General features: G+C 39.7%; 3 protein-coding genes across 3 annotated transcripts; 2 read left to right on the top strand and 1 right to left on the bottom strand.

Annotated features, from left to right (window-relative positions):
• The first annotated feature begins 17,920 nt into the window (after window positions 1-17,920).
• On the top strand, window positions 17,921-39,025 carry LOC149302952 (sorting nexin-2-like). Its single transcript, XM_089481719.1, has 16 exons — window positions 17,921-18,028; window positions 22,019-22,136; window positions 28,785-28,948; window positions 29,598-29,664; window positions 30,274-30,317; window positions 30,397-30,538; window positions 31,403-31,481; window positions 31,779-31,854; window positions 32,403-32,516; window positions 32,743-32,836; window positions 33,769-33,974; window positions 34,500-34,643; window positions 35,116-35,127; window positions 38,358-38,438; window positions 38,641-38,712; window positions 38,975-39,025. Exons 1-16 carry the CDS (start codon window positions 17,921-17,923, stop codon window positions 39,023-39,025), a joined length of 1,572 nt encoding a protein of 523 aa, XP_089337845.1.
• A 3,740-nt stretch (window positions 39,026-42,765) lies between these two features.
• Window positions 42,766-98,347, top strand: LOC149302951 (sorting nexin-24-like). The gene is made up of 7 exons (XM_089481911.1): window positions 42,766-42,825; window positions 67,587-67,670; window positions 70,735-70,839; window positions 89,120-89,214; window positions 92,068-92,100; window positions 92,951-93,015; window positions 98,277-98,347. The coding sequence occupies exons 1-7, from the start codon at window positions 42,766-42,768 to the stop codon at window positions 98,345-98,347; spliced, it is 513 nt and encodes a 170-aa protein (XP_089338037.1).
• A 2,377-nt stretch (window positions 98,348-100,724) lies between these two features.
• On the bottom strand, window positions 100,725-109,309 carry LOC149302950 (peptidyl-prolyl cis-trans isomerase C-like). Its single transcript, XM_089481718.1, has 5 exons — window positions 109,187-109,309; window positions 108,054-108,167; window positions 102,570-102,663; window positions 102,114-102,298; window positions 100,725-100,859 (listed from the first exon to the last, which is right to left on the bottom strand). Exons 1-5 carry the CDS (start codon window positions 109,307-109,309, stop codon window positions 100,725-100,727), a joined length of 651 nt encoding a protein of 216 aa, XP_089337844.1.
• Window positions 109,310-123,382: the final 14,073 nt, after the last annotated feature.

The raw sequence follows: 123,382 nt of genomic DNA, 5'->3' as shown, positions 1-123,382 counted from the left end.
CAAGACGGTATATAGTAACATAAATATTGCAGAAAAGATTGGCAATAACATTACAAAGTCCTGATATAGGCTATGACATTTGAATTTGAAAGTAGAATTTTGTAACTTCAATTGTATAAGTAAAATGTTGATAATTGGTAAAATGTATAAATTAACCTGTTTTAAAAGATAACCAGTTATGTTTATAGAGTCACAAATGCTATTGTATACAGAGTGGTAGTTAATCTAATATAACATACTCCTAGTGTAAAGATAAGTGAGAATGAAGAGTAAGAAGAGAGACTACCTTTTTTCTTTCCTCCCCTGTTTCAGATGCAAGCCTATATTGTAACCAAGTTTTTAAGATAAAATAAAAGGAGGTTTGTAAAAGAACCCATCATGGACAAAAAAAAGATGTTTTTTTACAGGAAGCAAGTTGTATTTTTTCTTATTTTATCAAGTTATTTTTGTAAAAATCAATGCTGCAAATTATTTTTTATGATATTGAGGTGTATGTGGGTTACCAACTGGATGCTCCATAAGGACATCTTAATATGAGAGAATATTCATGGCATATTCAGACATTGATGACCAAAGACTAACAGACAATAACTCTACAGTTGAGAGAATCCCCTGAATTTGCTGCCTACATAGATTGTACATTTTCAATTGTCATCAGGTTGGCAGTGAGTTACTATGAGTTCCCATGTTCTTTTGTCCCACTTTGTAAAATGGGTAAAGAATGAGTTTAGATTACTCAAAATCCAAAAATAATCTGATTGGATTCTGTCAGAAGATAAACTATATCTATTTAAAATAATTAGTCTTCACTTGTTTTGTTATTTTCAGGCCATTAGCCAGCATACAGCTTCTAATTAGTAAAAACCATCTCAAATGAGTGCTAGACACAACTCACGTTTCCAGACTCAACAATCAAATATGTCAATAAGCCATTTGTCAGATTATCTTTTCAGGAGGCGTAGTGTGGATACACTATTCCGCCCTTAAACTAATACTAATTTCACTCTGGTATATAATGTTGGGGCTACCATGCATGTTACAGGCAAAAGGAATTTTGGATGGAAGTCATTAAAGAAAAACTGGAAAGGTGGATTAGGAACAGTGGCAGATAAATCATTATTGATTCCTGTAGCCTGTGAACCATCTGACAAATGAGGAATGAAAAGTGAGGTATGGTAACTCATTCTTCTTTTCCACTGTTTGTGGAAAAAGATGGTGATAAGTTGTATTGGTGTCAGGCTGGAAACACTGCTGGATCCTAAATACTGCCAACTCGACTAATATTTTGCACTTTCTATTGTAAACTACTAAAGTTTAAGGTGTGTACTACCAGATATGTTGATACCAGTTGTACAGTATTTAAGCCCATTACTCTGGTCAACATTCATGCCCTCAGCTTCCAGTTATACCACTATGTTTGCCGATAGGATCTTTCTATTCTATTAAATTTAGTTAATTATTACTACGACGGGTCATATTTCTTTCTACCATTTAAGATACACAAAGATGGTTCTTAGTCTCACATTGTCTTTATTTTATGCAGTGCATGCTCATTGCTTTTTTTCTCTCCTCCATCTAACCCTGCTCAAGAAACAGTGTAACATAACTAGAGATCCCCTAGGAGTCTTTGTAGAATTCAGGTAGCTCTCACAACATGACACACCAGTCAGGATGCAAGAGAACATAACTTATTGGGACTGGGCACAGTTTATATAGCCACTTTACCAGAGAAAGGGAAATTGACAAACACAGGAAACAGTAAAGGATTAACATAATCAACATGTAACATAATGGCATGGGATTATGCAGACAACATGGGCACCAGACTAATCTCCCCATACATTTAACAATATGAAGTGATTAGGGAAATAACGTTTAAATGTGGACTAGAAGGCGAGTCATTATCAATACAGGATGAAAACACAAAATATTTCAATCTGAGTCCTGCATTTTAATATAAGATTGCAGTGCCAATAATTCTCCTAAAATGGGGGGTCTAGAATTCATTACAATATTTATATCTCAGTACAAGCAAGGACGGTGGCAAGTTAACCTTTTCTGATATAGGCCCATGTGTAGGAATGATCTTGTTTAATATGGAAACAGACACATAACAGAACCTGATGCTTCTGTATACCCCAATCAGTAGCGGTTACAATTTCCCAGCAATATCATTGACAAATTAAGGGAAATAAGACGGTAATTGACAGTGCCAGCATTAAGATAAAGAGGGATGTTGCCAAAAGTACTCCCTAGACACAGGCTGCTTATTGTATTCACACATCATTTATTGAATATGAAAAGATGTCAGATTCAGACTAAGGGCAGTGACCTAGCAATTAGTTTAACTTTATTCATAAAAGCAATGTCTTTGCAGCCCCAGATGTGTCTGAGGTTTTAACTTCATGATCTTCTACTTTGATGTATTTGTATTTATAATGTAAAGGATGAATAATCAGAAATTCCTCTCTGTTCATGGGGAGTCAGATATGTTGTTTGATGTATTTCTGATGAATGCTATCAAGAGTGGGAGAAACCATAGAGCAGCAGCTGGTTGATAAAGTCAATTGCCTATATTCCAATTATGTGTGTTTTATTATATTTAGATTTTTTTTGCATCCAAGACATGGCCAACTATGCCCAAGCATACGACAATACTTTATGTATAATTGAGAACAAGATAGGAGGGCTGAAGAAATAATTTATGTATATGTATATATGATCCAAAAAGTTAAGAGATCATTGCCTTTCACAAACAAGGAACAGAATACAAAAATGTAGCAAAGGAAGCACAGTTCGTATGTTCAAAGTTAAAGAACCATTGGTTACCCTACCTGGACATTCCAACAGGACAATGATCCCAAGCATACTTCAAATTTCCCCAAGGCTTGGTTGAAGAGGAAGTCCTAGAAGATTCTACAGTGGCCATCACAGTCACCAGACTTCAACCCATAGAAAATATCTGGTGAGATTTGAAGAAGGTGGTTGCAGCACTCAAACCCAAGAAAATTACTTATTTGGAGCAAGTATCAACATTCAACATTTCTACTAAAAATGTTATCATGCATTTTTTGGCCGTGGCCTAATGTATCCCTTTTTAGTAAAAACAAATAAGCAGCTTTTTACTCTGAAAAAACACTGTACGCCTTAGGCCTGGACGGCCCATATGGTACACCAGGCAAATGCGTGATGAGCCAGTGGCTGATAGGGCCATATACTTAGTCATCTTCCTTTCCAGTGGCATATTGAGTTGTACAGTGTACGGCCACTGTTTGGATGCTTGCTGCCAGCAGCCATACATACGTTGTTTAGCGGCACCTGGCAGTAAAACACCAGGGCCGTTTAGTCATCCCCAGACATACTAGCCAAATATTGTTGGCCAGTACCTGTTAATGCTTCCCAGCAGTACTTCGGAGGATGCTCGGGTGGCCAATGTAATACTGTAGGGTGTGACAAAGCTTTCTTAACTATTATTTTTCAACCATAAATTCCGTTAACAGCAAATCATGCTACAATTTAACAATTTAGTTGCTGCTACAAACCACTGCATTTAACTCACTAATACACATATATATCATCAAACAGTGTTATAAACATTATCTCTGATATTAATTATCAACACATAGGAGGCTCCATTTTCACTTCATTTTACATTTTTCTTAGGATACTATTTTTTATATTATACATTTTATTTAGAGATTGTCACTACACTCTAGTATGATATTAAACATTACTATAATTGTATGTATTTTGTGCACCAAATAATAGGTCTACAATACAATACTGAATATTATACTATTTAAACGTATTATTCATTAAATTAGCTTCTTTTAAATTAGTAGAATTGCCATTTTGAATGTAACTAAATAAAGAGTATACTGTTTTAAATAGTCCTCAAGGTCACAAATGTTCAACATCGTTGAAGTGTCTCCCTGTACTCTTGTTCTTTCTTATTAAATTATTGTGGTGCTTGCAACCACATATAAATCATTCCGTTAACTGATTTAGTGTGTTATTTTGAATTCAGTTACCCTTACTCTTCGTGATGGATTTTTAATACAAGTTCTGAAACGTTCTAAAGTCTTTGTCTGCTACCGATCATGATATAGTGACTGTGAGCCGCACTGAGACGTGTACGAAGAAGATGTAATAACCGATCCCAGTAACAAGCCTTTTCCCAATATATTATTCCAGATATTGGTGATAATTATATATAGAAAAGAAGAGCAATCTTCTAGTTTATGTGTGGAAAAATGGTGAAAGTGGAACTAACGTTTGGTTATGATTGTTTAAGATTGAGGTTTATCAGTCCGGTCCTGCTCACTCACGCATTTGGCCCGCGGGCCGCACGTTGTACGCCCCTGTTATATTATATGCTTCTTTTATGTTCCGTCTACCCATTGTACAGCTCTACGGAATATGCTGACGCTATAAATAGTATAATTAATTATAATAAATAAATTGAATTGTAAAATTTATGATGTCATCCGTTTATTCTCCCTGTACATCATTAAGCTTTGGGATGAGGTTTTCCATAGAAATATTCTATCACCTTGTTGACTAAAAAAAAAGTAGCATTTATCATAGTTAAAAGCTATTTATACCTCTGCATTCCTGATTCCATGAGTTTGTATCTGGTTTGCAAGTTCATTGCCCCAGATTATAGTTTTACAATGCTCCTCTAAAGTATCCTATTAATTGTGTTGACAACTTTGACAAAATATCCTTTTGTCCCTGCTAGCCGAAACACTTTCTGTTTCTACAAGCCAAGGAAGATTAATTTCAGGTGCCCGGTTCCTATCAAATAGAACTGACACTTTACATTTCTCTCTCTCTCGACAATCTTTCGCATATTTTTTTTTCCCAATGTCTCAGATCTGCATGTAGGCTCCATAAATAAAATGGACAACATTTTGGAGAACAGGATTTCCAACCGATTTTGAGAACGTTGCTAAAAACGAATTTGCGCTTAATAGAAATTTCCTACTCGCAGTACAGACATACCACAGAAATTGAACGTAGCGCTGAAGGTTTAAATGATTTAATGTTGTTTTCTTATGAAATTAATTGAATGAAGTCATCTCAGTTCTTATACTCTGTGGAAATGGCTGCTTTTTCCCCTCTTGTTAAGTCCCGATCTCTGACCCATACCGATCATCACCTTTTTAGGAAAAAGTTGATTTACTTTGTATGCCACGCATTTCTAAGCAAAGTCTGCCATGGTATCTGTGTTATGTGAGTAATAATTCTACTCTGATAAATGCACACAGGGGATTGGAGTTGAGACAGACACATATACTTTTTAACCGTTATTTGCAAAACTGTGCCTTGGGAAAAATACATTGTAATCCATTATTTCACGTTGGCCAGGATTAAATGTTTTCATAAATTGTACGAGTGTATTTTGCTTATAAATTTTCTCACTGGTGAGAAAAAAAAATAATTGGCAGAAGTAGAATGTATGCTTCAAATTTAGAAATATAGGTTTATTTTTTGAGTAATATCCCAAGGGTTTAGTTCAGTGCGTTGATTAGGAAATTTAAACATGGTAGAAAAATCTATGCACTGGATTGGTAAAAAAAAGGCAAAGAAGGCATTCAGGGTAAGTAACAGAGGATGTAGAAGGTACATGCTGAGTCTGGAATGGGACTTGAGAGGTCAGAGCCAGGATAAGCATGGTCAAGAACAAGCCACAATAGTCGCTACACGATAGCGGTACAAGCCAGTAATCCAAACTTGTTGTCCACAAAGCAAGCCAGGGGTACACAACAACAGGCACACAGGTAGAGGGAACTCGCAGTCCAGGAGACAGCAACGATAGTCACAGAGGTAGAGCAAACTCGTCCAGGTGGCAAGCCAGAGGTTAGAAATGGCTTACCTAAACTCAATAAATAGGATGGGCGTCCCCCATACATTTGGTCATAAAGTGTGTGTATATATATAGAGAGAGAGATGTGATGCGTAGTTAGATAAATGAGTATTGTTTCCTAGGGAAAAAAAATCTGCTAAAGCAGTCTAAAATGCATTGACCTCCACTGTGGGTAGGATACTCTATGTAGAAAAACTCTTTGACTTAATTGTACATGGTATATTTTACATATTACTTCTACTCTAGATCAAATCAGATCCTGGATGTATGATGCTCTTTTATTTCCATATTGTAGTCTGATGTACCATCATGTATTGTACGTAATCTTCCTGTATTGGGACATCCACAACAAAAATAAAAAATAACCTCTGATTTCATAAAAATATATATTTATTATCAAATGAAATTATTACTATAACTTGTTATTATAATAATAACAATAATAATTATAATAATTACCAAATGTGGTCATAAATTAGTCACAAGGTGCCAAAAATACTGTGAATACTTCACTTTTTCATCTGATCAATTCAGACATAAAGTTACTAGTCACAAATAAATCTAGTCTATGGTCTTAGGTCTTAGATTCTACGCAAGAATAGAGTCCCTAATTAAATATCCTATCCAGCATGTTCAAGACCTTCCAATGCCTGCTTCACTTCATTGGTTCAAGACTGATGCTGTTGTGGACAGAATTTAGGCTTGCTTAACATTCTGGCATTTTAAATCCTGTAAGGGGATTAGCTGAGCAAAGTGCTTTCCATAGTTGTCCTCTGCAGGGTGACCACATGGGCCGTAAAAATACAAATAACAATGCCATAATTAGTTAAAATAAAAAGGAGAGGCTGGGTCCTTTGATGTCCGACGCTGGTGGAGCTACAAACTTTTACAAACTTTATAAGTGATATAGGTGATATGTAACTAACTATTTTAATTTCTATTTTGACACAAGAATGGAAAAAAAATTTCCCATACAGAAAATGAAGGCCAAAATGATGAATTGGTGACATGAAACTCTTTTAAACACAAAAGTAACTTAATGTTCTAGAATCTATGATATGTAGGTCACGTTGTTTTGTGATTGCGTGTAACCCTTCTCTAATTGTACAAAAAAAGGAAAAACGTAAGCATTGTAATCTACCGTGTTCTACTACTGACGTTCCCAGTGATACCATTATTTACGCAATAAAAATCAATGAAAAACTTCTTAGCTAAAACTTAGTTTGGGATAGATATACAGAGTTAGACACATCTATTTACACAAGAGTAAGCAAAAAACTTGACCGTTCAAATTAGATACTTCACTAACATATTTAAAAAAAAAGATTTGTTGCAGTATTTCAAATTTAAGTATTTTTTTCTCTTTTTTTTTGTAAGGTCACTCTGTTGTACATTAATCAGCAAGTCTGGGTTACAACTTATTAACAGTCAACACAAGACAAACAAAACACTCACCGCAATGACAGAATCTTTTAAACTGGTTTAACATAAAACATTGATTAAAAATGTTAAAATGACTGTATCTAGATGTTTTTATGAGGTTCTCCAATACGTTAAGTCATATTTTTTGTTAATAGGTTGGGAAACATATCTACAGTGGAATATGAGCCCATGTTTTTATGATCTGTGTGGTCTGATTAGTGAAATATACAATAGTTAAGTATGCAAAATTTACTCTAATAATGTGCAATACATCAGTTTGTAATATTTTTATTAATACTTTTTTTTTTTTGCTGCAATAAGTAATTTTAATGATCATTTTTTATCCTATTGACATGAGCAGACCTTTTCCTGGGAAGGGAACGTTAGGTAGAAGCAAGGGGCAATCAAGGGCCGTCCTTGATCCTTCCCCTCGTTCTCTAGATTCAGTTAGTCATTTGTTCTCTCTACTAACTCTTACTTTTTTCTTCTTTCAACCACCCCCCCCCCATTAATTTAAGCCATGCTAATTTCCTTTAGGGGAAACTCCAGCCATTCATCTGAGTGCCTCTTTTAAATTACATTTTTTTCCAATACAAATGCATGGATGCAGAGATGTATTTAACGTGGGTGCTGCCCTAGACATGAAACAGAACAGGGCCCCCAACCACCGCATCCATGACCATCTGGGATATATAGCATCTGGGATATATGGCATATCATGGAGCTCTGTGACTCTACAATAGGTCAGTCTTTTTCTTTCTCTAGGTAGGCAAGTGGTGTTTGGCCATGCCCACTCTCTACTCATGTTCTATCCTGCTCCCCGATCATAAGAAACATGTATAAATCACAAACAATAACACATGTTATAAACAAGGCTAATAAATTTCAGCATTGAAAACCACTCTGAGAACCTAGAACTCATGGTAGCTTAGTCAAGGTACTTCTCAGGTTTCCCAGTCCAGCATTTGTAGAAAATGCTTCCATTGATTTCATTATTAAGGACTGCATTCCTGCCCAAACTACCACTAAATGCACACATTAAAGCAGTGGAGGGCTGGCATCTTTTGGCCCAGAGGGTAGGCAAGGCAAAATCCTTTGACCATACGTTTACCGACAACCGATTTTCTACACTTCATTTAGTCCTTTAAAGACCCCTGTTGTCTAAGCCTACCATCAATGATGCTTGGGTGGAGCATTTTGGAGGATGTTCCCTTAGGAGGGTGAGACTATAGCAGGACCTCCACCCATCCTGTAATATTTAGCCTTCACTTTAGTCCAACAGTCCATGGCTGGTACTGTTTGGTGGATTTTTGTCTTCCTTACTCAGTTAATTATGTCTTGATTTCTTTCCCTGGCATTTTTTACTTAATCCACATGATCCCATAGAGCAGCTGGCAAGACAGGCCACAAATAAAAATAATGTTTAGCACAATGGTACTGTAAATGAACTGGACTAAGGCAAACAGAAATGTTATTTCATTCTATCTGCAGATATCTGTTGATTTATGGGGAAACATGAATCATACATTTTACTTTGACAAGATTTACAACACAATGAGTCGGACCTTATTTTTCTTTGTACATTTACAGACTTGTTACATTTTACAGAAGAAATGTGATACTTTCCCAAGTTCTCATTTACCTGATTAAACTTTTGGGATTTCCCGTCCATGTTTAGTGTTGCTTTGTAAATCCAATAATCCAAGAGATAAACTCATTCCTATTTTAAATTTTTATGTGTGATGAGGTAACCAGTTATAGGCATAGGGAAACAAGTGGTTATTTTAATTTTGAAATAACTGTGATATTAGCCCTTCTAGCTTCTGCCAATGACAATTTTACAGTTTGTGGTCCAGGACAAACTTTTTAGAAGGAGATACCTTACACACAGCTTATACTTTAGCAATGGAAACTTTTATTTTTAGACTTGTGTATTCGGATTTGAAAATTTACAGAATTTTGGCAAATTCGACCATGAAAACCAAAAAAGAAAACGAAGCAGACAAAAATAAAACAAAACCCTCAGAATTGTAATCCTAAATTTCCCAGATGAAAGAGGGAAGTTAGAAGTTAAAGAATAAGGAGATGCAGAAGCTGAAGTGGTCAACATTTTAGGGGCAGAGAGTTATGTCGGCGGACATGTGGACAAAGATAGAAGATAAAAGAGAGAAGATACAAGAGAGAAGATCAGCAATGATGAACAAAAAAATGCGGAAGTGGCCGGCTGAGAAGGTAGGGAAACATTTAGAGAGTGTGAGTGAATGTGAATGCCCCCCGAGTTTCATCTGAACCAAATGGGCAGAGAACATAATTTATTTCCAGACAATAAACGGGCCAAATACGAACCCAAAAATTTGTCCGAAACGTTTTTCGCCCATTTGCATGTCTTTAAATTTAAAACTAAATAATTTTCTTAGTAAACTTATGCAATATATGTGGCTGAGCATACTTGCAGTTTGAACATGCAGCCCATGTAGGTCACAGAATATGAAATATTGCAGGGTAGGCATACATAAGAAAAGGTTAAATTCAAAAACCATATTAATGTAATTAACTCTATGTAGTAAATACACATGTTCACAAGTATGTTACTCCCATCATTCTCATTATCCAGTTGTTTGTGATGACTATTATAGTCCAACGACCATCTGCCCATTTATTATTATTATTATTGTTAATATTATTACCGTGTTTGCTCGATTATAAGACAACGTTTTTTTCAGAGCAAATGCTTGGAAAAATACGCCTCGTCTTATATTCGATGTCATCTTATAATCAGAACTCAAATAGAGGTCTGGATATAAGACTAAGATCCAGATCCCCCGCAGGGCTGCAGGGGACCTGGATCCTCAACCTCCGCTGCTGCTGGCACTTCTGCAGGGGCTTCTATGACGGAGTGCCGGCGTCACATGACCTTTTCAGCGTGCATCGCGCAGATGTCCCCCGGCTGCCAGAGAGAAGGACCCCGCGCAGCGCTGCAGGAGACCTGGATCCTCCTCTCAGACGGCAGGTAAACCCTCTGCGCGATGCGCACAGACAACCTCCGCTGCTACCCAACACTTTGCCCAGGAAAAGTGTTGGGTAGCAGCGGAGGTTGTCTGCACCCATCATGCAGACGTCCACCGGCTCCACGCACTTGACACCAGGGAGTATGGAGCACGGGGGACAAGTCTAGGAATGCATCGGTAAGTCGGGGCGGCATATAGGGGGGCGATAAGGCATATCAGGGGCAGAGTGGTAAATATGGGGTATAAGGCATTTGAGGGGGCAGAGTGGAATATAGAGGGTATAAGGCATATGAGGGGGGAATAATGGCAAATCAGGGAGGCGGAGTTTGAATGAGTATGCGTGATTGGGGGGAATTAATCTGTGATTGAATGAGTATATGAATGAATGAGTGTGTGTGTCTGATAGCATGGATATATAAGTCCTGGAACCTAGGCAAGATGGGACTGTGATTGCTGTTAGCAATCACACTCCTATCATGCCAAGTCAGTCAGTACATGCTGAAACCTGGCTAGCTGCCCCCCTTGTGTATTGATGCTGCCAGCATTATGGGGTCTGCACATCACTTACAGCCATCCTGTACCCGCATGTACGCGCTGACTTGGCATGATAGGAGTGTGAGTGCTAACAGCAATCACAGTCCCATCATGCCTAGGTTCCAGCATTTACTGGTTGCCTGGGTATAAAAGGAGTGTGATTGCTGGACAAAAAAATACAATAACAATATTAATTTATATATGATTGTTGATAGCAATCACACTCCTATCATGCCCAGCCAACAAGTACATGCTGGAATCTGGGTATGCCTGATATTGCTGTTAACAATCATAATATATATATATATTAACATTGTTATTAAATTGTATGTACAATTTTGGTGCGTAACTTACTTTTAATAAAAGTGTGGGATTTTTTTATTATTTTTAAAGGTGGGGGGTCGTTTTCGGTTTCGGCTAAGTGAACCCTGAATTTTCGTTTTTTTTGTCCAGAATTTTCATTTCGGTGTAACCCTAGGATAAATAGAACTATTTCATTTTTACTTATCCAGAATCCTGAATTTGTAGTCACAAAACTTTTTAGGCCCAGAAATCAGTGAGAGGAAAAGTAAAGGTTTTGTGTCATTTACTTTATTTTAATCTGCATATCTTATTAAAAGCTAAAAATTACAGTGAAAAATGAGTGCGGCCCTCGCACATATACAATTCTGATGAAGTGGCCCACTCCAGAAAAAACTTGGACACCCCTGCACTAAGACAAACTGATACATTAGGTAAGCTTACAATCTTCAGTTGAGGACAAACATAAAAAACAGAGAAAGGTTAAAGGTAGGTATGGGGCAGCCCCAGTGAAATCTTGATCAAGAGCCTGACCTCAGGAACTCACACTAACACACCCCCATACACACATATCCAGACACTCGCACACAAACATTCATATCAACCCAACTAGAAACTCAGCACTAACACACACATCCAGACCTCAACCGGATTGAAATGCTGTGGCGGGACCTTAAGAGAGCTGTGCATAAACAAATGCCTGCAAACCTCAATGAACTGAAGCACCTTTGTAAAGAAGAGTGGGCCACAATTTAAACAGAAAATTATTACTTTAAGTTATTGCAGCTAAAGGTGGTTCTACAAGCTATTGAACCATAAGGTGTACGTAGTTTTTCACACATGGCTTCTCCATTTTGGCTTTATTTTGTTGAATAAATCATGACAGTATAATATGTCATGTGTTGTTGTTCATCTATGGTTGAATTTATGTAATTTTTAGACCTTCTAAGGAACAGATGATTGATATTATGTGCTGATATGTAAAACCATAGAATTCAAAGAGGGTGTACTTTCTTTTTCTCATGACTGTAAATTGAGACAGCACTAGCTTTAACTGAGCCGGGGGTTAAAAGAGGACAAGTGCAGGAAGTAGGCACAACCAAATGACATTCCCATGCCAGGAGAAGGTAGAAAGCACCCTAGAGAGTTACCTTGAAACATCATTTGATGTTATATAGGAACCATTTGGCCCATCTAGCCTGATAATTAACTACAACAGTTATATATATATATATATATATATATATATATATTACATTTGCTTTTCTATATTTTTATCTGATGTAGAGCTTTTGGGCTATTTGGTTTTATGCTTTTCTGCTGCTTTCTGGTATTCAATTAGTAAACTATGATTCATCATTGTATATTATCTTGAGTTTGCATAAAAAAAGTGTAATATTATAAAATGTTTACAGTTTTTATCAATACAAAAGTAGATATTTAAGATAATCTTAACCCAGTTATTTATGAAAATATTAGCATGATTGTACAGTTGTATACTTTTTATTAAATTAGTTTCATGAATTTATGGCATCTAGTTGTATAATATTTCTAACAGGATACTAAAATATTGTTTAAAAAATATCCATGTTTCACTCGAATACAGTAGCAATTACCACTTACAGACTATGCCAAAGATTTTCTGAAGATATCCACATTAGCTGAGAAGTAACAGGCCATTCAACTAGATGAATCTGAGTTTTGATCCTCATTGGATCCGTAGTAACGCACATCAATATTACTTTCTTTTAGATTAAGCTAAATTGATCTCATGCCAACATAACTAGACAGGCTATTAGTACAAATTTGAAAAAAGACAATTTGTCCTTACATTGACTTATCAGTTTAAAAGAAATTAGGATTTACAATGAAAACATCTATTCTCTTGTAAGCGAAATCACATTTTATGCGTAGCTTTACTTCTATATATTTTGCAGATGTCAATGTATTTTTATCTGCGTTTTCAATATTACAGAAAAAAAAACAAGTCAGTTCATAGTATTCACTGAAAGCATTCTGGTATATGGTTTTTAAAAACTATCCATTAACAGCAAGGGAGTGAGATTGTTATAAGGTGGTTGGGCGACATGTGGCCAGCAAGTAAATACAGTGTTGATTGTATCACAAAGAGAAAAGTTGCAAAAGGCCTTAAAGTTGTGTGGCAATCCATAGACAATCTGGTTCTAGTTTTCTTTTGTTTTCCAAAGTATGTAATTAATTACCCAGGCTATGTTTTTAGTTTGAATGAGTATGCGTGATTGAGGGAATGAATCTGTGAACGAATGAGTATATGAATGAATTAGCGTGTGTGTGTGTGATAGCATGGATGTGTAAGTGCTGGAACCTAGGCATGATGGGACTGCGATTGCTGTTAGCAATCACACTCCTATCATGCCAAGTCAGCCAGTACATGCTGAAACCTGGCTAGCTGCCCCCTTGTGTATTGATGCTGCCTGCAGTATGGGGTCTGCACATCACTTACAGCCACCCTGTACCAGCATGTACTGGCTGACTTGGCATGATAGGAGTATGATTGCTAACAGCAATCACAGTCCCATCATGCCTAGGTTCCAGCATTTACTGGTTGCTTGGGTATGGTAGGAGTGTGATTGCCAAGTCATATTCTTGATTTTTTTTTTTATCCAATTGTGGTGTGTTACTTACTTTTAATAAAAGTGTGGTTAACACACCAAAATTGGACAAAAAAATACAATAACAATATTAATTTATATATGATGATATATGACAGCAATCACACTCCTATCATGCCCAGCCAACCAGTACATTCTGGAATCTGGGTATGCCTGAGATTGCTGTTAACAATCATAATATATATATATATATATATACCCCGTATTTGCTCGATTATAAGACGACCCTGATTATAAGACGACCCCCCAAAATCTGAATATTAACTTAGGAAAAAAAAGAAAAAGCCTGAATATAAGATGACCCTAAAGGAAAAAAGTTTTACCAGTAAATGTTAATTCATGTAAACTATTTTTTTAAATAAAAGCTATGATTGAGAAAAATATTTTTTTTGTTTTTATTTCCTTGTATTTTCCAACCTGTCCCCCAGTTACGCACATCTGCCCCCAGGCTTGCCACACCAATATGGCACTGTGGCCCATGATATGCCTTTTAACCCTCTATATGCCACTGTGCCCCATGGTATGCCTTTTGACCCCCTATGTGCCACTCTGCCTCCAGAAATGCCTTATACCCCTATATCCCATTCTGGCATTTAGGGGGTTAAAATGCATATTATGGGGCAGAGTGGCATATAGGGAGGTATAAGGCATTCCAGGAGGCAGAGTGGCATTAAGGGAGTTAAAAGGCATTGTATAGAACACTCTGCCTCCAGAAATGCCTTATACCCCTATATGCCACTCTGGCATTTAGGGTTTTAAAAGGCATATTATGGGGCAGAGTGGCATATAGGGAGGTATAAGGCATTTCAGGAGGCAGAGTGGCGTTAAGGGGGCATTTAATAGAGCACTCTGCCTCCTGAAATGCCTTATACCTCCCTATATGCCACTCTGCCCCATAATATGCCTTTTAACCCCCTAAGTGCCAGAGTGGCATATAGGGGTATAAGGCATTCCAGAAATTCCCTATGCCCCCATTTAACACACACACGCACACACACACTTACCGGTGCTTCCAATTTCCTGCTGTATTGCCGGGGCAGCGGGTTGACATCTCCTTCCGCTGCAGCCGGAAGGAGGTGGAGTTGGCAGCGGGGGTTTGTCTGCGTCCGTTGCGGATACCTTCCCCGGCTGTCAGAGAAGGAAGGTATCCACAACGGACGCAGACAACCCCCGCTGCTAGCCACACCTCCTTCTGGCTGCAGCGGACGTTGTCTACGCGGATCTCGTAGACGTCAACCCGCTGCCCCGGCAATACAGCAGGAAGCCCCGGTAAGTGTGTGTGTGTGGGGGGGGGGGACAGGAGGATCCAGGTCCCCTGCAGCGGTGCGGGGGATCTGGATCTTAGTCTCATAATCAGACCTCTATTTGAGGTCTGATTAGAAGACGACCCCGATTAGAAGACGAGGGGTATTTTTCAGAGCATTTGCTCTGAAAAAAACCTTGTCTTATAATCGAGCAAATACGGTACATTGTTTTTACATTTTTTGTACAATTTTGGTGTGTAACTTAAAACTTAAATAGAATAAATAGAACTATTTCATTTTTACTTATCCTTAATCCTCTATTTGTAGTCACAAAACTTTCTAGGCCAGTAATCAGTGAGAGGAAAAGTAAAGGTTTTGTGTCATTTACTATATTTTAATCTGCATATTTTATTAAAGGCCATATTTTCTCATAGTGAAAAATTAGTGCGGCCCTCGAATGTATACAATTCTGATGAAGTGGCCCACTGCAGAAAAAACCTGGACATCCCTGCCATACAGCTTAGAAAAGTCTCCATTCTAGATTTTACTGTAGCAAAAGCAAACAAAATCTGTTTAGACTCCTATGACCATGTAATCCACAGCAGAGATGACATTTTGGGCTAACAAGTGACTTGTACTTAGCACAAACCCAGATAATTCGACCTATCAAGCACCCTCAAGCAGAGGCTTCTGTTCTTTAATAAAAGACCAGTAACAGGACAACAGAGCTGAGACATTTGGCCACCAAAGTAGCTTACAGGGTCACCAGTGCAGTGTCCAAACTGCAGAGTGTCTCCTCGTGCTTCAACCATTCCAATTAAAATATATACTGCTAAAAATGGTAATTTTATAAAATTTTCTGTACTCAAAAGCTATACATTCAACATTAGAGCAAAAAAGCAATAAATAGGCACCAGCTGGGCTTTGTGGGTCAGGGAAAACATCATGCACCAATAATGTGACATGTGCCAGTGGGCTGACAATGTGTGTTAACCACATTTACAAATGGGTATATTTAATGACAGATGAGTTAGATGAGCTATACATGGCAATAAGTATTAATTTCTGCATTAGCACTGTTTAAAACACCTAGGCTGTGGTTGTCTTTTTTAAAAGCTTCTATTCTATATTATTGGTAATTTTGGTGCAAACTTTGAAAAGTGATGTTTATAATATTTAATGGGATGGCTGGGATGGCAGCAAGCCTATTGTCACACCAGGTATAGGTGTCAGGATTAGCATCTGCAATGCAGAGCTGGTATCACCTGATAAGCAAAAAAGGCACAAGAACAGCCAGAATATGGTAACTCTCTCTTCTGGATTAAATCCTCTCCAGTCAATTTAATATTTAAGGGCGCTTTTGACGGTTCTTGAGTAAATTATATTATCGACTATATATTCATCATGGTCCTGAACCCGAAACTGGCAGCGCTGTGCGAGGAGCTCTGGAGAAACAGTTTCTGGTCATGGGTTTTAACAGGAACAAATGAAATGCATTGATCGGCTTTCTCCCTTTGACCATTGTGTTTGCAGATGGTAAGCAGAGGAGATGTGCAACTCTATACCCACATGAAGACACAACGATCTGCAGAAACGAGAGATAAACGTATTTATTAAAGTAATTGGTTTTGGTTGGGCAAGTAGACGGACAATCTTCTTCATGAAGATCTCATGCAAGGTAGGCAATCTGAATTTGCTTTACATATCAACTACCACAAGTATAGTCCATGGCAATGTGCGTATCATCCCATCGTAGAATGGCCTATCTGAAATGAGGAGTAACAAGCAGTCACTTATTGGGAAGGCCTCTTTATCAACAAGGATGCAGAAATAGCTGCAATGATTCTGGAGGCAGAAAGCCCTGGACGTATGTGTATCCAACTTAATGAGTGATTCCAAGAACCGTCAACATACCAGACTGTATGGGCATACTCGTGTGTTTCATCACAAGAAAATCTTACATTAGTAATGTGAGACATCATCCTGGAAGATATCGTTTTTCATTTTCCAAGAGACCCTAACAACACATTCAAGCCAAATAAAATATGCCTTCCTCACAAGTAAGTGTTTTGTTTCAGGGAAAATCAAACATAAATATGTTATGCCAAAGGGAAATTAACATTATTCCAAATCTGAATGGCCCTGAACATTTTGGATCAGTTCTGAAAGATGCGGTCAAGGGAGAGATAGCAAAAGATATTTTACTATTAAAAGACATTGAGCTTGATATTAGCTTGTTTAAGATTTTGTTAAGGCCCTGTTCCAAGAGATTGGGTTTGTGATGGAACCTGGTGGAGAACATACTGACTACCGACATTTAAGCTTGGGCTAAGTAAAGCTTTGGGCTCCTTACATTCATTGGATCACATTTTCTTTAGTTCATGCAATTTAGAATATGGCAGCTTTTATTGATGACTAACCAAGTTTCATGTTAAAGGTGCTGTTCCATTCAGACAAAACATCAATTGCACACTCTAGTATGCTAACTTTAGCAAATATCATTAAGGTTTAATCAAATGGAAAACAATAAAGGAACTTTTAAGAAGCATTTTCAGTTCATATGACAACAACCTTACAAATTAACAATTCACAGTTTCTGGACAAAAATAGGAATGTGTAATAGCTTTTGCAAAAAAAAATGTTCTAGGAATTGTGTTTATTAAAACGTTATTTATATTTGATGTTGCATTTAGTTACAGAAGCCTACAGGCATCTCTGGGGAAATTTTACCCAAAACAAAGATGGCCGCATTGCGCTCCATTCCTACTACTCCTCTGATTGGTAGCATGCCATGGTAGGTTGACACCCCCTTCCCTTGGAGCGAGTCACGCGCTTGAACATGACACTGCGAGTAGGAAGGAGGGAGGAGCTGCAGTGACAGTTGGAAGCAAGATGGCAGCAGAGAGGGAGCCCCCACCGCTTGGGGAAGGGAGACAGACTGATTTTGAGGAGCTGGAAGACGGCGAGGACCTCTTCACCAGCACCGTGTCCACCATGGAGGTGAGGGCACATTCCTCTAACGCCAGCCTCCCTGCTGTCCTACGCCGCTCGCTCTTCTCTGAGCTGTTTTTCCTCATTTCCCCCCTGGGGAATCCTAGTGACACGAAATAGGCCTGTGGCTTTTCTATACTTCGCATTGGCGTGACTTTTCATTTATAAACCCTTCTGCCTCTGTGTGAGTGACAGCCTCTAATCGCATAATCCCCCCTTTTGGGTCATTACAAAGCATCCTTTCTTACGTGCCCCCTCCCAGCCACACGCTTAACAGACTTCATAGAGCAGAGTGGCTGCACTGCAATGTGTCACATGTAAAGTCACTGTTTAGTAAACATTCTTCTGCAGGTAACTCCCATGTTAATATTCTGCCACTTCATGTTTATTGAGACCCTTGCCACAGAGGAGGAGGAGGAGGTGGTGGTGATGATGAAGAAGAGACCTGCAGCACTTGTTTTATAGTCTTAGCATCTGTGTTAGGCTTAGAATGCCTGCTTGTTTGTAGCCGCACAGTACAGGTGTCGCGCACCATCGCCTATCACCGGGTACAGTTTCCAAGAAAGGCTGACTTAACAGGTTGATTGTCCGAGGTGTAAATTATTCATCAACTCGTGTCCGCTCGGTCCTGCAGCCCAACGGGTTGTTGCTGCTTGTGCCCGGCTGTTTTCCTTGCCTTTTGTTATTCGCACTCAGTTTTATGTATGTTCGTTTCCTTTTTTTCCAAGAAATCTGTCCTCCTGCCAACCTCACGTAATACTCCTTTGTGGTCAATTCACGATATGGAGACTTTACAGAGAGTTTCAAAAGTTTTTAACTGCTTGGCTTCCATTATGAAGAGGCAGTCCTAGTGAACTTCTGCTGAAGGAAGGTCATCGGTGGTCCTGTACAATGTATGGTTAAACCATTGAGTTAGTCTCCTTAACATTCAGTTATATGTTATAAAGGACCAGCTCAGCACTTCCTAATGGAGAAAGCTACTAGTTTTGGCCCTTCGTAATGGGAAGTAAGGAAGTTGAAGGGCTGGGGCTTCATATAGAGCACTTTGTATCTGTTTTTATTGCGCTGTTTTACGGACAGAGTATGTGTTTTTTTCCCCCCCTTTTCTTTATATATAAACAGAGTGCATAGAATTGACACCGGAAATGCTGTGGTGGAACCGGGTTCCCTAAAAGGTCTGGTTTTTCTTTTTGGTGAGGAAGCAGCCAGGTGGCCCTTATGGGTGGCAGCCTCCCTCTGTCAAAGATTTCAGTGGTCCTAGTGGGTAGCAGGTCTGGCTCTCCCGCATGGCTTTAGATCGAGGAGGGAAAGAAGGGGATGCGTATCCCTTTCGAGGAGTGTGGCCTCTGAAGAAATAAATGGGATCTGAGATCCATCTTGGATCTCACGTTTTGGCTCGTTTGTTTTTCTACACAGCAGAGCATTTGAACCATGGGGATAATAAAAAAAAAAAAAAAGTTGAAAACAAAACCCTTTTGCAACCTCTCCTGTTAGCACTCCCTTTAGTAAATACAGTATACCCCCTCTGTACTTACTAAGTATGCAATTTGGGCCTTAGAGTGCCAGGCAGGAGATCTGTTGTGTGATGTCCATGACATGTTAATATTGTTCTAGGCAGTGTCATGAGGCCGACGAGCAAAAGGGTGGAGTATCGTCCTTTAGAAATAAAGTCCTGGGTTGCTGAATACCTCTTCCTTGTTTTTCCGTAACCTCCCCTCCCCTTTAAGCTGGCACAGTTTCATTGTGAGAAGTGCAGTCATTCCCGTAGCTCTCTACTCGTTGCTACATATTAAGATTCAAAAATGTTCCCGTATATTGAATCAGTATTGTGATAAAGCACCCTTTGACTTGTTGATTAACCCAATGTGTGGTATTTCCCTCTGTCACTGGTGCCTATTCTGTATCAAAGGACCATCCCAGGCAAAGGACAACTAACAGGTTGCTCCAAGCAGCCAATCAGCAGTGGCAAAGCTCTCCCATTTAAATCACTGGAAGTGCTTGCTAAGCATGCTAACGGGGGCCTGCGGCATTTGCCAAGCTGGCACTGGAGCTGACTGGAAGTTGACGTCACATGCAGGGAAGGGGCAAATACATATGGGGGAGACTCTGTGAATGGGCCGTAGAGCTATCAATTGCATAAAAAATGTGTCCTTTTTAATAACAAATTACAGCTTTGTTGCTATTCATTTTTAGGTGTGGACATTGGCGACGTGCTACCAAGTAGTTGCAGGGCGAAAAATGTGCAAATGTTCTTTTGGCCCCTGTTTGATCTGAGTATGTCACAGGTCATTATTGTGATTAAACCAAGCTGAACTATTAACAACATGAATGTCGACAGACATATTTAAAGAGAACAGCTCAGTCAAGGAATTATATCTAAATATTCTAAAAAGATGATATTAATGGTAGGTGTTCCTTAGCTTCTAGAATTGGGCAAGCCCTACCATGAGTAAGCCCTAGAAAAGCCTTTTAAGGTCTCATGATCACAGTCTGCACTCCCAATAAAATACGAACATTATAGAAACGATGATGTAGAAAAACTATATAGTACATACCTCCCTCACCTCCTAACTCTTTAACAAACCTCAATGCCCGTATTGTGGTTTCTTTTGGTCCTGCATTTATACTGAGGTAGTTACAGGTTAAAACATTTTCACGAGTCGGTGTAGTTTAAATTTCCATGTCACAAGTTCATAGCCTGTCCCTGAGCATATACACTACCGGTTTGGGCTCGCTTAGTGTGTTTTGGCTAACACAAGGTATAGACGGAATATAGGACTGATTGGATATAGGCTGTGTTCCTGTGATGTGGGAACTTTATGGAAAACTTTATTTTTTTTTTTTAAACTATTTCCTTTTTCATGCTTAAGCTATTTTACGTACAAAAAATTTTTTTGGTTTGTCTAATGTTCAGAAATACAGGTTAAGCGTTAAAATGACATGGAACTGATGAGTGATTAAAAGAAAAAAAGTAAATACAACGCCTGGAAGATACCAGATCTTGTTCGGTTCTAACAATGCAGGCTTTCAGTTATTCATGTGACTGCTCCTTTATATGAATTGGCTCTGTTATTATAAAAAAAAATATATATATATAATATATATATTTGTATTTGATTCATCTTAAGATGGCCTATTCAGAGGTATCGACCCCCGGCTACTTATGAATCCAGTGTTCCTGTGGCAGTTAGAACCCCCCACCCGTTGTGTGCCACACACAACAGCCAAGAGGACCGGAGAAAGAAAATAATAATGGAAGAGAACTCGGCTGGGCTTCCTGGACCATTTACTTTCTGGCAGTCTTGGGTCTTTTGGGGGTCTTGGTGTATAGGCCGTGTGTATATGTATATAAATATATACATACACACACACACAATGGTACAATTTACTGATTACAAACATCCAGCAGCAAATGTGCACAAACGAGTGCACAGAAATTCAGATCTGGCTCATTGATCATAAGCTGTGCCAGCATGTCTTGGTGTGTGTTAATGTTGTTATTAATTTCCCCTTCTGTAACAGTGCTACAGAACCAAGCTGGAGCTCTATAAAAGTGTAATGTGTTCCAATGCATTATCCTTAAGCAGCTGGTCTGAGGATCAAACTCAGGCATCCTGTTTCATAAATGGGTTCCTTGCGTTCATGTGTTTAATGCATTTATTTTTTATTTTTTTGGCCACCATTTTGGACCACATTAAATTCCTTTTCCAAACAATAGAAAATAACTGGTCTATTCGACAGATTTGGAATATAGTAATGTATTAGGTGGACAGCGGTGTTTAAACTTTAATAATACACGTGACCTGATAAGTTAGTGATGGATGTTTCCTTGTTCTTTGTTATCTTGCCAAGATTAGGAAATGGAAATTGCTGACACCAACTCCTTTTTCCTTTTTTGTTTTTCATTGTCAAAAAATCATAGTCAGCTTCTTTTTAGGATTGTAAACAGAAATGTGGATTGTGTATGCTAAAAAAGTATTGTTGTTTGCTTTTTTACAGTCAAGCCCATCGTCTCCCGAGCCAGCTAGCCTTCCTGCAGAAGACATCAGTACAAATTCTAATGGTCCTAAGCCTGCAGATGTCATTCTAAGTGATGACCGTGAAGATCTTTTCGCTGGTAGGACTTCCTTTGCTTCACTATATAAAGCAAAAAAAAGAGGCTGTGGTTTTGTTTTATTCTTCAAACCGTTGCTTGCAGGCGTGCCATATTTTTCAAAATGTTAGATTTTATTTCCCTGCTTTTATGTTTGATATCTTTTGTAATCTTTTGGTGAAGCAGATGAAAAAAATTGTTCAAAATGTTTTTTTTTCATGCTAGGCAGTAAAATGCTATGTTAGACAATTGGTAACTAGTTACCTTAAACATATTACTATATAACTGGACGTTTAGTTAACACTTGACTTGAAATGACTTGGCCTTTGGTCTTTATCATTCCCTGAAGTCTCAAAACAGGGAGACCATGGTTATGGGGGCTATGAACCACTGTGAGTGTTTTCATTTGCTGTCTTATCAAGTTCTTAATGTGCGCATTCATCTGTGTTCCTTTGATAACGTTTAATTTGATTCATTATACGCATTGCAAAGAAAATTCTGCTACACAAGATTTGGAGGCAATGCAAATTGTAATTGTAAAGTTCAATTATATATGTATAATTTGTAGTGATGCGACTCCAAAAATATTGGACTACTGCCCCAAACAACCTCTCTATACAAAATGCATATTAAAGTTAGGGCTGCAACAACTAATCGATAAAATCGATAATAATCTAATGAAAATTGTTGCCAACGAATTTCATTATCGATTAGTTGAATCGATTTTTATCGATTATAAAATGAGGGGTTTTTCAGAGCAAACGCTCTGAAAAATATCCCTCATTATATAAACCGTTTCAGTGACTCACAGCAGCAGCTCCTGCTTACCAGTCCCTCCCTGTAATCACTGTGACAACTGGCCCCGCCCCCTTCCTTCTCCCAGAAGGCCAGAACCACATGGCTGTGACACTCATCTAACTGTAAGTATAAAATTAATATTTGGGCTGCTGAAAGTTAGGGGAGGTGGGGGTTAATTTAGGGGCAGTTTTGGTTAATGGGGTGTTTAGGGTTAATTTAGGGGAAGTTATGGTTAATGGGGTGTTTAGGGGCAGCTATGGTTAATGGGGCGTTTAGGGTTAATTTAGGGGCAGCTATGGTTAATGGGGTGTTTAGGGTTAATTTGAGGCAGTTGTGGTTAATGGGGTGTTTAGGGTTAATTTAGGGGCTGTTGTGGTTGATGGGGGTCTTTAGGGTTAATTTAGGAGATGCTGTGGTTAATGGGGTGTTTAGGGTTAATTTAGGGTAGTTGTGTTTGATGGGGTATTTAGAGTTAATTTAGGGGTAGTTATGGTTAATGGGGTGTATAGTGTTAATTTAATGATGAGGACTGAGGGTTAATTTAATAAAGTTAACTTAAGGCGCAGTTAGAGGTAAAGGGGGGCAGACTAAGGGGAATCTAAATCCTGGGGCAGTGAAGATTAACCCAGTACTTATTTATAAAAGTATGGTGTCAGTGTGATGTGAACAGGTCTGTAACTCTATGAGGGGACTATGAGATATCTGGGGGTATAAGGCATATCTGGGGAGGATGGAGTGACATATCTGGGGGTATAAGGCATATACAGTATATAAGGCATATGTGGGGAGGGCAGCGTGGCATGTCTGGGAGGCAGTGTGGCATGTCTGGGGAGGATGGAGTGGTGTATCGGGGTATAAGGCGTATCAGGCACAGTGGCATATGTGGGAGGCAGCGTGGAGTGGCATATGTGGGAGGCAGCGTGGAGTGGCATATGTGGGAGGCAGCGTGGCATATGTGGGAGGCAGCGTGGCATATGTGGGAGGCAGCGTGGCAAGCCTGTGCTCAAATGTGCATAAATTGGGGGGGCTGGTTGGGAAATAAAGACAAGAAATGCATTTTACCAGTTTTTTTTTTATTCTGCGTTGCAGCCCTAATTAAAGTACTTAAAGAACTCCTTTTTATGACCCGACTATTTTTGAAATTTTGTATTGTTTGGGACAGTGGCTGTTTGTGTTTAGCTTTTTTTTTGGCTGCCAGTTACTGTACCCACAATATTATATATATAAGGGCTTTCTTTAGATGCTATTATTTTGGTCACATCATATAACGTATTATAAGGAAAAAAATATGGTGAAAAAACTTTTTTCCTGACTCTTATTTTTTTTTGGGACGTTATAGAGCGAAAAGTACAAATACCTTAACACTGATATCTATCTTGAATCCCTGAATCGCCTCCTACATGTACATATTTTTAAAAGTAAGCAACCCAGGGTATTCAACTTGGGGTATTTTGACACGTTTTATGCCGCCATTTAACTAAAAGTCATTGCTCAGCTTTGCAGAGGTCAAAATTTTTGGGTGATTTTTTTTTTTTTTTCCCACACAGATTGTGTAATTCAGGTATACATTTACTGGGAATTTAAAGGGTTATTAAGTAACAGCCATAATGTAACAAATACATATTCAGCAATACCTTCTGAGTACAGTAATACCACCCATGCATAGGTATGTCGGTTTGTGTGGGTGCTAAAAGGGTGCATTTGGGAGATGCACATTTCAGTTTTTGAGTTTGGAATTTTTACATATGGTCATCCTGCGTTCATGATCTATTTGGGAAATCTTTGCAGCTGGGCATTTCGATTTATCCCCATCAAACCATATATTTTTCAAAACTAGACACCTTAGGGTATTTTAGATGGTCGTATTTAAACACACAAGTTAATGGTGGTCAACACAAAAATGACCACCACAAACTTTGACAAAAGCTTATGGTAGAATTAGTGCATGGAAAGTGTTAAAATTCCACCACCATCTACAATACCACGGGGTCTCTAATTTCATAAACATATGGTTTGATGGAAGAAAGTTAAATAAACCTGAATTTAATTAATTAAAACTTAATTAAAAATAAATTATATTAATTACATTAAAAGAAAAAAATAAATAAATATGGACACAGTGTTGGTGAGGCAGCTTTTTACAGTATCTGGGTGCTGCCATATTTCAATATTTAAAAGGCATACAGCCTTTCAATATGGTAAATGTAATTGCTCCAGAGAATGATCACATGCCACCGCTGAATGTTTTTTGAGGCCTCCCTTTCTAAGCTCCTTTATCCACATGACGTGCCACGATCATGTCATTTGTCATTAAGGGGGTTAATAAGTACTACAATATGAATTTGACAAAACTGTATCTTTCTCTATTTTACACCAGTTTTGGCTGCTTAAAGCTTCCAATCAAAGGCAAGAAAACAATCCCAATGAATTCAATAGGAGCACCAAATGCGCAAGCATTTAAGTGATACTAAGGCACATACTTACATACACAAACATGCACATTAACATACACACATATACTAAAACATAGTAAGATGCACATGCAGCATGCTGTGACAATGGGGGCTGCCGGCAATGACATTGGGGGGGACCCTACTGGTAGCAAAGTGCAACGCGGACCTTAGCACTTGGAAACCTGCCTTAACACAGATGGACATAATTCATCACAACTGGCAGTTAATACTGGAGGAAGTATTATTATTACGTCCTGGCACTCTGCATCGGCAGAGCTAAATTCCAGATGGGAGATCAGGCTGTCGCTGTTGAACGCTGTCTGGTCTTTCATTTTTTTAATCCCAGGCAAAAAACCATTGGGAAATGGATGCAAAAAATGTCAAAATGACCATAGTGCAATAACCTAGGTTGGCTGCCTTTTCAATTTTGAGACCTGTTAACCACTATTGAAGGCAGAAACTCAGAACACCAAATTTGAATGTATTACGATTTGGGGAAAAATATGTGCACCTTTTTAATATTTCGTCTATATTTAAATAAATGAAAATCTTAGGGACATGAGGACAGGGTGCATTTGTGTTTTTGTTAAGTAATGCAGGAGTCAGCTGATTTTATCTACTCTTTCAACAATTTGTTAAGAAATATTATAGGAAACAATCATAAATGTAATGAGGCTGGTACTCTGGGTAGGGCAGTGCTTGACAAATTTGTTGTGAATCTAGGCGCCAGCTAAAAAAGTTAGGAGCCAGGATTTTTTTTTAAACTAACAGTTGGTTAGGAGTGATCTGATCATCAGCCCACTTACTAAACTCACAGCATTTGACCTGGAAGCACCCTGGACTTTCAGGTCAGTGCTGGTTTTTTTTTTGTTTTTTTTGTAATTATAAATTTTTTAATTTTTTTTTTTTTTTAACTTGTTCAATGCTGATGTTCCATTGGAGCACAGCATTGACTGATATTTAGTCCCCAAGCTTGTGGGGACAAATGTTAACCCCTGCAATGCCACGAATGTGTTATACACAATTGTGGAATTGAAGGGGTTAACGCTGCACTGTCGCTCCCAGGGAGCGATCAGGCAGCAGGGGGGGGGGGTTGGGGCTGGTCTCCACACTCATGTGGAGAGTCCCTGTCCCTGAAGCTGCCTCTGGCTGGGACGCAATTGCTGGTCTATAGACCAGCCATTACAGGGGGGAGTCTCTGATGACTGCTGTAGGCTTCCATGCCTACTGGAGTCATCACAGGGCTTGTGGCGGCTCGTTTTTGCTGTTGCACCACCAGCAGAGCCCCGTACAAAAGGGGAATTAACCCCTAAAATGCCACGATTGCGGCATTGAAGGGGTTAACGCTGCACTTTCGTTCTCATGGATCGATCAGGCAGAAGGGGGGTGTTGTGTGGGGACCCAAGCAACACTCAACCCCCTTTCCTGAAGCTGCCTGTGGCAGCTGAAAACGCAATTGCAGGTTTTCCTGCAATCGCGGTTTCAGCCTACAGGATCACTCCGTGGGAGTGATCTCAGGCTCGGGGGCGGGCTCTGAGTGGCTGTGCTGTCTGCCCAGACTCCTAGGCAGACAGCAACAGCAGCGCCCCCTCGATCACAGGCTGACAAACACCTAGGCGCCAGGACAAAATTCTGAGTAGCCATGGCGACCTGACGCCTGTGATTTGTCGAGCCCTGGGGTAGGGTATCCCAAAGAAGTAAGAAGGGCTGTACTTTCCAAGTAGACAGAGTATCAAGTACAAATATAATTGATCCTATGAGTCAATATGGATCTAAAATTCGTTGAGTAGTCAGGTTTTGTTCTGAATAATGTTAATTGAAAGCAATGTAATGTGGCATGTAAGAATATTTTAACTTGGACACCTGGAGCTGAAAATTAAAAAAAAACACGCAGATTTACAGTTGTGTAAAAAGATTATTCACCAGAGGACGTAGAACAGAATTTTCTACAAATGATAAAGCGGTCTTATGGTTTTGGATACTTTGTAACATCATGACATGGTAAACGTTTTACCTTGGGTCATGCAGAAAGACTGATCCAAAACACAAGCAAATTCCTTCATGGCACTGTTTCTTCATTCACATTCCCTTTATGTTTAATTTGGCCAAATAACCTTAAGTGCCAAAATATAGACAGAAGGAAAACGTTCACACAACTATATTCAATGAACTGTGAATGAACAGAAAAATTAGGGGGGATCAGTGTAATTCATAGCTACCGTATATTCAGGCGTATAAGACGACTGGGCGTATAAGAAGACCCCCAACTTTTCTAGTTAAAATATAGAGTTTGGGCTATACTCGCCGTATAAGACTACCCCTCTACCCAGTATACAACAACCAGCCAATCACGGCAAGCGATGTACCTTACCAGTGATTGGCTGGTTGTTATACAGACATATACATACATACACTGCCCTTACACACACACACACACACATATATCTACACATACTAACATACGCCTGTCCATACATACACATTTATACACTGCCCTCACCACACCCCTGCCTTTACATACATACATACATACACACACACCAGCTTACAAACACACAAATACCTACACTGCTCTTACACACACCTGACCATACACATACACTGACCATCTCACACCAACATATATACACATTCACCGCACTCACACACCTTTCTCCCCATCTCTTACCTTTCTCCCCATCTCTTACCTTTCTCCCCATCTCTTACCTTTCTCCCCATCTCTTACCTTTCTCATCTTTTCTTCCATCCAGTTGTGGCAGCGTGAGGTCTGTCATTTCAGACCTCGGCTTTTCTGCTCCCACATCAGTACGCGCCGGCAATTGATGCCGAGTGCCGGGACATGACGTCATCCCCGCGCTCGGCATCAATAGCGTAATGATTAGGGAGCACGGAAGCCGAGGTCTGAAGTGCCAGACCTCGAGCTCCCTAATGTTGGGCTAGTTAGAGGGAGGTAGTGATCGCCCCAACCAGCCCTGCTGATCAGGGCTAGTTGGGGAGATCACGATCTTGCACCTACCTCAGCGCGGCCCTGAAGACCGGCCCAGGGGAGGCGGCTTCTCCACTCTCCCCTCCCCTAGAGATTCGTGGCTTCATGGGGAATCTCCAGCTCGGTAAGTAAGTATACCCGGTGTATAAGACGACCCCCCCCGACTTTTGAGAAGATTTTCTCGGGTTAAAAAGCCATCTTATACGCCGGAATATACGGTAAATCTGTGGACTTATTACACTGCTGTATGTGTAGGAACAGTTTTATAATGCAGAGTTGATGAGATAAAATCAGTTCCTCAAATCTGTTCAGTGCTACTTGGTAGAGTTGTACATTATTGTATTAGTGTATTGCAATTACACATCACAGTAATTTCTATAATTTTGTCCACTAAGACCATTTATTTTAACACACAACCTTCTATGTCTTGTTTAGAAGCAACCGATGAAGTCTCCTTGGATAGTCCTGAAAGGGAACTTATCCTTTCATCAGATCCTAGTCCAGCAATCACTCCTGTGACTCCTACATCTCTCATCACTCCACGAATGGAAGCTATTAGTATATCTGCTCCAGTTATTTATGACCAATCAAGAGATGAGGTACATCATCACATCTTTGCTAAAGGAACATATAAATACAATCATATACAATAATAAGTTATTGTTTTGCTGCCCTTTACCTTTGTCCTGTCACGATTTCACCAACATCATATATTATTGTCTCGCTTTTAAATCTTAAAGCATTATTGTAAGCCCCATGGAACTCATTGTTTAAGGGGTACTATTAAAACAAAATCTTTAAGCAAACCTTATTTGTGGATGTCATCATGGATTGTCAATGAGGATTCAATGCCACTTGTGACAAAAAAGGTAAAGCGGTTCACAGGAAGTGAGCATCCTCTCGGATGCTACATTTTTTTTTCCCCCTTACATAAATACCCACAAATATTGGCTTTATAGCATAAAGGTAGACTTAATGAGCCCATAGACATACAATTAAGTCCATCAAAATGGTCTACCCTTTTCTAAAGAGAAGCTAGACGCTCCCATGTCAGCAGGAGCCAGCATTGCTGGCGTTCCATTCCAACTCATCACCAGAGTCCACAAGATACAAGAGAAATCACTCTTAATATTGCACATAGCCGCAAACCCAGAGGCATTAAAAACAAAAATAAACGTACGATGTTGGGTAGAATGTTAGTGATTAATTTGGCACTATGTAATCAGGGAAATACTTTTCTTTACGTAGATCGAAGAAGAAGCAAATGGAGACCTTTTTGATATTGAAATAGGTGTTTCAGATCCAGAAAAAGTTGGTAAGTGTACATTGTACCCTGACTTAGCATTTTACCCGTATGTACGAGTTGTTAAGCGAGGCTGCATATTATTGCAATGTTTAGTCCAAAACATTTCTTTTCCATTGCATTTGGTATTTCCCGTAATACAGTATTATGTTTTATTACACTTGCCCTAAACTTTTGTTTCTAAAAGTTTGCTTTACAGAAAAATAGAATATTACATCAGATAAGAACCATTCAGCCCGCCTAGTTTACTTTGTTTAATAAGCTTAGATATATAGAAGGGTTATACACACAAAATGGTGTTTTGTTTCACATAAAATTTGCTTTATCATGAAGCAAAGAACAAATCTAGATAATTAATAAAACTACGTAATTCTTTTCAGGTAAAACGTACATGTAGTATGCTTCATTCTTTAAAAAAAAAAAAAGCCCTTTAGGCTGCGTAAAATTTTATGTTTTTGCTACCTTGCATTAATTGTTGAAATGAACGTGTCATGTATTTACGGCCATTACCGTGACCAAATGGCCAACTACTTAAAGATGGACACTGAAGCTCTGCTGGCACTTCAGTTGTAGTCGGCCAGGACCGTGTTGAAATGAACTTGTCGTAATTCTGCATTTTAGGAGATGGAATGAATGCATACATGGCATACAAAGTGACAACCAAGGTCAGTCAAACTTCATGGCTTTTGTTTGCTGAGCAAAGTGGTGGTTTTGTTTCTGCTAAAGTTGCCTTTCTTCTTGCAGACCTCCCTGACAATCTTCAACAAGAAGGAATTCTCCGTTAAAAGAAGATTTAGTGATTTTCTTGGTCTACATAGTAAATTAGCATCTAAATACATGCATATTGGTTATATTGTGCCTCCAGCCCCAGAGAAAAGTATTGTAGGTGAGTCTGCTTTTGTTTCCCTTACCCCCTGCATAAAGCTGATTTGCATTGATGCCAGCTGTCATTTACTTTCCTGGATTCCCTGACAAAATGTTGTTTTCGGGCAGGATATGGTCTTTCCTTGCGGAATTGTATTAGTGAAACAATGCAGAAAAGGAGCGAAAGGTCATGCTCTACACCGTAAGGCCTTCTAAAAAGGAAAGGATAGCACAGCAGGAAGCAAAAGGGAAACTATAGCTCAGCACAACACATTGTTTTTGACAGACGAATGGAAGACTTTATTTTCATTTACACCAAAAATCTGTGTGTGTGTGTATATGTGTATATATATATATATATAATCGCATCACATTATTTCTGTTATTGCTTTATTAATCAACAGTGGTGCAGCTACTGTTATGATTCTTATACCATTCCATTATATTTATAATTCTCATACATTTTTTTTTCAAAACCTTAGTTTCAAATGTGTACTTTTCTTTTAGATATTTGAAAAATCTAATACCCTAAAGATAATTCTAAGTATTTAATAACTATGATAAGACTCAAGTCTTTCAAGTGGAAAATTCTGTAGAAACAGGAGATGGTTTGGGACATCCAAAGTGGACAAAAACAATTGAATTAGCTTGTGGATGATGAATGAACGCTTGCCATTTGAACCATTGACAGGCCAGTTATATGGCAGTGACTGATGGGCATGTATTATATATTTGTGAAACCTTTATCCAAAACATATATAGCATGGCAAGTGTAAATTTAATGATATGACATAAAATAATGGTGTATGTTTGTTTAACTTTGTGAAAAATATGAGGGGATTCTTTATTTATATGGTAACCTGTTTTTGTGATTGCTGTATCCAAGGTATGACTAAAGTCAAAGTGGGGAAAGAAGATTCGTCATCAAATGAATTTGTAGAAAAAAGGAGGTCTGCGTTGGAAAGGTAATTTACTCTTTCTATCACTGTCTTATTAGATATTGGTGGAAAATGTAAGCAGTTAGATTATTAATAGTTGGTGATAATGTGTGAGGGATTAGCATACAGACATGTAAACAAAATAATTAAAGAGAGAGAAAAGGCAAGTAAAAAGGCATAGACTGCTTTTCCGACACTGGCTAAGCCATGTATCCATGTGATATACAAACATTTAAACGTACACTGTGTTCCTTGTCTGTCTTCAGAAAGTATATATAATTTGAGTATTTGTTTTTAATTAACCTAATTTTTGTATATTTTTAGGTATCTTCAACGGACAGTTAAACATCCCACCCTGTTACAGGATCCAGACGTGAGACAATTCCTAGAAAGCAATGAGGTACCTCTCTGCTTATCAGTTTTATGGCACATCATGAGATCTAAACCGTGTGCTCTTGTGGAAGTTAAATAGTCCTAACTAAATTCATGGAGTAGCACAGTGTTAGTTATTTAGTATGGCAACGTATTAGGTGGGTGGTTGTGGAAATAGCATTATCTTGTTCATTGTCCAAACCACCTTAATCTACATTTTCTGGTAAAGTCACGTTTTCTCATTGGGTTTTTATAGGAAAAATACCTTTTTGTAAGGCACCGCTGTCTACGTTATTTAGATTTCTAAATAATTTGACCTCTTTCTTTTGACCTTTTGACAAATCTAAAGTTTGTTCATCTAAATGTAGATGGCCATCAAAGGCAAATGGAAATTCTATTTTTTATGTTTTCCACTGGGAAAGCGAAGGCAGTAAATCAGCAAAAAATGGGTTTGCTTCAAATTGAAAAGTAGGAGAGTGGAGAAAACATAACATCCTTCTAGTTGCACTTCGGTGCCCTGTTAAGACTGCAACCATTTAACCGCTTTGTTTGCCCTTATTTGTCATTCGATTGCAGCTGCCGAGGGCAGTTAGCACCCAGGCTTTGAGCGGAGCAGGATTATTGAGGATGGTGAACAAGGCTGCGGACGCTGTCAACAAAATGACAATCAAGATGAATGAATCGGATGCCGTAAGAGCTGATTTTTTTTGAATCGCATAATGATGGTCGGATAAGGCTAAACAATTGCATGTTGGAGTTATACAGGCAGAAAGTACAATCGTTTACGTATAGACGCCACTTGCTTTGGTCTACTGACTGACAGAGCCCTATGTAAACTTGTCAACTACTAGGAAATCTTATAACATAGTTTTTGTTCCTTGACAAATTGGATCTCTTCGTTTCTATTCATGGACAGTGGTTTGAAGAAAAGCAGCAGCAATTTGAGAATCTAGACCTGCAACTTAAGAAGCTGCATGCCAACGTGGAAGCCCTGGTGTGTCACCGGAAAGGTTAGTCTCTTTCAGGACATCGTTTTCCTTAGGACTCTTAGAATTGTTCTTAAATAGAGAGAGTTTGTTTTATTCTTGTTAACTTTCCTGAATGGATTATCTGTTATTAGTCAAAGGAGAATGCACTGGTGTGCGTATGCTGATATAAATTATGGATAGATATATTTTCTAAAATGTAAGGCCTTATTTTCTTTCTGAGACTTTCTGTATTTCCACATAAAACCAAGCAGCAGATTTTTCCCCCCCTGAATGTTTACATTGAAACGTTTTGTGTGACTTTTAATAAAACATATCCATTAGAAAAAATGGTTAATATTATTTAATAAATCCCTAAAATATCATCCATGCGGTGAACATGTATGCCTTACTTAAACATAACATTGTCCTTTCCTGATTATATATAGATAGATATATATAGATAGATATATATATATATAATATACATATATACAGGTTTATTATCCTGTATCCGAAATCCAATTATTTTTTATTCAGATAAGAGGTAGTCCTTTTCGGCTTCTCCACATGGTCCCGGAATGTTTCCGGTCCGTTGTTCGGACTTCCCCAGAGCACTTCTGCTCCCGTTCCGGACTGGAAGTGGGGAAGGCTGAACCGCGGACAGGAAACACTCCCGGTCTACGGTGAGGAAGCCTGAACAACGGAGCAGACGTGTGAGAAGACGGATCTGTTATCCGAAATACTTCTGGTCCCAAGCATTTCGCATAAGGGATACTTAACCTGTATGTATACAGGAAGTTTGGTTTGCTATATTTTTTTTTATAAGTTTTTTTTTTATGAGTTGAACCTGGTCAACCTAAAGTACTACGTTACTGTGTGAATCCATGCCAGGATTACTCTCGCGGTTCTAGTCTTAGATTCATCTCCAGTATTGATTTCAGCCCAATATGTTGTATTTTTCTATTTGTTTGCAGAGCTGTCGGTTAACACTGCTGCCTTTGCCAAGAGCGCAGCTATGTTGGGCAATTCTGAGGACCATACTGCCTTGTCGCGAGCTTTGTCACAGCTAGCAGAGGTGGAGGAAAAAATTGACCAGCTGCACCAGGAACAGGCATTTGCGGACTTTTATCTGTTCTCAGAACTACTCAGTGACTACATTAGACTGATTGCGGCAGTAAAGGTAAGTGCTTGCTGAAGCCAGACATCCTACCGAGAGCTGCATGAAATCTTTCAGATTGGAGCATTTGGATCATACAGAAAAGTTCTCGTATCAAATTTTGGAAATAAGTGATTTAGAAGAGGATGATTTACCCCCCCTTTGGAGCATGAGTACCGAACTCCGGTACGCACATAATTTCCCCAAAGGCCCCTTCTATACTGGCCCTGGTAACACAAAAAATAACACGGTGTTCCTTGTCTATTATACAAATAGTATCTTGATGTTGCACTCAGAGCAGGTCTTCTCTTAATGAGTATACCAGGTCTGATTACAACTTAGAATGTACATTAATGTAAGCGCCACATCCCCCTTTACAACGACTTTAGTGGAATATCAGTGAAAGCCTTTTGAGCCATGAGACAATTTTATAATAAATTGCACGTGGTTATAGGAAACGCACATATGGCTGTGTTTGTGTAAGCCACATGAAGCTTGATTTGTAGATATTATTGGATACGAAGTCACATTTCTGTCTTGCACTTCCAGGGCGTATTTGATCAGAGGATGAAATGCTGGCAAAAATGGCAAGATGCGCAGGTCAATTTGCAGAAGAAACGTGAGGCTGAGGCCAAACTTCAAATATCTAACAAACCCGACAAAATTCAGCAAGCTAAGGATGAAATCCGAGAGGTACACCCTGCACAAATGAAGGATTTTTGTTACAAACAGGGTTTGATTTGTTTTTTTATACAAACAGTAGTAAACAAATTGGATTAGTAAGTTAAGCACATTATTGGGCAATGTCGTTCAGCTGTACCACTATTGCAATTTTATCACAGTAAATTAATATATGGTGTAATGTACGTACTCTATAAATTAATAGCACATGTGAGTTTTTTTAACTATTCTTTAATATTCCCATTCAAGAAAATGTACATAACCACCTGGCAATTGTATCTTTTATTCTTAATGAAAATCATTTTATTAATTTAATGGTTTGTTTGCACATCTTGGTGTAAATGGATTCTTGCAGGAAAGGCTAGGCTTAAAAATACTTTTCTCAGTGTCGTTCACATAAAGTCAACACATTTTGTGCAGTTCTTAAAACCATGTTTAAGGAAATTACCTTACCTGCTTATTTCTTTCCAATGCTTCATTAAAGGAGATAGAAGAGGTAGGACGTTGCATGCATACACTGAAATAATCTTTACTGAATTGTGTATGTAGATTATATATTATAAGACATTTATATACTGTATATATATATATATATATATATATATATATTCAGATTTGTACAAATTAAAATTTTAATAAAATTACGAATTGCGTTAATTCCTGTGAACGTTCAAAAATGAGGAGGGTCTCCAACGGAACAAATGAAAACTTAGAGAGCTCAGAATTTTAGTTTGCATTTCGTTGGTTTTTTCATTTGGCCTGTGAGAGAGAGAGTGTGAGTGATGGGAACTGCCAACACATTTTGTTTTCCAATGGAAAAACCCTCTTAATTTCAACTGACAGGATATTATCAAAAATGCTATGAATGTCAAAATATGGCAATATTTATTTGTATGTATATATATGTATATATATATGTGTGTGTGTATGTATGTGTGTATGTATATATATATATTAGGGCTGCAACTAACGATTATTTTAATAATCGATTAGTTGTCCGATTATTTTTTCGATTAATCGGATAAAAAAAATTTAATTTTTTTTTCAATTTAAAATAATGTAATAAAAAACGTACAATTTACACTTTCATCTCTTTATCACAATGGCCTCTCTCTATTCACCTTCTTATTTTACTGCCATAATAATAAAAGCCACTCTGCCCCCATATATGCCTTATACCTCTTATATGCCAGTGATATGCAACTGAGCCCCCTGATATACCTTTTACTCCCAGATATGTTTTATGCCCCCTGATATGCCTAATATCGATATGCCTTATACCCCCTATATGCCCTGAAATTCATAATACCCCCCATACACCACTATAACTCACCCATACACCACTCTGGCTCCTCCCCCTCCCATACACCACTCTGGCTCCTCCCCCTCCCATACACCACTCTGGCTCCTCCCCCCCATACACCACTCTGGCTCCTCCCCCTCCCATACACCACTCTGGCTCCTCCCCCTCCCATACTCCACTCTGCCTCCTCCCCCTCCCATACTCCACTCTGCCTCCTCCCCCTCCCATACTCCACTCTGCCTCCTCCCCCTCCCATATACCACTTTGCCCCCTCCCATACTCCACTCCGGCTCCTCCCCCTCCCATACATCACTTTGGCCCCTCCCCCTCCCATACTCCACTCTGCCTCCTCCCCCCTCCCATACTCCACTCTGCCTCCTGTCAGCCACGGAGGTTCACAAGACACCAGGGAGCCGGGTAGAGATGCAGAGTGCTGTATGGGAGGGGGAGGAGCCAGAGTGGTGTATGGGAGGGTGGCTCCCATACACCCCTCTGACTCCTCCCCCCTCCCATACACCGCTCTGCCTCTCTACCCGGCTCTGTTACTGACAGGACCTTTCACTGCAGCTTCATAGAAGCCTCAGCGTAAGTGAAGGTGAGTAACGGAGGCTGTCTGTGCGATGCAGACCCCCACCGGCTGACAGAGAGGCGTTGCGCATTGCACAGACAGCCTCCGTTACTGCCCTTCACTTACGCTGAGGCTTCTATGAAGTCAGTAACGGAGCCGGGTAGAGAGGCAGAGTGATGTATGGGAGGGGGGAGGAGTCAGAGGGGTGTATGGGAGGGGGGGAGAGAGACGGAAGTGAGAGACCGGCCGACAGCGAGGGGAATCCAGGTCCCCTGCAGCGTTGTGGGGGATCTGGATTCTAGTGTTATAATCCGATCTCTGTTTGAGGTCGGATTATAATTTTTATAATCGATAAAAATCGATTCGATTAATCGATAATGAAAATCGTTGACAACGATTTTCATTATCGATTATTATCGATTAGTTGTTTCAGCCCTAATATATATATATATATATATATATATATATATATATATATACATACACATACCGTATTGGCTCGGATATAGGCCGCACCCTAAAAGTTTGGTGCTTTTTTAAAGAAAAAGTTTTTTTCTTTAAAAAAAGCACCAAAAAAACATGCTGCCACTGTCCTCCCCCCCCCCCCCCCGAGATATGCTGCCACTCTGCCCCTCCCCCCCCGACTTACCAGAGCAGACTCCCGGGTGTCTTGCGGGGCCGGCGGGGGTCATCTACGCAATACGCGTATACAACTTGTTGGGGGCAGAGGTAAAACGCATCGTGTGGACGGTCACCGGCTGCGGCGATGCGGGTACACAACATCCGCAGTCGGTCCCCACGATGCGCTTAGACAACCTCCCGTGCCGGCACCCCCCCCCCCGCGCGCTAGACCCCGAATATAGGCTGCACCCCCACTTTAAAGACTTAAAGTGGGGGGAAAAAGTGCGGCCTATATTCGAGCCAATACGGTATATATGTATATACACACACACACACACACACACACACATACAAATAACATTTTATACTCTCTAATTAAAAGTGCTTGTTTGGGCTCAAGTACCCGTATGTCATTTGCGAAAGAAAAAGACATCTCACATATCGCTTGTTTGTCATGTTCATATTATTGACTTAATTGTTCAAGTTAGTGGACCAACTTCTGTCCTTAGAAAGAAATTGGTAATTGCGATGCTCTGTAGAATTCACACGGTATGGGAGGCTGTGAGTAATGAGACCCCTTGTCTAGCCGGCAGTCCGCAGCACCACGTAGGCTCGTGAGAGATTACGCGTTACCACTGTACCATTAATTAATGAAGGGGAAATTAATGCGCCAGACTCAAAATCAAACCCTGTTATAAAGAGAGATGCGAAAAATGAATGAAATCCCCTTAAATGTCCATAAGATGACATTTTCATATTGTTTTTATTTTTAAACATGGTCTATCCTATGTTTTGAGATAAAACATCGCTTTAGATGATTTTATAAATATTTTTCGCCTGCAGTAAAGCTTGATGTGGTCATGCAAGATTATTATTTTGGTCTCTTAATAGTAACCGTAGATGTTTTAATGTTTAAAAGCCTTCAGCTGATTGTAAAGCTCCATTTCTCAATGAGTTACTCCCTGAAAGGCACCTTTATTTGTGCGCTTGATAAATAACGTCTTGTGGGCTGTATCCTATTAACCCACAAGTCAACCACGGGTCTGCTCATCAGACCAGAGCCTATAGTCCACCAATTTGGCCGTGTTTAATTGAATTTTAGTAATCGAGTGTACTTGATACGGTTACGAATCTTTAATAAAGGAAATGAGCTGTGCTTTAGAACATGGACCCCAATCCCATTAGTTCCGTAATGACTCTTAAATGTAACAATTGCATTTTTTTTCTTTGTCAGTGGGAAGCAAAGGTTCAACAAGGAGAAAGGGATTTTGAGCAGATTTCCAAAACCATTCGCAAAGAAGTAGGAAGATTCGAGGCATGTATCCAATATATTTAAATTGTAATGTCTTGCTCTTTCCAGCTTCATAGGTTGCCGTATTCCCTTATGCTGTGTTGATGTCACAAAAGAGCTTGTCCCTCATTCTGTTCTTTAAAGAGAAGACATTTGGTAGGAAACAAATGTAAATGTTCTGAATAAGATGAACAGCGGTTATATACATTTTCCTTTTTCCTTCTAGAAAGAGAGAGTAAAGGACTTCAAAACTGTTATTATCAAATACTTAGAATCCTTAGTACAAACACAACAACAGGTAAGGATATTATTAATTTGCCTTCTAGTTTTCTTATTAGGTAGAAAACATGAAATTATTATCATTTATTGTTTTTTATATAGCGCCATCAAATCCGTAGCGCTGTACAATGGGGAATGTGATTTCATGATTTTAATTTTTTGCTGTACAGTACATTTTATTACCGTAGTTTTGTCATTGCCTCTCGCCTTTGCTACCTGTGTTAATATAATCTAGTTTGATATGGAATAATACTTATCTGAGCTTTCTCTTCCCTTCCTAGCTTATAAAGTACTGGGAAGCTTTTCTACCTGAAGCCAAAGCCATTGTCTAGAATGAAGATTTCATGTCCGGCTCATCAAACGATGGATCACCTCATTCCAAAACAAAATCATGTCTAAAACAAATCAAAGAAAACACCAAGATAAACCACTCTATATTTTATTAACATGTGGCTTCTTTTTATATACTATTGCGTTTTAATAGCAGCGCTGCATGTCCTGACGCATTGCAATGGACTGTGGCATGATGTTCTGCAATATTTTGCTGAATTGAACACTAACGTGTCTTTTTTTTTTTTTATTTTTTTTTTTTTTTTTTTGCATTTAACAAGTGCAGAAAAAGGCAAGGAAGTTTTACGTTTGCGTTATTTTTTTTTTCCTTGAAAATGACTTCTGTCCAATCATATATACCTATCTTATGAAACAAAATATGGTTGCATTTCTAAGTGTTCACTTAACACATTCCTGTACAGATATGATTTTGTGATTTATTATAATAAAGGTATATTCCTTGTGACGTCATTTTAATCATTTTATAAATTATTTACCTTAAGGAGGAATGTTTCCCGCCCCCCACACCTTTCTTTTGAAAATGTATCGTGGGTACACACAGGTGTATATTTAAAGGGACTGGCTATCGTATGCAATAAAGTGCATAGGATGGCAGGAGCGCCCCTTTAAGTCTGACATACTATGCAAACATTTCCGATGTTTCAGGACTATTGAAAGAGCAGATGGGGGTGTATTAGATGTACTGCAATTTTGTTTGCAATTTTGAGTCCAAATCGTGTCTATGAGGTATACACAAGCGCGTATTTCACTCACGTGGTAAGTCTACATAAATGTGAGATTTATAGAAAACTGAATCTTTGCAATGAAAACAAATAGCTTTTAGCTACGGCCTTTTTGTTTCCATTTGCAGACGAAAATGTTTATTTAAAGGCTTAAATGCTTATGGGCCGAGGGCTATTGTCATCTGTATATTATCGAAGGTGCTACGTGTGTTCCAGCATCCCAGGAGTGCCGAAGATATTTGTGTCGCTCTGAGGATGCATATCTGGGGAGAAGCCTCAGAGTAAGAGAGCAGATATAGCTAAGCAGCAGGACAGTGGGTTTGAATGGCTTGATATATACGCGTTTGTGTATTTGAATGAAAATATTTTTCTTTAGGTATTCTTGAGAAGATATACTTTTGTATTTTGTTTTAAGTAATTATGAGTCTCTCCCTTCACTGGAATAAATCTGCAGCCAGATCGACTTTCATTACAGTGAGCTGTCTATACAAAAATAGAAAGACAAAATTAAAAATAGAAATCCAAACTGGACTTGAACCTATGTTCTATTTAGAACCAGATACATGTCACTGTGCATGAAAGTATTCACATGATGTGCAGGAGGCGAAGCTATCTAATAACGTGATATGCCGCCAAGTAGTGTTTAAACACATAGACAAACTGAGTGCTTTCACAACGAATATTAAGCAGGCCTGTTATGGTATTCTGTGTGTATAGACACACAAAGGGTGCATAGGAAAGTCCTCTGCTATAGTGTGAACAAGGTGTGGACCACCCCCAAAGGTAAGACCTCCAAGGGAAGAAGAAACCCAGAAAGTGTAATCATTGACTGTAGAGAAAAACAAGTAGAATGTAAAATACCTGGGCATACAATATTCAAATTACCACAAATACTTAATATTATTTGTCATGACTTACCTCTGTCCTGGGGCTCCTCCACGCCATTTGCCAGATCACCTCCCGTGATATCCCACGGGGTCTTCCGAGGTAGTGGGCTTCCTCAACGCATGTCTGCTACCCTGTTAAGTGGGCAATCAGGTATGACATCATTAACCTCTGGCTGGCCTCATGTGACCTGTGGCCTTTTTTTGGCATATATTAAGTATCTTGTTGCCCTAGGTTGGTGTAACACTCCTGTGGTGTTCCTGCATTGTTTTTGTGATTTATTGTGAACCTTGTCCTGACCCTGATTGCTGTTTATTTGATTTGGCATTATGAAAGAGTTCTTCTGGTTCTGATCCAGCCATCTTTTTGACTTTGTCTATTGTCTAGCAATTGGGCCTCTACTTTCTGTTTTGCTGCTGAGTCCAGCACTTATAGCGCTGACCTTTCAGCCTATCCTGCTAAAAAGGGTGTCCTTACAGTACTAGGGCCACCTATGGATCCCACAGAGATCCAAAAGATGTCTGCTTGCGAGGTCAAAATTGAAAACGCCAGTTGCTACTAGCCAGAACTGATCCGACTCATGTCCAGCCACCAGTGGTGGCCTCGGCTCCTCCTCAGCCAGAACCAATGTTGTCTCCAACCCTATGTCTACCTCCTTGTACTCCATTAATTTTGTCTCCTCATCTGTTCCCATCTGACACATCCTGAGTAGGGTATGTCATGTCACTACTCACTGACAGAACTTTACCTTGGATGACTCCATTCTGGCAACATAATATCCATCTGGTCAACTACCTTCAGGCAAGAGTTTGACATGCCCACCTGAAGCCATACTGCCTCTTTCAGTCTCTTCTCTCTCCACTAAGGTTCCCATTCTTTATCCAATTATGCCATTGAATCTTCGACGCTTGGCTGCTGAAGTCTCCTGGAATAATGAGACATTAGTGGCATTCTTCCCTAATGCACTGTTTGACCATCTGAAAAATTTGCTGTCTGACTTGGAGGCCTAGATTGCCTGCATTTGCTGCGTAGACCTTCGGAACCAATGCAAATCGGCACCGCACGTTTGCCGAGGAGAAACCTTTTCACCGCAGAGAGGGACTATGCCTTTATTGTAATGTTACAGAAAGCTTCGCCTGTGTCGGCCCTAATAAGTCTGGAAACTAGAAAGCTTAGGGAGAATTGTGAAAACTAGCCCCAGACCATTATCCCTCCTCCACCAAACTTTACAGCAGGCACTAAACATTCCGGTAGGTAGTATTCACCTGGCATCCACCAAGCTCCGAGTGCCACTCACTGCGAGACCACCCTCTGGTCCAGGAACAGAATGTGGCCACCTAATGTGGGGTTGCGTGACTCACTGTGACAGCAGCAAAGAAAATTGGGGGAAATTGAAGAGATATAGGGACATTATGCGCATGATTTAAACCGCCTCTCCGGCCATAATTTGCTTGCAGCATATAAGTAGTAATTTATAATGTGTGAAGTAGTGAATGTAAACTGGCAATTAATGAAAAAAAAACATACATGTTATGGTTAGACTCAGGGCAGATTTGTCTTTTCTGTTTATACCCCTTTTCTGTATTAATTTTTAGCATAGACAACAGGGATCTAGAAGTTTGCTACCTCGGTTTGGAGGAGAAAAGCCCATTTAGTACCAAGATGCGCTCTTATGTTGTGCGATCTACTCAAGGAACTCCCAACACAAGAGATGAGAACTGGAGTGTAGTTCTGAAAGATATTAGAAAATTCGAGAATCTAGCGAATGTGATTAGCGATCTTTGACCTACAAACAGCGCTCCTCCTGCGGGTTACCGTCCCACATCACACAGCGTCCCATCACTACTGTCACGTGTCTCATACTTCGCTTCATTTGTACATTATTAACGCTCCCCTCACTCTTGCATCGTCAGCCTCCCACTCCATCCAGGCAGGGAGAATCAGATGACGCGTCACGTGACAGCGGCTTCTCCGTACTCAGCGTTTCCCTGGCGCGGTGCCGCTCAATGCTCGTCTGTACACACAGTGACGTCACGGGGAGACATTCCATTGGCCGCCACCCACTATTCCCCCAGTCCCCCCTCCCCGTGCTTCGGTACCGGCGGATCGACGCGATGGAGGTTTATATCCCCTCATTCCGCTACGAGGACAACGATCTGGAAAGGGGGTACACGGTAGGGAAAGGGGCGGGGACGGACGGATTATATGCACACATTCCATAGTAACGCATCTGAACACCCAGGTACATGTATAACACGCTTAATTGTCGGGGAATAAAGCACAGAAATAATGGCATTATTAATACATGGCCGAGAAGCAGACTGTTATGTCATCGGCTTGTCACACCGAATAACACCGTGGCTGCCAACCCCTGAAGTTTAGGATGTCTGCTTCCACCCAGCAGACATGGAGCTTCATTATAATGCTGCTCATCAATCGGCCGGGTGGGGCGAGCTCATTATCCTAATTCTCCTAAACAAACAATATAATAGAATTCATCAGCGACATAAGCAATTTATTTTAAGATCAATGAAAAAAAGAGGACATTTAAGGTCACCTCGCATGTCCCTTATACATGGCTTGCAGAGAAGATGTGATAATACAGAGTAAAGGCAGCTTCTCTTACCCCTGTTACATGCAGCAGGCGGCAGAGATTGCAGCAAATGCCCCCTACACATCAGTGACTCTGACTCACCTTGTGGTGGGCACCTGTGCCCTCCTGCAGACCCCTTTATCTGCCCCTGGCAAGTTCCCCCACACACTAATGCAACAGGGCGCAGGAAGTTTTACTTTACTGCAAGGGTTGTAGATAAATGGAACAGTCTCCCATCAGAAGTGGTAGAGGCTATTAAAGTGAGGGAATTTAAACATGCATGGAATGGGCATAAAGCGATTCTGAATCTAAGACGAGACCAAGTACTGATTAAGAGTCCTTCCATCAGGAAAGATGTGCTGACCGGACGGGCTGAATGGTTCTTCTCTGCTGCCGAAGCCTGTCGCTTCTATATTCCATAGCGCTGATCATAGCCCAATGTGGAATGCGTGTGATGTTCCTTATAACCACCTTCTTAGGTCCCCCCCCATTATTGTCTTGCTAATTCACATGCCGGTGAATATCTCTCCACCTAATGTATCGGTTTGTCTTATTCTGTCGATTCTCGTCTTGTCATATCCCTTGAATCTATGTATTGTAAGAAGCGCTGCGTAAATTGTTGGCACTATATAAATAAAATATAATAATAATAATATCCTTAGAAGTCTTTTTTTTTTTTAGCCCCCATCTGTAATGAATAAAATGGCTCTTTTGTTTTGCTTCACAGTCTGGTATATGATAATATTTATTATTATTATTATTCACGTTGCTCTGATATATAGCAATAGGGTTATTCGTGTTCCCCATTCCCAGATGACTATGCTGTCACTAGCATGACTCCTGGTTTCAGAATTTCAGACACAGCACAATACCAGCTCTGGAACAACTTCTTTCTATGTTTTTAACTTCTTTTTGCTTTAAAGAACTGCTCCTACCCAGTTGTCGGTAAGGCCCTTACAAAAAATTACTGCAGTTTTTCTGAAGTAATACTGCAGTTTTTTGGACATGAAAAAAGTGCAATACTGCAGTATTACTGCACATTTACTGCACTTGTACTTCACTGTACTGCAGTATTACTGCACATTCCGTGCACTTTTTTTTTTATACTGCAAACCTACAGTTGTACTTCAATGTACTGCAGCTTTATTGCATTTGTACTTCCGTACAAAAATAACTGCAGTAAAACTGCAGTACAGTGAAGTACAAATGCAGTAAAACTGCAGTAAATGTGCAGTAATACTGCAGTAAAAGTGCAGTATTGCAGTTTTTTCATGTCCAAAAAACTGCAGTATTACTTCAGAAAAACTGCAGTAATTTTTTCGTAAGGGGACATTTAATGCTGTACCCCAAAAAACACTCGTAAATCATTATCAGGGTTTAGGTTTGAATGAAGAAGGCAATGGTTGGTTGACTGGAGGTGGAAGTTAATGGCAGTTAATGTTATTTATTCAGAGGAAGGGCTTGTCAGTTGTGGGGTACCTCAGGGATCAGTACTTTTTAATATTTTTATTAGTAATATTACAGAAGGTCTTAATGGCATGGTATGTCTTTTGGCTGATGATAGATAGGTCGGCAACAGGGTAGATACTTGTGATGGAATAAGTCAAGTGATTTAAGGAAGCTAGAAGAGTGCGGCAGCTGCAGTTTAATGTTGATAAATGTAAAACGACGCACTTGGGACAAAAATCCCAAGGTAGAATATAGCATTGGTGGCACTGGTCTGTCAATAACAACGGAAGAGAGGAATTAGGAGTAATTATGAGATATAGATGTAGTGGAAAAAAGTTCTTGTTTACTTGGAGGGCGGTAGATAAGTGGAACAGACTCCAAAACAGAAGTGGTAGAGATTAAATCAATGATGGAATTTAAACATGCACGTAATGTTTATCCTGAATCTAAGATGAGGCCGATGACTGATAAATCAGAATAAATGGGACGATTGTTTTTCCATGTAATGCAACTGGTGTTGGGTTAATTGCCAAGTATTTCTGCACAATGCTCATTGTGTTTCCATGGATTGCGTATTTGCATCTATTGTACATTTTATCACAAGCAAATCAGTGATTGTATTCTTTAGTTATTGGAGTTAAAAAATGTAAAGAAACCAGAAATCTTATCGGGTTCTATGTAATTTACAAACCTTATGGCTTTTAGGCATGGGTGCCTTTCCAGCTGGTATGAAAAAGCCAACCTTGCAACCCCATCCAGCATTAGATCTTTCTCTGCATCATTGGGAACCGAAAGATGTTCTTGCATGCCTTTATGTTCTAAATATATTTTAGGGCTTTGCACCATTACAATGAAATCTCACATGTCCATTTAAAGATCGCTGGTGAGACCTTTTTTAAGACTACCCTATATGGAGAACATTGCTTAAATAATTGGACATTCAAATATGTCAGCGGTTAAATTAACTCCAAGATGAGTGCCAGAAATAGAGAGCATGATTTAAATTTGAAGGAGGCAAGATTGAGAGCTTATGTGAAAAATTAAGCTTTATAAAAAGGGTAGTAAATACCTGGAGTAGACTTTGGGTGGAAGCAGTACAGACAGACACACACAGTATAGCAATTCATGTAAGCTTGGAGTGTGCATAAAGCTATCCTAGAAAAATATTGAAGGGACAATCCATCCTATGCATCAAATGTCTGTTTTGCAACTGCATGGGGGGATTTTGCTGCTAGGATGTACCTGTGGGTCATCAATTTGTTGCAGCCGCAGGGACATCTCCCTGCTGCTACAGGGCAGCATTGCTGGCTTCCTGACGACCATTCATATGTAATGGGGTTCAGCATTAGCGCTGGTACACTGTTATATAAGGAATGCCTGAGCATGTAATCAGGCATTCCCTCCCAGTAGGTGTCAATGCTGATACCCATCAGAAATTCACTGGAGGACAGGAGAGACCCAGATGGAATCTCTGATTGCTTCCCTTCTTGTTGATCCCAACTCTTGCTGTTAGCAATGTAGGGCTATATAGCCCTGCTTGCTGACCACAGTCTGATCAGCACAGACAGATCAGAGGGAAGAGAGGGAGAAAAGTTTTGTTCTTTCTAAAAAAAAATCACTAATAATTAATTTTTATGTATTTCTATTATTTTAAAAAGAAGGGCCTACATGTCCTGAACAAAAAGATTTATAAATTGTGTGGGTTCGTCAAATCATTGTTAACAAACATATGGCAAAAATGACAAAAAAACCTCTGTGCTTTAGGGTATGGAACCCCCAGTCTTGAAAGGATTAATATAATAGAAGATGTTATCGCAATAAGCGCCTAATTTAATTGGACTCTCTGACCATAATATGAACTTTAGTGCATACGATGGGCGAATGTCCCCGTTAAATTAACGTTTTTCACTGTGCATTTGCTCTTTTTCCCTGCTCCTTGGCTTAAAGGGGATGCATTTGTTGGAACACATGATCTCCGCTACTAGTCAACACTGGCTTGCGGAAGAGTTCAAGGAGACAAGACATTTCCACCATTTGTAATGGGAGCGCTTTCCTCTCATTGATGGGCTGCTTCAGCCATCAGCCACAGCCGCTTCTTAAGGGGAGTGTAGTTAGCGATGGTGAAGTGCAGCTCTGGATCTGCATCATTTCAATATAGTACGTGATTATCATTTATTTAGAGAAAAAAATGTCTAGGCCCTCCCTCTAGACCACCAGGACGTTCTCTTCTACTTATGTTTTTTGGTGGCAAAGATGGTGCAGACAAGCCATATGGCGGCAACGTCAAGCACGTTTAGCGCAAAGATGTGGCACGGAGGCCGTTTGGGGGAAAAGATGTCATCAAAGCGTCGCGTGAGACTACCAGTGAGGGCTAGGGTGACCACATTTTATTTCTGCTATTGTCTCAGACAATTAACCCCCTCCATTACCAGACATGAGCAGTCTCAGACAATTAACCCCTTCCATTACCAGACATGAGCAGTCTCAGACAATTAACCCCTTCCATTACCAGACATGAGCAGTCTCAGACAATTAACCACTTCCATATCCAGACATGAGCAGTCTCAGACAATTATAACCCCCTCCATTACCAGACATGAGCAGTCTCAGACAACAACAGTCACATACATACACAGTGAGTTTCTTACCTGATGCTGGCTGCAGCTTACGCTGACCTCTGAGTGGAAGAACTCAAATCAGGAGAGGCTTCTGGACTCTCATCCAATCCCCCCTCCCCATACCTGCCGTTTATTTATATGCACACATAAAGAATGTATATAAAAGTAATTGAATATGACTTTATTATGTATTCTTCATTAAACTGTCCCTTTATAAGCTTTTCCTATTGTTTCATGGTTTATTTGGATATTATATTGTGGCTGAAATGTTGTTGAAAACGGTGCTGTCAGCCAAAGCTACATGTTGTTGGAAGGTAATTAGCCCCTACTAAGTATCATTTTCTTGCAGTATACAAACAGACGTTTACTAGATGTTTATGCAAATGAGTGTATATATTTTACAAGTGCTAATTATAATGTCTGAAGTAGTGAGTGTAAACTGGCAATTAAGGGGAAAACATACATGTTATGGTTAGACTCTCAGGGCAGATTTGTCTTTTCTGTCAATACCCTTTTTATGTATTTATTTTTAGCATAAACAACAAGGATCTAGACAATTACTGAAATGGCTACCTAGGTTTGGAGGAGAAAAGGCCATTTAGGACACCATTGCTAAAAATAGACAGTTTTAGATTTCTTGCCTCGTGCATGATTTAGGGTCCATACAAATATACAATACGAATTTTCGTTAGTAACATGTTAATTTTTATTTTTCTATTATTGGTAGAATTACATGTTAAATCTTAGTAATTTAAACTAACATCTTTCTGACTGGACCGCATACTTATATCTACTTTATTTTATGTTCTTCTTTCAATCCAAATAGGGTGCATTAACCACATTTTCAGCCAATCTTTTGTTTATTAGCCAAAATTATGACAAAAGAGGATTATGCCTGTTTAGACACATTCTTCATACTTCATTCCGGCATGAAAGTGGGTAGAAGGTATATGATGTGCCTCTTTTCTAGATGCTCAGAATGTTCTCTGAATTTGTATCACAGTGTTCTCGAACACAATAAGAACACAATATTGCATATATAAACATTAACCCCTTAAGCACAATGGGCGGTCCCTAAACCGATGCATTTTGAACCTGTACATGTACGGGCTTTGTCATTAAGGGATTAAAGTTTACAAATTGTGTTCTTTTTCTGTGTGCCTTGTTAAATTACATAAATAACTAAAAACTAGTCACAAAGTTACAATTAATGTCTCAGTAAAACCCAACTCACTGATCACGCATTAACCACAACAGCTAAGGTAATGTTTCCCTTTTTGGCCATTTGAATTGTCGGGAGATATCCTGTAAGAACAAATCTGGGAATTAGTGTCCCCCTATAAAAGCAGTTATTAAGTGAATTTACATAAGATGAGTTTATCCGCTTAAATGGTTAAGGTGAAGTCTGTCTCTCTAGCCGTGCCACTTGGCATTACATTATTGCAGAATGTGTAACGTTCGAGTCCATTAGAGAATGAGGGTTCTCGGAGGAACGAGAGAAAATAGATGAGAAGCTTCTGATTCACCTGCCCTGACAGGTGGAAAATCAGTAACACTTGTTTAGGGGACAAGGGTAATGTCTCGAAAAGAATTCAACAATGGTTAAAACATCCGTTTGTTCACTTGGAAGACAGGCATGCTCTGGCCGATGTTTATAGTTCCTTATGCTGTTTTTGGCATAAGAAAGATTATTTTGTTTTTAGCTGAACAGCTTGTAGAGGCCTGTAGTATGTTAGGAATGTGCGCACGTATGTTTATGATAAAGGCAAAGTGTGTGCGCATTGTTGGGTGCACACCCTGAATTACGACTAGACAGGCATTTCTGCATGTGGCTGCGCGTGTATTCTGTGTTCGGCTATCTGCTCAAGGAAGTCCAGCGCTAAAAGGAAACCGTACAGGACGGCCAAGGTGGGGCACAAGGTAGAACACTGCTCGCTACGCGGTATTTCGGCCCTCCCCCATACCTTACATATATACATACTAGCAGCCACAAGGATATTTAGTTGAACAGAGATGTAACATAATGGGGCTTGGGTGTGTTTCCACGTGACCTTTGTGATGTTAACATCTTGACCATTGAACATGTTTAATAAGTGCAAATAGCAACAGTTTAATAGCAACTCTTAAAGACAATGACCATTGGGGATAATTCAACCTCAAAGCGATGCACATGATTGCTGGTTATCATTTAAATATTCCCCATGTGTCAATACCAGAAAGCCATTCTGTATGTGGACTGAGATACAATACAGCATAAATTACCTTAGGGTTTGATTTCTGATGACCCAGCAAGTCAAGGGGCTACCCATTTATCACACGGAGGTCACACAAGCCGTATACTAATCACTTATTGACCTTCTAATTGCATTAACTATGCTCTTGTCGACAATTTCTACATATGTGATTATTGGCTATTATGTTATTATTCACTTGCATTTGAACATCAATGTATAATATTAGAAATGGTCCTGGGCAGCTGTTAGAGGCAACTTTGTGTCCAATAAATAAATTGCCTCAGTAACATTTGTAAATTTAAAATGCGTAAGTATTACTTTTTCTTATATCAATGTTGAATCTCAATTCCCAAATGTGTTTTGGAGTGCCCAGGGCATATGCCATTGGCCTTTAGAGGTATCTTCTTTGGATGGAATAGAGAGGAAACAAGAGACAGATATCTGTGCCAAAAGAACTCTTTTGTGTAGTCTATCACTTGAGTCTCTGAGTCTTGCTCTGGGTCTAGGCCTAAACACACCTCAGCTAAAGTCCTATATCACTGAAAGTGGCAGGACATTTATTTGAAGCATGAGTACAGGTTAAATGTTGGCTTGTGAGAAATGTGTCATGAGTGGTAAATCTAAAATACTGGCCTTCCATTAGGAGGGTATTGATAGTACTGCTGTATGGTGTCTGGGCTCTTTAAGTGTAAAATAACTGTCTACTAATTCATAGTTGTTGATGTCCAGGTCTCAAGGTCAGAAACAGACCAGGAACTCTGCATATTCCTTTTAAAAATGAGCAATTGAATCAATTTGTATCTTGGTGATTGAGTTGCCTGTACCAACAAGCTGGGATATCCACAGAACTTGCCTTTTTGCTGGCCAAGGAGTCCTTGTTTGACATCACTGCCCTAACTCACCCAGACCCTTGATATTGAGTGCAAGAGGCTTATGGTGAGAATGGACTTGTTTCTAACACATAGTGTGTCTTTCACAAGTCTTCCCACAGGCATCAATATAAGGAAGCGTTGACTGCCATGTTAACCAGGAGCAGGTTGTAATGTTCTGTTCAGGTATTTTTATTTTCTTGCTGCTAATTCTGTGAGCTTAAAGTTTTATGGTTTTGTTTGTACAGGTATGTGCAGGGATCCGAAGCCCTCTGCTGGGGCAGATTGCCTATTGGATTATCATACTAACGCTTAATGTGCTGGTTGGGGAGATCAGAGATGTCCCTTGTAACCTAGAGGTCTAGACGACACAGCCTCCATAGTAACCTTACTTGGTGCTGGTCATCCTTTTTGAGCCAGTGTTGGGGTATTACATCATACCCCTGTGCTTAATAGAGATGACGGTGGTTGAGGAATAAGCCATTTTGGCTTTGCCCAACCAAAGTACACCACTGTATGTAGTTCCAAATAAAAACACGTTAAAATAGCAGCCTTGCTGGCTTTAAAAAAGTCATTTTACTCGGTGTAGACACATTTGTGGAGTGAAGAAGATTAATGGTGAAAATGGAAGCAAATATAGCTAGCAGCATTGGGGAAAACACTAATAGAAGATTAAACAAAGCAAAGTGGATGTTCAGGATTGCTGATCACTAGCGTAGCTTGTGTCGGTGCTCAGTAACTGCCATTGGCAACGTGTCTGCAAAAAACTAGTCCAAACGCAAGGTCAACCATAGAAGTGGAGACGAGCAGAATGTGTCAATAGCTGTCCTCAGTCTACTTGCTTAATCACAAACATTAACATGTCTTCTTGTTAGTTTGAATTAGAGGAGATCTTGACCCTCTGACCCGTGTGTCAACAGAGAAGAATTTGTCTCCACAAATAGCACTGGTCATCTGTTTAACATGCAGTTTTCTTCTAATGAGCAGCCCAAGGATACAGGACGCATGTATGGATTCAAGTCGAAAACTATTAATACAGTTGCTCCAATACTGATTTTTGATTGTGAGTTTTTATAAAATTTTGTTTCAGCTCTGCGATGCTTCTGATCAGGGTACAATTCTGTTATGATATTTATCTTCCACCTTACTTTTAGATGGTAAGGGTATGATGTCAAAGCTGCATATTACAAATTGGCTTCCCTGCCAGTCTCGCTAAAGAAGAATGCATATTAAGGTACTTTAATATGTATTCTAAAAAATTAAATCACTTGCCTTAAGTAGAAACTAGAAACTTAAAGGTGCTTCTCCATCTACTCTGCTGAATTTAACATGTAGAAAAAAACATCATTCGAGATATCTTTCCTATTAATATAAAATGCCAAAAACTTTACAGAAACCAAGTTTTCTTGTAAATATTACTGCCTGGCTCCTAAATTCATCCCTAGTATTATGAAATAGAACAGGAGATGTGTGTTAAGCATAGAGTAAATGTAATTATTACAAAAAATCAGAATGCTATATTCTATGAAGCATATCCTTAATCGCTTAATGAGAATCCTTGTGGTGGTGTCAGCCTCACCTTGCAGAGACAGTTGTACATGGGCCAGATGGCCAATACCCTTATGTCCAGTCTCTAGCATCTCTTGTTTGGGTACGTGAGAGAGGAAGACAGTCTCTGCAGACACTGGAATTAGAGAGGGTCAGCGCATGAGGGTGATCTGTGCCGAGACACCCTGCTACAGATCCAGCATATAGACAGTGATTGATGTTGTGTTGAGTAATGTATACCTTTTCCTTCCCAGCTGACCACCAAATCAGCAGTAGCCACTAGGTTAAATTTTAAAGTATGTTTGCCTGTCTCTAGAAACACAGACTCTGACAGCAGATAAGAACCATTTGGACCATCCCGTCTGTCATTTTCTATTGGATTAGCCCTTCTACCTAAATTAGAATACTAAGGTTATTTTTCCTAATGTTCTACGAGGTTGATAAGAGCTGTAATCTATTTATCTAAACTCTTACACATACAGCCACGGGATACCTTTTTACTTATATTAGCAGGTGATGTTTTTCTTCTGTCCGACGAAAAATTTTATGTCTCGTTTTTCAAATGTGCTTTTACAGTAATTCAAAGCTTGCAGAACCTGAATAGAACAGATGAACAGGAGCTTGCCCTTATAATTTTTCAATCATAAAGACCATTGGGCTCAGCTCCTAGTCACCCACCTCTCCATTTTCTCAGTACGCACAATGAACTATACCTGATAAAATATATATGTATGTTTTGACGGCGGGGCCTACTTTTTATTAATGATATCAGCAAAAGAGCAATGTTATGTTGTGGTTGTGGTCAAAATAGAACCGACCCTTCTTGTACGCAAGTGCCCAAAGCCTGCAGATAAGAGGTAGAACATAATAAAGTAAAATGGAAAGAGTGCACTGTAATTATTTGTGGCTTGTCAAGTAAAGCCCTTTGGAGCCCCCAGTGATTCAGATCTGGGAACTCTGCACAATTGTGGAAACGAACCTCAGCCGACATCGCAGGAATCTAACCTAGATCCTCAGACACCGCTGAAATTGCTTCAGTTTGTCATGCATTGAGCACACCACCTCTACACAATATAATTTACTTGCAAATGGGCTTGGCTTGTGAACCTTTTGGTATCTCACTCCCGGCCTGTAATTTGTCATGTTCCTGGCATTATCAGTGTACAGTTATTTTAATACAGTCTGATTGTTTGCGGAAGCGGAGAATGTCAACCATTCAGATCTAGTGGAAGGTAGCAGAAGACTTTGGCTTGCTAGTGACTAGAGCTCTGAAGATTTTCAGGTGAACCCTGGCTGTTAAATATTTTAAATTAGTTTATGATAATAAAAAGTAACAATACCAGATGTCTCTATTCTTTTGTGAGAGGAGACTCCGTGCGGAAAGTTGATTCCATATATGTATCCAAGGCAGCGAGCTAAGGATTTTCTAGACTTGTTCAGAGTAGTCACAGAGTAATTAGAAGGAAATGTAAACTACTTTCATAAAATGCCACAGGGTAAGGGACACTTGAAGGGGAAAAATATTCTCATGTATAAATATGTGGGTACATACATACGTATAGTCCTCATAATTAATCAGTTTGGGATATATATTTACTTGTGTCTTGCCATAACTGTGTGGGAGGCCAGGAAGTGCCGTTGTAATTATTGGAGATCATGGACAGGTTGGGGAGATATCCACAGACCTTCCCAGGGAGCTGTAGAATAGATGGAAGTGTGTGCTGCAACAATACAGCTCCCACGTGGCCACCTTACAATGCTCTGCAGATGAACACTGAATGGTGGCTCTTCATATATGGCCGGTGGGTGACCATGTCTCTGGCTCTGTTCATTTATGACTCCGGGCCTGGCCCATCGCACATGTTTTTCCCTTCCATCTTTAGTCATGCCCCTCAATGCAGGTGTCCCCATGTGGACACCTTTAATTCATGTTTGGCTATGCCATGTAGTTGAGGTGTGTGAGGGAGGAGAAGCTCTATGGCATAGGTAACACACATTGCTCTATTCATTGCTTCCTAATGATGTTATACTTATTAATGGCCCTGGCCACCAATGCAACAAGAAGGCAATGGAGTGGGAGAAGCTTCTATTTTATGTAGTCACTCAGAGGCAAGATGTCCATGATATTCGCATGGTGGCCAGGTCATAGGGATGGAAGGCAGCTCTCCATAGTGTTGCACATAGAACATTTTAAAGTGGAGGGGCACATTTCTGAAAAAAGTAAAACCTAAAAGTAAAAGAAGTTACTGTCATGTCAAATGGTATAGGCTCCAAAGCTGTAAATACAGAGTTTTTAGTCAAAGTGGGCCAGCATAGAAAAAGAGATCTCTCATAAGCTGTTGGGACCTCAGGTTTCTTCCTCAGATATAAACGAAGCTACGTATATGGCAGACCTGAAACTACATGTAAAGTAGTCAGCAGAACTTTTGGCTTTGTAGTATTGTGAAAATTACTTTGTGTTTAGACATCCATCTCAGAGCTGGTTTACACAGCTTTTCATTTCTAGAAAAACTTCTAGTTGCAAGTTAAATTAAAACTTTGTAGGGATTAAAGGTGGATCTGATAAAGTCGATGAACCCAAATAAAGTAATTTAGCCAAATAACATTATTTCTGTGGGTTTCTAAAACACATATAATAAAGTAAGAACTAGAGCACAATCTGTTGAAAACATGAGTGACTTCTCTCATGGTTTTATTTATTTGTGCTCAAACACATAAAGTGTGTTATTTAATCCCTTGAGAAATGTTGATACTTGTGATCTTCAGAGAATTAAAACAATGAATGCATAGGCTTGTTCACCATTGCCATTGAGTATGGATATACTTCCATAGTCTTGCTATTTTAGAAGTATTTTTTAAAGGAAAACTCCAGTATCCCATGCAGCCTCATCAACAAATAATGCATTCTGTTCTTCCCTCTCCTGCCTTTCACCACTCCAATCCACCCTCAACACAGCAGCTAGATTAATCTTTCTTTAATCTATCTCCGTCACCGTTCCTCATGTGCTGCTCCACTGTTTCAATCGCTCCATTGGCTCCCCATACCCTCCAAAATCCAATTCAAACTTCTGACCCTAACCTACAGAGCCCTTAACAACTCTGCACCCCCTATATCGCTACCCTTCTATCCAAATACAGCCCTAATCACCCTCTTTGTTCCACTCACGGCCAGCATCTCTCTCCTGACATCATTACCTCGACCCACTCACATATTCAAGATTTCACCCGTGCTGTATCCCGTCTCTAGAATTCCCTTCCTTGTTCCGTCGGACTTTCTCCCTCATATGAGACAAAAGCTCTCTGAAAACCTGCTTTTTCTGGGAAGCGTACAACCTTCCACCCTAACAGTCTCAGACATCATCCTAGTCAAGCCATCTGACAGACCAATAACGTCTACAGATCATCTTGACTCGATTGACTCATCCTTTCCTACTGTATCGTATCCCTCTTGTTTTGTCCTTGCGTGAACTGAGGGCAGTATGGTGGTGCTTCCTGTGACGTCCTCTCCCCTGATCACACGATTGGGATAGGAGATTACTGCAAGCACCGCCATATTTCCCTCAGTTGGCGCTTTCGATTACGTCCCCTTTCCCGATTGGAGCATCGTGGAGGACGTCACTGCGGCATTGCTATTTTAGCGGGAGTTGCCAGGTTATTTCCACAGAGATGCAGACGAAAAAAGAAGATTGAAGAGAGGGGAGAAGAAGAAAATGCAAAAGTGGTCATCAGAGAAGGTAGGAAAACAGAGAGTTAGTGAATGTGGACCCACGAATGTTGAACGAAAATTCATTTTTTTGCTTTGTTTTGGTCTGATTTGTGTGTGTGTCTGGCCTCGTTTTGGGGACTTCATAGGAATCGTCGAATTTATAAATTAAATAAAAAATAGCTTAAAACCTGTAAGCATATTGGTGTTAAGAGCCTTTTAATGGAATATTTTTTTTCCTGTTTTATTTTGTTCTATTGGGTTTATTTATTAAACGTTGAGTGGAGTTTGCAGGAGATTCACTCTGTATAACACACAAAGGGCTGTCCATGGTAAATTTCTCCTGCAAGAAGGGCTGAACTTGCCTTGCAAAATGAGTTGACAAGAAATCACACTGATTTAACTAAGCTTTATACAGGGCCATCCAGGCTATTCTGAAGCTGTTTGTGTTTGGCCCTTTAGAACACAAAGTTAACAAAGATTGCTCCACCTAAATTCACTAAGTTAATAAGTCTCTCACTCTTGTAGGAAAAATGCAAACTTAAAAAAAAAATAAAAAAAAAATACAAGGTGCGTTGGTGTCGGTGTGGATATTTATAGTGCTGGAGTCAGTGTGTGTGTATACTTTAGTGTCAGAGTCAGTGTGTATGTGTCCATAGTGTTAGAGTGTGTAATTTTATATAAGTAAAGTGTTAGCCAGAGTGTGTGTTGCTAGCGTGTATGGTGTTATATAGCATTAGCATGAGTGTGTGTATTAGTGTATGGTGTTAGTATGTGTATACCATATAATTAGAACTTTAAATGGAGATGAAACTGCAACTCTTGCTAGCTACCTTTTTTCTAAATATTATAGAAAGTTAATATGGAATCCATTAAAATATAGCTTTATTATATTGAACTCTAATAGAAACACTGAAAGCCAATAGAATCGTGTGATTTGCTATAAATAGTTGCAGTAACTCATTTTTACTTCCAAAAATTGCTCTAATAGTTGGCTCTCTTGCATTTCACGGGCATTGCTGCTACAGTATTTTTTCCAGCAGACATTATATTCCAATTGACACATCTGATCATTGCATAATTTTTCTCACCTGACTTCCTTAATTGATTGTCTGGATGATATGTTTGAGCCTCCAGCGCAGCTTCCCAGAATTCTGCTGACACCAATTGATTAGCGAGTAGGTGTTAATGCTAGTGATTTCATTCAAAGAACATTTAAAATGCGTCGGTAATCTGTTGCTAAAATCTGTCAGATTTGTGGGTTTTTTGCTATTTTGTACATGTTGTCTCGAACAAGCAATTCTCCCAGGGATCCCTGCAAACCCTTTTCATGGTTGAAGTCATGCAGAGGATAAGCAGCAGCTCTCAATCAAGTGATAGGGATTCTTTAATATTTCATCTCTGTTTTTGCTCCTGTGTAGAATTCACCTCGGTAAAACGATCCAGTCCGCGTAGGTTAGCTCTTTTTTTTCTTTGGATGACTTAAATGTTGGCAGTCAAGCGACCAGAAGGCACCCTGAAGCTAGACCAGTCTGCTAATTCCACTTACGCTCTTTCCCCTTTGAAAAGGGATTGCAAGCTATTGTAGCATACATGGGAGACCATGCTTAAAATGGGCACACGCTATATTTGCTTACATTGTGAACAATAATTTTTCCAGGTCTCTATAGATGTTATATTGAAAGACGATGAATATATACTGATGGTGCCAGATATATATGCATTTTAATTGCAATTAAAGGTACTTTTCCACCTATTCTGCCAGGTGCTATCACTTTAATAACTAAATGCAGCAATCCTAGGATTGTTGAATAACTTTCCAAAAATAGTTATTAAATCATGTAAAATTTTGCCTCATTCAATAATTTTGGCCAGGAGTGCTTTATTGCTATATAACTGGCAGGCTGCTTTCACATAAACTGAAAAATTGTTTGCATAATCCCCCCATGAAGCCTTTATGGAGGATGTCCATGAATTTGTACTCAGGAATTATCTCATACTCAGTGTTTTCCCTTTATGACCAATGCGCTCTTAATTTAATTAACATTCTGTTTGAAATACTAATGGGAAAAGCTTTATTAAGCTCCACCATATATGGTTTTATAAAGCTAATCATGCAAGGTCTTCAGGAATCATATTATACTTTTGATATTGGACTTCATTTAAGGACGCACCAGTAGATGTCACTGTTGGCACTGACCTTAAACCCTGATAGAAGTCTACAAGTTGATCATTTGTATGTATAGTAGATATATGTGGCAAAATTACAGTTAAAACTATTGTAAAGAGTGTAATAAACACATTTAGAAATACATATAAAACTCACCAACCAATAACAAGAACATTGTGTTATGTATGAAAATGTATGCCTTGTTGCGGGGACATCTGGCCAAAGTCACATAGGGGTATAGGAAAAGTGTATAGAACTGCTTAGGCTTGGGGGACATTAAGCAGATGGAGAGCTGCGGGATATACTTTACTGAAATAGATAGCTGTTGATTGTACAGTATATGTCTCTGCAATTTATTTTCACACTGACATTAGCACTATTTTTTTCAATTGGGCCTCCTTGTGTCTGGGCAAAATTCATAATAGTTTAAAAATATATGTTTAAATGCTGGTAAAACAGACTAACTCTTTGGTATGCAACCAGGATCATATTATATCGAATTATATAGAATTATCAGATTTCACAAACCTTATTATTTTAACTGAAGCTTTAAAACCAACTCAATAAATGGGGAATCCCAGATCAGTATTGGAAATGTATGATGTTCTGCATTGTTTCATAGTCTGGTCCTAAGAATCCCTATAATAAACTTTGCAGGCTATGTGTAAATAATTATATTAGTGCAAAATGGAAGCCAATGGAAGTCTATTGTTGAATGCTTCACATTTACTAGTTTTCACCAGAACTTTTTTCACACATAACACATTATCTGTTTTTAAGTTCCCGCATTGAAACTTTTGTGTTCTGCTAGTCACAAGCAGATCGTACCTATACACAACAGCTGTGCCTCCAGAAGCTCCTTATCCTTACCAGCTGTTTCCATTTAAAAAGTAAAACGTGTGAAGATCAGTGTTTTTCAGTTGACTTTCACTGGAATGGCCATGAAAAAGTTTGATGTAGGCAGTCTGTCGGCAATGATGTATTCATAGTGCTACAGGCATGCTTGGAGCAGCGAGCCAGGATCTCCCCAGTTGATGTATCCTTGTCATAAACATTCAGTCTGATCTCTTCTGAAGAGATGTGGTCTTTTGACAAGTCATTTGGTGCATCAAAAAGTCTACACTGTCCCTTTGAATAAAGACTGTCTGAACTCAAACAGAAATTACCCAACTACAAAAAAGGAATTTAACTTCATGCTTTGAAGCCATGGGTTTTTCCTATATACAGGAGCGCATGATATTGGCTTTATCCTCTCAACTGCCTGGCTACTTTAGGCTTTACTTTAGATTATCTCCCCATATCTGCTGCCCGTACAGAATTAAAAAAAATAAAGCAATATTGATAACAAATTTTTAAATCACATTTTACTTTTAAGCTTTGTATGCGATGCATAAAGTATCTAATTATATCTAGTTGGCTTTTGATCTATACATATTCTTGATACTTGGTTAGCCAGGTGTATAAAGACTGACTGTCCTTTTTGCGTGGTGCTTAAAGGGTTAGTAGAAGGTATATTTCAGTTATAAGCCACTTTGTGTCTAGAGTTTCTGTTGCATGGTATCAGAATATGCTTGTATGTGTGAAACAATTCATGTGGTTGAGTTAAAAGTGGTCTGGGTTTTCAGAGCTGCTTTATGCAAGGTGGATATATGTATATTAATATAGTTAAGTTTTTTGTCATACTTTTGTACAGGGATATAAAAATAAGGTGTTCTATAAGAATATAAAAACCACAGCATGACATTAATAAACACTTTGCCATATGCTCTTCTGAAATTAGAAGAACAATTCATTAAACTGGTATTTGTGGACTGGTCAGGATTAAGATCTCAAAGTCCCTTTCTATATGCCCCTGGACACTTCTCTTAGTAGTTTGCAAGTTTTCATGAGAAAATCAGTTGCTCGATAATTGATCCTGGGGCAGGTAAATTGTCTCCATCCCTTGATAGACAAACCGTCCAAGGATGTCCGTACGATGTGATAAGTGCTAGTGGCGTGAACTAATGAAGTTGTATACTAGTTAACACTTGAGTATAGGCATGCTAAATGCCTTCACCTAAGTGCACCTGCAGTCTTACCAAACAACCTCATCTATCCCTTCAAATGATTTCGCAATGATCAATAAGCAGTTTTATGTGGCCTTTCACAACTGTCAAGTACCATTGAATGATGTAAACAAACGTCACAATCTAGAAACTTGATTGCTTGCCAAGGCTGTCACCTGGGTCTGCCGGCGAACTGACTGACTACTGATATTGTCTCAGTAATTTCCTTGACATGATGGCAGAAAACAGCATGAATGAAGAATGTTATTTCTCTTACCCTTCAAAACAACACTTGCTTTGTTGACCGCTACTTTCTGTAAATCACTCTTATGAAGGCTTCATTCTGAGCGTTAGAATGTAGGTTATGATGTAGTTATGCTCAATGAGATAATTCTTAGCATGAGCAAGTAAAAGGAGTCTGTATTAAGATATGTAAAATTCATGTAAAAAAAACATTGTTTCTGGACTGTAAAATACAATAATTATTTTTAATTATTGAGTTGCTGCCTATTTAGCTAATTTTTTCTTTTTTAGCCTCACAAGCAAATCTATAAGACTAATTTTGAGGACACATGGGGCAGAGGGTAGGAATAAGTGGCTTGACTTTGAATGTAGCAAAAAAAACTTAAAATAATTAACATTGAGTTACCAGATTATTCATTATTTGCGCTTCTTGTTAACAAAATATTAGTTTTAATGTTACCCACACTCAGGCACTTTAATGTATATGATAGCTCAGTGTACCCTATATTTTTTTCCACCCTTGCAAATGCATGGGAGGGGTTCCTCAGCAACCCCATGCATTTGCCCTTGGCTTGAAGGATATGCATTTGACTAAACACATCTTGTACTTGCCAACGTTCACATTGTTTATACTTTTTATACTGTGCTAGCTATTGATTTTAACAAGAAAGTACGTTGAGGTGTATTCTTTGTTGGTGGGGCTGCGTGATGGTGGGCCATCATGAATAATACCAATGTTATATGGCTTACTGGGCTCGAATTCTGGTTGACTCATCATTTACCATATACCCCAGCTTAGTATGTTGATTTATGTGGATTCTTTAATTCCCTTAATGCATAGTTTCAAAAATAATGGAGAAATAAAAATGCATTCTGTCCCTGGTTTTGAAGAGCTTGACTTTTTGGTTACATTCCTGTGTGAACAGCAGGTCAGGTTATGAGTTACGGAGGTGATACTTATTACCACTTCGTAAGATTGTTTGTGAAATGGTCACTGATAACAAAACCATTATAACACCTCTCACCAACCACTATGTAAAGTATTTTTCCATAAACAGTAAGCAATACAATACAGGACCATGCTCATCTTGTAGGTGAAGCTCACAGGGATTGCCCCCTCATTAAGCATAGTTAAGTCAACAAGCTGAAGTGTTTCAACTTGCGCACAAAACAACCAGTTTTGGCCTAAACCATGACATCTGGGTGGGCACATTACCATTTCCGGGGATAGATCACCCTGTTGAAGGATCTGTCCACAATGGTGCAGATGCTGCTGCTTAATGGGCTGGTTGGGAAGGTTGGATCTTTTTGTAACGACCCCATTTATACTACTGATGTCTGGGCCTAGCCAGCACAGCCTCCGCTGTATCTCTTTTAGCGTGCATTCTTCTGAGGCAACACATCATCTATCAGAAGGACACAAGGTGGAAGAAAAAAGCATCTTGGAGCCAGGTGCAGGGGGTTGCACTAGGTCATCCCTAGGACAGGGACTCCATAAATATAGTACTTCTTGCAAACTTGTGCTTTTGTGAATAAATCCCAATATCTCTTGTAGTAACTCTACACACCATTTTCCACATTTTTTACTTTTTTGATTATATCTCCCACTTCATCAGGCATAGATAGCATCTGTACTGTGTACAGGCATTTATAAATCACATAAAGTAGTAAACTATATATAACATTTCAAGAAAAAATAGCATACACTCGAAGGTAGATTAAATGACTTAGTTATGCACAAAATGAAATAAAATATGGGCAAAATGTATCATTTTTTAAATTTTTTTTACAATGTGTTATACTATGTGGGGGCAGAAGAGAGCTAATGTACTCAATCTACTGTTAAGATCCTCTGTGTTGCATCAGAGGGATCTTATTGTTGAAAGATATCAGTCAGGAGAAGAATTTTCAAAGTACAGTGGAACACAGTGAAGAAAATATGGCACAACAGAAACATTCCCAAGAACTGGATGTCCCTCCAAAATTGATGAAAAGACGAGAAGAAAACTGGTCAGGGAGGCTTACAAGAGGCCTACTGCAACATTAAAAGAACTGCAGGAATTTCTGGCGAGTACTGACTGTGTGCTACATGCGACAACAATCTTCATACGAATAGGTAGGGTGGCAAGACGGAAGCATTTTCTTACAAAGAAAAACATCCAAGCCCGGCTGAAGTTTGCAAAAACAAACATCAAGTCCCCCAAAAGCATGTGGGAAAATGTGTTATGGTCTAATGAAACCAAGCTTGAACTTTTTGGTCATAATTCCAAAAGGTATATTTGGCGCAAAAACAACACTGCACATCACCCAAAGAACACCATACCCACAGTGAAGCATGGTGGTGGCAGCATCATGCTTTGGGGCTGTTTTTCTTCAGCTGTTCCAAATTCCAAATACCAGGCAATTTTGGCACAAAACCTTCAGGCGTCCGTTAGGAAGCTGAAGATGAAGAGGAAGTTCACCTTTCAGCACGACAACGACCCAAAGCACACATCCAAATCCACAAAAGCATTGCTTCACCAGAAGAAGATTAATGTTTTGGAATGGCTCAACCAGAGCCCAGACCTGAATCCAATTGGGATTGTGGGGTGATCTAAAGAGGGCTGTGCACAGGAGATGTCCTCGCAATCTGACAGATTTGGAGCGCTTTTGCAAAGAAGAGTGGGCATATATTGCCACGTGGAGATGTGCCATGCTAATAGACTCCTACCCAATAAGACTGATTGCTGTAATAAGATTGAAAGGTGCTTCAACAAAGTATTAGTTTAAATCAAACACACATATACTTAGCCTTACACTGTACAGATACAGAGTCAAAAATATTATATTATGATGTATTGTAAGTTGAGTCAGTATCTTTTATGGAATATCAATCAATGTTTCTGAGGGGCAACCACTGAAAATCCATATATTTGAGGCCACTTTGTATTATTTTTCGAAGCCACCATACCACTCTACCTAGGGTGTTTTAAGCCACAGAAATGTACTGCTCTATTACTCCAGTAAGTTACTTGTGACATTCTGAAGATGTATGCACGCTATCCAGGGGCAGACTGGGTCAGGAATACCACTGGGCCAATGGGCCTCTGCCTTACTCTTTTATAGAGATGAGCGCAGCCGCTAGCAAAACCCTCTCCGTCTGTGCTTCCCTGCCTTCTCCGGCAACCATTTTCCGATCTTCATCTTCTATCTTCTCCCTTCTCTCCTCTCTTCTATATTGTATCTTTAATCTGCTATCTTCTTTCTTCATCTGCATCTCCGCAGTTATTACCTGGTGGGAACTTCCGCCCAAATGTCTGCGTTTTTCTAGCGATCCTCCAATCGGGGAAGAGGATCTCACCGACTGAGGGCAATATGGCAGTGCTTGCGGCGACGTGATCTCCTCGATCTTCCAATTGCATAGACACATAGGCCAGGCGGTCGCCCAAAGGGTTATTCCATAGTGATTGCTTCCGAGGCCAGCGGCTGATTGCACCCCCTTGAATCTATCCTTATACTATATTGGTTTTACTCAAAAAATTAGTCATAGGTTTCATGTAAGTTACAAAAAAAATAGTCTTTAAAAACTTTACTGTCAGCCACTGACCATTTTGTTATAGAGGAAATATGGTCTCATCATGATGTAGAAATTTCTTTACTCGAGATAGCTTTCAAACTTCACCCTGCTTATTAAGACTTTGAAGATACAAACCAGTAGCTCAGTAATTGCTTTCATGAATCTGCCCTTAATAATTACATTTAGTAAACCTGTATCGAAAATTAGAAAGACAGAGACTAATGGAAAACTAGCTTTTTTTCAGTGAATTAGAAAGGAAGACAATCCATATATTGACAAGACATCAAGTTGAAAGAGATCAAGAAAACTGTTTTGGACTGTCTGTGCAAAGAGTCAGACGCTGGCCTTATGTACGGTGGCATTTGCATTTTATCAAGGTGGAGATGTTGAAAGTGGATTCATGCAAATTCAGGGCAGCAACAAAACATGTTAGGAGTTTTTGTGTTATAGGGGAAAAGGTCTGTGCTTCAAATCTGCATCTGTTATCGAGGGAACACAATAAAGCAAAAGAAAAAAAATACTGAGTTAAGTGTAATTAGTAGAGTTTGAAAGGGTCTAGATATTTTAAGTTTGTTTTGGAAAATCAACCTAAAACCAGTAGAGAAGGTATGCCTAAACAGGTCACAATCATGTTGAAAGAAGAAGCGGTTATTGATGTAAGAACATTGTGGTTTATTCTAAGACCTTAAAGGGATACTCTAATAACCCATACAGGTTCACCAATCAATGGGGGGGGGCTTTTGCATATGTACGTGTAGGGGTTTCATTACACCTTTTGGGTCACTTGCTGGAGTCAGTTTTGGTTGGTGGTAAAATTGCACGCATGCTCTCTATTGTGACATGTTTGGCCATATGCATCTAACTGTGTAATGGTTGGGGGGACAGGGATTATGAGCAGATGCATAGAGGGCATTAAATGTGATGCTCGGCTGTCGTAGGAATTACAATGTACATAATGGCTTTAGATTACTTTAATCTTATTATTAGACTCCAATAATTTGCTGTCATGGTCTCTTTGTAAATGTATGTGTTATGTTTGTATAAAAATTTATCGATTCACTAAAATAACAGTCGCTTTGTTATGAAGACCCATGAGTTGGGTGGATATATTATAATTTTGGAATTATATCATTTATTGGAATTAATATAATTTTTCTTTATAATTACCCAGCTGGAAATTCAGAAAGTCCCCTTCGATTATGATGTCTGTTCTTTCTTATTATGTCCTCTGTTGTGTATTTCTAAAACAGCTGTTTCAAACATTAAAAAAAAACATTTTCTGTGTTTTGCAACTCAACTATTTTCGTGGAGTCATTGTTTTTAGACCAAAGCCAAGATACAAATCTTCTGATTATGATAGATCATGTAACTATGAAAGCCTCTTTGTTTGGGGTTAGAAAATCAATGCCAAATCTTGGAGCAGCATTTTTCAGTATTCTCCATGATGAATCCGGTAGCTGAATGGAGAAATGCTGATTCCATATTTTGGGTGACAGAGATTCATAGGGAAGTATGTGCCCAAGGTGGTGTTACTGGAACTTGGGACCTTTTATTTATGACTTTGTTAAAAACAACACAGTGAAAACTCTTGTGGAATCAGTTGAACATTTTGGCTTATATTAGACTGGATCTCCGTGCAAGGATTTATTGTGTATGTGATAATTGATTCCAAAATAACCATAGTCTATGCATGATAATAAAAATAATGTATCTGCAACGAGAGACTTGAGGCTGTGTTTTTAACACTGATAACTAGGTAATTTTGAATATGTCTGGGTGTATGGTATATGGAGTAAAATTACAATTCATTAAAAGACATAGGCTCTTTCTAATTATGACCAAACCATACCTGGGAACTTTCTAAATGACTTGTCGTCATTTAAACATAAACTTGGGTCATCTGCATTCAGGCAAGGATAGCAACCATAGCATTTTTGTAGCAAAAGCACCAATTGGGAGTCTTAAATAAAATCCCAGAAGCATAGAATAAGAAGGAGTATTTTCCAGACTGTGTGACCATGAGAATCTGCCCCTTAACCATAAACCATAGGTAGCTTTCCATTCACACACTGAATGGGATCTGGGCTAAAAAGTAATCAAATGACGGAATTTAATACCCGGCAAACTTGGCTGAACAAAACATGGATTAATGTCACTATTTATATTCAATTAGATAATCCCTAAATCCCCAAATCCCTCTGAATTGGTTAGGAAATCCCTACCTTTGTAAGTATTCCATTCAAAAAAAAAAATACGGCACATTAAATTGTCTTATCTTCTTCTCCCCTGAAATCGTTACTATTTTGTCCTCACTGAATCGCTTCTGACTTCCAAATTCTTACTGCTCCAAGTCTTTGTTTTTAACAACTATTTAGTTTTACCAACCATGCAAAAAACAGACATGTTGCGATATCTTTTACGTCTAATCTTATTTTCTTTGAGAGAAAAAAAATGGTTTCGTACATTCTTAGTGCATTAGTAACAGAGTCTTTACCCGGATCAAACTTTTTATCTTAGCCAAGCACCTTTTGATCTGAATTTATAGAATTATCTCCATACTGATATTTTACAGTATGTGTTTTTAGTAAAGTCTATGAAATATGCTCTGTCGGTTACTATCTTTAAACAGAATTCAGCGTTTTAAATTCCAGTGTATATTTTTAATTATCTCGCAGGTGATACCATTGTTAAACGACAAACCAATTTCCTTATGCTGTTTTTATTTTTCAATTTGTAATTCGTTATTCTTTACTTTGGCACTTTAGGGCAAGTGAATTAATTTCCTCACATTGTTAGTTGGTGGCTGCCTGCACTTTCTCCATTTATTTTAGATATAGTTGTAATACATCAATTCTTGTATTCTGTCAAAGCAAATTTTAACTTTTTTGTTTTAAAAAAACAAACATATAAGAAAATAGTTTTGATACCATTTAAAAAAAATTTCGAATTACATTTGGTAGGAAAAATCATTGCATACAAAACTCTCTTATTTAGACAAAATAATAATCATTTGTAAAAAATATTCATCCCCATCACTACTTTCGACATTTTTAAAATATGATTTTCAGGTCTCTCAAAGTAAAATACTAAAACCATGAAATAAATGTATTCTTAAAATGTTTTTGTTTAAATACATATTTGTGCAAAACTGTAATTCATATCAAGAGATTAGGGCTGTATCATTTTATTTACTGCATTACCTTATAATGCAGATGTGAGGGCAGGATGTGAATAAATACATAATACTTTAATATAATAATAATAATTAAAGCAAAAAATCAATTATTAATGTCACACGATTTAATTGTAAAAACTGTAATTGTAAAATACCGTTATTAATCACTGCAAAAGGCATCATTTGGATGCATAAATAAAAGGAAAACAAAATTGTTTTTTTTTTTTTATTATCCTCTTTTTATTTAGGGTGTATAAACCGATACATTAGGTAAAGAGAGCCTTGCTCACAAGTGTACATCTTTTATTATTATTGATTGTAAGCTCGTTTGAGCAGGGCCCTCCTCACCTGTTGTCTCTGTTAGTCAATTTGTTATGTTACATACTACTTGTTATCGCCTGTCTACCTATTGTACAGCGCTACAGAATTTGATGGTGCTATATAAAACAATAAATAATAATAATTGTTATTATTATTGTATGGTTTTCTTATTGCTAAAATATTCCGGGGGAAAAAATGTGATCCCTGTTTATATGGATAAATACATACCTTACAGATGTACACATATTAGAAGTATCCCTCTTTGATAAATAATTATATTAATTATTAATTATTATATATTATAATATAATAAATATATTACAACACTCAAGTTCCAGATCCTTGTTTTAATTTCTGTTTGTTATTTCTATTTGTTACAATTATAGACACTTTTTGCCTTTACCCTTTCAGGTATTTAGAATAGAAGTACTGGTAAATGGAAGAAGACATGTTGTTGAAAAACGGTACAGTGAGTTCCATGCTTTGCATAAAAAGGTAATAAAAAAACCCTAATCACAGAATGCAAATGTCATAAAAACGGTCTCCCAAATATTTTTTTTCTTTATACTAATGAAAACTGTAACTATACAGTGGGTGTAAACGTGTGGATATCATCATCTTGTTAATATTTTAAAACTGCCCTTCTATTTTGTACTCCCCCCCCCCAGAGTTAATATTATTATAAGTTTAGCAATCTCCAGTTCCTACACTTTTCTATAAGTACTCCAGTGCGTAATGCTACACTATTCCCATCACTTACGGCAGTCTCCTTGCATATTATAGGGGAAGTCCAACGCTGTGTAGAGAGCTATATATACAGTAATGTTTAGCATTGGAGAAAAGGAGTTTATGTCATTTTGTTCCAGTAAACTTACATTATGCTCAAACATGGAGGCTGACGTTTTAGGCAGTTGTGATATTTTGGGTGACTTTTCCAGCCCAAGCTCCACCAAAGCTGTTTAAGGCAATGGTAATGGAGTCCCTTCTTCCACAATGAAGTCCCTTGTCCCATAGATTTTCATTAGCATTACTGTGGCCTTCCCAAGGTAGGCTACCTGGAGCTCTCCCTTTTCTTGGGGATTGGTTATGAGAAGGGACAGGGCTAGACTCAGACAGCCTCAGACAACCTTTAGTAGAACCTGGACCAGGGAAGCAGGACTTCACCTGGAGACTCCAGGTCTAACAAAATTCCCAGTTATGTTCATTAGTCAGAAAATCCGTGTCAATTAACACTGAGTCATTCTATTGTTTCCCCAAGGCAGTATGATAAGGAGTCATGGTGTTTCTTTAATAGATAGGATTAAGATCGGAGCTAGAACACATACACACTACTAATATGCAGCATTATGAAAACATTAAGTCATACTGGTGCAGAAGATACAAGAAGCTCTTGTAAGCTTGCATACACATTTCAAATCCGCCTTAGACTTTTTACAATTTGGTGTCATTTATATTTTCAATTGATTTTTATATATTAACCTTTTTTATGGCATTCAATTTGGTTTCCTTGCAAACAGCACATTATTAGTGTATATTATAAACTGTGTACCCCTGACTGTGAGGATACAATAACCATGTGATTTATTACTGAAGCGGTATTGAGAAAAATCTAGATTTTATAATATTGTTCATCTTCTTTAACTAATCCATGCTCCACGGTGCATTGGACATTTGTAAAAAAAAAAAAAAAAAAAAAGAAAGAGAGACTGCAAAGCATAGACATGATTGTTTATCACGGGCTGAAGACACAACTAAGGAGTATTTATCATGTTGCTGGCTGGTCCTGCAGGGCACCTGTATTGTTCTAGGTTTGTGTCTCTCCATCTAAGGCAATTTATCACTCACCCACATATTCTGTCATTGACAATAGCAGCTGCGATGATGGCCTCTTGAAAGCTTGACATATTTATAAAGTGAGGAGACGTGAAATTGTATTTTTTGCCTTGACGACAATAACAAAGATGAAAAAGACATGTTCTGTTGCCCCTTATCGTGAAGCAAAGTCCAGTTGGCCAGTGGTCCCTTACTAAGATGGATAGGCTAGAAAGTGTATAAAAGAAATGATTAGGTATTATGTTCCACAGTTCCATTTAGGAAATGACCTTATGAACCATTGTATATTACCAGTGAAAATGTCATAGTGCACAAAAAGTGTTATGGTTCAGATATTGGACAGCAGAATCCTTGACTTGATCAATTTGCAACATTTCACATTTTTAGGCTCGGTAATCATTACTAAACTGTTTTTAGAACTACCAAGCGTCCAAGATCATCTACTTTTTACACAAAGAGTAGGGTAGTATTGTCCCATAAACAGGGCCAATCTTGGAGTTTCTGGCTCTATAGGTGAACTTTCCCAACCCCCCCCACGCACACGTGCACATGTTTACTAACTCATTTAACACATCAGCATGAATGTATGAATATACGCATACAATATATTTATTTGTAATCATACTGGTTGTTTTCAAGCAAAACCAACAATAATCAACTCAGGAATGTATCAAGTATATTAACAGTATTAAAAGTATACTACCATCATTCATTTGCATTCATATACTACCATTCATTCATTTGCATATACTACCATCATTCATTTGCATTTAAACAAAAAGCAGACAGTCTCTCTCATGCCCGTGAGAGAGCCTGGCACAGGAAGCTCTTTGGTCTCATGTTCAAACATTACACGTTCATGGAACACTTGAGGTAGGGAAAGATGGAATCTATTCTGCTTAGTTTTACCTAATGTTTCCTGCAGTTTCTCTGCCTTCAGTCACACCAGATAATGCAGGGGACAGCCAGGTCATTGAAAGACAGTTAGTGGGGAAAGGCGCAGCTGTTGATGGACCCCAGATGATGTGTATGCCCTGGGCAGATGTCCCCTTTGCCCTGTGTAATAGGCATACCTGAGAACACTCCAGGTGAAACACAGCTCCTCCGGATCACCACTAGAAAACTCTGTGTGCTGCAATGTCAGTAGAAACACCCACCGACGTCAGCAAGAAGGCCCGCAACATCATTGGACTCCTGCAAAGATGTTTTTTTCCATATTTACCTCACTTTTGCTGGCCTCTATAGAGGTTAAGGCAGCTATATGACCCCCTTAACGCATATCCTGCCATTTCTTTAATTAAACATTTCTAGGCTAAAACCTTTGCGTTGCAGAGCAAAGTGCTGGAAGCCAGGTTAGATCCTACTTCCTGGCTTTCCATCGGTTTGGGACCAATATGATTGCAGCCAAAAGAATGCATTGTGAACTCTCATGAATCATTGTAAATTGTCATCTTAAACCTATCTCAAGATTTGGTTTGTTGATCTAGTTGGGTGACTGATAGCCTTGCTACACATTATTATCTCTGGGTTTCATCGAGGTACAGCACTAGTTTCTCTCATCTCCATCCACCCCAACTCTTTGACAACACTGTCTACATACTGTAGACTCCTTTTCTTCCTATTTTAGAGTTAAGAAGCTACTATCTACCGCTGCCATACACTTGTAATGCTCAAAAAGGCCTATACACAATAATATATACAATTTATGACTTTCATGTATTTGCAGTTGAAGAAAAGTATAAAAACGCCGGAGATTCCCTCAAAACATGTACGAAACTGGATCCCAAAGGTACTTGAACAGAGGCGGCAGGGCCTGGAATCTTACTTGCAGGTAAAGAAAGATGGTTTTCAACTCCATGAATTTGCTATGCATTATAAAGAGCCACCCCAGGAAAATGTATCTGCCTTAATGGCACCCTGCATTATACAAGCTTCAATTCTTGGAGAAGAAGCTTACTGCATGCTAGAAACAAAGAGCTACTTTCTTATATTCAAAATGGTTATTGTGGGCTTGCAAAACATTACTTTATTCTACTGAACTATATTAACATTAATACTTAAAAATACTTTTTTATGTTAATTAGAGCATTACAAGTTTCTGACTTACTTAACACAAAGATTGTGATCTATAACAGTGGTTTACGTGCTCTTCCTAATCATGATCTGTGAAAGTTTCATATTGCTGTCTGAGCCATTCCCTTTGTCACAGTCCCCTCCAAGTATTAAAACTCTTTTTTTTGTTTGTGTTCACTAATAAGTATTCATTTCACAATACACTTCTGTATACTGTTCCCATAAACCAATATGTTGATTCTAAAGTAGGTTTCTCATGGAGGATTGGTAAATGTGATCATCGTTAACTGCATTAGGAAAATGGTGAATTATTAGCTTTTGTAGCCAACATAATTTGGAATGAGAGAGGTTCCCTGTCTATGTCACAAATTGTTGATAGTCTTTACTTAATTTCCATTCGATAGGACCATCAAGTGCAGTATCACATCCCCTGATGCGTAATGTTTTTATTGACTGAGCTGTGGTTAAACTCCAAAAACGTGAGAATCCTTTTTTTCATTATCCTTGAACATCAAGCTCTTGTCATAGAACATGAATAATTGTGGTGTGCTCGGTACCGATTACAGTCATGTAGCTCAAAGACATTTACTTGTCAGGCTACTTGAAAACAATACTTTTTTTTTTTTTACCAGAAAAAATGTGTAAATGATTCTGTATGATTCATCTCACCAGAAGGTTGAGAAGGTGTGTAGGCTGACACACATTAAGACGGAGCCTGTTAAAAAGTGGATTTTAGTGACCAAGTGTCGTTGCTGTGACTAGTTCCCTAACCCATGGTCTGCATCAAAGTCATACATCATGAATTCCTAAGTGTAAGAATTACGCAGGATTCATTTAATCGCCCTAGAGATATAGTTGGTGTCTCCACAAGGTATCTGGTACAATGGTACATAAGGTAAAGTAAAATCCATAGAAAAGGGCATATTTAGATGTGACCACTGATTCCTGACGCGTATCTCTTTCTCCTCGCACAGTTTTCTGTCTTGTTTCCTCTCTGTGTCTCTGCACCCTATTCTGTCTCTAAGTAAATCCTCTAACCTTCCTGATGCCCATTGCTTCTGTATATTATGAAGGGCCATCTGTGGCAAACTGTTCTCACAAGTAAGACTAAGCTGGTCCTGCATAATGTAGTTCAGTTAGTAAAGTTCCTTTCAAGAAACCTCTCTGATTTAACTAAGGGTTAAGCAGGGGAATCCAAGGTGGTCTTCCAAGAAATACTCACTGGGGTTTGTCCTCAATAATGCACAGTGATGTTGGTGAGTTGAATCTAGAGCGCTCTAAAACGCTTTGCTTTCTCGATTAAAACTCTCTTAAGTTCTCTAATATGCCATTTGTTTTTGCTTTTCATGCTTTAAAAACCCAGCACTGTATCTCAGTCTAAACCAGCATTGTAGGGTGGCCATATTATCAAACACATCCTCCCTTAGCAGATCCTACATGTAATCTACATGTAAGCCTGTACTGTTTATCCACTGAGCCTCTGTCGTAAGCTCCTAGAGGTTCTGGCCTCAATTTCTCCTTAATATTTTGCTTTTGTCCAGAAGGAAACCCCTGTATAATATGGAACCCAAAGCATTTTGTACTTGTCCAAAAAATATTTCAACTCTTAACCCACATTTGTGGAAAATGTGTACATGGTTCAATTTTTTTCTTCTCTTTTTAAAGAATCTTTCCATCTTTTCATTATATGTCATGGAACAACCTTTAAAACTTATAGGCTAGCTCTAAACAGGGGTTACTCTCAGTTTTTAAGGGCCCTAAGCAAAAAGACTGGGAGGGAACATCTATAGGGGCAAATATAATGCCGGTAATAATATACACTCATGAACACCGTACTTCGGATCATGGATGTTTTTTTTTTTGTTAAGATACATTCTAGTTTTTACGTTTTAGAGGAACCTTGGACCCCTCCCAGATCCTCTAATGGGCCCGTAAGATTAGAGAGCGCCTTAGAGCCCCAAATGATCTATTTGTATAGTAGCGCCACCTCTGTCTATAAGTGTAATTAAACCGTTAAGTACACAGCCTTTTCTTTGAACAAGTAAGCTAATTTAATGGTGTGTAGGCTCGATTACAAAAAAATACATCATCCTTCCAGTTCTCGTCTTTGATAAATCCGAAAAATTGCCTGATGCACTTTTTCTAGTAATTATGTGTATTGATTTTCTTTGTAATGCTGTTTAAATAGCAAAATAGAAACTAAATTGGAGTAGCGTCTTCCCACGTAGTCTTTTTTTTCCCTGTGTTAATGGAATTTAAAAGCGCATCGCTGAAGTGCGAATACATTGTAGCTGAAACGTTTCTATATAGCGGTATCTGATCAAGGCAAAAAAAAAACACATCACAGGGCTTCCTTGGTCCTTATTAAAACTTTGAATGTTGCGTTAAATAATATTAATGGCCCTGCTTGTAAGTACTTAACAATCCTTTTCCTATACAAGTGAATGTATTGATTGATTTTGAGCACAGTGCTGTGGTTCGGATTATACGACTGATTCTATCGAAACTTTAACAGCGTTTGTTAAGTGCACCACATATCTTTAAATGAATCAAGATGATGATGTGGATTGAGAAAAGCAGAAGACCATCCATCTCTTTTTGATCAGTTAATAACTTGAATCCATCATTGTATATATATCAGTTGGGTTCTGTTTATGGGATAAATTCATGTCTCTGGCTGTTTGGAGAAAACCCACTGCCTAGCGTTTAGATTAGATAGAGCCTTTCAAAGCACGTTCTGTCTTACCATGGCAATAACATATGTTTTCGATGCTATTAAAGGCCCGTCTGTTCACCCAGAGTAGTTGAATTGAGTTTTAAGTAAAAGTAAAGAAGAGAATCTAGCTATGGATTTAATTACATTTTTCAGGGGGTTTTTTTTTAAGGTTTTTCTGTACTGTTTTTGTTTTCTCTCAAACATTGTGTCTCTAGCACCCATAGGTGTAGAGTGTTTGGTTTGAACCTTTACCACCCTTGACCATATAAACCCAAAATGGCAATACGGTTTAATGTATTTTGTAGGGAACAGTGGCTATTAGAAACATGTAAAATATCAACCTTTAAAGAGAAGTCATGTGTAAACGTGATACCAATATGTAAAAGTATTCTTTTATAAATTCAAATCTTTATAAAAATGATTGAGCTTATCCATGTCGCATTTTATTGCACTGGTTGCTTTATGGTTTAGAAGATGGAGACATTTTATTTATTTTCTTTTTTGTAAATGTGTCAATTGTAGACAATGTTGGGTGACTGTCAGGGAGTAGTTACTGTTTTATGGTACCTGTGTTTGTTATTATTATTTTTATTATTATTATGTATTTTTTAATCAATTCAACATTTCTGTATTTTATCTATTGCGAATACTGCTCACAATGACACCACTTATATGAAAGCTTTTGATTAGATTGTAAAGTTACTTTTGCAAATTAAGAATTTGAATTTCCTTCACTGACAAACTTTGGGATTATGTTGAAAGTCAGATTTGTAGAATTTGGAACTCTAGGAGAAAAACTAATACTTGAATCACTTTTAAATTTGCCTTCACTTTATTCCCTAAAGGGAGAGTCGTCGGGAGAGTTCAACTCCCTCACTTCACTAGATGTGTTGAAGGGTGAATGCTGGCAAGTTTTTCAAAGCAAGGGCCATACTGGCCCTGTATGATGCATAGTTCAATGGCTGAGGAGTCGTCTTGCCACAAAATTCACTAGGGTTGTTTTTCCATAATTTATAGAAGGAGTTGAAACCACAACTCCATCCTGTCAACTCTCATTTTAGTAAATAAAGTCCAAGGTGTTGCGTCTGCAATAGAAAGGGTATAAGTAATATCTAATCTTATAATATTTCTCTAAAGGTCATCTGTGTAAACCATCTAAAAGAGGTGATTATAAAGCTGTTTTTCTTAATTGATACTGTTTCCTTTTGTCTTTGCGTACCTAACGCTGAAGAAATCCATAACGAAGAAATGCCGCAGAGGTCTTTATTGGATTCTTGTTCTTACCTTTTGCTGGTTAATAAAAAGTTTAGGAATAAGCAAGATTGCACGGCCTGCTGTTATTAACGGTCTTTAACTAGGCAAGATTAATGTACATTTCTTTTGCTAATTCTCTCTCCAATTACTTAGCTGATATTAATTCCCTGGCCTTGTTAATTATACCAAAGCACAGTGGGGGACATTTTACCCATATTTCCACAGCTGGGAATTTGGAGATCGTAACCTTGCCCTCCAGGAAGAAATCTCAGCAGACCAGGCCCTGTGATTTCAGTCCATTTGTTTCGGGATCAAGCCTAATTGCTGTAGACTGGCTGCCAGTGGTAATGCCGGCTTTCTGGTGTACGAGGCATGTACGTTCTTCTGAGAACAAATAAGGAAAGATTAATCGTTTGTTTTGTGTTCGCTCCCAGGAGAAATGCACCTGCTTAATCAAGAAAAATAATTTCTTCTTCTGTTTTGGTTCGGTTTATTTTTCAAAAGGGAATAATTGCATAAAAACTAAGACAGAAGGGTGCGTATTGTGAAAATATTGCTGGGTTTCCATAATGCTGCGGTGAAATAAATGTATCACGGCAGAGAAATTAATAGGTATTGTTCACATTTCTCATAGTAAGTAACTTGGCAGTTGGGTTTTTATTCAGACTAATACTGTTTTGTTGTATCCCCATTTGTTTTGTCTGTGCCTAGAGAAATCCAATCAACAAGACAATAGTAAAAAGAAAAAAAAAAAAAAACAGTTTCACAAATTGCTCTTAATTGCTAAAGCACAGTGTAGACTAAACGTTGTTTCCAATTACGGGACATGGTCAAAGTAACCACCATTAATTCTGTTCTTCCCAGTCTGATAAATAAGCTATCAAAATGGAGCCGATTCATTGGAAGCCGTTAGATTTAGCCTCAAACAAGTTCAAGATGGAATTAACCTGGAAAAAATCGACACAACGTTATATATGCTCTCTGGAGCTGTATATACCCACATTAACCTTACCAGGCAGCTGCACTGAGGACACGTATGGTTTAGTAGGATGGCAGGGAGATCTGTTGCTCCACTTGCTCCACTTGCACGCTCTCTTTTCCTGATTCCTATAGGCCTGCTACCATACCAAGACTTCAAACCCAGGATCCCACAATGTCTCATGGAGACTAGCTGCCAATGAGTAGTAGTACAGAGTCTGTGGGTGGTCAGGGCCACCAGGAGATCAAAGGCTTAGCCAGAGACCCAGATATTAGCTGATATTCCCCTAGCCTCCTGAACAAAACTATGTTTGTCGCCTGCGTGGATTGGATGATTCTAAGCCAGAAGTTTAGTCTTCTGCATTCTACAATGCGAAAGCCCCTAGGGCTCCTTTGGCCAATCATAATCCCCTCCAACCATGCTTTTAGCATCAGTAGAGTTCAGCTTTATCTCACAGTACTGGAGATTAGACAGTTGCGTAGAATGCAAGTAAAATAGTTTACAACGCACTCGCCTAATGGCTGCCCTGACTTTATGAAGCATTAGTCTGGATCTGCTTTTTTTGGCAGGTGACTACGAGGTCACAGCAGTCTGTGTATGTATTCTTCCCTTCAGTTATTTTTTGTTCCTAGCACTTCCCATTGTAAATCTGAACACATTAACTTAGATATAATATATATATATATATATATATATATATATATATAATATATAATATATATATGGATATTCTCTACAGACATAAACCACACAATTGTTACACCATGTTTTTTTATCCCACACATTCTTTAAATATATTATATATTATTATGGGAAAATGTTCACTACCACAATAATATCCGGAGGATTTAATATGTCTATTCACACAAAAATTGGATTTTTAGGGTTAAGAGTATTTGAGATGTGAAGGAGTTGCCACAGCTCTACCTGGGTAAGGGTTCTTTGTATTTAAAGGTGTTATGCAAAATTAATATACAATATCTCACAAAAGTGAGTACACCCCTCACATTTTTGTAAATATGTTATTATATCTTTCCGTGTGACAGCACTGAAGAAATGACACTCGGCTACAATGTAAAGTAGTGAGTGTACAGCCTGTATAACAGTGTAAATTTGCTGTCCTCTCAAAATAACTCAACACACAGCCATTAATGTCTAAACCTTGGCAACAAAAGTGAGTACACTCCTAAGTGGAAATGTCTAAATTGGCCCCAATTAGCCATTTCCCCTCCCTGGTGTCATGTGACTCGTTAGTGTTACAAGGTCTCAGGTGTGAATGGGGAGCAGGTGTGTTAAATTTGGTGTTATCGCTCTCACATTCAGCCAGGCAGAACAACATGAAAAGATATAATAAAATATTTACAAAAATGTGAGGGGTGTACTCACTTTTGTGAGATACTGTAGCAGACTTGGCCAGATCCTGGTGAATTGAGCTGTCTCCTCAGTAATTGCATTAGCGCAGGTTTTGTTGTTTTTTTTAATCTCCCTGCAGAATTGTGTAAAGGACCAGATGTCAAGAAGTAAAAAATGAAGAATATTTTTGACAATGCATGGGTTACATTAAAAAGTTCATTTTGTGAAAATGTGTCAGGTTTGGACGCCAAAATAAATGCCTCGAGTGCGTAAAACAGGGAGCGTTGTGACCCCTGAAGGAAAAATCAATGGCGATTCATATTTCATATGTCAGTAATTGCCTGCGAGAGCAGGATGGCTGTTTGGGATAGAGAGGGCCTCTTGCAAGCACTATTTTATTATTTCCTTCCACAGCAATGGCTTGTAGCATGTAAAAACACCTATAGGAGCATATGGCAAATAGTCCCAGCCATTAGGGAGGCTGGCAAAGTTGTATTGCTATATAGGTGCATATAATAAATCTGTTCATATGTCTCTCTCAATCTACAATGCCCAGGGCACACTTTGTGTTTTCTCTTCCCACTTCGGGAAGTCTCTTCCTACGTTTGTCTCTCTATGTCTCTTACGTTGTCCGCCTGTTTACTATGTTTTCTCTGCGCCACCTCTTTGTTCTTCTTTTTGACTATCTTTACTATTGCTTTATTATTACTATTTTATTGTAACCCAGAGTAATTATATGAAAATCATATTAGTTACGGAACTTGTGATTTTTGCCTTTCTAGATAACCAGAATCATAGGGACGATCAAGATTATTTATACTGTATTTGGAAAAAAAATGCACCGATCTTGCGCAGGGGCGAAGATGTCATCTTAATAGGGAAAATGCCACTCATTTTATGGATTACAGTTAGGTCAACAAAACTTTGGCAGCATTGATTAACTTGATAGTGAGTACAGCAGTACATTTATCACTTATGGCCATGCTGCAGAAAATCTAATAAGAGGTGGACAATTCCCTTTAGAGCAGTAACAGGTTCAGTGTGGTTAGCAGTGCATACAGTGGAAATCTCTGTGTTTAAATTATACTCGTGCAGCCCGCTGGCTCCGAGACTCATAGATACTGTTAGTACTTGGCCAAAGCTTGGATCATTCCAAAGAGCAAATCTAAATGAATTTTAATATATATATATATATATATATATATATATATATATATATATAAACTTGGTTGCCATATAAAAACCTGGAAGCTTGCTCTTTAGGTGTCTGAGATCTTTAGTGCCAACCTTTCAGGTGCCCAAACCAGGGCAACTTCACTGTAGGAAGAGACTGGGGGGGGCATGGCTATAGGAAGGGCAAGGGGCACCTACCCTGCCTAGGAAGTCATATTCAGGCTACAGAACATCACACCAAGGCCAGATGGGAGATGTGATGAAGGTCTGTGTTGGATTAAGGTTGCTTAGAAATATTATTACTGTAGCTTCATCATGGCTATAATTTGTCTATAAAGTGTTTGTGGCAAAATACAGCTCTCGTTTGGATAACAATACTATTAGTTATTATTTCAGTAAAAGAATTTGTAGCAACTTGACTTTGTAGCCATGAATTTGTAGCCATGAATTTGTAGCCATGTTTGAGAAAAACTATAGGAAAGATATCCAAGCAGGCTCAAATCGCTAAAGAATAATGTTAAGCGACGCTTAAAAAGGAAGAGAATTCAGTTAAAATAAATGTAAGTTCAATAATGGAATCTTTGTGGTGCAGAACAATTCATCATTGTCTGTCCCTGTACTGGAAGCAACGTACATGTTCTGGCAGGACTGAAATGCCTGTATGACGGGCAGAAAATCATATCGGATTTACTAGCTAAACTAGTGCCAATTCCCTGTAGAAGAATCTTATGTTGTGCTAATATACTGTAGTGTCAATCCAATATTAAAATTCCAGAAATAGACATTGCGAAAACAAGAGGATCGTGGTCTTGAGTGTCTCAATGCTGCCTTTTGGAGAAAGATCGACCCGTACAAATTTCTTCAACACAAACTATGCTTCTTTTGAAGGGAGGTTGAGTTTGTTACTTTAGAAAAGTATGATGCTTCACAGGGATTGTCAAAAGAGACTCAGGGAATCATGGTTTCCTACAAGTAACCCCACCGGCTGCCCTATTGAACAGGCTTCCTATTGATTACCTCTCACCCTGGCATCACAACTACTCTTAGGATTCAATTTTTTTTTGTTGTTTTGCATATTTTATTGATCGGAAGTGGTAAATGAGCATCAGGCGTGCAAAGAGACGATGAATTGTTTACTTGCATAAAAATAACCTTTCAATAAAAGAAGATGCATGGCTTACACTTTTGGTGCTGTTTCGCTGGCCGAAGCAGATGGCATTCAGCTACTATTGATTGTCCCCCCGTCTTACAGAGTGTTTAAGCGTGCTCGTCCTTTTTGGAGGGGTCTCGTTTTAAGGAAGCACAATAAGAAGGAAATGTTAGATGAAGATGACTTTGTTTCTTCACAAGTCATTTACATTCTCTGTGACCTTTGACTGTGATTCCTTAATGACAGACTTTTGTTGTCGTATTGGCAAGCTTTCTTTAAGACACACGCCTAGGAAAACATATTTTTTCTTAACATCAAATCAGATGTTACTTTTAGCTGCAGAACTGAAAATGTTTCTAAGTCATGGTCTTTTCAATAGAATCTTGGAATTAAATGTTTAGTTAGTATTGTGTTATTTTATGTACCATGTTGTACAGTTGGTATGGAGTATTTAAGTCACTTTCATTATTCCATTACTCTTGTTCTTGCGTTCAAATTCAAATAGATCAATCATTTGGTTTTACCGACTCAAGTCTATCCCAAGTGTGAAGGTTGCCCAGGGGAGGTGCATTGCTGTCAACCCTGTAACAAGTATAGATGATGGGGACTGAGGGATATGCTAGCCAAGACCTCAGGTGTCTTTGTGTAAGTGCAAGATACAGACTAATGGATCAATATCCCAAATGGGCACCAAAAACGCTTTTTTAAGTCATTCTTTATTTCACGGGTGGGCAGTAATATGCTTTGTGGGAGGCGTTTCAGTAAAGTCCCCATAGATATCAGTCACTTGTACCTATTCCAGCTGTTTTCTCCATATAAACTTTGCAAATCCAATATGAGAGGCTGTTCCAGTATAACGTGAGGTTATCCTGAAACTAGAATGTTTTAGTTGCTAGTAAACGTAATCTACCATTCCAACATGTATTATATTTCGTTTATAAGATCTGCGGTGTAATGATTTCATATTTTATTAAACAATAAATGCCTATTAAAAATCCACTAAATATGGTTACCATGAGGAAAAACATCTTAACCACCTTGTCTTGGCCTCTCCATGGTTATTCATCCACATTGTTTTATGTCTACCTTATGGTTATAAGTTGGTGATTGTTGCTTGGTCAAGGCAGCCTTTGTGGGGTGAGGAAACGGAGACCGCTTTAGGACAATAAATTGGCTCTGCTGCCGGCTGCCATTGATCTCATCTTCCATGAGATGAGCGTTTAAACTCCAAAACAATGACACTGATTGACAAACAAAAACACAAGCTATAGGTCATTTCAACAAATCATTTTTGTGCTAAATCTGAAAAGATGACCATTTCCTTATGTATAATATCAGTGCACATTTCTATGGAATCTGCTAGTGCTGTATGAATAAAGATAATACACACTGCATGTTGTTATTAATGTAGAATAAGAAGATGTACCGAATGAAAGCTGAGGGACATTCATCAGCACCATAATATGATGGCAACCTGGAAATAATCTTCTCACTAACTCTACTGCATCCTTTTATCACAACCTAATTCCTGACTTCTCTAGCAATGCATAATCTTCACATTTATAGACAGACCTCCATGAACCTTTAATGGTCATGCTATCCAGCTTTTACTAACTTCTATATTTCACCCTTACAATTTAGTTTGTTTTTGGATGGCTACCTACCCAACCTTTTGGTACTAACCAAATTATGCTGCCTTATATCCCAGTTCAGCTCCTTATGTTATACCTCCTGCATATTATCCCCACAGTATTATGCATTTTATTGTCCCTTAGCTCTATGATGTATCTACCAGAAAAAGGAGCATAGGGTAGAGAGGGACTGCTTCTCCAAAAGAGGAACATGTCATAGTTCAGGGGCGTCCAACATGCGGCCCGCGAGACCTCGAGGTGCGGCCCGCGTAAGATCGGCAGCCAGGGCAACCGATCTTACGCGAGCCGTACCTCAAGCCCTGCTACTTACTTGTGGGAGGGTCTTCTGGACTGCACAGAGGAAGCGGAGTTCACGTGACATCCTACTTCCTCTGCGCTTTAGCAGAGAAGGCAGAGGGAAGCCGCGCCCCCTGCTGAAGTCTGCGAGCGGCATCGAGGAGCTGCAGTGCAGGTAAGGGGGTGGGGAGGGTGTTTGAATGAGTGTGTGTGATTGAGGGAATGAATCTGTGAATGAATGATTATGAGTGTGTGTGTGATGTGTGTGTGATAGCATGGATGTGTAAGTGCTGGAACCTAGGCATGATGGGACTGTGATTGCTTTTAGCAATCACACTCCTATCATGCCAAGTCAGCCAGTACGTGCTGAAACCTGGCCAGCTGCCCCCCTTGTGTAGTGATGCTGCCAGCAGTATGGGGCCTGCACTTACAGCCACCCTGTACCAGCATGTACTGGCTGACTTGGCATGATAGGAGTGTGATTGCTAACAGCAATCACAGTCCCATCATGCCTAGGTTCCAGCATTTACTGGATGGATGTGTAAGTGCTGGAACCTAGGCATGATGGGACTGTGACTACTGTTAGCAATCACACTCCTATCATGCCAAGTCAGCCAGTACATGCTGAAACCTAGCTAGCTGCCCCCCTTGTGTAGCGATGCTGCCAGCAGTATGGGGTCTGCACATCACTTACAGCCACCCTGTACCAGCATGTACTGGCTGACTTGGCATGATAGGAGTGTGATTGCTAACAGCAATCACAGCGAGCACAGTCCCATCATGCCTAGGTACCAGCATTTACTGGTTGCCTGGGTATGATAGGAGTGTGATTGCTGTTAGCAATCACACTCCTATCATGCCAAGTCATATTGCTAATTTTGTCCAATTGTGTGTTACCTACTTTTATTAAACATGTGCGTTTTTATTATTATTTTTAAAGGTGGGGGTCATTTTCGGTTTTGGCTAAGTGAACCCTGAATGTTTTGGTCCAGAATTTTCATTTTAGTTCATCCCTAGAATAAATCTAGGGAATCCTGAATTTGTAGTCGCAAAACTTTCAAGGCCCAGAAATCAGTGAGAGGAAGAGTAAAGGTTTTGTGTCATTTTACTTTATTTTAATCTGCATATTTTATTAAAGGCCATATTTTTTGTCACAGTGAAAAATGAGTGCGGCCCGCGCACGTATACAATTCTGATGAAGTGGCCCACTGCAGAAAAAACTTGGACACCCCTGTCATAGTTAATGCCTGAGATTTTGCATCTATCCTTTTTTTTTACTTATTTATTCCAAATTTGATCGTTCCTTGAGGTCTTAATACAAACTTTTTTTAAAAGTAATGCCAGCAGCGTTTTATGAGGTGTGGTGGCTTGTTGTGAGTATTAAATCAAAACAGCGTTATTCGAAATATTTACAAAGAATCTTCACAATGCATTGTAGAACTACACAAACCTTGGGACAATGGGTCCCAGGTATAGTGTATTGGAAATATCTGTATTCAAATGGTCTTTGATAAACAGTAGCAGAACATTCTTGACATGTATATCAGAAAGAACATGATTCTGTAGGCCACGAACATCAGGTATGAGAAATGTAATCATTAAAGAGGACTATTTTGTACTTATTATAGATACAAATGTGTACCAGAACTGTGCTTCACAGAAGTGGCTGAAAAAGCACACTGCATTTTAAGCCTCATTTTGCAGCCAACAGCTGCTTTACGCCACAATTGTGATCTTTAAGTGATCCCCGTGGTGTTTGGAAAAGAGAGACTGCAAGGACCAACAATTCATAGCAGTTAGCCTTTATCAGAGACTAGCCCTGTTAACAGCATTCAGGGGGAACTAAAGAAAGAGATCAATCATACTAAGAACTCCAAGCAGTGCTCATTTAAAGTGAAAAGTGCATTGTGGAGAGCTATCCATTTAACAGAAAGGGGGATGGAGGGGCGGCTAGAGAGAAAGTGCCGTAATGGTGACAAATTGCCACTTTTCGAATGGGCAGAAATAGATGTAAATATCTACGACTTAAGACAACCAACTGTTCCAGATCCCAGACTTTTTCTACATATTTTATAAGCATTTAAAAAAATGAATGTTGTTTCCAAACAATAGAAAGTAATTGAGATCCCAGAAGCATTCAGAGGCTGTTATCTAGACTTTTTTATAAGAAGCATAAAATGCACATTGGGATTATTTTATGTTTTTTATTTTTTTTCACCCTTAATAAAATAAATTCTTTACTATATAATATTTTTTAGCTTTCTGAACTTGACCGTGGTTGTAAAAACCATGAAAAGTATTACAACTATATAGCAGTTGCCTTAACCCATCTCGTGTAAATGTCTGCATAAATTATCATTGCTAGGTATGTAATATATAATTACCAACAACATATTTATTTGTTACTCATTTTATGTTTCTATATATAATAGTCAATTCATCTTGCATATAGAAAATGTGCACATATAGTTGACTGAGCATTGTATTGCACATTTTCCCAATCCAGTGTTTTTACCAGGTGGTGCAAGATCCAAGACTGTCTCATTTCCATTGCGTAGAATCCAAAAACCGTAGACAATGTGTTGCTGGCAGGGGCTTTAAACAGGCCTGCAACATACCAACTATACATAGTCTATGCATACTCATACACTTGGGCTTGTGTGGCATCATGCCCAGTTTCCATCCACATTACTGGGCAGGCAGCATGATATTCTAAATCTCTTCACTTATATCCACTGTGGTGCTTGTGTGTGATTAAGTTGAACTGTAAAATGCCAGATTTTCAGTGTTCAGCGTGGGGCGCACATAGGGGGGAACTGGGGGATGGTCCGCCTCAGGTGCCAATCATCAAGGGGCACACAGGGGCAGGCTGTCCCTGAGCGGGTCCAAAACTGTTTTTATTTGTGGACAAGACCAGGAAGACAGGAATACAGCAGAGTCATGTAACATGAGGCTATGTGACCCTGCGGTTAAATGCAAGGCTTCTCATAGCCAGAGGGAAACCTGTGGTTGCGGTAAGAGGGAATATTCATGTATAACTGTATGTACGTTAGATTTAGAGTGTATAAGTGTTTGTGTGTGAGCATGCATGTATGTATGAGTGTGTATGTGTAAATGTGTGAGCATGGATGTGTTTGCTATATGGACAAAACTATTGGGACACCTGGCCATTACACCAACATGGACTTTTATGATATTGCATTCTAAATACATAGATATTAACATAGGTCCCCCCCTTTGAAGCTATAACAGCTTCCACTCTTCTGGGAACTCTTTCCACAAGACTGTGTGAATTTTTTGCCCATTCATCCAGTAGAGAATTTATGAGGTCAGGCACTGATGTTGGAGGAGGAGGCCTGGCTCACAATCTCTTCTAGTTCATCCCAAAGGTGTGTGTTAGTGGATATGTGCATGTGTTTTGGCATGAGTGTGTAAGTCCATGCAAATGTGAGATTGTGTATAAAATTGTGTGTGATTGCATATGTGAGTTACCAGGAGGGGAAAGGGGCAGGTGGATCCACTTTGGTTGCCAAATACTCTACATATGGCCCTGGGCAGTAGTGTAAGGTGGTGCTATGGTGTTAACAGTAGGAGGAGTATATAAAAGGCAGGGGATATTTTATATATATATATATATATATATATATACTTCATTGTTTTCTTTTTGTCTTAAGCTGTTTCATACACTATAAGTCTGGCTTATTTTCAGCGCTGCAGAATATGACTAACCTGTATAAATCGATCTTTAATAAAGTAATAATGTTGCCCTAAAGATTTCTAAAGCTCGGTTTACCCAGTGTAAGAAAATAGCAGCAGCTGTAATGCTAAATCACCTTGTTAAAACAAATACAAACATTGTTGTTTTTTTTCTATGTGCACAATAACAAATTACAATCTTCTAAGAGTGCCTGGGGATCATCGCCATCTCAGTCCAGGTGGAACAATCACTTTTATACAGTTTTATCTTCACGGGCAAACAGACAGCAGCTAGACACTTTCAATGCCCTTTTCTTATAATTTGCCCAGTTTCTTAGGGGCACTTTATGAATGACTTTCTATGGGCTAAGTGGGAAGAGGCGTTTCATTCTTGATGATACATATCTCCATGCTCCGTGGAAACCTTGTTCACAAATCTCTAAAGGTTAGCCAAAGCGGTCTTGTTGAAGTTTTCAAGAAGATACTTTGTTACAGTTATAATTGGCTGATGAGTAGGTTTGGCCCTAACTAGAATGCTTTTTGTTCGATTTCTCGGCATCCCTTTTGAAGATGTGTCACAGTTTCTGCTGGCTCTGGTGACAATTTTCTAAAAAGCAAACTCCAGGGAAATCATTACGCTCTTTACATGTCTTCTTTTTACAGAACAGCATGATCCTGTGATATTTTAACACGGTTTTCCACAGCGTGATGGCATCTAGCTAAGGTTAAAGCCGAACAAGTCCCTCTGTTATTTTGTGACTGTATTTCAGCCACTGAAGAAGAAGAAGAGATACCTGACAATTAAGTGCTTCTGTTGTCAAAATTGGAACATGTTGAGGCAATCAATGGTGTCCACTGGGAACGCAGTTTTGCGAGGAATGATTAGGCAAGGAGAAAAAATGTGTGGCATGGTGGCATTTTAGAATATGACTATAACAGTGGATGTTTTCGGCAACTGTAAACACTGGTCATTAAATCTTTTCTCTTACTTTGGAATCTGATTCTGGGAAACGGTTTAACTTTTATGCATTAACAGTGTACATTAATCAATACAGGTAAGTGGAGGGATATTCTCACTTTTATGCATTTTACACTAAAAGGGGGCATATATGGGACCAATATAAAAACCTAATATCCACTATATTTGTCTATTTGATGATAAAGCCTAAGTCCATTGACCCTTCAGCCCAATCTTTATTTTATATAATTTATTTTATTATATATATATATATATATATATATATATATATATTTATATTGCCTTTAGCATATCACATGATCTAGGTCCCTCCTTATATCTGTCAAGCAGTTTGGTTGCAAAATGCTACGTAATGCTGTTTGACTCAAGTACTGGGGCTTCTATAGGTTTGTACGTGGTAATAGTATAGCACACACAGTATAAATTTGCTATACTTTTATCTTAAGTATTTATGGGTAGCTAAAGCGACTTTCCCATTGGATTATTTGACTGCAACCAGTGGTTCTCTCAAATGTATTTATTAAATAGGTAAATATTTATCAATTATTTCTCAAATCTACTATTTCTCTGACATTTTATAAAATGCTTTAATTCACATCCATGCATGAATGAATTCATTAGAGCATTTAGTGTCTTATCTTTGCAGTATATGTGCTGTGGCAGTGAAGCATTGTAATACCTGAGGACTTTCTAAATGAGCTGATCTGGAGACTCTTGACTCTTAACCCTTGAATAGCCTGTTAAGTAGTGACTCATTGAAACGTGTTAAAATAGCTCAAATACCCGTCCTCATTGAAACCTTGAGTTGTAATTATTTAAAGTACTTAATTGAGTCACCTGCACTCAAGCAGGGATATCAACCATAACGCACTGGTGGTAAAAGAACTAATTGTACGTCTTAGACCTTATTGCAGCAGTGTAGACTATGAAGGAATAAATTCCAGACTGTGCGAGCCTGAGAATCTGCCCCTTCATCCTGTGATTGGGGCAAAAACCTGAAACTCAGGGTCAATAAGTCAGCATTGGTGTCTACAAGCTTTCAAGTTCAGACTGGACTTGTTATTTGCCTGTGTTGTAGATCTGGGTAATTTAAAAGTCAGTTATTGTACGAAGTATGTTAAGGTTTGCTTTTAAACCCAGTTTTAAGGCATGTGGCGTTTGCGATACAAGTTTTCTGAAAAGAACGTGCTTGTGTTATACTTTAAGAAGTGTCTGGCAAGTTTGCTACAGCATTTACTATAACTTTAACTATCCCCTAATGCGTAGCTGTGAATAGCTTCGCATTACATCCATGACCTGTCTTTCCTCATTATCAAATATACTATAGATGTGGTCAGTGCATCGTAAGCCGATCTGTCAAGTTAAAACAAACAACTCGCATTGTTAACATTTCCTAAATCATGCATTAATAAAACCAGAGTAAGTCTCCTAACCCACAGGAGATTTCCTTTTTCTCAGCGCAGTGATGGATTGGATTCCTTCAAGGCTGAGTAATGAAATAGCATCAGACTTTGAAACTGAACAGGTTATTTTTGGAAATGAAAACAATCACAGAAAAGGATGTTCACCTCACTCTTTAATAGAGTAGCCGCTTAACATTAGTTGCCAGAAATCTACGGTCAGATGGGACGTGTAGCTTACATGTGAAACTTATGGACACAATGTTCATACCTGAGAACATTCCAAGATGGATTGTCCAGAGTTCTTTCTCTTCTCTGGGTGTGGCTGTGGTAAGAGGGTGGGGCTACATCAAAGTTGACTTTTAAGGGGTGGGCCTAACCGATGGTCACTCCCCTACCTGGAGATTGAAGACAGCCCCTGGGAAGCAGTGCTTTACTCGGAGACTCCAGGTCAAACATGCCAAGTTCCCAGTTCTGAGCATGGGCAGGGCTGGATTAACCCTTACTGACATTGCACGTCCAGAAATGGCATCACTTCTCAGCACACAGTGGCAGGGAGGATGACTGCCACAGAACCAAGTCCGATCGGTGCAACGGAAATCAAATATTGTTCTTCCCAACACTGTTGCACTTGTAGGTTGCTTTACATTCGCTCTTATGTCCAGTTCATCCCAAAGCAGCTTATTGCGGTTTAAGTCTGCTATTTTTCAGTATTTGTTAACCTAAACTTTTTTTTATTGCCTCTGGCTGTTTACCGCTTACTTTTGTACCATTTCAGGTTTTCACTGGACTTGTACTGCGTAAATTTTAATAAAAACTGGAAAAATCGACTGTAGTGTGTGTGTGTGTGTGTGTGTGTGTGTGTGTGTATATATATATATATATTACACATACACACACACACACATACACACACACTACTGGTCAAAAGTTTTAGAACACCCCCATTTTTTATTGAAATTCCAGTGTATTTTACTATTATATTATACACAAACACACTATATGTGTAGAAACGCCACGATTTTAGCAAAAGTTTACACAGGTTATTTTAAGTCAAAACGGCAGAGCTCTTCTACCCGCACCCTCCAATGTGGAGAAGACCTTCCCGGCAAGCTCTGCCATATTGGCCGTAGCTCGTCTGGTGGTTATGTCCACAGAGATGCAGACAAAGAAAAAGAGAAGACGAAGAACAAGAAATGCATTGAATTAAAATGGGACCTGTTTTTGCATCTTGGCAAGCTTGGTGTATAGATCAAACCTCTTCCACGTCCGAGTGTAGTGCTGTGAATTTCTTCGTAACCGATTATCTTTATTTAAATAATGCTCTATAAATTATTAAGTATGGTCTGAGTAGTCGTAACAATTTGTTGAAATATAACAGGTCTTAAGGGCTATCATTTTTCATTCCAGACTGTCATTGTTGAAAATGAAGAACTACCCAAAATTTTTCTCGATTTCTTGAATGTTCGCCATTTGCCTTCTCTGCCGAAGGCTGAAAGTTGTGGGTAAGGCATAACTGGTATGTGCAGAACACTGGAGAGAGTGCTAAGAAAACATTATAAAAAAAGAGCCTTCCCTGTTAAAGCCACTCTTATTTTAAGTATTTTGTCAAAAGGCGATTAGTAATATAAATACCTAGAATTTTTATTTTTTTATTTTTACTGTGCTTGCCTTTAATAGGCATCCCCATCCCATCATTATAAATAACATATTAAATATCTAATAACTAATTGGGTTGGTATAACAAAGGTCCAGCAGAACTGTATATCGTATGCGTATGGGGTTGGTCTATAACAAACACACCGCGCAAATTTTCTGTTGAATTTTTAAACCATTCTTCATAGACTTTTGTTAGTTGATTTACCCATTCTTAAGTACAAATGGCCTTTTGATCAATTTTAGGGCTGCAACTAACGATTATTTTCATAATCGATTAGTTGGCCGATTATTTTTTCGATTAATCGGATAAAAAAAATGAATGTAAATTTTTCATTTATTTAAAATAATTTAATAAACAAATTGTTAAATACAAACAGCAGAATAAAAAAAAAAACTTTGATAAAATGCATTTCTTGTCTTTATTTCCCAACCAGCCCCCCCAATTTATGCACATTTGAGCCCAGGCTTGCCACGCTGCCTCCCAGACATGCCACGCTGCCTCCCACATATGCCACTCCACGCTGCCTCCCAGACATGCCACTCCACGCTGCCTCCCACATATACCACTCCACTCTGCCTCCCACATATACCACTCCACGCTGCCTCCCACATATGCCATTCCACGCTGCCTCCCACATATGCCACTCCACGCTGCCTCCCACATATACCACTCCACGCTGCCTCCCACATATACCACTCCACGCTGCCTCCCACATATACCACTCCACGCTGCCTCCCACATATGCCACTCCACGCTGCCTCCCACATATGCCACTCCACGCTGCCTCCCACATATGCCACTCCACGCTGCTTCCCACATATGCCACTCCACGCTGCCTCCCACATATACCACTCCACGCTGCCTCCCACATATGCCACTCCACGCTGCCTCCCACATATGCCACTCCACGCTGCCTCCCACATATGCCACTCCACGCTGCCTCCCACATATACCACTCCACGCTGCCTCCCACATATACCACTCCACGCTGCCTCCCACATATGCCATTCCACGCTGCCTCCCACATCTGCCACTCCACGCTGCCTCCCACATATGCCACTGTGCCTGATACGCCTTATACCCCCTGATACACCACTCCATCCTCCCCAGACATGCCACGCTGCCCTCCCCACATATGCCACTCCAGTCTACCCCAGATATGCCACTGTGGCCCCAGATATGCCTTATACACCCTGATACACCACTCCGTCCTCCCCAGACATGCCACACTGCCCTCCCCACATATGCCTTATATACCCTATATGCCTTATACCCCCAGATATGTCACTCCGTCCTCCCCTGATATGCCTTATACCACCCAGATATCTCATAGTCCCCTCATAGAGTCACAGACCCGTTCACAGCACACTGACACCATACTTTTTTTAAATAAGTACTGGGTTAATCTTCACTGCCCCCAGGATTTAGATTCCCCTTAGTTTGCCCCCATTTACCTCTAACTGCGCCTTAAGTTAACTTTATTAAATTAACCCTCAGTCCTCATCATTAAATTAACACTAAACACCCTATTAACCATAACTACCCCTAAATTAACTCTAAATACCCCATCAAAACTACCCTAAATTAACCCTAAACACCCCATTAACCATAACTGCCCCTAAATTAACCCTAAACACCCCATTAACCACAGCATCCCCTAAATTAACCCTAAAGACCCTGTCAACCACAACAGCCCCTAAATTAACCCTAAACATACCATTAACCACAACTGCCTCAAATTAACCCCAAACACCCCATTAACCACAGCTGCTCCTAAATTAACCCTAAACAGCCCATTAACCATAGCTGCCCCTAAATTAACCTTAAACACCCCATTAACCATAACTGCCCCTAAATTAACCCCCACCTCCCCTAACTTTCAGCAGCCCAAATATTAATTTTATACTTACAGTTAGATGAGTGTCACAGCCATGTGGTTCTGGCCTTCTGGGAGAAGGAAGGGGGCGGGGCCAGTTGTCACAGTGATTACAGGGAGGGCCTGGTAAGCAGGAGCTGCTGCTGTGAGTCACTGAAACGGATTATATAATGAGGGGTATTTTTCAGAGCGTTTGCTCTGAAAAACCCCTCATTTTATAATCGATAATAATCGATTCAACTAATCGATAATGAAATTCGTTGGCAACGAATTTCATTATCGATTATTATCGATTTTATCGATTAGTTGTTGCAGCCCTAATCAATTTGCTACCGACAGACTGGAAGTTAAGAGTACCATTTTCATGAATTCCAATGCATTTTGCGCACGCAAATTGGAGCATCCATTGTTTAGAGACTTCTGCTTCCTCTCCCAGTTGCCTCTGCTTAAACATTCGTATGTAAGCTCTCATTTCCGTCACCGAACCAACAGCATATTGCATGTTTTCTAGCAAAACATCAATGTTCAGGTAGTGCATGTATGAGTGACCAGAATACTAGGCATGTGCTAAAAGCATATTGAGGTATGCTCCTTACTTTCAGTAGAGGCAGCTGGGAGGAGTTAAGTTAGAAAGAAGTCTCATTGTCTCCAATAACTAAAGAATGTCTGCAATGAATTACATGCAGTACAATACACTGGAATCCACGTAAAACTTCAACATCCATTTCGGATGAAAATAGGGCCAATTACTCCTTTAATTCAGTACACGTGAAAGCTGTCATTTTTTTAATACTAATTCACAATGCAAATTGTATGTTACAGATCCATTGAAGATATTGATTCAGAGGAACCAAGGTAAATTTTCTTTTTTCCCATTCCAACTTTAGTTGCGATAAAACGAAATGAGCTCTTTTGTATATTTATTTTGGGGTTGTATTCACTAAACCCAGTGTTTTCAGGTGAATAAACATTTTAATTCTTTAACTTCACCGTGCATTATGAAAGAGCTGCCTTATTTGGATATCTTCAGTGTTTTCTAAGGTTAATTTAAGATGTTGTTGTACAGCATTGAAAAATTGTCATCTTATTTAACCCCTTTGTGACCAATGATGTACGTCGTTTAGCTATATCCGTGGATGTAATTGGCTGTAGCAGCAATTGCATGTATGGAAATGCAGGGGATCTGCTTTAGACTGCAATTGCGGCATTTTGGGACCTAGAGGAGCAATGACGTACCTGGTACAACATTGGTAGAAAAAAAATGGTCCCATAATGCTGCAATTGCAGTCTACAGAAGAAACCCTACACTTTCATACATCAGTAATCTGTGCTACAGGGAATCACATGCACAGATATAGTTAAATGACAAAAGCAGGGCATGTAAACAGTGCCTCTCTCTCTTTTCTTCTTCATTCATTCTCACTGTGATCGATTCCCTAGACCCAGGTTTGAAGAAAAACAAACAAAATAAATAAATAAATTTAAACACTATATATATATATAATATATATATATATATATTTATGTTTTTTAAATCAAGTTGACAAATATATTTTTAATATTTTTTATGTTTATACTAACTGTGGCAAATTACATTTCTGTAAAATTTCACACAGTTTGGCCAGTGTAATTATGGTAGAATAAAGTTGTTTTTATCATTTATTGCTTTTTATGCCAACATTTGTGTCTTTGACCTTTTTTTCAGCAAACTGTCTCACCAACCTGTCCTGCTTTTCCTAAGGGATCCATATGTCTTGCCTGTAGCCAACGGTAATCAAACCTGTCATCTGTTAACCGCTGTTTACTCATCTGACCCTGTTCCACAAAAACCACATTACAGCTTTTACTGGCCTCCCAAATGTACACATCTGAGCTAAAATACTATTACTTATAGCACATGATGAGTCAAAATCAAGCTCTTGAATTTTAAATGGTCACCTAGGGCATCAAATTAGATTTTTTAAATGAAATTTGCCTTTAAACTAACCACTTTAGAGGGTAGAGAGGTTTACTTGGTATCCTGTATTATACCAGTAATATTTATAGGAAATAATTCCCTTTGATAATTTGGAATCTAATTGGGCTATTTACATTTATGCGTATTAGCAGTGGCCACAGCTGAGTTTCACACCACCAGAGAGTGTTTAAAGGTTGGGTTATATCAACAGAAGAGCAAAGTTATATATTTTTTATACCCTTTCCTGTTCTTAAATGATTAAAGTAGAATTTTCTCTTGACAGTGAGTGTTCATACATATATATATATATATATATATATATATATATATATATATATATATATATATATATATAATATATGAATATATGTGTGTGAAGGTAAAGCTTTTAGGACCCCTAGATCTATCGTGTAGACATCTATTGGCTCTCTAGGCATGTGTTACATGTTCCTGGCTAAATCTCCCCTAGTGGTAGAGATCGGAATTACCTTGCCATTCATGCTATTGGCACACTAGCCTACTAAACAGGCTATTGTACCATGGAAGGAGACGACATTAGGATACTCTGCGGAGCGTAGTTAAGCATGGATACATCAATATGACAGGCTTAGCTGTCATGAAAAAATGAAATGATTTTTCCTTTATGGTTTTTGATATTTTACTTTTTAACAGATATTGTGACAAAACATGGTGTTGTGTTATTGCAGGTAGCCTAATGTTATGAGGGAGTCCACCCATAATATATGGCCAGCATTGTGGCTTCTGAGGGTATTCCAGCAACAGAATACCCTGTTTCCTCCAGGGCTAGACTGGTGATCAAGAGACGGCCCTGGTGTTTAAGTCCTACGCACACTACGTCTTAGATAGCCAGTCTTGGGCTGCTTCACCCCTTATTCTTATGTATCATAGCCGATTTCCAAAGATGCCAGCGGTACCAATTCTTGGGTCTGTCCCCGTAAACACACTTCTATTAATGTTTACTTCTACCAAGAACTACTGGTAAGCCTTTTGCACTGCACAGTAATATTAAAGAGTTGGAGCTGCAGCTCAGCATAAAAATATGACTTACAGTATAAGAAGTCTATTAATTAAGTAAGGATGTGGTTCTTGTCCATCCAAACTCCTCATAGCTTTTTCTCGCACTAGAGGAAAAACAAATTGTATATGATTTACACTGTGGCCACTGGATGTGATCCTGGAACATTTTGTTCTGCAAAAAAAAAGTACAATGCTTAGTGCATTTTTCCATAACTGTAATCATTAGCATCAGTCACATCATTAAATACTCTGTGTGGCTGCCACAAAGCTGCTAAAACCCAAGACCAACACAAACTTAGATAAGCAAGATTTTTGGATAAATGTAAGATACCTTTGGTGAAATGTTGGAAAATGGCTCTAAAAACATGGCTGTTCATGTTTGAAACCCATTAATATTTCAGAAGGTACTTTCTACCCAGACTGACCACTAAGCTACCATGAGATACACTAGTTAACCAAAATATATACAGGCACATTAGAGACCCATATCAGTAAATTTGTAATCAAGAAATCTATGGATTACAAATATATATAATATCATGCAATATATGAAATCATCCAGGTACATATATTGTTCCCTTACCATATGATGTTATACATTCCGATATATCTTTTAGTCGTAACCTGTTTAAAACTATTCTCTTAAATATATTTTAAGTAAATATTTCAAATTATCATTTTGTATCAACACTAAAATCATTTAAATTGGTAAAAATAAAAGAAATGCATAAACCTCCCTTATACTGTATTATTTGGGAATTTGTGTTGCTGGTTAAACGTCATTTCGATGGGCACAAAGTTTGGTTCTATCTCGAGTCTAAGCCAACGGTATTAGTTTGTTCTATGAGCAAACTATTGTAGTTGCACAGGAACGTGAACTAAGAGAATATGCAGTGAGTAGGGAAACAAAAGATTACATTGATGTCTTCAAGAGCTTCCAAAATGTGAAAACGTCAGAGAAACAGATGTTTTATAAGGGCTACACCTCCCATTTGGCTGAAACATCACATTTTTTATAGCAGTACAGCCTGGGATCCCATTCTTATAGTTCTCTGGGAGTTTTTTTCCCTTATTACATTTTATTCAGAGCCATCCTTCAGGCACAGCTGCCCAAGGCCCATGCATTCCTTCAGAGTCTACCATGGGTTTTATTTTTACTCCCCAAAAACTACCCTGTCTGCCACAGGGCCATGAGGGAACTGAAATGGAAGGAGGGGGAATGAAAGACGTGCTGAGATAGAAGGAATGGTGCTTCATGGTCTCTATTGAGCACATAATTTAAAAATTCATTGCAAGAAACATCCCACCTGGATCTATAACGCGTATCCTCGTGTACGTTGCATGGACATTCGGTGCTTCTGCCGTCAACAATAGCCCAATAACATAAATAGGATTCAGTTCCGCATCATCAAAGAAAATAAATCTTAGACACGGTAATGCATGTGATATGCTGCATTTATTTACCTCATTCATCCAACCTCAGTGGGGGACGAAACACTCGGCAGGTGAAATCCTTATGTGTTTTGCGCCCAACAATGGCAACAAGTCATAGGCATCATAATTTTAACCGTTACTAAAAAGAAAGATGTAGGGCTCCTCCTTTCCAATAACTAACCAACTAGTGTCGTGCCCAGCATGCAGCCGTGGGCATGTTCGGTATCTGTTTACACATTTAGATATATTCAGCCGATACAAAGACCTTGAGACTACCATAACTGCTTTAACTTAAACACCCAGGGATACTTTTTTTTGGTACTGTGCCAACAGTAAAAACTATGGGGTGTAGCCAGGCCCGGACTGGGACAAAAATTAGGCCCGGGCATTTAAGCCAGAGCCGCCCATTTTTATTTATTTATTGTTAAAGCCCACCCTTCATGTACCATCTTTGCATTTACTCACTCATTCACACAAATCATTAACACATTCATTAATGCAGTCTCACAAATCATTCAAGCAATTCATCCACACATGAATTCATTGTCATACGCATTCACACAATTCATCCACACATTTATTCATTCTCATACGCATTCACACTACCCCTTCTCCCCATCTTATCTGCCCCTTCTATGTTCCCCCTTTTCACTATGTACCCCCTTCCCCACTTCTCAATATGTACCCCTCTCCCCATTTCTCACCCTCCTCTGCCCCTTCTCACTGCACCCCCTCCCTCACCCTACTTACCTTGTTGCTGGAGCAAGCAGCAACTGCGACCGGGACCGCGGCAGGGCCGGATTGACTTAGGGGCTGATGGAGCTGCAGCTCCAGGCCCCTACCTTAAAATAGGCCCATTAACACAGGGCCCCTTAAGCCCGCCGCAACTGCGACCAGGTCCGCCACTCTAACGGGCCGGGAAGCCCCCACCAGGGCCGGCCTTAGGGGTCTGCGGCCGCACAGGGCTTAAATTAAAACATCGGGGTTTTTTTTACTTTATTTAACATCCTCCATGTTAAATAAAGTTTTTGTTAACTTTATTTAACATGGAGGATGTTAAATAAACATCCTCCATGTTAAATAAAGTTAACAAAAACTTTATTTAACATGGAGGATGTTAAATAAAGTAAAAAAAACCCCGATGTTTTAATTTAAACCCTGTGCGGCCGCACACCCGTAAGGCTGGCCCTGGTGGGGGCTTCCCGGCCGCAGTTGCGGCGGGCTTAACAAATCAAGCAAATCATCCACACGTGAATTCATTAATTCTCATACGCATTCACACGATTCATCCACACATTTATTCTCACAAATCAAGCAAATCATCCACACGTGAATTCATTAATTCTCATACGCATTCACACGATTCATCCACACATTTATTCATTCATTCATTCTCGTACGCATTCACACTACCCCCTCTCCCCATCTACCCCTCCCCTTCTTACTATGTTCCTCCTTATCACTATATACCCCCTTCCTCACTTCTCAATATGTACCCCCTCTCCCCCTTTCTCACTATCTAACCCTTCTCTCCCCTGTCCCTTCTCACTGCACTCACCTTGTTGCCGGAGTAAGCAGCAACTGCGACCGGGTCCCCCACTCTAGGGGGCCGGGCAGCCCCAACCAGGGCTGGCCTTAGGGGTGTGCGGCCGCACAGAGCTTAAATTAAAACATCCCCCCCCCCCCCGATGTTTTAATTTAAGCCCTGTGCGGCCGCACACCCCTAAGGCCAGCCCTGGTTGGGGCTGCCCGGCCCCCTAGAGTGGGGGACCCGGTCGCAGTTGCTGCGGGCTTAAGGGACAGGTGCCCCTTATGCCCTGCGTTAATGCGGCCATAGAGGCCGCATAGGCCCAGTCAGTGCAGTCCTGACTGGGCCCATTTTAAGGTAGGGGCCTGGAGCTGCAGCTCCATCAGCCCCTCCGTCAATCCGGCCTGGTGTGCCCGATGGCCAGTCCAGGCCTGGGTGTAGCCTCTATCAAATATGAACCAATACTTGATGAATTCATGTTTCCAGAGATATCTTTAGCTTTTCCGGTCAAAGTCAATATGTACGGTGCAGTGATTTGAATTTTGGTAATATGTATTTTTCAACAAAAATTCAGTTTAAAAGATAACAAAGAATTTCACCACAGATAAGAACCATTCGGTTCATCTAGTCTGCCCATTTTTCCCGATGTAAAGAATCAGACCTTAATTAGTCCTTGGCCTATCCATATATAGCGCCATTATATTCCACAGCACTGTACAAGAGGACATAACAAGTAGCGCGTAACAACAATAATGGGGATTACCATCTGTCAAAATGTAATCTTTCCTTTAAAAAAAAAATCACATAATCAGAAAATGTAAATTAAATAAACCTGCTGCATACAGTATTTGACATAATGCTAGAATACAGTTAACTCACTGATTCAACTATTGATTCAACTACTGTTATGTTATCTAATGTATGTGTCTAATATATCATTTTTAGTTTCTTGAGATGCATTCGGGGACCCCCGTTTTTTTTATTCTCCCTTCACATCCCTGAAATTTGAAACAATGTCCTTTGCAGACTAGCTGATATGTCTTAATTGGCGTATATATTCCTTCTTCCATATAGATAACGCTGCCAACGTGGTGATCGAAGGCGTTCTACATGGGCTATTTTACCCCCATCTGCAGACCAGCTAGAGATGTGGTGCACCTGCCAGTTTATATCAGTACAGATTACTCTGATGCCATCAGAGAATGGAGCCACTTTTTTAATATTGTTTAACCATTGTGCTGACAGTCCTTCCTGTGTGAAGGAATTACATTTTCGTATGGATTCTAACCATGAAAAAAGGGAATGTTGGAAGAAAAAAAACATATTGTAGTGATATTGTGCCAACCAGTATCTTATTTTTTGTTACATGTGGTTTACGAGACCCGATTCATCTCGCACACATATATACAACAGGAATTCTAATGTAGTCTATGGATTTATGGTGATTTCGTAAGTGTAACCTTTTGTATACCAGAACGCTAACACCTGAGGACCGCCTTTTCTGTTGAATAACCATATTGTGTGCACTTCAGACATGGTACAGCCATGTAGATTAAATTGCTTTTCTGAACTTTCTATAATGTTGAGGTTTAGACGTCATGATTGCCTTCTAAAGCCTTTTCTTCAATAATTGTTTTACCCTGACAATATTGTCTTTGGTTTTCCATATCGCCAGCAATTAGGAAGAGTTGGGCTTTCATACATAACAGTATAGAACTACCATTGTGCTCATACCTGTCAGGCGTGCGTTTTATATAGTAAATATTTGCATAAAGCCTTTAATACGTTGCTATCAAATGTCACTTATACATACTCGCAATAATGTAACAGAAATTTTTGACTGAATGTGCTGCTATTTATATTGGGAATAAATTCATAAGGTTTACAAGTGATTATATAGCTTTTCTAATTAGCAATAAAGGGATTAAAAACATAGTATTTGATATCAAGTGTTGTATGTGGTTTCAAGAAGGTTTGAAAAAACTATGTATCAGAAGGCTAAAGAAGATCATTCTATTAATTGTTCTAAGACAGTATCTCTCTAAAATAGGTGTAGTTTAACCCCTTAATGACAAAGCCCATACATGTATGGTCATGCGGTCAGTTGACATGAAACATTTAACCTTGACTGTGCGTTATAAAGGTCCAACCATTAGATCCTATGGAGTATGCTGTGCATAATGCATAGTTGAGCACTTCATCTTGATTGTGAAGCAAATGTAGGGTAAACAGTTTTTCTGATTTTATTCTAATATACCAAAGGATTATGTCTGCATTCATCAAAACAGGCTCCAGGAGACGGTACAGAGTAGAGCCCTGTGTGGGATGGCTTTTTTTAATCCCGCTCCCACTGATTTTTGGCCCATTCCCCCCCCCGCCACATTTGTGGTCGCTCCCGCCACATTTGTGGCCAATCACGCCCACCTCCTTACCTGAACTGCAGAGTTCCCGCGCAGTCCCGCAAGGCTGACTTCTCGCTGCTCCCTCAGTGTCTCTTCTCTTGCTCCGCCCAGGAACAAGGCAGAGTCATGGGAAGTGATGTCATATCACGTGAAACAGTTTTGTTCCTGGGCAGAGCAAGAGAGGAGACATTGTAAGGGAGCAGCGAGAAGGCAGGCTTGCGGGATTACCGGGACCTGCAGGTACAGTGCCTGACCTCCCGCTCGCAGCACCAGCAAGACCCGCCTCCCAATGCAGTCCTCTACTACAAAGTACAGAAAGGTTGACATGACAAATTATTTTTAGTGGATAACTTTTCTTTTAACATAGTACATATTTTGGTGAATGCGGTCCTTATTCAATAATTCTGCCAAATAAATTTTCAGATCTCAAAAATGTATACAGCTCAAACATTCTTCTAGAGCTAAAAGGGAATGGAGTATATTGTTTAATACATACATAAGTGGTCTACTCATTGTTTTCCTCTAGAAGACAGGGTCTAGGCGAGTGTCACAACGTTTTCTATTTGGTGCAAACATGTTAGTAGATGGCATGAAGACGCAAGATGTTAGTATAACCTAGTAACACTACTGATACAGCATGAGCAATTTCTTGAATGTGTTACCATTTGTCTTGATGTATTCCCTATACATTGCAGTAAATGGTGTGTGAAAATGTATGAACTATATACCTGTAGCACTACCAGATTGATGCTATAATTATGTATTTGAGGTTTATATATTGTAATAAATTCAGCATAAAGGAAACTTGGTTTTGTTTGCTTTTTTTTTTTTGCTTTGGTGTGATCTGATATTTTCTGATCAGGTGAGATTACAAAATGTCCAACAAATCTGTCACTGGTAAAGCCCCGATTGAATAAATAAAATAATTTCCCCTACAGGTGAATATTTGTCACATATTTTGCCATGCACCTACTTCACTATGCATTGTGAAGAACCAACCAAAGAGGACCTCTGCTAGAGCGGCAGTTAGGTGTCAAATGATCTAAACGACTTGTGGTGGTTATATTTACATTTATTTGCAAACAATTTATAAAAAAAGAAAAGTTGTACTAAATCAGTTTTATTCTTTCCAGTCATCCACTTCAACCACAAACGGTTCCTTTACTGCAACTTTACCACTGTTCACAATCATGCAGTCTTGCAAAGGACGATCCCGTTTATCTGTCTCCTGAAGTTCTATAGCGTGTACAACAGCCTGCAGAGATATAAAAAAAAATAAAATAAAATTAACTTATGCCCTTACGAAAAAATTACTGCAGTTTTTCTGAAGTAATACTGCAGTTTTTTGGACATGAAAAAACTGCAATACTGCACTTTTACTGCAGTATTACTGCACATTTACTGCATTTGTACTTCACTGTACTGCAGTTTTACTGCAGTTATTTTTGTACGGAAGTACAAATGCAATAAAGCTGTAGTATATTGAAGTATAACTGTAGGTTTGCAATATAAAAAAGTGCAGTAAAAGTGCAGTATTGCAGTTTTTTCATGTCCAAAAAACTGCAGTATTACTTCAGAAAAACTGCAGTAATTTTTTGTAAGGGTGGTTTATTAGCCAAAATGTCCAATTTTGTTCTCAATAGATGTAGAAGATCCCTGAAAGTCTGTAGCCCAGGAACAAATGGAGGCCTATAACTAATCACCTATGGCCAGACTAGATAGGTTGTGTGGGACTTGTGCTCGGTTAAATTCTGTGTTTATATGATTGCAGTTTCCAAGTGTATATAAGTGATAAGAGTTTGAGTATAAACAGCTAGAAACACAAATGCCAAGTGTTTGTTAAAATAAAAATATTCAGTTACTGGTTGTAGTAAGTCCAGCTTAGTGTAGTTGTCAATTGTTTTAATAAAAAAGCATTACTATTTTCATATCCCCACCTACCCTAATACACTGTTGTAATTAAACACAGACATCATTTCTAATATTTAGATAGCTGAACCCTTCTCAGGCACAAAAACAGACTACTACCATAGAAGTGTTTTATGTGATCAAACCTTCAAATAAAATAACAGTAGTAGGTTGAAGTACAAGGAATGGTTCTTTACTTAAAACGTTACATTTAACTGAAGAGATTCGCCAGCTTTCTATATTTTGGCAACCATTTCTAGTCCGTTAGATCTGACCAATGATCCCAATTCGGTATATTATATATATATATATTATAAAGTACTAGCATACTACTAATAAAGTTGATGGATGTTATTAGTCAATACATATGTTAATTGGTGAACAGATGGCTAATTAACGATGTCCGTAGAGACTGCATTGTACTGCCTCAAATGCAGATGCATCAAGACGTCACACAGTGGCCTGTTGCCATTTGGCTGGCTATAGCTTTACAAGTTTGGTTTAAGCGTGGTGTTAGGATCATGTATCTATACACTGTAAATTTCTTAGGTTTTCAAGAACCAAACCTTCGGCTGTTGGATTGACCAACAGTCATTCTCACCATGCCTTTCAGAACCTTGCCGAACACCACATGCTTTCCATCCAGCCACAAAGGTCTAGTTGTCGAGATGAAGAACTGTGAGCCGTTGGTATCTGGCCCTGCATTCGCCATGCTCACCCAACCAATGCCATAGTGTCTCAGCTTAAAGTTCTCATCTGGGAAATACTCTCCATATATACTGACACCTGTAGAAAAATCAGGACAAGTCTAGAGTTATTTGGCTGTACTTTTCAGTGTTTAAACTTAGTGTTCAAATATATACTTCTGCTTTTATACCTTTGTTTTGCTTCATTTCAAAACAAAATGGCTGCAATCCATTGTCATGAGAAAAAGAACATTACCGTATACAGCACTGTACTATATACTTAATAATAAAAATTTCCCCAATGGACTTCCCCTTCAAGCATACAACTTCTTAATACTGTTTATGATAGAAATAGTTAAGAATAAACTTACCTCCTGTCCCATCTCCAACTGTGAAGTCACCTCCTTGAATCATAAAATCTTTGATAACTCTGTGGAATTTAGTCCCTTTGTAGCCATATCCTTTCTGATTAAAAAAACAAACAAACAAAAAAAACAAACAGGAATTTTATACTCACCGTAAATTCTTTTTTCCTTAATATAGTGGCAGTACAGATGGGTGTTCTTCCTTAGGGACAAAGATCTGAAATACAAAGAGTTAAAACCCTTCCCCTTTCCCTAACTCCTCCTCCTCCTTACCCATAAGAGCACACCGGACCAAACACAGGCAGTTAATACCAAGAATACAAACATGCTTGCAAAATATCTTTAATGGTAGACAAAATGAGGGAGGGAAACATGTACTGCCACTATATTAAGGAAAAAAGAATTTACGGTGAGTATAAAATTCCTATTTTTCCTGGCATATAGTGGCAGTACAGATGGGATATAGCAAGACAAGATAACCAATGGGAGGGGAATACTTAAGAGGCCACTGACTGGTGCATCCTGCGCCAGAAAAACGCCACAGAGGAGGAGAAGATGTCAAGTCAGTAATGCTGGACAAATGCATCGAAGGAAGACCGGATAGCTGCCTTACATATATTTCTTCAGGAGATGAGGTCGACTTTTCAACCCTAGACCCAGACAGAGCTCTTGTGGAGCGAGCCGAAATATGGGACGAGATGACTTGCTGGCTGCTTGAGTGAGCTAGTCGAATGGTCTCTGTAAGTCACCTCGAGATGGCCTGCTTGATCCGAAGATAGCTCTTCGGACATCCCATCTGAACCATTGACTCCTCCGGAAATACCTGATCCTGATGGTGAAAAAGGTGAATTCAGCAGCTGAGGACAGAGCTAGTAGTTACCCAGTTGCCTTGCTGAAGTAATAGCCACCAACAATCCCGTCTTCAGCGACAAACACTTGAGAGAATTCTGCCAGAGGTACAGAATAGAGAGCTAGTAAAATCAAGGTAAAAAAACCAAAACAAAAACAAAAACCAGGAAGGAAAATGAGACTGTCTGGGGGGGTTGCCGAATAATCGCCGCTTAAAGAAACGCCCGATCAGAACATACGAAGCCAAATCCAAAAGAAGGAAAAGACCTTGGGCCGATAGTTGCCCTTTTGAGGCTGAGACATAAAGACCTGCTGAGAATCCGTCTTGCAAAAAACACGAGGACGGAACTAGTAGAAATAAAAAAAACCTGCATCACCAGGAGAGGAATTTCCTCCAAGCCCGAAACCTCCGACTAAGGAGGATATCAGCCGTGTCATGGGAGAGTGCATTATCTCTAAGGATAATCCAAAGTTAGGCCATCAAAATGACCATCTGAGGGAATCTTGTTCTCCACCAGATGGGCCGAAAATGCCAGCTCCCAAACTCGAGGCCATATTGTTTAGCTCTGAGAACTAAGTCTGTATTGGCCAATACATGGCCTAGTCCGTTAGAATCTTGAGGAGGACACGTGGGATCATCGCCACCAGAGAAAAAAATGTAAGCCATCCTGTCCAGCACCAGAGGGTTGACCCATGAATACAGATAGGCTAAAACCCAAAAGATTGCGGTTGTCTCTGGTTGCTACAAGGTCGATTCCTAGAAGGCCAAAAAAAGGATGGAGAAGATTCTTTTGTCTAGAGATCAATTTGATCTGCTGAAGTCGTCTGCAATACAATTGTCCCTTCCCCTGAAACGCGTGGCTGACAAATCTTCTTGGTTTTGTTGAGCCCCTGCCATGACTTCTTCTGAGAAGGCCTGAAGTTTCGGAATCCGGGTGCCACCCTGTCTGTTGATATATAATATTGTGGTAGCCTAGTCGGATTGGATTCTTACAGCTTTCCCTTTTAGCCAAGGACTGAACTACTTGAGGGCCAGAAAAAATGATTTCAGTTCTCGATAATTTGAGGACTGGGTAAGATTGTTAGTGACCACTTGCCCTGCCTAAAGAGGTACCAAAATGCGCTCCCCAGTCTATTTTTGAGGCATCTGTGGTCAGAGTGATCGACTAACGTTGATGAAAGCAAAGACTCTTGCTGAGATGATCTGTCCTCTTCCACCAGATCAATTGGGCTTGGACACTGAAGTTGACGTCCGGATCCTCTTCTTTCTGGGACAAATGCCTAAGTGGCATCAGCCCCAAGCACTGCATATTTAGAAAGAAATAAGGTTGGGATTTTCAGTTTATGATCAAGACATGTCTGTATGAACCATTGCAGCCGACCACCAATACCATAAGAATAAGCCTAGCCTCTTGTTTCTTAGGATGTTACTGAAACATTTGTCCTGGCCTTGTCTACAAAAATTCCGCGCCTTATAAAAATGTTGAAAAGGCCCGGTGTTTTATATGGGAACCTCCTGTTCCATCTGGCCTTCTTATCCTGGGGAAGCACACTCTTGCATTAGACATGTGCTTGATGAGCTCTGCCAATGGGGAAACACTGCCGTCTTCTTGAGAACAAAGGCCGGAGCTGAAACCGCTTTGATGACCCTGATACTTAATATTCTGAAAGTTGAGAGACCCAAACTGGAAATGGAGAACTCTCGCCTCGTTCCTAATAGTGAACCTGAGGAATTTAGTGGATTCAACCGCAATAGGCACATGCACATAAGCATCCGTCAGGTCCATGGTCACCATGTAATTTCCTTCTTTAGTAGTTGGGTGACTGTGAGGATAGTTTCCATTCTGAAATGCTTGTATAGAATACAGACCTAGACCATCTTTAAACTAGACTGAAGGATCCAACTGGTTCCCAACCAGGAACAGCCTGGAGTAAACACTCTGAAAATTCCTGACGTTTGGGATTGATTCTTTTAGAAAGGTGGACCATGAGACAAAGTTTTAGATATCCCATGTCTACAGGTTTAAGATGGCTGAACTGGGTAGCTTCCTGGGAAAACACTGCCGCACACGATCGCAGCCAAAAAGCTCTCCTGGCCACTGATGACAGACCCATATTTTGGGCTGAGAGATTAAGCATTTATTTGGCAGATACAACGAAAAGCAAGTAGAAAAGGCTCAATTTCTTAAATTGACTAGATACTTCTGTATCCGGTTCTCCCAAACGTAAGGACTCCCATCCAAGTGCTAACCAAGCCCAACCCTGCTTGGTTTCAGAGATCAGAAGAGATCAGGTACACACAGGGAGGTATGGCAGTAGGCTCTAATGCCTGATACCAGATGCCTAGAGCTCTATCCACCAAAGCGCTAGACAATGCTCCTTGCACTGGAATCCCTATGCATGCGATCCTATAGCTTTAGGCAACATGCAAAATCCTTTGGATGCTTCTCACGGACTACCTCTTGTAACCGCCTGGAGAGTTCTTAGAAAATTTACAAAGCTCTTGTGGAGCAAGGGAAGCTTTATCTTCTGAATCCTCGAGCCTGAATTAGTAGATTTTTAACACCTGGTATTTCCACGTGGAAATTAACCAGGCCCAAGCTTTCTTAGCTACCGAGACGCATGAAGGGTGTTATGGCCATAGGCTAACTCCCAGGAAATCTCCCAGAGGACAACAGATTCAGGAACCAACGTGAATGAGACTTATCAAACTTGGGCTCCAAAGCATAAACAGAAGTAGTCTTGAATGGTTAAAAGGTATGTGCAAGGTTGTAGAAGCCAACACCCAAAAACTGAATGTCCTGTTTTCTTTAGCAAAAAGTTAAGCTGAGCAAGGATTGCATAACTCCTTTTGCAGCTGTCCGGCAAATGGGTGGCACTCTAAGTGCACAAAATATATTTGGACTTAAAAGGAGCCTTTATCTTTTTAGAAAAAAAAAATGTTACAGGGCAGAGGCTTTTTTAAGGCTAAGATAAATTAATCTTACCTAAAAACGCCTCAATCCGTGTGGGGGGATATCCAGTACTGACAAGCCTCACTGCTGTCAGACTGGACTGCACAGCTGAAATAACGTTTACATTTTGTGCCCTGAAGATTGGATCCGCGCATGCTCTGTAACACGATCAGATCTTCGGCGGAATGCAACGCCTCCCGGGTGTGCGTTCCACCGTTGTGCTTATGCTCCTTCCCTTGCCGGCTTGAAGAGAGAGAACTCTCATTCTGTTCCGTAACATCCGCCGATGTTCCTACCTCACTCTGCTCACCACCCGGGGAGCAATCGGAGGAGGAATCCCCCTGGACACAACCCGTGTGCCCCCACCAAAATACATATTCGTCCCTGACAAGGAAGAACTGGCTGTGTTTGGACCGGTGTGCTCTTATGGGTAAGGAGGAGGAGGAGTTAGGCACGGGGGAGGGTTTTAACTCTTTGTATTTCAGATCCTTGTCTCTAAGGAAGAACAGCACCCATCTGTACTGCCACTATATGCCAGGAAAAAAAATAAAAAAAAAAATATATATATATATATATATATATATATACACACACACACACACACATAGTGGTTACACAAACAGCATTAATTACAACTCATCTAAGCAGAGGAGAAATTACGTGGGCGCTGCCCAAGGTCTGGCCCAGGGCACTGTCCCCAATTGCCCCCACACCACAGGGCACTGGACAATAATGTCATATGTGGAGGTCTGAGTCTTATAGTAGGACTGCACTGCCTTTTACTTCACTCCATGGAGGCTGTGTAACTCATCACAGGCCTCCATAGCTTAAATGGGCCAGTTGGGGAGATAAGGGGGACACAAAACACCCAACTGATTCAGTGATGGCACACCAGGGGTCACCCAAGAGAATAGAAAACTTAATTATTCTGTTACCTTAATGCTCCGCTCCTTAAATTTCTCTTCATACCAGATGCCACTTTGTTAGGGGACAGATGATAGAAAGCAATTTGAAGAATTTGGGCCATCCAGGTGTTGGCCAAGGGCAATAGTACCCCTACACAGTCTTCCCTGTATAGCTATTACCACACTTAAAAATGGAGATATCAAGGCAGAGATACACTACTATACTATACTATAGTGATTATTAAATGTCCTGAGGGTTCTGGATCAGGAAAGGTCAGCAAAAGAATTCCATCATTTGTCATGGTCATACATTCTGGAAAACTGTTACATGCACATGCATGCTCTTCAGACAGCTGCTTGGGTCACACAGATAACATTTAGCGTCAGGATTCATACTCAGGACCACCTTGTGTACAGCAACCAAAATAATCTTTTAGCCATTTGGTGAACCAAGAATGATAGCTTCAGGAGCTAAACCCATTTAAGAGCGCTGATCAACCCAATAGCTGGAGACCAAGAAACCCATGGATTCCTGAGCTGGGAATCCCTTGCTTAACAGGTAATAAGGCTTTAGATACTTGGCCCCAACACAAAAGTTTTTGAAAGAGGCTAAGTAATGTTAATCAGGGAAAGGTAACCCTAAAACAGGACCACCAGAGAGAACTTTGCTAAGAGTGGATTATTAAACTAAATCCTTATCTTCTTCAATGTTCAATAAAAATGAAAACCTGAACTTTAATGTCAAACCACACATTATAATTCACAGAAAAAAAAACACTTACCTCTCCAGTGGCCAAAGTTACAAAATTCTCTACAGTCTTCGGGACAACATTGCCAAATAAACCAATAACGATTTGGCCGACGTCACGGTCTCCGATCTTTATATCAAAGAAGACCTGCAGAATGAAATGAAAAAGTAACAATACCAGAAAAGAATAAACTGAGGCTTTATCCACTAAAGAGCATCAGCGTTAGCTTACTGCGCATATATGAAGGTTATCTTATTTGAAACTCAGTTGTGAGGCTGCAGCAGTTGTAAGGACTTCTTAAAAAGTTGGATCTTCAAAACTCTTAAAGTAAGTGGAGGGTCTAGTGGTACGGGTATGGGTACGTCTTCTCCATGAGCGTTGTTGTAGGGCTGAAGGACACAGAATTATTAATTTTATGTCCGAGGCTACACAAAGCAAATATGTCTCCCCACCATTAGAGATGGAAGGAACTTTCAGCTTAGAAAGAACAAGCACTAAGGTTGACCACATACATGGCAGATCTTCCAGGTGATGACCATCCACAGTTAGCAGTCAACCTTTCATCCTTTATATTAAATTACCGGTTGGATGGGTTCACTAACTGAAGTTTTCTGCAGACTTTGGCTTCCATGAACATTCTAATAGATCCATCCGTGGGAGCTTCCCGTCACGGAGGACTCAACAACCAATTCCAAGTTATAATGATAATAGGAATTTAAAGCATGCAGCCCCTTAGCTGACATCATAAGCATGTGCCGGGGAAAGCCTCTTTATTCAGTGGGTGATTATAATCTCATATTATATATATATATATATATATATATATATATATATATGAGATGGGTCACCTGTGCCCCTCCCCCGACCCGCTGTACAATCTCTATATACGGCGTGAAGCAGCGGCCCCGGTATCTGCCCAGCTGGAAGGACTCATCCGATCGGGGAGCCGCTACAGCAGTAACTCTTTGAGTGCCGGCCCCCCTGTCCTCTTACAAAGTTTCTCATACGAGCGGCGTTTGACTTTTACTTACTGAGAGCGACGGTCATTATTTAACCCAAAAACTGCTGAAGGGGAATACAATGCTTCGCACCCCGCCTTTGGCACTTATTGGGCAGATAGGGCGCACCCGGTGCTGGGACGGACATTGAGTCTCCCGAGTCATTACCTTGACCGTGACTGCCGGTCCCCGCTTCCTGTAAGCCTGCGTGCCCGGCACAGCAAGAGCCACAAGCAGCAGCAGCAGCAAAGCCCACGGGGTCCGCATCTTCTTCACCACAGCTAGAACCATACTGGCCAAATTACCTCTCCACACTCTGAGCCAGCCGGCCGGCAACGTCAGCAGTTACCCGGGGCCTCCTTCATTTCCTCCTCCTCCTCCTTCTATTAACTCCACTATACAGCCCTCCCTCAGCTGCCCCCACCTCATGTCTCTTGTATACAGCATATGCAGGGAGTCCTGACTTCTAATGCTATCCACAGGCAATGCATATTACAGGGTCCATGCATAGCTCTAGGACCCTGCTGGGTCCCTAATGGAGCTCATAATGTATGCTGGGTATGAGTTCATCACAGTTTGCTACAGCCCGGTAAGTCACAATACTGGGAATATTAACAGCATTGTTGGAATAAAATGCATTATTTATATTCCAAATGCCACATATACAGAGACCAATAGGTGAACAGTCCATACAAAGCCATGGCCCCTAGCTACCCCTTCTTTTGCAATATTAGTTTTAAGACCAGGGCAGGGTGAGGAATATAAACCAGCCCCGTAAATCATTGAATACCAGCCCCATATTTCATGGCACCATTATTATGCACATATGAAAAGGGACAGTCCATGCAGATTAGTCATAAATAAGATTCATATTAAAACACATGGCTCGTGATGTCACTTTCCCTTGACATCATGTAAAGGGTTGGTACCAACTGGGAGAGCACCAAATTTTTTTTTAAATAGAATTAAAGCTAAGATTTAAAGAGGCAGGTTGAGGGAGGGGGAAGTGTGTGAGCTTCATTCATGATCAGAGAGCGTGAGCGGGTTTATGTATGTATGTGTAAGTGTATGATGTTAGAGTGGCTGTGTGTGTATGTATGTGTAACTGTATAGTGTTAGAGTGGTTGTGTGTGTGTATCTATGTATATGTAAATGTATGGTGTTAGAGTGGCTGTGTGTGTATGCCTGTATGTGTAAATGTATGGTGTTAGAGTGGCTGTGTGTGTATGTATGTGTAAATGTATAGTGTTAGAGTGGCTGTGTGTGCGTGTGTGTGTGTATGTATGCATAAGGTGTTAGAGTGAGTGCATTTATATGTATATGTAAATGTATGGTGTTAAAGTGGCTGTGTGTGTATGTATGTGTAAGTGTATGGTGATATTTTTTTCATAGTTCAGAGGAATTGTCTAGAAATGTGTTTGTCTTATGAGATGAATACCTTGTGCCTTCAGTTAACTATCCCCTGATGTAGTCAAAAGGGCAAGACTACAGCTTTTGTGCAGTGTCTGTAAAGTTTGATATATTTATTGTTAAATTAATCCATCATAAAACTGGCATATGTTTTAGCTTTTATCTTGTATAAAGTACGTTCCTTTTTGGAGTACATTGCACAAATGTCCCCATATTAAATTCTGTTTAAGTATACATCTATAACTCATAGTTATTTTTTCCTTACAGGTGGAACAAGTTTTATACAGGTTCCATCTTTATGTTTTTCCAAAAAGTACTCCGACTTCTAACACACATAAATCTTGAAGATGGCCCAGTGGAAAATTGTTTACACTCTGTATAGTAACCTAGTAATCTATGTTTGCAAAAGGGCTTATTATAGTTAAAATATGTGAGATGCATAACCCTAAAAGAAAAAAACTATTCCTTAAACAAATGTTGGCAGATGACTATACTTGTACAGATATACTTTTTAAGATTTTATTGTACTGATGGAGCGTGAAAGATGTGTCCATCTGTAAAACAAACACTAATGTAGGATAAATCATGTCTGCAGTGCAAGAAGAACTAAATAGTCATAAATTATGAATTCAGTGGGAAATGGTAATGGAAGGATAAAAGCTAATATATAGCTGAGGATAATTAAATCATTTGGGAAAAAACATGTTTACAGATTAATGGAGAGTGAGAAGACCAAAACCACTAAACATGAACATACCTGGTGATACTCATTCTACAAAAACCCCAGTAACTCAAGGAGAAGAAATATGACACATGGTGGAATCATTGTCTTATCTCCGATTGCGCATAGGAACTACAAGGACTTACTAAGATTGGGGTATATTGACATAGTGGCGGGCTAATAAAATATGGCCATAATATTTATTCTTGAGATTACAATAGCTTGTTTTTAAATAGCTGTTGGAGCCTGGTGCTAGGAAGCGGAAGGGTGAGCCGGGAGTGCTGCCAGGCAGGTCAAGCACACCTTTTCTCCTTGTGGCATCTGAACAGGTGCCCTGCTAGAGAAGCTATAGTTTGTTGCAAAGCATTGTTAGTAAATCATTCCCCAATTTATTTAATTTACGTGAAAACATACACGGCAAATAGGAGGAAGGATCAACGGCCCCCGTGATATGTTTGTGGTGTAACAATTACTACCCATAAAAAGCATTGCTCTGTGACAGATACTATATATTGTGTTAATATGATGCAAGTAGTATGGCCTCTCACATTACAGATGACAAGTTCCACTGTGGGTATTTTTGTTAAAAGCACATTTGAAATGAATGACAGCACCTGGACCTGCATAATGCATAGTTAAGTCAGAACGGGGACCAGCTTGGTCCTTCTCGGAAGACTGCACTTTCGATCCAGCGACCACTAAATTACATATATATGAGGCTGTTGGCCTTAAAGTGCCAGGGCTCCTTTTGTTCCCCAGTCGGTCCCGGTCGCCATTTGTGCTTTTTTTTAATGATCTGCAGACTTGAGAGATCATTGTACATTTACACCCTACCAGAATATGTTTTTCTTCACTGTACATAATCACAATGAAAAGTGAATGCTATTTTTACTTTGTTTTATTATTATATTCCTCCAAAAATATGTTCAACAATAAATATTTTAGACAGTGAATTAAATACAAAAGATTTTCATGATCATATTTCAACAGATTGTAATTCTCACAAAGTAAGCATCCCTACAATTTCTGACGCTCTGGGCTATGTATGTATTTGAAAAAAAACTTGTGAAAATATTTTCAGCATTTTATGTGCAAATGTACTGTCTGAAAGTACTTTTGGACTTTGCTTTTCAAAATGTGTCAAAATTGTAGCTAAAGATGGATTTCTATTTGGCAAGAAAAGAAAGCTGGTAGCATTTCACCTCTCATTAAAACATCAGGTTGATACACTCCATATACTCTTTAGGTCCAAGTTTGCAAAGATTTTTTAAACACTGGCATTCCTTTTCATTTTATTAATGGCCTGGCTTAAAAGTGGCTTTTAACTAACAAGATACTACAATCCTGTACAGTTGAGATCAGGTGACTGACTCTGCCATTGAAGAGAATTCCACTTCTTTTTCCTTAAAATGCTCTTTGGTTGCTAAAGCAGTATGTTTTGGGTCATTGTCCATCCAAACTGCAGCATTTGGGTGAATGTGAGCCGATAGTGTAGACCTATACACTTCAGATCAATTCTGTAGATGCCTGTCTAACAGGCTTCTATGTTGATGGTTTGTACAGGTTGCCACTGGATTGTTTGCCTAACCCAGCAACCAAAGGGAAAGGGACAAGGAGTTATAGACGTATGGATGTCAATGACACTTATATCTTATCAGGCATATTCATTGACAATGTAGTATGAAATCCTTTAACAATTAAAGTTGCTCGATAAACAAGTGAAATAAACTTAGGGATTTACAGCACTGAGTAAAAAATTGTGATCTACCGTTCTTTCAATAGCTGTCCTCTCTTTTCCCCTATATGATACAGTAACATGTTGGAAAACTCACACCCTGTCACATTCAGTACTCTGTCCACTCAGTTGCACTCACATTTCATTGGTTTTGGAGGTATTCCCCATGTCTTTGTCCAGTCCCTCAATCACCAGGGCTACAGTCCCACTGCTTCTAAAGGTATCGCTATAAAGGAGGAGGAGGAAGTGAGAGCAATACAGCCACTGAAGTACCACTTTGCAAATCTTTTACAAGAATACAGGTTTAGAAGACAATCAAAACCTGTTTTTAACATTATTATTTCAACACATATGCGTACATTTCTTTATGAGCTGCAGAAACACATATCAGCACTGTTTCTATTTTTCCAATCCAGACTAAAAAGAAAAGAAAATTTCCCATTACAATTGAAGAACTAGACCAGGCGCTTAGGGCCACCGCCTCTGGCAGGGCTCTTGGTCCAGATTAATTAATGCTGAAAAATACAAATATATTTTGGCCAGTCATTTTCTCAAAGCATTCAATGCCTTATCCACTGGCAGTGGCGTCGCTACAGGGGGGCAAGGGGGGGCAATTGCCCCCCCTAGGTTAATCCTTGCCCCCCCTGTTGCCCCCCTGCCGAAATTGGAATAAAGTCGCAATGCGACTTTAAATCCCGTCTTTTTTTTTTTTTTTTTTTATGTGGAGGAGAGAGAGGGTGCGGCCCGCGTAAGATCGGCAGCCAGGGCAACCTCCTGTGGGAGGGTCTTCTGTACTGCAAAGAGGAAGCGGAAGCTAGCAGCAGTGGCGACTCTAGAAACAATATATAGGGGGGGCACACAAGATATCACAGTCAAACTGGGGGAGCATTCATAATTTCCAAAAGTAATGTGCTATGGAATTATACTTTTGTTATTGGGCTAAAATAATACTTGATCATTCAACATGGGAAGCCTGAAGCCACAATTGAGTGCGACTAATCCTTGAAATAAATATTATAACACAATAAATAACTTTTCCACTAAATGATTTCAGGGCCTTGAACGTTTTGTCCCCTGAAGTCACTACAACTTCAGGAGGGCATTTTATCTCTGGATAAATATAAATTAAATAATTCCTACTGTAAGTTAAGTGCCAGGAAACAGATGACCAAACACACACACACCAACACAGGCTCTGTCACACCAACACCCAGACACACACACCAACACAGGCTCTGTCACACTAACACCCAGACACACACACCAACACAGGCTCTGTCACACCAACACTCAGACACACACACCAGGACAGGCTCTGCGACACCGACAACCAAACATACACACGCACACCAGGACAGGCTCTGCCACACAGACACCCAGACACACACACCAACACAGGCTCTGTCACACCAACACTCAGACACACACACCAGGACAGGCTCTGCGACACAGACACCCACACACATCAGGACAGGCTCTGCCACACCCACATCCAAACACACACACACAAGGACAGGCTCTGACACACTGACACCCAAACACACACCCTAGGACAGGCTCTGCCACACTGACAACTGAACACACACACCAGGACAGGCTCTGCCACACCAACACCCAAACACACACCAGGACAGGCTCTGCCACACCAACACCTATACACACACACTCGAGGACAGGCTCTGCTACACTGATAACCAAAAACACACAAACAGCAGGACACAATCTACGTCACAGACGTCTACATCAGGATGGATTTTTCACACTGCATTGTCGTTTATACCCCCCTTAGTGTTTTTGCCCCTTGTGTATTGATGCCTCTGCTGCCCATATATATATATTAATATTAGCCCCAGTTGCCGATAGCAGGTATAGATCAACACATTAACACACAAACCAAGCTTTACATGTATAGATCAACTGATATTCACTTGTGATCTCAGCACTGAAGGTATATATCAAATAAACAGAATCAGACATACAAATCCTGTATTTGCAGGTATAGATCAAATAAATACATGGAAACAGCATTGCAGGTATTAATCAACTGAATAAGACATACAAACCCTGTATTTGCAGGTATACATAAATAATGTATGGAAATATATAGATATGGCTCTACAGAATAACGCAAAAACCCAGCTTTGCAGGCATAGATCAACTGGAATTCACATAAAAACACGTCATTAAAAGGTATATTTAAAACCCCCTAAATTACAGGCATAGATCACAAGTTGCGTCCACATTGCCCACACAGCAATCACACTCCTATCATACCAAGGCAACCAGTAAATGCTGGTACCTAGGCAAGATGGGACTGTGCTTGCTGTGATTGCTGTTAGCAATCACACTCCTATCATGCCAGGTCAGCCAGTACATGATGGTACAGGGTGGCTGTAAGTGATGTGTAGACCCCATACTGCTGGCAGCATCAATACACAAGGGGGCAGCTAGCTAGGTTTCAGCATGTACTGGCTGACTTGGCATGATAGGAGTGTGATTGCTAACAGCAATCAAAGTCCCATTATGCCTAGGTTCCAACACTTACACATCCAACCAGTAAATGCTGGAACTAGGCATGATGGGACTGTGATTGCTGTTAGCAATCACACTCCTATCATGCCAAGTCAGCCACTACATGCTGGTACAGGGTGGCTGTAAGTGATGTGCAGACCCCATACTGCTGGCAGCATCAATACACAAGGGGACAGCTAGCTAGGTTTCAGCATGTACTGGCTGACTTGGCATGATAGGAGTGTGATTGCTAACAGCAATCACAGTTCCATCATGCCAAGGTTCCAGCACTTACACATCCATGCTATCACACACACATTCATTCATATACTCATTCATTCACAGATTAATTCCCTCAATCACCCATACCCATTCAAACACCCTCCCCACCCCCTTACCTGCACTGCAGCTCCTCGAAGCCGCTGACAGACTTCAGCAGGGGGTGCGGCCTCCCTCTGCCTTCTCTGCTAGCTTCCGCTTCCTCTTTGCAGTACAGAAGACCCTCCCACAGGAGGTTGCCCTGGCTGCCGATCTTACGCGGGCCGCACCCTCTCTCTCCTCCACATAAAAAAAAAAAAAAAAAAAAAGACGGGATTTAAAGTCGCATTGCGACTTTATTCCAATTTCGGCAGGGGGGCAACAGGGGGGGCAAGGATTAACCTAGGGGGGGCAATTGCCCCCCCTTGCCCCCCTGTAGCGACGCCACTGGCTAGCAGAGAAGGCAGAGGGAGGCCGCGCCCCCTGCTGAAGTCTGTCAGCGGCTTCGAGGAGCTGCAGTGCAGGTAAGGGGGTGGGGAGGGTGTTTGAATGGGTATGGGTGATTGAGGGAATTAATCTGTGAATGAATGAGTATATGAATGAATGTGTGTGTGATAGCATGGATGTGTAAGTGCTGGAACCTTGGCATGATGGAACTGTGATTGCTGTTAGCAATCACACTCCTATCATGCCAAGTCAGCCAGTACATGCTGAAACCTAGCTAGCTGTCCCCTTGTGTATTGATGCTGCCAGCAGTATGGGGTCTGCACATCACTTACAGCCACCCTCTACCAGCATGTAGTGGCTGACTTGGCATGATAGGAGTGTGATTGCTAACAGCAATCACAGTCCCATCATGCCTAGTTCCAGCATTTACTGGTTGGATGTGTAAGTGTTGGAACCTAGGCATAATGGGACTTTGATTGCTGTTAGCAATCACACTCCTATCATGCCAAGTCAGCCAGTACATGCTGAAACCTAGCTAGCTGCCCCCTTGTGTATTGATGCTGCCAGCAGTATGGGGTCTACACATCACTTACAGCCACCCTGTACCATCATGTACTGGCTGACCTGGCATGATAGGAGTGTGATTGCTAACAGCAATCACAGCAAGCACAGTCCCATCTTGCCTAGGTACCAGCATTTACTGGTTGCCTTGGTATGATAGGAGTGTGATTGCTGTGTGGGCAATGTGGACGCAACTTGTGATCTATGCCTGTAATTTAGGGGGTTTTAAATATACCTTTTAATGACGTGTTTTTATGTGAATTCCAGTTGATCTATGCCTGCAAAGCTGGGTTTTTGCGTTATTCTGTAGAGCCATATCTATATATTTCCATACATTATTTATGTATACCTGCAAATACAGGGTTTGTATGTCTTATTCAGTTGATTAATACCTGCAATGCTGTTTCCATGTATTTATTTGATCTATACCTGCAAATACAGGATTTGTATGTCTGATTCTGTTTATTTGATATATACCTTCAGTGCTGAGATCACAAGTGAATATCAGTTGATCTATACATGTAAAGCTTGGTTTGTGTGTTAATGTGTTGATCTATACCTGCTATCGGCAACTGGGGCTAATATTAATATATATATATGGGCAGCAGAGGCATCAATACACAAGGGGCAAAAACACTAAGGGGGGTATAAACGACAATGCAGTGTGAAAAATCCATCCTGATGTAGACGTCTGTGACGTAGATTGTGTCCTGCTGTTTGTGTGTTTTTGGTTATCAGTGTAGCAGAGCCTGTCCTCGAGTGTGTGTGTATAGGTGTTGGTGTGGCAGAGCCTGTCCTGGTGTGTGTTTGGGTGTTGGTGTGGCAGAGCCTGTCCTGGTGTGTGTGTTCAGTTGTCAGTGTGGCAGAGCCTGTCCTAGGGTGTGTGTTTGGGTGTCAGTGTGTCAGAGCCTGTCCTTGTGTGTGTGTGTTTGGATGTGGGTGTGGCAGAGCCTGTCCTGATGTGTGTGGGTGTCTGTGTCGCAGAGCCTGTCCTGGTGTGTGTGTCTGAGTGTTGGTGTGACAGAGCCTGTGTTGGTGTGTGTGTCTGGGTGTCTGTGTGGCAGAGCCTGTCCTGGTGTGCGTGTGTATGTTTGGTTGTCGGTGTCGCAGAGCCTGTCCTGGTGTGTGTGTCTGAGTGTTGGTGTGACAGAGCCTGTGTTGGTGTGTGTGTCTGGGTGTTGGTGTGACAGAGCCTGTGTTGGTGTGTGTGTCTGGGTGTTGGTGTGACAGAGCCTGTGTTGGTGTGTGTGTGTTTGGTCATCTGTTTCCTGGCACTTAACTTACAGTAGGAATTATTTAATTTATATTTATCCAGAGATAAAATGCCCTCCTGAAGTTGTAGTGACTTCAGGGGACAAAACGTTCAAGGCCCTGAAATCATTTAGTGGAAAAGTTATTTATTGTGTTATAATATTTATTTCAAGGATTAGTCGCACTCAATTGTGGCTTCAGGCTTCCCATGTTGAATGATCAAGTATTATTTTAGCCCAATAACAAAAGTATAATTCCATAGCACATTACTTTTGGAAATTATGAATGCCCCCCCAGTTTGACTGTGATATCTTGTGTGCCCCCCCTATATATTGTTTCTAGAGTCGCCACTGTCCACTGGTCATGTACACTGCCCCTCCACATCAGAGGCCTCTTTAGTTGTAATCTCTAAACCCAAGAATTATTCAGCCCTATGATCCAGTTACTGGCCAATTTCACTTTTAAACATAGACCTCAAACTGTTCACCAAAATACTGGCGTTACAGATAGAACCTCTCCTCCTACAACTGTTCCATGAAGAATAGGTGTTCTACATAAGGAAGCTCAAGACAATACGGTCAAAATCACAAAAATGATTATTATCTTACTATCCACCGACGCCAAAAATAGTATTTGGCCGTGTTACTCTCTCGCATATTGGCCTTGGTCCCCAAATAATACAGCGGATAATGGCTCTATATCCCTGTCCGGCCACCGGAGTCAGGGTAAATGGGATTGCCCCTGGTTCTTTTTCACTAATGGAACAAGGCAAGAATACCCTCTTTCTCCACTCCTATTCATACTCTAGAATCCCTTTTTTCGTGGTCAGGTGGAACCCTAATATACACAGCCTGAAAGTACTGCACTTTCACTTTAAGATATTTGGCTACGCAATACCTTGGCCAACAAAATGTGTGAACTTCTCACCTACAGTTCCATATCTAATCTTAAAACTGAATATCTCTGTTCCCACATGAGAGACCAAGACACTGCAATCACTTTACCCTTTCAGATGATGCCCCAGAAACTAAAATACTTTGGTACATGGATCGGACCAGACCCAACCCCATTGTTTCTAGAAAACATCTCTGGCTTAGGTGTCCTGGTAATTGCAGACCTAGATAGAGTAGATGGTCACTCTCCTATGTCACTTGGATGTGCTGTATTCAAGTTCTAAAAATGAATGTTCTTCAAGAAAAGAGTGACTAAACAGAGAGATTGTAACATTTTAGTGCTATAACAGTTATAGTATAGCTTAAAAACTCCAATGTAATACAACTGAACCTTCTTAATACAATAGGTGCCGGTTCTATTGAACCATACTTACTGCTATCCATTTAAACTGTAGTCTCTTTTGACGATAACCTGTTAGCATTCAGTGATAAAAAAGCAGTGACAATAACTCACTCGTGCATTAAAATCTTCCTCATCAACATAGCATATAATAACATAATGCTGTTTATTTGCACTTGTTTCACCTGACAAGTAATGAATACCTTTCCTTCATTTTCCAAACAGTTTTATTAGATGCCACATTTTTCAAATTATCTGCAGACTTAAGAAAAGGAAAAGAACATGTTATAGTTGAATGAAGGGCATGGCCCTCTAGAATAAGTCTCTTTGAACTGTGTGCTGCAGAGAAATCAATACTTTTATTCTAGTTTAAGTGGGCCATTGGGAAATCATTATGATAACAAACCTATTGTGTGAGTTCAAAAAATTTGTGGCAGGGTTACTTGTTTATCATGCACACAATATGTACATAACAAAGAAGAAAATGTCGAAGATATCTGGCAAGCCTTCACCCATCACAGCATTTATCTTACTAATGAACCAAGAACACAGATGAACCTGAAATATTACTTTACAATGGAGGATCCAAATTACTCAATTTATGTATACTATTCACATAGCGTTAAGGCATATAGAAAAATAGAATATCTCAGAAATTCTTCATCTTGGTTTCTAGGCAGTAGTTATTCTGTACATCTGATGCAACCTGGCTTTCCCTGTATTGTCTTTGTAGCTGCGCCCCCATTACATTCACTAACAGTTTACACATGTAGCTGTTAGCGGACAGAGCCAAGGCCAATATTTAAAAAAAAAAAACTACTGTAACAGGTTTACCAAAAAGAGAATATAGGTTTAGGGTTCATGTATCCATAATAAAAAATGTCACGCTGGCCCTCTGCATTAACACTATGCAACATTCTTCAATTAATTGTGGTTCCAATCTCCTGAAAACCTTACACAAATTGCATTCCCACATACTGCTTGTATTCGTGACACTAGCTCTCAGTAGATTATTCCATCCCTATTCTTGTATGTCACAGTAGCATCTTCAGTGGACGTAGGATCAGGGCAAGTAGGTTTCTTCTCCCATATAATGCTGCAATCCATATAATCCTGTTCCCATATTTATGCTGTACTTAAATGTACAAAATTATTGTTGACATGTGATTGATTTTTATTTTGTCTGTAATTTTACTTTAAAGGTGAACTGTGATGACCATTGCTGTAAAGGGGAAAAGAATGCATGACGTGGCAGATTGGAAATCTTGGTTGTGCTTCCTTGTTTCATCAACTATGTGGTAGAAGCAGCAAGAGCAAGCCATACTTTGAGATCAGCTTGTGTGTCAGAAATACCGTATTGGCTCGGATATAGGCTGCCCCCGTATATAGGCCGCACCCTAAAAGTTTGGTGCTTTTTTAAAGAAAAAGTTTTTTTCTTTAAAAAATCACCAAAAAAACATGCTGCCACTCTGTCTCCCCCCCCCCCGAGATATGCTGCCACTGTCCTCCCCCCGAGATATGCTGCCACTCTCCTCCCCCCTGAGATATGCTGCCACTGTCCTCCCCCCCGAGATATGCTGCCACTGTCCTCCCCCCCCCCCCGAGATATGCTGCCACTCTGCCCCCCCCCCCCCGACTTACCAGAGCAGACTCCCGGATGTCTTGCGGGGCCGACGGGGGACAACTACGCAATACGTGTATACAAATTCCGGTGCCGGCACTCAGTGGATGTGCCGGCACCGGAAGTTGTATACGCGTATTGCGTAGATGTCCCCCGCCGGCCCCGCAAGATACCCGGGAGTTTGCTCTGGTAAGTCTTGGGGGCAGAGGTAAAGCGCATCGTGCGGACGGTCACCGGCTGCGGCGATGCGGGTAAACAACCTCCGCTGCCGGAGGCTGTTTACCCGCATCGCCGCAGCTGGTGACCGTCCACATGATGCACTTAGACAACCTCCTGTGCCGGAAACCCCCCCCCCCCCGTGGAAAGTGCTGGCAGGGGAGGCCTGTCTGAGCGTATCAGAAAGTAGGATGCAGGTCCCCTGCACCGCTGCGGGGGATCTGTATCCTAAACCTGCTGCCTGCCCGGCTGTCACGTTCTGCCCAGGCTGCGGAGCTGCATATCTGTCTTGTTTCAGTTTCCCTGTTTTGCTTCGATCCATTCCTGGATTTCCTTTTGCTCTGTTCTGATCTTCCATTCCTTGCTTCTGCTTCAGCTCTGTTTCCTTTATAAGGTGTGCCCCAACTGTGTGTTCTGTTTGTCTCAGACTGCAGTCTAAAGGTATGTCTCAGTGCTATGTGTTTGGTTTACATGTTTAGTTTGTTTCGTACCTCTGTCAGCAGGGATTAGTGTTAGGACCCACCGTCATTGGAGTACTTTGGCATAGTGGTGGGCTAAGCATACTATGGCCATAAGATGTGACGGAACCTCCAATAGTTATCAAACAGTCCTAGGCTAGTTTCTGTATTTTTGTGTATCAGTCTGTCCCTTATCCCCGGTAGAGGGGTGTCCTGTCCTGTTCATGTCTTGTTCCATGTAGTGCCCTTTATCATATATCTTGTCTATTATGTTTCTTGCCTGGTCTCCCTATCCCTTGCTTTTTATGTTTCTTCTATAACCTCTGCTTAGCTTCCACACTCCCAGCCTGCAGCATCTTGCACATGAGTCTTGTGTAATGCTCATGCCTGTTCCAGGGAGCCTGCAGGATTTAACTTCGTTCTGGACTACATCCGCTGCTATATCTGGGCGCTGGTGTGTGGCTGCACAACCCTAGATGCTCATCACCCGTGTGAGTGCAGTCGTCCCGCACCAGGCCCTGTCCTGAGACTCCGCTACTGCATACTGAACTCCTGAACTCCATCTTTGGGCGCGCTGGGTCATTACAGTTGTCAGTATGGACCCAGTTTCCCGACACTGGCGCTAGACCCCGAATATAGGCCGCACCCCCACTTTAAAGACTTAAAGTGGGGGGAAAAAGTGCGGCCTATATTCGAGCCAATACGGTAATAGGTTTCCATCATGGAGCCTATGGAGTCTCGTCTTGATACACAATGTCATACAATAAACCAGAAGCTAGTAACTTATATATCTTTTTGCTTTAAGGAGTAGTAGAAGTATTATTAAACACTCATCTACAGACACCAGACAAGCCTTCTGGCTTGTCTGGTGTCTGTAGATGAGTGTTTAATAATACTTCTACTACCCCTTAAATTTAAGTGGAAGGGTTTCCATCACCTTTTACCCACCATAACTTATGAAATGGTATTTTTTTGCTTTAAGAATCTTAGGTTTCAAATAAGAAGTAGTGTGCTTGTTCATATGCTTTATTGAGCTTAAATACTTGAATAGTCTATTTATTCTATAGAAATGCATAAAATTTATTAAAAATAATTTGTAAGAAATGTTTTTCATTCTTAGTCTGCTCTATATCTGTGCATACCCTCCAACATTTTGGGTGTCTAATTGAAATCAATGTTCTTGACACTTGAAGTCTCCAAATTATAAGCAAGTAGAACATTTTTATGCATTTTGAGTTTGGCATAAAGAAAATAATAAAAAAAAACTGTAAAACAAATATATAGACATGTATGGAATTTTGCTCAACAGGAAGAAATAGAGTGAACTATATTTTGTCAAACATATGATTCTGCACTGGATAGTCTTGTTCGTGTTGAAAAAAATATACAGTACTTTTTATTGCTGAGAAAAGAAACAAAGAGAACACCCAAAGGAAATCAGCATGTAACAGTTGCGGTTAAGTGGTATCATCAGATGAAAAAGTGGGAGTTTTGAATGGTATGCTGACCAGTGCCATGTTTGCTCATCATCTCCATAAGGAAAATCACCATCTCCTTATTCAAATATAGCAGGATATGTTTTATTTTTAAATGGTATTATGATTGTGGACAATATTGGTAACACCAAGAGAATAATTAAAATACCTCCAAAATGTCCCTTGTTTGGAGAATGTGAGGTCACCTTACATCACCTAATGTCCCTCTTTTTAGAAGCAAAAGAATGTTTGCTGAATGTGAGTGACTCACAGGGCCAAGTTAAAGCATGGGCTGATGAAGCTGAAGCTTCTTGGACAGACTGGATGGGCCTACTGGTTCTTATCTGCTGTCACTTTCTATGTTTCTGTGTTTCAGGCCTGTGTCACACACAGGCCCGGACTGGGAC

This window comes from Sceloporus occidentalis, unplaced genomic scaffold (genome assembly GCF_023333645.1).
Source record: "Sceloporus occidentalis isolate IW3139 unplaced genomic scaffold, rSceOcc1.0.p SCAF_16, whole genome shotgun sequence".
NCBI lineage: Eukaryota > Metazoa > Chordata > Lepidosauria > Squamata > Phrynosomatidae > Sceloporus > Sceloporus occidentalis.
The sequence above is the reverse complement of the archived record's forward strand: the minus strand, read 5'-3'. Positions and strand labels throughout refer to the sequence as shown.

Excerpts from the sequence above, each read along its gene's own strand:
- LOC149302952 (XM_089481719.1), top strand. The coding sequence starts at position 17,921 with ATGGCAGCAGAGAGGGAGCCCCCACCGCTTGGGGAAGGGAGACAGACT. Across the intron at positions 22,137-28,784 it reads CCGTGAAGATCTTTTCGCTG|AAGCAACCGATGAAGTCTCC; the intron begins GTAGGACTTCCT and ends TGTCTTGTTTAG. Across the intron at positions 31,855-32,402 it reads AATTCCTAGAAAGCAATGAG|CTGCCGAGGGCAGTTAGCAC; the intron begins GTACCTCTCTGC and ends ATTCGATTGCAG.
- LOC149302951 (XM_089481911.1), top strand. The coding sequence starts at position 42,766 with ATGGAGGTTTATATCCCCTCATTCCGCTACGAGGACAACGATCTGGAA. Across the intron at positions 89,215-92,067 it reads CCGAAGGCTGAAAGTTGTGG|ATCCATTGAAGATATTGATT; the intron begins GTAAGGCATAAC and ends TGTATGTTACAG. Across the intron at positions 93,016-98,276 it reads TGTCTTGCCTGTAGCCAACG|ATAACGCTGCCAACGTGGTG; the intron begins GTAATCAAACCT and ends TCTTCCATATAG.
- LOC149302950 (XM_089481718.1), bottom strand. The coding sequence starts at position 109,309 with ATGGTTCTAGCTGTGGTGAAGAAGATGCGGACCCCGTGGGCTTTGCTG. Across the intron at positions 102,299-102,569 it reads AGTTGGAGATGGGACAGGAG|GTGTCAGTATATATGGAGAG; the intron begins GTAAGTTTATTC and ends ATTTTTCTACAG. Across the intron at positions 100,860-102,113 it reads GCAAGGTTCTGAAAGGCATG|GCTGTTGTACACGCTATAGA; the intron begins GTGAGAATGACT and ends ATATCTCTGCAG.